Source organism: Petromyzon marinus, chromosome 42 (assembly GCF_048934315.1).
Source record: "Petromyzon marinus isolate PM22_M1 ecotype Great Lakes invasive population chromosome 42, UKy_Petmar_22M1.pri1.0, whole genome shotgun sequence".
Taxonomy (NCBI): Eukaryota; Metazoa; Chordata; class Hyperoartia; order Petromyzontiformes; family Petromyzontidae; genus Petromyzon; species Petromyzon marinus.
In genome coordinates this window covers 10,892,009-11,004,220 of record NC_133708.1, presented here as the reverse complement: position 1 = coordinate 11,004,220, position 112,212 = coordinate 10,892,009, and the positions used below count along the sequence as shown (strand labels likewise).

Below are 112,212 nucleotides of genomic sequence, written 5' to 3'. Positions count from 1 at the left end.
AACGCATGTCAAAAATGTTATAAATTGATTTGCATTTTAATGGGGGAAATAAGTATTTGACCACTCTGCAAAACATGACTTAGTGCTTGGTGGCAAAACCCTTGTTGGCAATCACAGAGGTCAGACGTTTCTTGTAGTTGGCCACCAGGTTTGCACACATCTCAGGAGGGATTTTGTCCCACTCCTCTTTGAAGATCTTCTCCAAGTCATTAAGGTTTCGACGCTGACGTTTGGCAACTCGAACCTTCAGCTCCCTCCACAGATTTTCTATGGGATTAAGGTTTTTCTTCTGTGTTTCTTTTTGAGCCACTCCTTTGTTGCCTTGAACGTGTGTTTTGGGTCATTGTAATGCTGGAATACCCATCCACGACCCATTTTCAATGCCCTGGTTGAGGGAAGGAGGTTCTTACCCAAGATTTGATGCTACATGGCCCCGGGCCATCGTCCCTTTGATGTGGTGATGTTGTCCTGTCCCCTTAGCAGAAAAACACCCCCAAAGCATAATGTTTCCACCTCCATGTTTGACGGTGGGGATGGTGTTCTTGGGGTCATAGGCAGCATTCCTCCTCCTCCAAACACGGCGAGTTGAGTTGATGCCAAAGAGCTCTATTTTTGTCTCATCTGACCACAACACTTTCACCCAGTTGTCCTCTGAATCATTCAGATGTTCATTGGCAAACTTCAGACGGGCATGTATATGTGCTTTCTTGAGCAGGGGGATCTTGCGGGCGCAGCAGGATTTCAATCCTTCACGGCGTAGTGTGTTACCAATTGTTTTCTTGGTGACTATGGTCCCAGCTGCCTTGAGATCATTGACAAGATCCTCCCGTGTAGTTCTGCGCTGATTCCTCACCGTTCTCATGATCATTGCAACTCCACGAGGTGAGATCTTGCATGGAGCCCCAGGCCGAGGGAGATTGACAGTTATTTTATGTTTCTTCCATTTGCGAATATTCGCACCAACTGTTGTCACCTTCTCACCAAGCTGCTTGGAAATGGTCTTGTAGCCCATTCCAGCCTTGTTTAGGTCTACAATCTTGTCCCTGACATCCTTGGAGAGCTCTTTGGTCTTGGCCATGGTGGAGAGTTTGGAATCTGATTGATTGCTTCTGTGGACAGGTGTCTTTTATACAGGTAACAAGCTGAGATTAGGAGCACTCCCTTTAAGAGTGTGCTCCTAATCTCAGCTCGTTACCTGTATAAAAGACACCTGGAAGCCAGAAATCTCTCTGATTGAGAGGGGGTCAAATACTTATTTTCCTCATTAAAATGCAAATCAATTTATAACATTTTTGACATGCGTTTTTCTGGATGTTGTTGTTATTATTCTGTCTCTCACTGTTCAAATAAACCTACCATTAAAATTATAGACTGATAATTTTTTTGTCAGTGGGCAAACGTACAAAATCATCAGGGGATCAAATACTTTTTTTCCTCACTGTATTGGTCCTACCATGTTTCAGATCTGCCTTATGTTCATGAACATGGTCTGAGACATGTCGCTTAGTTTTCCCAATGTAACTGCTGCCACAGATACATCTTAGTTTGTAGATACCGGGGTATTGCATGTCAGGGATCACATTCTTCACAGATGGGATCAGATCACGAATTTTATGTACTGTGTTGAATCGAACCTGGATCTTGTGTTTGCTCATGATTTTGGAAATATTTTTGGTGACCTCTGCTATGTATGGCAAGGTAATGGTTTTGATTGGTAAAGATGGTAAAATCCGTAAATCTATCACCCCAACCGTTGGGACAGAACCATCTGAGCACCCAATCAGCAGGATAGGTAGGAACACCTCAGTCAAACGGCAAGGAGGTTTCATGTGGTGGGTACGGCGTGTCAGGTATCGTCCACTGGACATCTGTGAAAAATAACTTCGAACTTCAAACAACTCATCGGATAAATACATAATTCTGATGCCGATGTGTTTGGCCAGAGTGAAAGAGCCGGCCAAAATACCAAGCGGCGGGGCTCTCCAGAGCTCCCTCTCGTGGATCATCTTCCACCGGCAGTGGCGTGAGCAGGCAATTGCAGGGTTGCACCTTTACCGATACAAGTCGGTGGGCCTACGAACCCAAATCAGCGGGAACGCACGTGACCTCGCCAGACGCTAACGAGGTTAGACTCTAGAGGCTGTGAACAGATCTTGAATTGGGCGGCCACAACGCATGCAACAGGCGCGTACGCTGCTGCTGCTGCTTGCTGCTGGCTGTGTTGTCAGCAGAGAGCGGTGAAGCAAAATCGATTGTACTGTGCTATGATCAAACGCCTGTGCCTCCCTCCGCCTTCATAAACCTGCACTGAGCAGTGATCAAGTACGGCCACATGACACTCACGATCCTCGTCACGTGGCACAGCCCCCCCCCCCTCATCCAGCAGTCCATTGATGGAAGAACCTTCGGTGTACATGTGTTCAAGCAAGCAAACTCTGGACAGTTTTTTTTTAATTGACAATCTAGATCTCATCAGCAGAGGCATTTGAACAAAAATAGAGCTACTGCCGGTTTATTACACATTATTGGCGAGTGCACGTGCCCTCGAAACCACGGTTGCCCTGTCGTTGCGAACTATTTTGTTGTATGAAACTGATTATACTGGTAGGAACGAAGTTGTAAACTGAGTGTACCAGCCTGCAATAGATTAATGTGTCCGTCCGTCCGTCCCCTTTCAATACTTTAACGAAGTGAAATCTCGTGCTGTTGGGTGTAAAATCAGCAATAGACAGCGCAGAGACTTGTCCTACCAGCCCACCCTGCAGGGACCTGTTTCGGACTAGTGGAGCGTTATTAATGCAATTAATCTAGTTACGCGATGGATTGAACCCCGTTTTAGCATCTCTCCACATCAGAGAATGGAAGTCGATTTGTTTATGTCATTATATAGAATATTCCAGTATAGCTCATAATGAGTTTCGTTTATACCATATACAGTACACAGAGATGATTTGCTTTGATATGGACTCGTCATTTAGAGGGAATGCTATGATCATGAACATCTGATCTAACGGCGCCACCATTTTTAAGCAAGTCTGATTCTAATGAGACCCAGAAGGTCTGAACTGGTCCATAATTGTCTTCATGATATATTCCCTTATTTAACACAATCCCTGGAAGGCCAATTGGCGATCCGGTATTTTTATTTTCTTACATGTAGATAAGGATGTGAGAGTTCCTCATGATGCCCGGTGTAATTTCCAGCGAAACGTCATGCAACAATGATGACGTTTTGCTTGCTCTTTAACATTCCCATTCGCTTAAAAAAACAAATCAAATAGCACATTTGCCCACATAGCAACTTGAATTGTTTGGCTCTGTCTGGTGGTGGAGGATTATATATAAAAAAATAAAAATCACAATATATCTGCACGATCTAACCCAAAATAAAACAAGTGTAGTGGCGTAAAGGGTTCGCGAACAGCAGTTGCATTCACGTACGGGGTTGCAAACAGTGAGGCCAGCTCAGGACGAGCAGGTGCAGGCGGGTGGCCTGGGTGACAGCAGACAGAGAGACGCCAGCAATTAGGGAAAGAGGCAGTGATTGGCTGGCTGCAAATGCAAACGCGAGGTAGGCGCCAGGGAGGCGAGAGATGGAGGCGATAAGGGGGAGAACACGCGCAAGAAACGCCGGAAGGACGCCGGCTTGATGAGAGCCATCTGAGGGCACTTAATGAGGAGGGGGATATAATGGGAACGTGTGAGGCAGTGGGGTTGAGTTGGTTGGAGATGAAGCAGTGAAGAGATTCAAGAGAAGTCCGGGACCTCGCTCTCCACACCTCGTCCTCCCCAGCGGTGCTGGCTGAACCCCCGCTGGGGGGAACGGGCGAGGTTGGAGGTGCGGGTGCCGACAGGCTAGCAGTGGAAAGGCTAGCGGAATGTTTAGTCTGAGTGTGAAAGGCTAGCGGGGTGAGAAGCTTGCAGAGTATACAGAGAGAGAGAGAGAGTCCGTGACAGGTTAGGAGAGCGGGGAGTAACAGGCTAGAGGAGCGAGAGAGAGTAAGCCAGAAGTAGCTGGTTAGCAGAGGAAGAGAGGAAGAGTTTGCGACAGGAGTGCGTGGTGTTGAACAAGAGGAGCATCCGTGTGGGATGCTGTGAATAAAGTGAAACAGCAGAAAAAGACGAAAGTTGTCCGCGTGAATAAACACCACTACAAGTACGAGTCGTGATATTGGTTGTGAAGAGCGTGTAAAATGAAGGATGACAATGGGTATTTATTTAACTCTAAATTACCTGTAAGATACGATGCCTATTGCACTCAACGGAATATCAGCGCACAACATTGACGTCGTCCTGTTTTTACAATTGGACATTTTCCACAACAGAAAAGGCCATCTGTCTTTTCAGACTTACCACCACTTAACTTTCGGACGGCAGTACTTGGGAAAATTCTACATTTAGCTCGGCGTTCGAGCAAGGTCATTGGACGGCCCTATCAGTCATGTGGGATATAATGTGTGTTATCCAAAGCCATCCGCTGTAAAGAATCGCACTTAAAGAGAGACGCTGCATGCAGAGGCTCAGCCTGGTTGTAGACCGACGTCAAATGAGGTGGAATGAAATACATTCTTTTCAAAGATGCACTGCAGCTACCATCCTCGCTGTACAATGCCTGAAGGTGTTCATTGATTTGTATTTTTTAGACATTGTGCCAGGGGCTTTAGATTCCCCGCAAGAAGGAGGCAAAACAAAATGAGCACGTCAACATTCCACGTATGCACTCAATCTTCAACCCTATTGCTACGGACAAGCCGGAAAGATGCCCTGCATCCTAATGGACGTCGATACAGTAACTCTGTCAAACACCCGTGCTCATGGCACACTGGGTGAGACTTATCCGGCTGCGAATGTTTTCTGTGATCAAGGCACTGCCTGTACACTTACAAGGTCACATTAGTGATTCTGTGCTGCAGCATGGAGCCTTCTTCGCGTTCGTGAGACTGCTAAAGAGCTAACCTCGTGTAACATGCCGCAGATATAGTGGTCATCGAATGCCGTTTGCAGGAATGGCCCTTGATGTTGGGTTTATAATATTTTGTTATCATCGTTATTATGGTTGTATACTCTAGGAGGTCTCAATGAGCCTCCATACTCTCTTTCAGGAGGGTCCTGGATGAGTAATCTCAAATTTAGTAATTTGTAAGCAATTATTTTGGCATTGGGATGTTTGGCCAATACCAGATACAAGTTATGTTTTTTTTTTACTATGTGGGGAAACCGGAGAAATTTGCGCAAAGCTTGCAGAACAGGGGAAGAACATACAATCTCCACACAGACTCGAGTCTGTTGTTGTTGTGAGGTACAAGCGTTACGACTGCATCACCCTGGCGATTAGCCAAATAGTGCATGCGTGTGCGTGGCACTGCAAGCAAGTCGAGAGCTGGCGCACCAAGGGTCGCCAGCTGCCCAGGTTTGACCTGGAGGGTCCAGGAATTGACCTCTGTGTTCGGGCAGCCGGAATTTATTTGTACCTAGATCTGGTACTGGGACTGTGCCGAACTTTAGTCAAGAGCTGTGCCGCAGTGGATCGTGCACTGCAGTGGAAAATGCAACGCCGTGGCCCCAGCAATTTAGGTTGAATTTACAGTCACGGCTAACGTCACTCGTAAATAAAACTAAACTATTTTTTTTATTTTACCAGGCAAGGCCTACTGAGCTATATAGCTCTTTTTTCAGACCCGGCTCTCACAAATGATGGCTCAATGAAGTGGCTTGTCCACGTGGTCATTCATAGCAGCCAAATGCTCTAAATTGCTTGTTTCTAAATGTGGAGGGAAATACCGGAGGGACCGGAGAAAAATCCACACCTCCACGGAGAGAGAGAGACACGCAAACGTCAAATATACAGGCGTCAGGGTCAGGATCGAACCGACGATCTGCTGCATACCAGGAGAGGTAGTTAACATTTCGCCACCGTATTGTCACAAGTCACAACCGAACCGATCCTGCGCCCAACCACAACATTTGCAGTGAGGCATGGTCAAAGAACCCCATGACCGATATGCTATATGGAGGCCTTCATCCAGCAGTGGTTTGACAAAGGGCTCTACATTTTTTTATTTCTATCATATTCTAATACTTTATACCCATCATACCTACTATAATCACCCAGGAATGTCTGTCCTTAACGCTCGTGACGTCACTCCACATCGACCAGACCCCCCCTCATTAATATTCATGGGCAGGTGACGTCCTCCAAATGAACACCCCCCCCCACCCCTCCTCATTAATAATCATGAGCGGGTGACGTTACTCAAGATGGAGTACTCCCCTCCCCCTCACTAATAATGTGCTTGTGACGTCACTCCACATCAAACAGCCCCCCTCATTAATAATCATAAGCAGGTGACGTCACTCCACATGGAGCACCCTCCCCCCCATTAATAATCATGAGCAGGTGACGTCACTCCACATCGAACAGCCCCCCTCATTAATAATCATTATGAGGTGACGTCCTCCAAATGGACCCCCCCCCCATCATAATAATTAGCGGGTGACGTCACTCCACATGAGGGGGCGAGGCGCCTCCCCCCCCCTCCTCGGCGTCAACTGACAACCCTCACTACAAAGGCAGAACCCTCTCGTCACGTGATCTCCGAGACGCTGTTGTTGAGACATCAAAGTAAAAAGGACGTCATGATGAACAAGGGATTATAACCTTAAAATGAAATAGGTCTGTGTCACCGCGGCCTTACTAATTGCATACGAACTGATGCAGTGAATATCATGTCGCGGTCTGATTTTCGCTTGCAAGTTTCAGATTTACTGCAATACACCCGTCCTTGGACGGGCAAAAGGCTTGTTAATATATAATTAGCTTATATGAATACTGTATATGCTCATTATATAGTTATACGCAGTAGTTTGAAGGAGGACAGCACTTTATGAAAGCCGAATCCGAACTTAAGTATTAATCTTTCAAAGATGTGTCACCACAAGCCCCACAGTGACTGGGGTGTGATTACCCTTGCCACGCAGTTGAGAATTTGAGAAAAAACGCTCTCAAGCAAAAACTACAAAACGTATTACGTGAAGGTACGTTGCTTGATCAAACTGTGGCATATTTAGTGACGATGGTACTTCTTTTTTTATTACAGTGGATTAATGTTTACCAAGGACATGCTCTCGAGTACTCTGCTGTCGTGATAGACACTTTAATTAAAAGCTCATATTGCACGGTTCAAGGAAGCAAAAAAAATGTCACTCCGATTAACGCAAGTGCTTGAATCCAGTGCGTGGCTTAATCCGCAACCACAAACTTAGACAGTGTGCAGCTCTGCATATTTACGGTGCATTTCCTTCGGAATGTATGGAGACGACTGTTTTTTTCACCGTGTGACTTCTCGTGAGGATGTACTAGAGGGGAACCACATTCTCGGGATGATAAGAAGAAGCTCCAGAAAGCAGAACGCAACCCAAATCCCGTGCCCGGTGTCAAAAAGGTTATTCAGACACGGTCTCACACGCGACAAACAGCTACAAGCTTGTCAGACGCATCCGCAACTTGTGTGTTAAAGTACAGTGTAAAGTCGGGCATATTATGGTCACTTTATGTCATGTAAGCAGTAGCAGCAGCCTTCCATCTGCACCGACTTTTAAGAGACACTTAAACGTCCCACGTCTGTGTCGCACGGCTTTCCACCGACACTGGGTTGACCTCAGAGTAATTTATGTATGTGGACATGTGCGCGTTTTATTTAAATTGTTTTCATTTCATTATATTTATTTTACTATTTATACAGTGGGAGGGGTCACACGTTATTGTTATGAGATGTTTGGCAATACATTCAAATATATATAATTCTCAGAGCTGAAAACTTTGGCAAATTTAGTGCAAAACCACATTTTATTCCATCGTGTTTTGTACATTCAGAATGTTTTTTTTTCAGAATCAGGATATTTATTCATACTGGCGGAATCCTATGAGCTATAAAGCTCTTTTTCACAGATGTCCAGTAATTGGTGATTGACCTGACACCATCATTTTCTAACTTTTAGAGAACCTTCCTGAATCGCCATGTGAATAGCTCCCTGAATTCGAACTCTGGGTCGAAGTGCCACTGGTTCATCACCCTGACATCTCAGCCACCCAGCCGTCGACCTGAAAATGTCGTAGTGTTACTTGTAAGTACAATGAAGCTGATCGTTTTTCAAAAACCAAGACGACAACAATGTACAGTGAGGGAAAAAAAGTATTTGATCCCCTGCTGATTTTAATTGTAGGATTATTTGAACAGTGAGAGACAGAATAACAACAACAAAAAAATCCAGAAAAACGCATGTCAAAAATGTTATAAATTGATTTGCATTTTAATGAGGGAAGTAAGTATTTGACCCCCTCTCAATCAGAAAGGTTTCTGGCTCCCAGGTGTCTTTTATACAGGTAACGAGCTGAGATTATGAGCACAATCTTAAAGGGAGTGTTCCTAATCTCAGCTTGTTACCTGTATAAATGACACCTGTCCACAGAAGCAATCAATCAATCAGATTCCAAACTCTCCACCATGGCCAAGACCAAAGAGCTCTCCAAGGATGTCAGGGACAAGATTGTAGACCTACACAAGGCTGGAATGGGCGACAAGACCATTGCCAAGCAGCTTGGTGAGAAGGTGACAACAGTTGGTGCGATTATTCGCAAATGGAAGAAACACAAAAGAACTGTCAATCTCCCTTGGCCTGGGGCTCCATGCAAGATCTCACCTCGTGGAGTTGCAATGATCATGAGAACGGTGAGGAATCAGCCCAGAACTACACGGGAGGATCTTGTCAATGATCTCATGGCAGCTGGGACCATAGTCACCAAGAAAACAATTGGTAACACACTACGCCGTGAAGGACTGAAATCCTGCAGCGCCCGCAAGGTCCCCCTGCTCAAAAAAGCACATATACATGCCCGTCTGAAGGTTGCCAATGAACATCTGAATGATTCAGAGGACAACTGGGTGAAAGTGTTGTGGTCAGATGAGACAAAAATTGAGCTCTTTGGCATCAACTCAACTCGCCGTGTTTGGAGAAGGAGGAATGCTGCCTTTGACCCCAAGAACACCATCCCCACCGTCAAACATGGAGGTGGAAAATTATGCTTTGGGGGTGTTTTTCTGCTAATGGGACAGGACAACTGCACTGCATCAAAGGGACAATGGACGGGGCCATGTACCGTCAACTCTTGGGTGAGAACCTCCTTCCCTCAGCCAGGGCATTGAAAATGGGTCGTGGATGGGTATTCCAGCATGACAATGACCCAAAACACACGGCCAAGCCAACAAAGGAGTGGCTCAAGAAGAAGCACATTAAGGTCCTGGAGTGGCCTAGCCAGTCTCCAGACCTTAATCCTATAGAAAATCTGTGGAGGGAGCTGAAGGTTCGAGTTGCCAAACGTCAGCCTCAAAACCTTAATGACTTGGAGAAGATCTGCAAAGAGGAGTGGGACAAAATCCCTCCTGAGATGTGTGCAAACCTGGTGGCCAACTACAAAAAAAATCTGACCTCTGTGATTGCCAACAAGGGTTTTGCCACCAAGTACTAAGTCATGTTTTGCAGAGGGGTCAAATACTTATTTCCCTCATTAAAATGCAAATCAATTCATAACATTTTTGACATGCGTTTTTCTGGATTTTTTTGTTGTTGTTATTCTGTCTCTCACTGTTCAAATAAACCTACCATTAAAATTATAGACTGATCATTTCTTTGTCAGTGGGCAAACGTACAAAATCATCAGGGGATCAAATACTTTTTTTCCCTCACTGTACTTTACTCAACATTCAATATAATATTCAATATATGTTCAATATATTCACTATATATTCAATGTATATTGAATATATTAATTACCCCCCCCCCCCTTTCGCACGTGAAGGGCTCACAAGTGACATCATCACATCTATCCCCGCTATTTAAGGAATGAAACAGGAGGAAGATTTCTCCACATATCCGGCTGCTGTCCGCCTGATGATGCTAGTTTTAATTGCTGGCGAAACGTCGTACTCAGATTGTACATGTTGTGGATTTTCTCTCCAACACACCGATGTGCTGTACTAGTGACGAATTGTCATGTTCTGTTTACGTGACACACCTTACTAATTTGCTGTGTCGGGTAGTGGCAGGTTTAACGACGCAATTATATGTACGCCATCAAACACAAAAAAACAAACCTCTATTATGGATGATATTGGTCGCGAAAGCATACGTATTAAACTACTGTACTGAAGTCAGATTTTATTTTTTACAGGAAACGATTTCTTGCAGTTTATCGTACATATGGTTTCCATCAATCACATTAATCTCAGATGAATACTGCAAAATTTGAAAGCCCAAGCTGATTTCAAAGAAATATATTTTTCGGTTTTGTGCAACATCTGGTTGTGTGTTGCCCTTTAATCGTGTTGTCTCGCTGACAATCGCATGGTAAAACTGAAAGCGATTAATTCAAATTAAGAAATGAAATCCTAGCAGTGACAGTGGTCAACCAGTAATGGTGATGACACGTTGATTAATTGACATTAAAGAACAGACCCAGACTTTTATTTTATATTTACAATACTGTAGTAACCACTGACATTAAGGCACTTGTTTCTAATGTGATTTTTTGGTACTTAGTTATTTGATGAGCAGTATTGTTAGGTTGGTGTGATATATTGTCCTTTGCACAGGAGCACTATATAACATTTAATAATCTTCGAAATAATGTCACCGAGACTAAAAACAAACACGATTTTTTTTCATCTCATCAGCTTTCAGACGGAATCAGTTGCACACAGCGAAATCCACTTTGCAAGAGTTTAAAAGGTTCGCATGGCCACGTTATTTCGAAACATCAAGCCCGCTGCCAGAGCCATTGTTGAAAATAAAATAATTATTTTGACATTTTTAAACATGTTTTGTCTCGGGGACAATTCCATGCCATTGTGGGACAAGATGCAGAGAACCACCAGCTGCCACATAGCCAGGTCAAACTGCTTGGCAAATGTGAGAACAAACAAACCAATTTAGTCTGTGGACTGGAACCAATGCATGAACTTTGGAATACTTATTTTTGACCTTTTTTACGACAACCTTATTCCGATTGCACAATGTCATGTGTTGAGCAATGATTTCGTTAAATTTTCAGAACACTGCATCACCCCGTGTTGAGAACGGTCCGCAGAAGTAGATATTACAGAACAGCTTCTGAGATCCCTTTAATTGGGCCTTTGTCTACACCAGGAGGCAGCACTTTGTTACTCACCCTGCTGTGAAGAGTAATTCTCGTCGCATGGCAGTCAAACCATTATGTGAAATGTCAGAGTTGGAAATTTACTGCGTTAAATGCAAAAACTATATTTCACATAATGCGTTATTTGTGTCGTTATTGGACTGAGACTATCATCCCACTACACTTAAGAACCCAGAATCTCACTGATGCCAGCTAAGCTCTCTGGCCTTTGAGCCACTTCACCACCATGAGTTGTGGAAATGTTCATGAATGACATTGTCACAGATATTTCGGTTTGCAATTGTTGCATCCACAGTTGTTGACTGTCCAACCGAGGGAAAGCAGGCCATTAAAAAATACACACTGAAAAGCTATGGAATGTGTTATGTCAATTTGAACATTCAGCCATTGTAAACTCGTGTAATGAAAACATTGATCATCAATGTTATTCAGTGCGCATTGTATATAGGGGTGTAATGATGCTTGATTTCATCAATTTATATTGATTATAGATATCTATGCATTTAATTATATATGTAATAATGAACGTATGTTTTTTTCTTGTATATAAGTGTGGTATGTAGTTGGTCCACATGACACTTCAGGCCACTGCAGGCTGTGTTAAGCAAGGGACCGATTATGTAATAAAATCACCACACTGATTTGTGACACTTCATTGAATCGCGATGAGAGCAAATCATTGCAACCCTGATTATAAACTAATTTGAAACCTCAGGTCTTGAAGAAACGAATGTGTGTCTCAGTGGGCGTTCACGTGATTAAAAGTTTATTGCAGTCGCAAAATGCTGAAACTTCGCTGTGCAAGATCACAACCCCTCTTGACCTACACTATCGCATACACCAGCTGAACGAATGCCCAATGGCGGCCTAAACAGATAACCATTGCAAACACAAAGTGTGTCGAAGTGCTACTGGGATTTCATGACATGCAGGTTGCTCAGGACCAATTAATTAAAACAATACATACGTGGACTTCAAAAAAAGTTTGAATGCCTGTGTGTGTGGGATAGTGTTGCCCCTGGCACTTGTGGGGTTTCTCCAGGCGGTCCGGTTTCTTCCCACACGGAAAAACACTCATTAATTGTCTGAAAAACATCTTAACATATATACGCACGTCCATGTGTCGGGATATTGTGCAGTTGTGAGATGCAGTTTGCAATGAATGATGCTATGCAAAACAACGACGATTATTATTATGAATGTTTGCACTTACAAACAATTGCGTGAACGCTTGTCACGCATAGAGCTGCAATAGGCGCGATATGCAAAGCCACGAAGACTGTGTTTCAAAGCTTAATACATGAGGGGGAGAGAAGTGGCTGCCGTTGGCTGCATCACTTTGATTATCGGGCCACAGCTAACATCGACTGGGAAGTAATAAGTAAACATAACTGTGAAACCATTAATATCAGTGCCTACATTATTACAGACCAATTCAGACCTTATTGGTCACCCCGTGCCCTTATACATCTCAACGGTTCATCCTACAAAGTTCCATCACAAGGGAGAAACACAAATTGACCAAAACATGTTTTTGCCCGTATTGAGACGGTTGTACGTCGTATGCACCTGAAATCTCAGTTTCCCTGTACAAGAATTCGGGTAAACCGTATGTGTCGACAGGTATGAGTAAACCTGTCCTGGGTACCCTCTCTTCACTGACCCGCATTGACCACTGCAATGAAATATGGTCCAACAAGCCACATAACTGAGAGATCATGGGGAGATATTCATCTGGTAGTGGATTGTCTAAGGGCTGTGGCAATGATTAATGATAATAATAATACAGCAGTATCAGACTGCATTTATAAAGAAGTCATAATAATAGTTTACGTACATTTTCTAATCCACCACTACAGTAACATACCGTGTTGTCATGGGGATTTGTTAAGTGTATAAATATAAATATTCCAACGTGATTCCGATAGTTGTATTAATCCCATTGGGGCATTTAATATAGATTCCAGATGTATTAAGCTTTTTTATTATAAATTTTTCGGCCCAAATCTGTATAAAACAAAGTTTGGTCTTAATTCACGTAGGTTGTCTGTTTTTTTTCTTTCTGATCGTTGCAACCAGGTCACAGCGACTTAGAGCAAAACTTCAACACTATTTTAGGGAAAATGTCAGGAGGAAATAACAGGCCAAAGGGATAGAATGCGTCTAATTACTTTTGATAAATTACAGTGCTTTAACAGGAATGTTCTGTTTATATTAATAGCAAAACAATGTGTACTACATCAATGTGAAGAACAGCTGAGTCACGATGTCGAATTGCATAAACTGAATATAACATCTAAACCAATGGTCCGATTAACATTGCAATATTGCACTTCACAGTGAACTGATTTTTTTAGAAAACAGACTCAATTCATATGGGAGTTTTCAGAATTTTAAGCAACCATTAAATGCACACAATGTAGACAACGTTTAAAGATTATGAAACTGTAATTGTACTTAAGTGTGGTGCTTTTCCATTTTAAGTGGCTATTATTGGACTATTCAGCACAGAAAATGGTTAAATACTCTGACATCTCCATGTGCTAGCGAGTGTCATCATCACATCACCAGATGAAAATACATTTCACGAAATCAGTTCCATGATAAATACAAGGAACATTTAAAATCACGACTATTTTAGAGATATAGTCAGAAGTACTAATTGTAATTGCAGGTGCAAAGAACAAAGAACAGCCACAACAACATTATTATTTGACAGCGAATGTGAATTTATATTTACGCGATCTAACCCAGAAAAAAACTCTATTATGGTTCTAAATGCTGTAGATTTGAAAATAGCGGTCTGAGTGTTATGGCATGAAACAAACAAATATATGCAAGGGGAACTTTTGGAGTAATAAAAAAAATCAGTGTTTGAGAAAAAACCTTTGGAAGACAACATCACAGAACCAGTGCAGTAATTGATGTAGCCTTTTCAAGTGCTCTGCTATAATGTCAATAAACCCTCCGAGTTGGAATAAGTCAAACGAAGTGAAATACCAAATGCAAAATACAATATTTTCATTTTTTGCAGCCAATGACGACCGGGTGGAGATAATCAACTTGCTATACTTGATAACATAATTTAAGCAAGGGTGGCTGAAGTTCCCCCATCAAACCCAGGTTCCCGGCTGTGCTGGCCCTGCGTTCAGACATATTCATGGAGAATTGACAGATTCAAGCGCGTCATGTCTTGACAAGAAGACAAAACGTGCGTGTCAGATTAAAAGCTGGCCACCAGCACATCATAAGGACATTCAAGAGGCATATAGAAGCTTCGCATGACATGAAGCTGTAAGTAATGACAACTGATGGACACAACTAATGATAGGATGACAGTCAACAGAGGACACGCATCAGTCAAATATTGCATTGATTCATAACCAGGTGGGTGCCCATAAAAGCGCGTCAGTCTTGCAAAGGGAGACTAATGGACACACTCAGACTTGCAGCAACCTGTAAACATGCAAATGTTCAAGGAATTACATTAAACCAGTGGAAGCCAGTGAGAGTATTTACTCAGGAAAATCACACAGGAGGGTCCTGCTCCAGTATTGGAATGTTGGCAAGTTCAGGTTTGGAAGGAGCTATTTGGAAAATAAAATCCAAATGGAATAATTTAAACGCACTGACTTAACGACTATGTTCTGATTCGGGTTATTTGATTGCGTAATTTTCCATTGCTAAAAACAATGTACAGTCGTTGGTACTGACCAAACATCCAATTGCATTAATCAGTTGCGATTACACAGCAGCAATATCGTTCCCTGGTAGTAAAACTCGCCACGACCCTCCTCCTGAATACGAGTCTTCAGACTCAGTGAGGCTTTCCTGGGTAAATACGAGTAATAATAATGATGATGAAGAAAAGCATCTAAAATTAAACTTATCTATGTTACCCACCGCATATATTTGTATATTTATCAAAGTGTTGATACAAAATGTTATCGAATTGTATATTGCAAGTACTTGTTACTTATGGGGTAACAAGCCTTTTTGCCCGTCCAAGGACGGGTGTATTGCAGTAAATCTGAAACTTGCAAGCGAAAATCAGACCGTGACGTAATATTCACTGCATGAATTCGTGTGCAGTTTGTAAGGGCGCGGTGACACGGACCTATTTCATTTAAAGGTTATAATCCCTTGTCCGTCACGACGTCCTTTTTACTTTGATGTCTCAACAGCAGCGTTACGGAGATCACGTGACGAGAGGGTTCTGCCTTTGTAGTGAGGGTTGTCAGTTGGAGTGACGTCACCCGCTAATTATTATGAATGTGGGGGGGTGTCCATTTAGAGGACGTCACCTTATAATGATTATTAATGAGGGGGGCTGTTCGATGTGGAGTTACGTCACCCGCTCATGATTATTAATGGGGGGGGCTGTTCGATGTGGAGTTACGTCACCCGATCATGATTATTAATGAGGAGGGGTGGGGGGGGGTGTCGAGTTTGAGGACGTCACCTGCTCATTAATATTAATGAGGGCGGCTGGTCGATGTGGAGTTACGTCACGAGCGTTAAGGACATTCCTGGGTGATTATAGTAGGAATATGCGTTGCTAAATGTGTTCTTTTTAATGTCAACGATTTCATTTATAAACAGTAACGTATAAACGTTAGTGAAATTCAAAAGTCCACATTTATGACTTCAGTAGATGCAATGCTGAGTGTTAATACAATTCTGGTACGAGGTGCAGCATATTGTACAACGCTGTAATACATTATAAAGTAAATTATATCAGTGCCGCATTAATGTACGATTGTAATGTATGAATGGACATAATTTAATTCGCTGTGCAGGCTTTATTTTGGAAACAATTGCGCAATATTGTTGCATTGCATTCAAGACAATTGTGGATTAGCTTAGGCACTGGATAGGGAATTATTCACCGAGCAGTGGATCGAGAATGACGCATATGCCGGGGCTGGTGACGTCATCGCGTAAATTCTAACTCGTGACGTAATGCACAACCATTAGCGGATATGACGTCATTTACAAATTAACAAAAGTCATTTTACAAATTGGCCTAGCATTTATTGCAGAATGTGTACGAACAGCCACGGTTATTTATTAGTAAAACTCATAGCAAATTTTTTAATATAAATCAAATATATAATTAATGCTTTTTTTGCCACGCCTTTTCCGTTATAGTTGTTGATGGGGGGGCAGAGGCGGGAAAACTCGATTCTTGAAACGAATTCTCAACTGCATTGATTCATTAATCGATTCCTCTTGTTTTTCGATTGTTCTGCCCATCGAACCTATAGTGTATGCATGGCGATTTAATAACCTCCACGGACACGTCCGATCTATGTGAGCACATCGCATGTGACGTTCGAGAATCGTAAAAAAAGTGATTTTTGGCGGTCGAAATCGATGCAAGAATGAATCGCGGACAAGGAATGAAATCGGAGAATCCTGACATGGCTCGAGTGACGATTGAGGTCCCACCGACCCCCTCCCCTCCATCCCTCAACACACCCCCTTCCAGGCAATTCCCCCCCCATTCCCCTCCCCTCAATACCCCTCCCTTCAATTACACCCACACCCCCCATTCCCCTCCCCTCAATACCACTCCCCTCAACCACCCCCAAAGACCCCCCCGCCTTCAATTCCCCCATCAGCCCCCTCCCCTCAATATACCCCTCATTCCCCTCCCCTCAATTCCCCCCTCCCCTCAATTCCCCCCTCCCCTCAACCACCCCCAAAGCCCCCCCCGCCTTCAATTCCCCCCTCATCCCCCCATCAGCCCCCTCCCCTCAATATACCCCTCATTCCCCTCCCCTCAATTCCCCCCTCCCCTCAATCCACCTCCTCCCGTCAATCACCCCTCTTAGCCCCATCCCACCCACTATCACTCACGCTCCATCGGCGGCGTCAATAGGACCAATCGTGTTCGAGCGGCCACGCTCTCGACCAATGAATGGGCTCTTATATGCGATAGCCCCGCCCTGTTTTATACTCCCCCCCCCTACCTCGGCTAGAATGGGGGGATTGTCTGCCAACCGGTGAGCCCCCCCCATACTGTGTCGCCCATTCAACCAATAAGCGGGCTCGTTCACGCGTAGTCCCGCCTTTTTTTACTGCCCCCCCACCCGTCACCGGGGTGGCCCCGCCTCCCCGCGCGCGTGCGCCCTCAGTAGTGGGTGCCCGGCGTAGCACGCGCGCGCTTTCCCTGGTGTCAGCGGCGTTGGCTTGCGCAGCCCGTAACAGCAACAATATAAATACGACTCCAATAGAAGCAATTCGTAACAGATAGCGTTAATTACACAACGGTAAATAAGCAACGTAGTCGTCGAGAAAAAATATATATTAATGCCGGTTGTTGAGATAAGCGGCGTTCGAGGCGGATGTAAAACGTGAGTATATTGTTTGCTATTAATGCAACTATATTTATTTATTTTATCTCATTGTGTGGTGGGAGTAGTACAAAGCATTTTAGACTCGTATACTGCTTAACAGTAATACTTAATGTTCGAGTATAATTAATCTAACGATCATAATCGAACGGTGCTGTGTTACGGTCGGAGGAGATGGGGTATAGTTTTAGTGGTTTCTAAAAATATAAAAAGCTTAAGTGTATATACCCTTGTCCCCCCATTCACTTGATTGATCGAGTATTTTAACGTTTTCATTTGTAATTGTATAAATACGTTGCACAGATTGATGCAAGTGAAATGTTCCTTATGAAATTGTAGATATTTATATATGTCATAGGGAGTACTGGGTTGACGTACAGTACTGTATTTACATTAACAACTGTAGCTAGTGTGTATAATAATATAACTTGCGTTTAATGATCATGTTTAGCAGCTCTTTTGATATTTCTACTGCTGGATGAGGCCCTCCGTCCAGCCGTGGGACTTGTTTGACCATACTTCACGCTGGTTAGACACGGGACCATAGGAAGTATAGTGCGTACAGTATAACAGTTCATTTTCTGCACTGCTATCCGACGCCTGTCACGAAGGCTTGCTTATAAATAATCCTTATCAGCAAATCAAGTCCGCGTGGGTTAAGCGTGTTCATGACACACATCCTATTTAATTGGTTATTTCGTTTAACCCGCAAGAAAACAATAACGGCTACACAGCAGCCAGCAACTGTCCATGACTTTCATACCTGTCAACCCCTTATCATTCATTGCCCTTACTTTATTACAGATCAATTCAGACCGTATTGGTCATCCCCACGCACCTTATAATAGCTCAACGTCCATCCGTCAAAGAGTCCCACATTCAAGGGAGAAACACAAACAAATAGACACGACATTCGTTTTGTTGCCCGTGTCGAAACTGCTGTACGCCGCCGTATGTACCTGAATATACTCAATTTCCCTGTACAAGAATACGGGATAGTAAAACCGTGTGGGTTTGTTTGTTCGATCATTAAACTTGAGCGAGTGTACCACAAGGTTGATGACAAGGGATGTTCTAAACAGGAGGCTATGTTTCGCATGTGCATATTGAATGAGTAACGCTTCTGTGCAACCACGGGTTCGCGGAGTTTTAATTAAACTTTAAATAATATATCGATAAGGATGTATAAAACAATGCTGTATACATACAGTGTTTTAAAAAAAAAAACGATTGCAATCAACACCAGGATATGCTTACAGGTTTTTTTCTTCTGGGAATAAGTGAACAGGACTTGGTGAATAAGTGCAAACATACGGTGTGTTTTATGTGTAGAATTCAAGTGATTTGGCCTGTTTATAAGTAAAGAAAAAAAAGACAATTGATAAATGCTCATTATGTAGACAAATCCAGCCGCAATCTATGAGTTTTTGCTACGACCAAATCACTGATTGCCCTCCCAATTTCTGATCTCAAGCTATTTAAAATACATCGCTGTCAACCCATACGGTTTATACCTCGTATTCTTGTACAGGGACATTGGGTTTCCAGGTCCATATGGCATACAGCCGTTTCAATACGAACATTTTTGTGTCTGTTTGTGTTTCTCCCTTGTGATGGGACTTTGTAGGATGAACGTTGAGATTTTTAAGGGGCACAGGGTGACCAGTACGTTCTGACTTGGTCTGTAATAAGGCAGGGCACTGATAATGGGTTGACAGGTATGCAAAAATGTGTGTGTAATGTCAAATATGTCCATTGTCTTTCGGCTATTCTGGTTCTTCCCACATTCCAAACATTCGTGGACTTCGCCAAAGGAGCACAATGCGGTCAGAGACCCTCTTGGATAAACGAGTCTTGGGACTCAATGCTGATTTCCCGGATAAATTGTTCGAAAACGAATCGATTTCTTTATTATTTATTAAATGCAGCTTACCAACAACACTCACGTCGTTAAAGTCCCGCGGTACACGGCGTACTGTACTGTGCACACACACACATTCGAGTTCAGCAGGGCACAAACCAGCTGCCTTTAATGAGCTGTTACTGCTCCTCGACGCGACCCCCTTTTCCCGCGGCTCATTCATTCACTCACCCATTAAAGCCCTAACGTGTGTGTGTGTTACCGTCCTCCGCACACGTGTGTAACACGGCACTGTACAGCGTGGTGGTGTCGACCATCCATACCATTTATAATCCACAACTTGGGAGGGTGGTTATTGTAGCGTACGCGCAGTGTGCGCAAATTAGGCTCTCTCTTCCGTCGTTTGTCAACTATTGATTCATTGCATCTCCGTTTCGAGTCTCGCGTGCAGTATTGTTGCGGTAGCGCGATGATAACGATGCCCACTGTCGTTTACGCAACAGGGCAATTATTTGCCGAGTCAAAATTACGGTACCGGCATTTCAGAAGGGGGTGGGTGGGGGGGTTCTCCTCTCTGCACCGGTGAGATGTCAGACGACGTTGCATTGCAGTGCGCACGTGGTTGAGTTCACGCTATGTGTGGAAGGGAAACCCACCGGGAAATATATGTGACTGGATGTTTTGTTTTTGTTGTTGTTGTTGCACAGTTGATCCAATAATTTTAATCTTGCTGCAGTGCTCACATCTATCTTCTCGTCACGTCGAAACACCGTGTGGTGTTTGTTGCGTGTCGGCTGTTCAGTCATTGCAGTTACTGTGGTGTATAGTGAATGCACTTAGATGTGGCACGTTATCTCGCGGTAGAGTGGTGTTTGCTTGTTTATTACGGCTCAAGAGGGGGGGGGGGGGGGAAATCAATTCCTCTGTACGCTTCGACTCAAAACGCGCATTTCATTATTGTCATGTTGTCACATCAGCGGCCTCTACGTACGTCAGCGCATTTGACGGAACCACATCGGACTAAATGGCATATTTTAAAATTGTAATTGAAATATATGGTCAAACACAGTGACCTTTATTGAAAAAAACACACTGGCCTTTAATTGCAAATTATATGCACACATATACACTAGACACACTTTACATGTATATTCTTCATGAGAGCATGACATTGTTTGAAGAGCATATCAGATCGCCGCTTTGGCCCATTGCCAACGCGAGTTCACAATACATGTGTAAGCTTCTGTTTATGGCCAATGCTTAAAGGTTCACGTGACGTTTTTGTTTAAAGCAAATTTGTATCTTAACCGAGATGTTATACCTTTATGATGACCTTCAGTAAAACATAATTTGGTCAATGCATGTTACCGCTGGCATCTGTTTGTGTTTCTGTTGCTGCATTTCACGTTTTTTTTTTTCTAGAGACTTACATGTGATGTACCGTATTTTTGTTAGGAAACATTATTAAACCATAGCCATGGTCTCTTGCCATCCGAGGGTTACAATACCCCCCACTGAGATACTATAGTGCTATAGGTACATTTGGTTTATTTGTTTTATTCTGTTTTGTTTTCTTTGACAGATTCTGATAATTCATCATGGGGCTCGGCTAAGGTAAATAAGGAAAGCTAGGTGGAACACCGTTCTATATCTACTGTCTAGTTTTATTATTTTCTTTATTTGTAAACGGGTGATGTCGCAGATAGAACATGAACGACCATCTCGATCTCGGGAAAAGGCATCTCCTTCTGTAGCCTCGGCTACACCATCATCATCATTAGCATTGACATCACCACCAAATTTGGCATCATCACTGTCACCCCCAACATCGTCAGCATCATCACCATCGTCATTAGTGACGGCAATAGTAGCAGCAGCAGCATCGTCAGCTGCAGCTGAGCCATCTCCTTACACAGCGTCATCATCATCATTGGCATCACCACGAATTTTAGCAATATTACCATCACCACCACCAACATCAGCAGCAGCAGCATCATCATTGGAGACAGCAGGGTCATTAGCATTCACAGCCTCAGAGGCTGAGCGCAGACATGAAGAGGCGAGTGTAGCGGAGCCTCTGAGGAGGTCTCGCAGCACCGCCCGTGCCGGCATGCCGAAGCGCTGCGCCTCTCTCTCCTCGTCTGAGACGACGGCGGTGCCACAGGGCGTCCCCGTCCCTGAGAGACGCGCCTGCGGAACGCGGCGCTCGCTCGACTCGACGTTGCGCAGGCCAGCCGCCTGGCCCTCCGCAGACCGGCCCTTCGCCAGACGCGAGGACCCTGTGTCGCTGTCACCGCCGGCGTTGCTGCCTTGGGCATGCCCGAAAGTGGGTCACGCGGCCCGGGGAGGGGCAAGGCTAGCGAGTCCCGACGCACGCCGGGCTACGGGCCCCGATTCTGTCGGTGACGAAGGAGCGGGATCGGCCGCCGACGGTAATAGAGGGCGACTGAACGTTGATGACAATCGAGAGGTCGCGGACACTGGGGAGCAGGGATGTGCAGAAATTACAGGCGGGGACTGCAGCGATGTCAGAAACAACAACAGCGGGGGCAGCAATGGTAAGGCGAACAAGACCTGTGAACGACAAGCTGATGAGGTGCAAGAGGAGGAGGAGGAGGAGAGCGGGGGCGTTTGTGCGGTGCAGTCGCCCGAGCTGCACGGGGATGCGTGCGAGTCTGATCGCGAGCCCGGGGTGCCCAGCCCGGTGTTCGTCCGCCGGCAGCAGCTGCAGGAGCAGCAGCAGCAGCAGCAATCGCAGTCGTCCGCTCGAAGGCGTTCCTCAAGCGTCGAGGCGGCCCTGGCGGATGCTGCGGCGGCCACGGCGAAGCGCGAGAAGGAGGAAGAGGAGGCGGAGATGAAGGCCATCGACACGTCGACTGACGGCCGCTTCCTCAAGTTTGACATCGAGCTGGGGCGTGGCTCCTTTAAGACGGTGTACAAGGGGCTGGACACGGAGACCTGGGTCGAGGTGGCCTGGTGCGAACTGCAGGTGAGGGCGTGCGAGGGTGGTGGCGCGGGTAGAGATGGGCTCGAGTCTGTTGATGTTTTCTGATGGTAATTCTAATTTAGTATATTTGGCATTTGTGCCATTAAGGTAGTATAAGGCTTTCGCGAATTGACTAATTCACAAATGATTATAGTCTGGCTGTAGAAGGGAGATATAGTTACGTGAATTTACCCACATAGCAACGAGATCGAGAGTGGTTGTAGGCCTTGTGAAATTAATAATATAGGCCACCTAAAATGCACTAAATATATAGTGAGTAACTATCATTGACTTATTTGTGAAGGTGACCAGTTGGCTGGTAAGTTTAAGGTGAGATGGTGTTAGGCCTCCACCACCTGACATGGTTGTAATGTTTACAAAGATAATGTTATATATGCAATGTAATCATCACATTCTCACCACCAAAGGTCACCCGGTGGCTAAATACTCAATCACTTAATTCGGCATCAGTATATGACGTTTCGCTCAAGCTGCTTTGCGCTTCATCAGCTAAACCACCAATGTTGAGCCTTATTGACCAGAATTAAATCAATTCATTGGCACATGTAAATATCTTTGTAAACATGACATTCTTGTTGGATGCTGGAGGGTTAATGACGATAATTTTGGTATAAGACTACTCGTTGTCTAGCCCTGAAAACAAACGTGGATCAGGTATTTTTATGTTATTTCCTGAAGTGCGTGGATTTTTTCTGGGGCGCTGCAGTTTCTTCCTTATGGAAATTACTAATGAACCCAGGGGGGACCAACATTTCAACCGTACTACGAAAAGGTCTTGAGGTTCACTGTGGTTTTCCTCGAGTCATTCATTGCGGTTTGCTACACCGTGCTGTTAAATTGGTGTGCTGCTGTTAGCAGCTGCAAAGTCCATTATCCATTGTGTGCACTCAGCGTGCATGTTTTATATTTACAGCATACAGTACACTGAATCTCTGAGAAAGTGTTGCTGCTTACTGCTTATAAAAAGAAAAAATTCTGTCATTTGAAGTTGAATTAGGACAATTCATTCTGAAGTATTTGCTCTGCAAGTTTAGCTTAGCAGGGAACTCAGTGTATTCCTATGTATGCATGTGTGGATAAAGTGGCACAGTGAGGGCTACACACACACACACATTGTGTTTGGTGTGTGTCCGCTGAGTTCAACTTTGTGAAGAGTGTTGTGGTTATTTTAAAAGCAGGTTACAATTAAACTGCGGTGATTGATGGGCCCTTCAAAATAAGCAGCACTTGCAGGAGTGTTACAGGAACGGATCGTTTTGCTGCTTTTGTGCCACCCTCTCCGCTGTCCAGACGTTGCGGCAATAAGCTGTCAGTCAGACTTGGAAAAACCATGCATACTTAATGATGAAAACACTAAACGCTCTACCTGACCACTGGGGTATTATGCAAGAATGAGCAGTACCTTGCCCATTTCTGAATATGTCGTAGGTATGTTTTGAGCAAAAACGTTCCATCGTCACATTTAAAAATATTAAATAATATATTTTGCCACTTAAATGTCCCAGCTCCCGTAAGGATGACATGAAGGAGGTGCCAACAAATTACGTGTGTTTGCAGGAATTCACTGTCGCACTGCCCTGCACAAAACAAAATGAAGTGCATTGGCTATACTGCGGATTATGACTTTAGTGTGACGACTGTAATATGTGAAGTGTGAGGTCATGCTTTAAATCTTCTTTACACAGAGCAGGATGCGATTGATTGAAGTTATCGGTCTAGTGCGTAGTAAATTATGTTGGCGTGTATTGACATTTACAAACAGATATGACATCAGCTGGCATCGGGCTCCAATTATAATTTAGACAGGGTCCTGTCTTTGTGATATGGTTCCTTGAGAGGGGACATGATAACGTGAGCGATTATTTAAACACATTCCTGCGGAGGGAGCTGGTAGGAATGTTGGCTTGCTCGGTCAATGGCCAGGGTCAACGGCGGCGTGGTGTATTCCGCAAATATGCCCGACTGTGAGGGCGGGCACAAGCCGGCGTGAGTAGGTTAAACGTTGAGTTTTATAAGGGCACCACGGGGTGACCAGCCCCTCCCCACCCAGCCCCACCCCTCCCACCCCCCACCCAGCCCCACCCTCCCCACCCTCCCCAGCCCCTCCCCACCCTCCCCACCCTCCCCAGCCCCTCCCCACCCTCCCCTCCCTCCCCACCCAGCCCCTCCCCACCCTCCCCTCTCCACCCAGCCCCACTCCTCTCATTTTATCCGGGTGTCCGGATACACGTGGACAGACATCCACAGACATACACAATTAATCCCCTGCCTCCTGTGATAATTAATCCCGGTTGGGCTTCCAGTCCACTACGTTTCCTACCAGTAATTCCCACTAGGAGCGCATTTGTTATATATCCGTCTGTCCGGATACACGAGGACAGACATCCACAGACATACACATTTAATCCCCTGCCTCCTGTGATAATCCCGGTTGGGCTTCCAGTCCACTACGTTTTCTTACCAGTAATGCCCACTAGGAGCGTATTTGTTATATATCCGGGTGTCTGGATACACGTGGACAGACATCCATAGACATACACAATTAATCCCCTGCCTCCTGTGAATTAATCCCGGTTGGGCTTCCCATCCACTACGTTTCCTTCCAGTAATATACCTTAAATAGTAGTATGCTTGTTTAGAATTTGTGCAATTCCCCAGTCCTATTAATATATGAACAGCTAAAGGATGCAGAGTTTTAAGTATTTTTTAAACTTAATATATGACGAGCCTTGTCCTTGTCAGTGGTGCTCTCGTTTAGCTCCCTGATAATTCAGAATTGTTGTGTTCATTTGCCCGCATATTGTCTGCGTTGTGGTTCGATATTTCTTTGCAATATAATGTATGCCTATGGAGTGTTCATTGTAAGTGCTCTTTCTGAAAGCTTGTTTTTTTATGAAGAGAGCTTCATGTTTTTTTAAGGGGTTTTCTTTTTTATAACGTTACCAGCGGCTGTTTGCAGTTACACAAACCAGTGTTTAAACAAGCAACACAAATGTGATCTTTACCACCATCTCCAGCCACATATCCTCCACATCGATCAAAGAGACGTTCTTTAAAAGTCCAACAGATGACAATTGTTGGTAAGCAATTTTCTCATTTGCTCTTTCAGACAGACAACCAGCGACTCGGGTTAAAATTACGGGCATGAGTATACAACAGTGTATTTACGCCACCCATTTTTTTCATATTGTTGTTCGTTAAGCATATTTTTTTGTTTGCCATTAGAAAGCTTTACTTATTTTAGAATATTATGCCGTGTGCGTCTATACTTATCTTGGGGTCAATGGGAACAATAAAAAAAATCTGCACATTTCTTTTTTTTATCAGGATTTCGGATTGAAACCCAACCGGGTGGAGGCATTCAGAGATTCCACAAAAGGCAGACAAAGCATACTTGAATGATTTATCGTGCGCTGACAATGCTATTGCCGGGTGCGTCTCCCTTGACAGAGTTTCAGGACCAGAGCCAGCAACAACACAAAAAATAATTCTCCTTCCCCCCCACCCCTTTTGCATGCGCCTCCAAAAACAGATCCCCCGTATAGTTTAAACAGACTGTTGGGGCAGAGGTGCTCGCCTCTAGCGAGCACCTATGAAGGGCGGCATGGCACACGAGGGGGCGGGTGGCCAGCATCACGCCCCGACTGACTGCCTTTGTCTCCCTAGTGGCGATGTTTACACAGCGCACTAGGTATTCATTTGAGGCAGAGTCGACCTAGGGGCGTCCCAGGACCGGTTCAGATAATCGTCACTGGCGTTGGCCGTGAGCGGGAATCAAACTCCGGTTGCCGGGTTCGTAGCGCAGCGCGCTAACCGCTACATCACCGCTCCCCCCACACACCCACACACGCTCCACCGTAACAAAAAAAAGTTCGCAGCTGTAGTTTTCATTCAGAGGGCTTAATTTAGTGATGCTAATGCAATTCTCCTTCAAGGCTTTCAATTACAAGTTCAACCGGGTTCAGGGCTGGCTGCGGTTCAGACGCTTAATTATACGTTTTGATTGATTAGTGCGATTGCAATTATGCTGGAGCACTGTAGATCTCTTTTCCAGTTTTGCTGTAGCTCAATGTCACGTTCTTTCAGTTCAGCTTCAACACACGCTATTGGTTGAATGACTTATAAAAGGTCTGCTGGCAACAGAGGCTTGTCTCTGTGATCCTTCATCTGGTTAAATAATGGGAACTACTACTACTGTTACTGCTGTAGGAGGGCCATTTTTGTAGCACATTTTTTTTCTTTGTATGCCAGCCATGGCATGGAAAAGGACGTGGATTAGAATTACATTGTGGTTGGTGCACCTGGATTTAATCTCAAACGGGTATTAATGCAGATGTACGTGGACTGGAATTGTTTTGCTTTCTCATTTATATTTCCAAAAATGCATTATTTGTTGTATAACAAATGAACCTTATGGCGGGACCCCGGGGGTCCCATAAGCCCACGGCTCTCGCATAAACTGCGTTGCGACGTAATTTTATGTCTGTTGAAGGCGAACGATGCGGCAATCTATTCCTCTCGACGAGCTCCACACGATGCGCTTATCAAAGTTTCAAAGTTTTGTTTCTTCTGCGCATTCGTCCTCGCTGCTGCGCTTGGACGACACGACAACAGAACGATCCGCGCCAGGTGGGTCACGGCGTTTATGTGTGCGGTGGGAAGGAGTCGCCAAAAATAAATAAACTTAATTACCATTTTGACTTCCGTTTAGTCGGGACCGCGGGGTCCCGCCATAAGGTTCAAATGGCAATATTTTTTTTATACTTTAATTTTAAGTTCCGAAGTTATGTTATTTTGTCCATTGGAGCCAAAAGATATGAATACCCAACCGAACAAACATTGTAATACGAATTACTAAATTGGGTGAATTTGTTATGTATCTATTGTTGTCATGATTGCTAAGCAATGAAAACAGATCGTTTTGTCAAATTAGTGCATTCGTCCAATCGTGCAATGGAGCAAATGGGTGGAAAATAATCCATTGTTGCGCTAAACTTCTGTGCTCTCTCACTCTATGCTCCCTGCCTTTACGAACACACACTGACAATCACAGTGAAGTATAGTCAATCCACACGGTGTGGGGAGGCTTTCATTCAGCAGTACATTGACAAAGGGCTGTACAAAGGGCTATCATGCAATTAGACAAGTTTCATCTTACTTTCCTGGAGAAATCTGGTTAGTCATACCATTGGCATAAACATATCCCATGAAGATACTTTATTGTTTCACCCCATGTTACATATCTGGATATCAGTTGTGCTATGGCTGCCGATGGACCAGATGGAGATTCCCTATCGTCATTTGAGGAACCTCAGCGGTGTGTGGTATAAAAGCAAACCTGCTGGAGTGTGTGGGGTCATTGGTGAATTGTTGGGGCTTGTATGCAGTGGTGTGTGTGTGGTCCCCGAGTCTGTTTCCATTCCAAGTGACTGGAGATATAATGTTACGTTTCTTCTCTATAAAGGAAAGAAGACCAACTTGACTTTTAAACAGCTATTCTAGTGTTTATCTGATTTGCATACCATGCACATTTTTTTTAGTAATTTCTTATGTAATAATCATCATCCACTGCTGGATGAAGGCTTCCCCAAGCAGTTTCTATTGCTCGCAATCTTGAAATGTAATAATCCACCTAGCATCTGCAATTGAACAAACTTCATCGCTCAGTCTACTTGCAGGACGTCCTCTCTGACATGTTCTATTCCTTGGCTGCCATTCCATCATTGGTCTCGACCAGCAGCCATCATCATCATCATCCCTTCGAACGACGTGCACCGTCATTAAGAATCTAAATTATTTGTCCAGGAAACCAAATTTGGGCACCAAGAGGCTTTCAGAATTGCCCTACATTGGATGTTTCACTAATTGCATTAATCATATTGTGTGTGTGAGGAAACCAAAGTATCTGTAAAAGACAAGATCTTATAAGAGCATACCACTTAAAGGTCCACACATAGGTTTTGTGATCCATTTGGTCGACTGCCACGGTCTTGGGATGTTATTTTCCTTGCCCGGTATGCAGGAGGTTGGGGGTTCGATCGAGACCCTGACCCCTATACTCTTTGGTTCTATTCGGTAAAGTCACGTAGGTAAAAAATAAAACAACAAAAATCACGACGTTTCGGCCACAACACAAGTGGCCTTCATCAGGTGAAGGGACCAGACTGTCTCAAGGACAGCGCTGGAGTGAACACAGCCAAGCTCAGACCACGACCTTTAAGCTGTGTGAGAGGAATTAAGGTGCCTTGACAAAGGAATTAGCATAAAAATTAGCATTTAATTGGCGGACTTAAATGCTAATTTTAATGCTAATTCCTTTGTCAAGGCACCTTAACTCCTCTCACACAGCTTAAAGGTCGCGGTCTGAGCTTGGCTGTGTTCACTCCAGCGCTGTCCTCGAGACAGTCTGGTCCCTTCACCTAATGAAGGCCACTTGTGTTGTGGCCGAAACGTCGTGATTTTTGTTGTTTTATTTTTTTACCTACGTGACTTTACCGAATAGAACCAAAGAGTATGAACCCTGACGCCTGTATATTTGGAGTTTGCACGTTCTCCCCATGGTCACGTGGATTTCTTTTTCTGGGTCCTCTGGTTTTTTCCCTCCACATTTAAAAACATCTATGCTTTCCACAAATACTTGCCTAGAGCTTTGCATATATGTGTGCTAAAGCTCGTACTTGTCTTTGTAGCATGTACTCGGAAGTCCCAGTGGAGGCTGCTTGCAGCCAATGTTCATCTTATATTTTATTGACTAAAATATTTGACCTAGTTAATCCCTTGCCAAAATGGAACGTCTCGGTTGGAAAGGGTGCCTAGGGTAGCTGAAGACGGTGTTTCAACCTACGCATAGTAATACGCTGTGGGAGGACCTACGAATTCGTTGATCCCTGCTAAGATTGTTGGTTTGAGGCCTGCTCGCGCTGCGGGACCAAAAGCACTGTTAAATGGAGTTATGCCACTGGCTTCAAAGTAAATTGTGAGGTATGGGCGTGCTCACCACTGTGCCTCTTGAGTTCTCGATTAAACATTGCGTCTGATTATTTAAATGTGCGTATTATCAGTTGTGTTTTATTATTTGTATGAATAGTGGATCATGGTCTTTGACGTTATATGTTGGCAAAGTCTGAATCACGAATGTTGCCTGCTGATGATGACATCACATTTGTTGACATTGATCTTTACTTGTTGTCTGTCAGTCTTCTGGAGTTGAAGCCACTCGGATTACAGGTGTCTTAGAATAGAATACAATTAAAGTTCTATACATGTTTTCCGTTAATCTTTGGATAGTGTATGTGGCGAGAAAGTAATGGTCTAGGCTAGATCGAATCACCTTCTGAGTGTTGTGTAGATGAATGGACGTCGGAATTGCCCAGGTAATTGGGACTTACCTTTTGATCAGATGGATATGCTCAACCGAGTCTTTAATGCTGCTGCTATTTGAGCAGGAGAACAAGGGTGCAGACATATCTTTTTAAGTGTATTGTGCTACCTGTCATATGCCCCAACAGTCTGCATGTTTGTCTCTGCCTCTCTGTGTATCCATATATATTTCTGACTCCGCATCTCATTGAGTTTATTTGTGTGTCTCGCGATCAAGTTCAGTGCCGCCGGTGCAATTGCTTTGATGATAGCACATTTTTTCAAATGAAAAAAGCGGATATTCGCAGTAATTTTCCGCACGACTCCTTATCTGCTTTAAACTCCAATGTTAGGAGGCCCCTTCACTCGGCACTATAGGCAAAATCGTGAATAATTGTAGATCATGGGAAGAAATAGTACCGTGGATAATAGGAGTTTCCTTGGACCCGACTCCTTTTTTTCCTTTTAGCCTCGCACCTCCGACGAGCACGGTTAGCTCCGTGCGTTGCGAAAGAAGTTCATGCGTACAGCTGCTGCGGACAATATGAGTCGCGGGTAATAGTGCGGCGCGGATAAGAGGAGTTTTTTCTCTACTGAAAGATATTTCGCCACAAAGGTTTTTACTCGTGCCAGAATCTCCCTTTGCCGTGCACTGTATATGCTTCACTGCATTGTACAGAAGCAAAAATTTGCCCCCATTCAAAGTTCATCACAAGTAGGAGTCCACCGGGGTCAGCTTAGCTGTGCAATGGTTAGCATTCCATTGTGGCTTTACACAGACAGGGTCATTCGTCGCTTCTGGTGAACGGCGCTTGAAGCAATAACAACCCCAGTTGACTGGCCACGGTCGCGTAGTCGGCTGTGTCTGTAATTTTCCAAAGCATGCAAAAGCGCAAGGAAATCACCATTTGATCATTAATTTAATATGTACTGGCTGGCCAACTCATTGTCTATCCCCAAGCGCTGTGTTGCCTTTTGGAAATTTGTTCCAGAGAGATGCCATCATCTCAGTACAGGCCAACTTAATCCAGTTAGGCGTTCAAGAAAAGAAAATGTAATAGATGTAGATAATATCCCAATTTTGGCTTTGGAAGATGAGCACAATGGTGGGCTCTTGTGGGTAGTAATTATGGATTATCATCAACTATGGTGAAATCACTGCTCGATCAAGGCTCCACCAAGCCACCGCCGCCTCCCCACAATCTCATGGATGATAATTATACGCCTACAAAAATTATAACGTCTGATTTGACATTGTGGCTGGAGCACATTTAAATTGACAGAGGTTTGATTAACTTTAGTAATGGTTGACCTACGGGAAAATGTTGCTCTGGGCAGCTCCTCATTGCACTGTAATAATAAAACTAATAGTACAGTTAATAAGGAAAGATTAGTGCCTCTAACCCGAAATCAGCTTATGGCATGCTTCTCCATGCCTCTGATTGTTGATTGGTATGTTTTCAGGGGTTTGACCCAGAAATAACCGTTGTGGGGTTTTTATTTTATTTTGGTGCATGCGTCGCCGGCAAATGCATAGCGGCTGAGCAGTTGTCCAGTTGCCATTGGGGAATTTTCTGGTGTAAGACGGCATTGACATGTCCCAGACTATACTGGATGACCTTCAAGGTAAAGTCTGTGTAACTTATTGGCGAGAAGAGACAGCAGGCACGTTTTACGGCTTGTCAACATTATTTTTGCAGTACACGCAGCCACAAAAAGTAGAAGCAATGGATTCCCGGCCGATCTTGGTTTGGCTTTAAGTCACTGTGAACGATGCCTCGTTAGTTTTGCAACATTTGCGCTATCCACCAAGGTAGATGTGTCAATGCGTTTACAAATGGTTGTAAATGTTTGTTTTAATCAATGCCTCTTATGGTTATTAAGAGGACTGAATGGATGCTATAGTGAATGTGTGCATTAAGGAAGATACCGTTCATCTGTTATGCTATTATATTCGGAATAAGTACAGTGAGGGGAAAAAGTATTTGATTCCCTGCTGATTTTGTAAGTTTGCCCACTGACAAAGAAATGATCAGTCTATAATTTAATGGTAGGTTTATTTGAACAGTGAGAGACAGAATAACAACAACAAAATCCAGAAAAACACATGTCAAAAATGTTATAAATTGATTTGCATTTTAATGAGGGAAATAAGTATTTGACCCCTCTGCAAAACATGACGTAGTACTTGGTGGCAAAACCCTTGTTGGCAATCACAGAGGTCAGACGTTTCTTGTAGTTGGCCACCAGGTTTGCACATATCTCAGGAAGGATATTGTTCCACTCCTCTTTGCAGATCTTCTCCAAGTCATTAAGGTTTTGAGGCTGACGTTTGGCAACTCGAACCTTCAGCTCCCTCCACAGATTTTCTAAGGGATTAAGGTCTGGAGACTGGCTAGGCCACTCCAGGACCTTAATGTGCTTCTTCTTGAGCCACTCCTTTGTTGCCTTGGCCGTGTGTTTTGGGTCATTGTCATGCTGGAATACCCATCCACGACCCATTTCAATGCCCTGGCTGAGGGAAGGAGGTTCTCACCCAGGATTTGACGATACATGGCCCCATCCATCGTCCCTTTGATGCAGTGAAGTTGTCCTGTCCCCTTAGCAGAAAAACACCCCCAAAGCATAATGTTTCCACCTCCATGTTTGACGGTGGGGATGGTGTTCTAGGGGTCATAGGCAGCATTCCTCCTCCTCAAAACACGGCGAGTTGAGTTGATGCCACAGAGCTTCATTTTGGTCTCATCTGACCACAACACTTTCACCCAGTTGTCCTCTGAATCATTCAGATGTTCATTGGCAAACTTCAGACGGGCATGTATGTGCTTTCTTGAGCAGGGCACCTTGCGGGCGCTGCAGGATTTCAGTCATTCACGGCATTGTGTGTTACCAATTGTTTTACACGGGAGGATCATTGACAAGATCCTCCCGTGTAGTTCTGGGCTGATTCCTCACCGTTCTCGTGATCATTGCAACTCCACGAGGTGAGATCTTGCATGGAGCCCCAGCCCGAGGGAGATTGAGAGTTATTTTGTGTTTCTTCCATTTGCGAATAATCGCACCAACTGTTGTCACCTTCTCACCAAGCTGCTTGGCAATGGTCTTGTAGCCCATTCCAGCCTTGTGTAGGTCTACAATCTTGTCCCTGACATCCTTGGAGAGCTCTTTGGTCTTGGCCATGGTGGAGAGTTTGGAATCTGATTGATTGATTGCTTCTGTGAACAGGTGTCTTTTATACAGGTAACAAGCTGAGATTAGGAGCACTCCCTTTAAGAGTATGCTCCTAATCTCAGCTCGTTACCTGTATTAAAGACAGCTGGGAGCCAGAAATCTTTCTGATTGAGAGGGAATCAAATACTTATTTCCCTCATTAAAATGCAAATCAATTTATAACATTTTTGACATGCGTTTTTCTGGATTTTGTTGTTGTTATTCTGTCTCTCACTGTTCAAATGAACCTACCATTAAAATTATAGACTGATCATTTCTTTGTCAGTGGGCAAACGTACAAAATCAGCAGGGGATCAAATACTTTTTTCCTTCACTGTATTGGTCGAAGTGATATAATTGGATGCTTTTTGTTTCTGGTGAAAACAAATTGAAGCTATTGTCAAAAACTAAGAGTGACTTTAATCGTCATAATTAGCATAGTATAATGTTTTTTTACTAATCCGTAGCTTCGTGGATTTCATTAAACATAGAGTTGCTATAATGTGATTATGAAACCCTGCCCAAATGGCATTTAGTAAAATGGGTGTCCATATGGCATACAATCCTCTAATGCAATAACAGACTGGGCGAGGTGGAATTGTGGTTAATGCGCTTGCCACTGAGTTAATATTCCACCTAGTTCAAATGCAACATTCATCATTGTTTATTGTTTTTATTTATTTAAGCCATGTGCTCCTTTGAAAAGAGACCAGTGGTCTCAATGGGCTCTTAATACCTAAAGAACGATCAGCCCTTTGTAAGTTCTGTGCTGAATAAAAGCCTTCATTGAGCGCTGTTTGACATACTTCACCACACTGGTCATAGCTGGGAATTCAATTTGGATTTAGGTCACCAAATTCATAACGCAGTCAACTGGGTTCAGAACCACTTTTCCCCACCACTCCACCAAATGTTGGGTGAGCATGTACTGCAGTGTATATATACATTTCATCTTTACTATCTAATATCTATAATGTAATAATTTGTTTGTGGAACATCGTTAAATACTCGCACTCTGTAATAATTTCTGTGGACTCGAGAAAATGTCACGTTATATTTGTAATGTTTATAAAACCATCGTTTGTATTTTTGAAGCCTTTGCATTTACCCCATTCTCACTTTGACTGCTCTTGCTTTGCATCAGTAGAATATACCGAGCACAAAGTTTCAGGAGGGCAATGCTTGTTTTACAAATGATAGTTCAATGCACTGCGGTATTTGAGCAGTATCAAGTAGATGCCCTGTGAATGAGACACTCTAATGCTTACGAATTGGCGACTCCTTCTACTAAGGCATACTTGCTTACTGTAATGATCATATGTGTTCAACTGGGGAGGATTATATAAAGGTATTTTATATAGCCCTCGGTTGCTAAGTTATTGCTGCAAGGACATGGATGTAGGTTCACTATGTGGTGCGCTTGCACAGTTTGCCAGTGTGGCATTGACCCAGGAAATGCAAAACAGGCGCATAATTGTGTAACTTTGGTTAAATATTTGGTAGCCATTGTGTGAGCTGTGTATTTTCACAGGCAATCTATTAGTCAACCGCAGATTAACAAAGGGATGGCTGTACTTGGAAATGAAAACATCTCACCATGCACAGGCAGACTCACAGTTTAAGTTTATCATCTGGTGACTGATGGGAGGGAAAAAAAGATCATAGGAACTGGGCAGCCAGGCTTTTTCAGGACATTGGCTCGTAATATTAATACTATTTATCATTCGAATGTTATTTTGAATGTGCCGGTCTGGGGAAATATTTTTCGTGTGTGGTGCTTTGTGTACTTCCCACATGGCTGGATTTTTTAATTCTTATAACCAAACCACAGGTTTTGTTTCATACTGTAATTTAAGAACGTGCGTGAGTAGCATACAATACAATTGAATAAATGGAGGTCTTACCCAGCAGTGGATTGATCATGGCTGATGACAATGAATATTGTTTTGTAACTGCATTGTTGCTTCTTTGCATGAAATGTGTATTCCAGCAGCATTGGTATTGCTGAAAGTGGGTAATAATGTCTGCTCACTCTGTGGCTTCGCACAGACAAATTGTGCCATTTGTGGCATTCAGTTCCGGTTAATGCGGCCCAATTTACTGTTAAAGAAAATGAAGGCGGCTCTGGCTTATTAACGTTATTTACCAATTTTCCGCCGGAGCTGCTGTGTAACGTGCTGTGTTGTCGACCGGGGGCGAACGACGGTGGCGGGCGGCGTGCAGGATAGGAAACTGAGCAAGCCTGAGAAACAACGCTTCAGAGAAGAGGCGGACATGCTGAAGGGCCTCCAACACCCGAGCATCGTGCGCTTCTACGACTCGTGGGAAAGCACCCTGAAGGGCAAGCACAGCATCGTGCTCGTCACGGAGCTCATGACGTCCGGCACACTGAAAACGTGAGCATTTGCGAGCACTCCGTGGGCCCTCTCGTGCAGTTTGTCACGTTCATTTGGAACATCACGGTGTCCAAAACCTGTCTCGTTGAAACATGCGTTTTGATTGTTTAGATTCTGGCAGAATTGCCTGATGAAGATGGTTGTAATTACCAGCGAAGCGAAATTGTAAATGTCATGGGTTTACTCTCCAACATACCTGTGAGCTGAATTAGTAACTAATTAGCACGTTTTGGTTACGTGACAAACCTTACTAATTGGCTGTGTCGGGTGGTTGTGGGTTAACGACACATTTATATTTTCGCGATCTAACCCAAAAAAACCTTTGTATGATTAATATTGGTCGCGAAAGCCTACGTGTTAAATTGTTTTAGATTATTTGGCTGCTATAAATTTCCACATGATAAACCACTACGTTGAGCTGTCATTTGTGGCCAGGTTGCTTTGGAAATATACGCTAATAGCTCAGTGGGCGTTACCTGGTAAAATAACATAGTTTAGTCTAAAAATGTTTATGGATTTGCTTATCGTTCCTATTGTGTTTTTGTATTGTTTGTTATTGGAACTTTTCGACTTACCCCGACTAGACATCTGTGAAAAAGAGCTTTACAGTTCATCGGATTCCTCCAGTATAAATAAAGATTCTGATTGTGATACTGTTTGTGATGCAAAGTATTATGCCATGCGGGTGTCTAGATTTAAATTGCGTTTACATTTTTGTTTGTCTTTTTTAAAGCGTCTTGTCTCTGTTGTCTATCTCGTCTGTGTGGCCTTTTGTGTTATTGATGCTTTGATTTTCCTACGTTTTTTGTTTAATTCCAAGACATCCTTTGCAGCTAAGACCATGTTTTATGTTGTATGATCAGGTTGTTTTCAACCCCCCCCCTGGTAAATAAAAGCTCACTAAGCATATTATAATGTCTGTACTCCCTGTTGCCCTCTGCACAGTCTGGAATTGTTTTGTCTCATTTTGTGTTGTTTCTCTTGTCTGCATTGCCTCATTTTTACTATTTGCCTGGTTTGTAATGTGGTGCTGTCCAACTCATCTTTACTGCGTTTCTTCTTTTCTCTTTGGATATTTTGTATCGTCTGTCCATCGTGTTTTTATTTTTTTCCATTTATGTTGTAACTCTTTTTTACAGTCTACTTTGTTTTGAGCACCTGGAAAAATAAAAACATTTGCATGGTGGGAAAAAATTTATACACACACGATTTGATGCATGGACTGATTTGAATCGGTGCACAAACTGTAATTCTATAATTTCCCTTTAGAGCAGTGGTTAGCACATCAAAGCTTGCAGTGATAAGGTTCCTAGCTTAGATCACAATTGGTGGTTTGTAAAATCACGACCACCTTGCACAAAGTTAGCAATGGTTTCTTTTGGTGGAACTGACCTCCGTCATAGGAATGTGGAATTTCCACCCCTGGGTCATGGCCATCGATGAAGAAGTACACTACCAGCCTATTCTTTATCTGAGGAGGGGGAGACACTTTAACCTAGGTTGATATTCTGTTTAACTATAGGCAGTATCTTACATTTGAGCTGTCAAATGTGAATACTGTAAGAGCTGCCCTCGTGTAACAACATTGAATACTTTTTAATCCTTAATAATGTTGAGTCTTTTCCCATTGAGTGACTTGGGAAACAAGATACCGCTGACTGTTGCAATTGACTTCTCTTGTACACACAAGTAGCAGTGTTTTCACAACATAAACAGCCTCCGTTGGCAAGCGCCGCAACCTACTGTGTACTAAACATTTCCGATCAATTGACACGGATATAAAGTACACTCAGATATGCCATGGTAGTCCAAACAATTAGGGTAATCAGATTAATGTTTGATTAGTTATACAACAATTGCCATTTCATATACTAAATCCAATAACTTGCATCAGTAAAGTCCATTTTGAAGAACGAAATTTATTTGGCTCTTGCATACCACTCTTATTTTAAAATTTAAACAAACACTTGGTATCAGTTTAACACGTAGGCTTTCGCGACCAATATTATTCATGATACAGGTTTTTGGGTTAGATCACGTTATTTATAAATGTGTCGTAACCCTCCACCACCCGACATGGCCAATCAGCAAAAAAGTTTCACGTTGACAAAAGACAAATAGTTCACTACTTTAGCCCACCTGAATGAGTTAAATGATGACGTCACCATGCTGCTCTATTTAAGACCGGGAGCAAGTGAGGGCTTTACCATTCTGGCGAATTGCCCGATGATTATGGATGTAATTACCAGCGAAACGTCGTACTCAAACTGTAAATGTTGTGGATTCACTCTTCAACACGCCAGTGGGCTAAAGTAGTGAACTATTTAAAATTTGTCTTTTATATTCTTTGTTCTTTCGGTAAAGTCACGTAGAAGGGAAACAAAATAATAAAAATATAAAAGAATACAATTCTCACGACGTTTCGACTGCAACACAAGCAGTCATCATCAGGTGTGAAAACCACAGCAAGAAAATTTGAAAAAAGTGGCGGGTTTTTTTAACGTTAGCACCACGGAGAGCGATATGACAGTTTGTTCAGATGGACGAGTCCATCTATGTTCGGAAAAGAGGAGGGGGGAGACGAAAATAACGGATGCGGTCTGAAAGCCACTGTAAGCGTGAACAATCAATTAAGACCCGAAATGGCTTATCAAATCCTTCCAATGATTGCCAAGCCAGAATCCATCTTCTCGGTTGAAATTGTCTGTTTGTATATGTGGATAGCCTCATGAACGAATCTCTCATGGTAGCCAGATGGCTTACAAAGAACCTCTGTCTTGGAAAAAGTCAATGTCATGTGAGCCTACTGAATTATAACAATGATCTGCCACGGCCGAGGTGTTAGTCCTACCGTGTTTTAGGTCTGCTTTGTGTTCACGAATGCGGTCCGAGACATGTCGTTTGGTTTCTCCAATGTAACTACTACCACAGAGGCAACTTAGTTTGTAGACGCCAGGGTACTGTATGTCCGGAATCACATATTTTACAGACGGAACCAGATCATGGATTTTATGTACTGCTGATTGGCCGTGTCGGGTGGTGGAGGGTTACGACACATTTATAAATAATGCGATCTAACCCAAAAACCTGTATTATGAAAAACACTTGGTATGTTTAAACACTGAATTCCCGGTGCCACTTTGTGTTTTGTCAAATTCAGTGGAAGGGGCTTTAGATGTGTACCAGACACCTCAGAATTGTAGACTTTCTACGAAGGGTTCAACGCACTGAAGGGAAATATGACTGCAGTGATCGCTCCCTTCCAGGCAACACCTTTACTGGACAACAATCGATTCTTCAGAATGTTTAAACGCGACAGATGTCTCAAATGCGGAGGTCGTAGCAGCGCATGATGAACATCAGCTAACTGTTGACATCGGTCTAACGAGTTTTGCTCTCCCCCTTTTCAGTTACCTGAAGCGTTTCAAGGTGATGAAGACGAAAGTTCTGCAGAGTTGGTGTCGTCAGATCCTAAAGGGCTTACACTTCCTGCACACGAGGACACCGCCCATTATTCACAGGGACCTCAAGTGTGACAACATCTTTATCACGGGTCCCACGGGCTCGGTAAAGATTGGAGACCTTGGGCTGGCCACACTAAAACGGGCATCGTTTGCCAAAAGCGTGATAGGTAAAAGCATTTATTTTACTCTTTCTTCTATGAAATTATATGTATTTTTGTCATCTTTCCACCAATTTTTGTGTTTGTGCCTCATCAGTGGCATGTCATGAGACAAAGAATCCCTTAAGAAATCTCACGGAACATTTCACTCAATCTTAAAAAAAAACCCTCCAAGGGGGTGCATTTTCCCACACTCTGCTATGAAATGGGTGTCTTTGTTACTTGACATTCGGAGGTTTCTTTACATTTTCAGAGTTGAAATAAGACAAACTACGTTACAAAACCAAATGTGATGTTATTTTTGCAGTAATGTATAACTAGGCTGGGACCATTAACTTGCTATGCTTGAGAAGACAGTTTCCAATTGTGTTGTGGATGGAATGTCTTGAGACGAAGGATTGATTAAACACTTTAAAAGAGCAGTGCATTGCCCAGGGTGTAACAGAACGACCCTTGCAAAGGGATATCGCCGGACCTCTGAAGAGCCTTTTTCTACGTGACATTTATTTGTATTCACACACTAGGGGCAACATTTCCCGCATGCCGTTTTGCAGAGCTGCAACCGCACCTATTTATTTGATTGTTCCAATTGAATGTGATGATGTGGTTATACACCACAGTGGGTGTGTAGTCAGCAGTTCTTTAAATGTTTTGCTAAGTTGACCAAATATAATTTTGTGTTTGAGGAAAGCTAAAATGTAGATATTACAAACGGTAAAATAAAAATCATCCAATGTATGTATGTTGGACTTTTTTTCCACACAATGTAGTCAACTGTGCCATTCGGACATCGACTTAATTCTACACAACATACTCTTTTGCAATATCTCTGAAACCTTGGGAAAACACAATTTGAATTTATTGCAATATTATGTTTGAGTTTGAAATGAATTGGCTGGATTTTACTAAATTGAATGCACGAAAGAGTGTATCTGATAATTTTCTTTTTTTTACCTTTAAAAATATTGTAAAGCGCATGCGCGAAATATCATGCTTTTTACATCCACAAATGTGAACTAAACGGTGGCGGCATTTCTTTCCCTAAGTGGCAGTGTCGAGCGTGTCGCAAGCAGTTAAGCAAGTTGATTGATTGTTTTGCTTTTACATTTTTGAGCAAATCTCTTTACCACACGTGACGATTAAAATGTGGCGAAACCTCAACAGTCTTGATTATTAGTGGTTGATTCCACTGCAGTGCTAAATTTAAATCGAGTCCTGGGGCGTTTCGTCATGTATTCCGCAGGAACACCCGAGTTCATGGCTCCAGAAATGTACGAGGAACATTACGACGAGGCCGTCGACGTGTACGCCTTTGGAATGTGCATGCTGGAAATGGCTACATCGGAATACCCGTACTCTGAGTGCCAAAACCCGGCGCAGATTTACCGTAAGGTCACTACGGTGAGTACTTCGATCTAGGTAAAAATATGTTTGTCGTTGCTCCAATTGCGGATAGACATCTGCGTTAACAGGGAATCGCCGCGGATACCTTGACACCTAATGGCAGCAGGATGTCACTTATAAGCTCCATGTCATGCCAGTTGGGAATTCTTTAAATTGTTCATTATGATAAAAAGAGGTATGGTTGAGGATAACTAAAATGTAATGATACATTTTGATTTAAAGCTTTCGTGACTGCAGTAATTCATATTCTTAGCTCTTTCGGTAAAGTCACGTTGAAGGGAAATAATAAAATATATACAAAACAATAAAAATCATCACACCTGATGACGACCGTTTGTGTTATGGTCGAAATGTCGTGAGAATTTTTATTGTTTTTTATATATATTTTTACATATATTTTATTGTTTCCCTTCAACGTGACTTTACCGAAAGAGCTAAGAGTATAATGATACATTTTATAACTTCTCGCCACGATGGCAAGATGTTATCTCCCTTGCCTGGTATGGAGGAGGTTGTGGGTTCGATCCCGACCCTGACACCTGTACGTTTTGAATTTGCATGTTCTCCCCGTTGTCGCATGGATTTTTCTCCAGGTTTTTCAGTCCACATTTAGAAACTTGTGTTTAGAGTATTTCGTTGCGATACATTTATACATGATAAGCCACGTCTTTGAGCTATCAATTGTTGCCAGGTCGTTTCTTAAAAAGAGCTAGATAGCTCAGTGGGCTTTACCTGGTAAAATAAAAAGTTTGTACTCTTTGGGTCTTTCCGTAAAGTCACGTAGATAGAAAAATAATATACTAAAATAAAATCTTGACGTTTCCATCGCAACGCAAGCAATCGTCTTCAGGTGAAAAAATACAGCAGGCGGATTGCTGAGGCAGGAAGAAATATAGCGAGAGAGCTACTGCAGCCATAGGTTGTAAAGGGTTGAGATGGGTACAACCCAAGGGTAAGTGGGCGGGGCTAGAGGTGGAATTTTCAAGTAAATGTAAGATCGCAGAGCTAGGAACACCTCGGCCATTGTATTGCTAGAGATTAGCATGTCAATCTGTTAATGTAACCCCACGGCTACGGTGCTGAAGAAGCCATTGTATTGCTCGAGGTTAGAGATTAGCATGTCAATGCGAGACGGCTCCCGCAGCAGCGGCTGTGTTAATGAGAGAGACATTCAGCCTATTAAACAACGAGCGCCACCGCCACATCGAGGAAAAGGGAGCAGCAGCTATGTTAGTGAGACATTTAGCCTGTTAATGTAAAGACATTTAACAATGTAATGTAACTCAGAGAGTCGGAAATAACTGCAGGTAGGATGGAAGCATCACAGCCAGTTATGACCTAAACTGGTTAATAACGTCCTTCCAATGATTGCTCAGTTTGTACCCATCTTCTCGGTTTAAATTGTATCTGTGTTTATGTGCCTGGATGGCTTCATGAACAAATCTTTGTTGATTGCCAGTGGGTTTGCATAGTACCTTCGTCTTGGGGAAATCAATTTCGTGTCTGCCCACAGCGTTAAAACAATGATCAGGCACGGCAGAGGTGTTGTTGGTCCTACCGTGTTTTGTGTTCACGAACATGGTCTGATACATGTCACTTAGTTTCCCCAATGTAACTACTGCCGCAGGCACAGCTTAGTTTAGTTTTGTTTAAACATGACTGGTGATTCATTTATTAGAAGCCACGCGTTTTTATTCCAGACAAATTAATCACATGGCTTCGAATTTACTTTCAATGTAATTATATCTCACTGAATATTGCCTGAGCAGAGTTATGCGTCATTTTATGCAAAACATACACAAACGTACACTTGACCACGTTTGTTTAAACGCTTGAAAAAAAACCAGCATGGTAACTCGCTTTCAAATTAAAGTGGCAGTGAGGAAATTGAAAATGTGTTCATCTTGTCAATACTGTCACAACAAATGGATTTTGTTCCATTTAGCCGCGAACTGAGCAAGATACAAAAAACAAACTGCCTTCTTTGGAAAAACGAAATCTTGTCTTCCAGGTTTATTGAAATTGCAGCAGAAAAAACACACAAACAATGCAATATGTATATAATTCTGTTTCATCTATGATTACCAATTGTTTTGATCCATGTAACCATCAGCGGTTTTTAAGGTCCAGGCTGGCATTGTTATAATTTTTTTTTACTTTCATTTACAAAAAAAGCACAAATCCGGTGGAAGTCCTTGATGGACAGTAAATCCAGTGTTTGAATTTGTGGAACATAAAGGTGAGTTGCCATGAATAATGAGTTTTGGCTGACTCGCCCACCAGGATTTAGCCTGGTTATGTTTTGAGACCATACACAGTAGTCAGCAGTTCTTGTAGTATACAAGAGGAATGCAGTGTTTATTGTGTTAAGACTGCTGTATTTACATTTCTAAATGTGTCGGTCCTTTAAATGTCAGATGAAACAGCCACTGTTTCATCATTCAAATCCTACATTATGTGAGCAACGTGAAATTTTTACTCTCTGTAAAATATCACAAGTAGTGTAACCCAGAACAGTGCATCAAAGATGGATCAAAAACTTGAAATTTAAAAATGCAACAAAAAAAAACTGAAGCGCAGAAAACGATTTGGCAGTGGCCTGTCTCAGCAGACACATTATTGCGTTGTTTTAACATTGATCCGCGAAGCGCATTGTTTCATGGGAACCGGTGGGATTTTGCTGAATGTGGGGGTTTTGTTGACTTACAAGAGCACGACAGGATTAATGTCTGCGCATTGTACAGTGGGGGAGTGAGTTTGGCGTGTGTAGGCCTTCCAAAACATGCTTTATCGAGACACATTTTGCTGAATTTGGGGTCTTTTTCATATATCTTAATATGCGTCGGCTCACTAATGATGGAACCCAGGACTTATGTGGCCACATTCGTTTTTAATTAAATGAGTGTTCTGTCCGCTAAATTTTCCTTGGCAATGTGATGAAGGACTGTGCCGAGTGGGGGCACTGCCTTAATCTTGTTTTATGTCCGGCATTAAGACTGCATGAGCACATTCGACATTACGTTATTGACTTCTTTCAAATATAATATTACGCGGGGAAGCCCCGTGGACATTTTCAATCGAGAAAACTACATTGTGAAGCACTTCACGTTGTATTACCACTGTGGTCAAGGCCTTATGCTGGTAGTTAAAATGCAGCTGGTTTAAGTTATTATTTCATTACGTTGGAATATCGATTTTGTCGCCGTATTTCATTGCGCAAGCCAAAATGTAAGCCCTCTATTTGGTTATTAAGCAATTTTATTGACTTAAAAACCAACATTAAAACCATAATGGCAAAACAATTTATTTGTGTTTAATGTTCGAGCTTTGTTTTTCTGAATTTTATTTACTTCCATACAAATTCTTTGGCCCAAACCATATGTTCTTACAGTTTGTGCACAGGACTGCTTGCAATGAAAGTATGATCTGTTGAGGAATGATTGCTATTAATTGTTTAAGAAAGCCCATGTGTGAGGCTGTGTATAAAACACTTCAACGTTGCCAGTGATTTATAGTTTTCCGAGCCAGTTCCCGTGAAAAATTAGTAAGCATATCTCTGCATATTTGTGTTATACTTGGAATAATTCGCACGTTGTGATGATATCAATTGGATAAAATAAATATATGTGAATGATATGTAAACAGACTGTTTTTAAAGAGATGAGTTCATTGCATTTTATCGACTCTTTTGAAAACTAGCATAATTAGACACACCTGTCAACCCCTTATCAGTGCTTACCTTATTACAGACCAATTCAGGCCTAATTGGTCTCCCCGTGCCCTGATAAATCTCAACGTTCATCCTCCAAAGTCCCATCACAAGGGAGAAATACAAACAAAATAGACAGTCACCACTACTATATTCACCACTAGTACACTCACCAATACATACTTGTTAACCCCCTATCAGTGCCCTACCTTATTACAGACCAATTTAGACCTTATTGCTCACCCCATACCCTTATGAATCTCAACGTTCATCCTCCAAAGTCCCATCACAAGGGAGAAATACGAACAAAATAGACAGTCACCACTACTATATTCACCACTAGTACACTCACCAATACATACTTGTTAACCCCCTATCAGTGCCCTACCTTATTACAGATCAATTTAGACCTTATTGCTCACCCCATACCCTTATGAATCTCAACGTGCATCCTACAAAGTCGCATCACAAGGGAGAAACACAAATAAATAGACAACATTTTTTTGCCCGTTTTGAAACGGCTGTACGTCGCATGCAGCTGAACTCAATTTTCCTGTACAAGAATATGGGTAAACCATATGGGTTGACAGATATGATTTGAACAACTATTCATTTATTGTTGGATTTTTCTTGGGAATCATAAAAATAACAATCCTTACCAGCTGTTTGTCACGAGAGTAGATTTGATCATGCTGATCAGTGCAGGTTGGTGATGTTATCTGTGGCTAGGAATCTAACTCTGGTTGCGAGATTCATGGGGTTAATAGTTTAGTACAATAAGCATTGCAAAACTACCCTTTCCCAATTAAGATCATGCGTTCATAAGTTTAAAAAAATGCGTTTTAAACGTAGTATTTTCATTGCATGCAATACAAGTTCTTGCTATGGGAAATATGGACTGTTTTATGCACCGTTAAAATGCATCTAAGATATTTAATTACAATGTGAAATACATTTGAATGTGCTTCATTGTAACGTGAATACAGTTAATGTACATTCAATGTAATTACTTTTTAAGTAGGCAGATAAATGTATGTATGTTTTACTTTCCACATTTGCTTGCACCTTCAATTTTAGAAAATTAAGCCCTGATATAAATAAACCGGTGACGCATACAGTGAACATTGAGTGTTGCACTTTAATTGCGTCTTTGTCTTGTATGCAGGGTGTGAAACCAGCAAGCTTCAACAAAGTTGCGATGCCAGAATTAAAGGAGATCATTGAAGGTTGCATCAGGACGAACAAAGATGAAAGGTAATTAGGCGGGGCAGAAAGCAGGTCAGGCACGTGTAACGACATGGCCTAATGAAATAAAAACAACATCCAGTAATTGCGGACATAAAGGGTGCTTCCTATTGACATAACACAAATGTTCTTAAGTATCCCAATGTCAGAACTTTAATGTGGTACGCAGGTGAGGTCGAGCACTTTAGAGGAAGTTGCCTTCCTAATCGGAATTGTAAATTATTTATTTTCACATCAAATTTAGCCCCCAGATGCTTGTGCCACATGGCTTTTGTTCATAACATGCAATAGGGTGTTTTGTATTGGTATCTTTGAGCAGGCGATGTAGGACGCTTGTGTAAATATATTCTTCCATTATACTCAGATGCAGCTTCAAACACTACTACCTAAAGTCAGTGGTTTATCGTTGCGCTCAGTAAATCTTTCACAGCTGTCTTCGACCTTCGCTTTATAACGTGGCAATATCCTGGCCCATTTGCGCACACATTCAGTGTGATGTTGTGAGCAGCCTGAATCGCTCTCCACCAACAACGCTTATCGCGGCTGAAATTGGTCGGCCGAGTTCTTGCGCGTCAAGCCTGCACTTGTGAAACTGTGCCACAAGGCTTTTCCACGGTGTGGCCTCTCCAAAAAAATAAAGTGTGATTAAAAGTGCAGCTCGGGCAATACTCGAGTTTAATCTTTGACCCATCGGGTGAGTTGTCCATTGATGCTGGCTTTGCACTGGATGTTGAAGTACATCCGTCAGATTATCCTGTTGACGCCCCCTACACTTTAGCACAACAACAAACGGTGCCCTTCTACGCCTATGATGTCAAACGCTCGAATTTGTCAACAAGTGACTGTAATTACTCCGTAAAGGTATTATCACTTTCGAAGAGTTTTAATTTAAACGGCAGTTTGAGCTGGCTTCATACAAATAGACCTGCCTATTCACTTTAACGTATGGGTTTCATGCCTCTAAAGTTTCACGTGTCTGCCATGGTTCTGTTGGCACACATTACGTTTAAATTTAAATGAGCCATAAATATTCGCCAGCGTCTTTAGTGCCATTTTTGTTCAAATGCTTATTTTATTTTTGAGTAAATAAAACAAATTGAATAAGAAACACACGTGTAGGATGGACAACAACATGCAAATTGTGTGTTGTTCTGAAAAATGAAAGTAAAAATTTCCTTGCTGTGGTTGTCACACCTGATGATGATTGCTTGTGTTGCAATCGAAACGTCGTGATTGATTGATATATTTTTATCTTTATTTATTATTTTTTTACCGACCTGACTTTACCAAAAGAACCAAAGAGTATGGATCCTTGCAGTCACGAAAACTTCAAATCTAGAATGAAAGGCACCGCAAAAAGAGGAAGACCTCACAGAGAATGGCCTGATGACATAAATGGATTGGTCCGCACAAAGATGTGGCACTACTTGAGCATATTGGCACAAAATAGATTAGCACGGTCCGCACATTCCAGTTGCACGGTTGGCTACGTATGTTGCGCAAGAAGTTATACATGCATGCAGAAGAAAATCGAAACAAATTACGAAATGTGCAATGGACACTTACGGGCTATGTGCCCATGGATCGTGATGATGATGGTGTATAAGGAACTTCTCGCCAACATTTTAAGGACGTAGTTCAAACTGGTGTTGTGAATTCTTGATCAGAATTTAGAAAGGGTTTTATTCGCCATGAAAGTTCGCACAGACAAGGAGTTTACTTTGGCAGGAAGGTGCATACATTCAACATGTAGTAATCTTAAATCTAAAATAAGTGGTATGCAAGTCTAACTATACTAACGGTACAAAGTCTAACTAACACTAAGGGGCTAAAGTATGTAAATTTTTGAATAAATAGTGAATATAAAGTAGCTATAAGATACAATCTAAAAAAAAAATACAAATAGGGTAACAGTGTAAATATGGCAAGGTGTCATTTTGTAGCTAAAATGTTAAAGTCAGTGTAAGCCCTTGGCCTTGTTGAAGAGGCCAGCAGCGGAGGGGAAGAAACTGTTTTTGTGGCGTGAGGTTTTGGTCCTGATGGACCGCAGCCTTCTGCCGGAGGGGAGTAGCTGGAACAGAGTGTCCAGGGTGGGAGGAATCGGCCACAATCTTCCTCGCTCGCCTCATGGTCCTCGAGGTGTGCAGGTCCTCGAGGGTTGGTAGACTGCAGGCAATCACCTTCTCAGCAGTGTGGATGATACGCTGCAGTCTGCTCTTGTCCTTGGCAGTGGCAGCAGCGTACCAGACGGTTATGGAGGAGGTGAGGATGGATTCAATGATTGCTGTATAGAAGTGCACCATCATCGTCTTTGGCAGGTTGAATTTCTTCAGCTGCCGTAGGAAGTCCATCCTCTGTTGAGCTCTCTTGGTGAGGGAGCTGATGTTTAGTTCCCACTTGAGGTCCCGGGAGAGAATAGTGCCCAGGAAGCGGAAGGACTCTACAGTTTTGACTGGGGAGTGGATGATGGCTTTGTGGAAAATTTGTGTAATGATTAATTCTAACTCTTGTCGTCACAGTTTATTATACTTTTGTGTGTTCCCAATTGAAAATAAGATTTATTTTATATAAATGCATTAAGTTTTGCATCTATTTCATGTGGTGACTTGCGGTCACATGGTTGTTATGTGATTTCAATGTATTCACTTGTTGACTTTAATTGCCAATGTTTGGGTTGTATGAGTCATGGGTGTGATTAAAATTCTACTACCAAGGTCTGGGTAATGTGTAATGAAACAAAGGACTTGGCAATGGGTTTTCTGAATCAAAATTGTATGTTTGGCATCATACAACGCTTATAAATACGTGAATAATAATATTTTTTTGGCATAACGCCAATACTAGTATGCTAACCTGAACTCGACCGGAGAAGATCGCTGCACGTGGAAAGGCAGTTTTTGATGGGATGGGAGCAACTTGAAGTTCCAGAAGCCCTGCCCTTGGCGAGCAAATCAATGCGCCGCTGGAATACGTAGCGTGAAGCAGCCATGTGAATGTCTCGCAGGTACTCCATTAAGGACCTGCTCAACCACGGGTTCTTTGCCGAGGACACTGGAGTCCGGGTGGAGCTGGCGGAGGAGGACGACGGTGAGAAGCCCGTCATTGGCCTGCGTCTCAGGGTCGAGGACCCGAAGAAGCTGAAGGGGAAGTACAAAGAAAACGAAGCCATCGAGTTCAGCTTTGAGCTCGACAAAGATGCTGCTGAAGAGGTAGCACAGGAAATGGTAAGAGGCCTGTGTGGCGACTGTGCTTTCCAATTCAGGATGAAAGTTGTTTCTGCGTTAGCTCTCTCTGCCCTTCCGTCTCTCGGTCCGCCCTGCCTGTAACAGGGGAGCCTGTTGAAAACCGGTCGAAGTGATAAAAGGGGTGGTCAACCCCGATCCATGCTTTTGCCTAACCTGTTTTCCTTTTAATTTGCCTTTCTTGTTGTACTTCAGTATGTGAGTCGGAGATCTGAACACGGCCAATAAGCAAAAAAAGTGTCACGTTTACAAAAGACAAATAATTCACTACTTTAGCCCACCAATGTGTTGAAGAGTGAATCCACATTTACAGTAGTGAATTATTTGTCTTTTGTCAACGTGACACTTTTTTTGCTGATTGGCCATGTCGGGTGGTGGAGGGTTACGACACATTTATAAATAAACGCGATCTAACCCAAAAACCTTTATTATGAATAATATTGGTCGCGAAAGCCTACATGTTAAACGGAGATCTGAACTTGAAATATAGCTTTTGGCAAGTCCCAAGTGGAGAATGCTAGGAATTGAATGTAAATATGGTGTGTAAGCTACTCGGAGGGTCAGAATAGAACATGACAAGAAAGTTGAAATGTTTGCATATGCTTCGAATGAATAAAACGCAACTTATTGGGAGAGAATGAGGAAGACATTGCAAGCAAAACTGAAACGTGGAAATGCAGACAATGCGAATGATACAGTACATTCAAGAAAGCACTTCAAAAATAGACAGTATAAATGAGAGAGGATGCAGGGTAATAGTGATGAGATAGATGGAATAACGAGACGGTGCAAAAGAGATGAAAAGTAATTTATTCTTCAAGTTGATGACCCCAAATCGTGACAATTTATCAGGTGGTGCTGAAGACGCTGTATGAATCCGTTACTTGCCTGCTGTAATGTGTTTTTGCATCCTAAGCAAAGAATGACAAATTATTTTTTTTATTTTCTTCCAACACACATTCCCGTCCTGTTTTTGTGCACAGGTGAAGTCTGGCATAGTCCACGAGAGTGACATCAAGGTCGTAGCCAAAGTCATCAGAGATCGCGTGGCGTTGATTAAAAACAAGCGTGAGCAGAACAAACAGGTAATGGATGGTTAATCATGCGAATGCGTAATGATTTCATTTGCTCCTCTTTGCTGCTGTTTGTGGACTTGCTCACGGGGAATTTTTTGACGTGGTAACGTGATTCCATCCCCTGACCTGCTGTGATGCATTGTTGTGGACGCTTTGTTGGCAAGCGCCGCAACGCTGTCAATAAACGTCAATGAAACTGCACACGATGATGACGGACTGTGAATGAAACGACGATTGTGCTGAAAATATATTATTGCTATTGGTTGCTGTGTCGTGATTGGTTCATGTAACCTGACGACGTTCAGCTCATTAACATCCATGTGCATAATCTAGCTCTTACGATAATTGCATTTTGTTAGCAGCCAGCGATAACTATAACTGATGGCATGCTGATTTGTGTCACAAGATTAATTTCACCCAGGAAAGGTTCACCGAGTCTTAACATATATTTTTCAAGACAGTCCTGCTTTGGGATGTTTGACCAATTCCATTAATGAGTGTTTGAGTGGGGAGGAAACGGGGGTGCCCTGGGACAACTCACTGCATCTTTGGGGTGATATGGGCGACTTCAATAGCCCATTGCTGTAGTGTCACCTCCTGGTCGCCTCGCACTCCAAGTCTAAGGACATCTTATAGTCCTGGGTGTGCTCCCATCCAAGTAATACCAAAGCTCAACTATTCTTTGCTTTTAGGGATCTGAAGAGGTCTTTTGCATTCTTGATGAGCTGGTCATATGGAACTGGTGATGTTAATGCCGCTGATGATAATAATAAATAATAATGCCATTTATAACGCGCGCAAATTTGCGGACGCAACGGTCGCATCTCAGAGACGCGGAGCCAAGCTCAGAGTCGCTCGAAAGCGTGGTTATAGAGGTGAGTTTTTAAGTGTCTCTTGAAGGAGGCGATTGAGGCGATGCTGCGAATGTGCAGAGGGATAGCGTTCCAGACTGTTGGGGCTGCCACCGAGAAGCGGCGCATAGACGTGACCATCCTGGATCTTGGTATCAAGAGGAGGTCGTGAGTCACGCTGCGCAGGCCTCTGCCGTGTGCTGAGCTGCAAGTCGTCAATAATGAAGAAATGCACGGCGGGCAGGCAGATGTGAAGGCACGGTGGCAGAGGCAGGCGATCTTGTATGTGACCCTGCTGGCGATGGGTAGCCAGTTGAGGGCACGGAGACAGGCCAAGTGAGTCGAGACGGGAATGAGGGCGGCCAATGACGACGCGTGCCAGGTTGTTTTGTCGTCTTTGAAGTTTTTTTAGGTTGCCAGTGGAGGTCCGGACTAGGACAGAGTTGCAGTTGTCAAGGCGAGACCCAACTATGCAACATGCCAATCAATGTGTTGGCAATTTCAGTGGAGATGAGAGGACGTAGGTGTCTGAGAGCTGGTGATGCTCATGATGCTGATCATGCCTTTGATGACGATGATGCTCATGATGCTCTTGATGCTGACCATATGATGGGGATGCAGGTCATTGAAGAACAGGACAAAGGTGGTGGGGTGGCAGAGGAAGATGCCATGCGGTCTGGCCTCCACGCTCAGACCATGGCAGGTCCCCCAGCTGCCGAGCTACTGCTGCCCATGTCCCAGCTACCCATGGGGCAGTGCTTGCTTGGCGAGCCGACAGAAGGTTGGTTTACTGAGTCCCTACTTAGCGCAAGCCACTGGTGCTGTTTCCTATTAAATAACGATGGTCATTTTTTTTAATTTGTTGCCAATTGCTTTTGGAGTACTGTGCATTGTCGATCCGGAATGTTTGACCTCTGCAACATAACAAATGCATGCAAAACCAAAAAGTTAAATATTGACAAGCAAAATTTAAACTACAGTTGACAAAAATACAAATAATGTTTTTGAGAAAAGCATTTTTTCCTGTTTTTTAGGAATGTAATTATTCATCAAGAAAAATATATTCTTACATGCACAATACATGCATGTATGTTGAACTTCTTTCAGCCAACTGTGCTAATTGAAGGTGCATCAAAAAATGTATGCAAATTTTAATTATTTCTAATTCGTGCACATATGCAATTGTAACCTTAACACAATTGGAACAAGTGAGTCGCTATAAATGTGACAGCATATCAGGCAGACGATACAAATGAGGCAATAATTCTTGAATCTGTGAGCCCAAATTTTGACGACACATTGCAGTGGGTGCTGAATCGTTTTCATGCCTGCTAAGTATACTTAGGTACACCAGCAACACCATAACATATTCTTGTGGCAAATTTAATATATTTTGAAGTATTGGATCAGCTGTTAGTTTATCATATTAAATCCATATTAAATGCTGATAAAATGTAAGTGACCTTGTTCGTATGCTTCTCTCGCCAGCGCCAGTCCATGCGGACACTGGGCTGCTACTGGACTCGCAGAGTGCACACCTCAACATGCCCCTGCCTCCGCTACAGGAGCTGTACAGTCAACCTCTGCTAGACCAGCCACTGCCCCCCCATCAGCAACACTGCCCGGCCGGCAACACCACACAGTCGGTACCAATGCAGCAGGTTCAGATGTCTGCCTATGCGTCTGTGCCGGCACCGTGTGCCCTTTTGACCGCATCGGTGCAGCAGGCGGCCCAAGTGCCGTTGGACGGCGTGCAGACGTTGCAGCAGTGCACAACCGGCACTCTGCAGCAGACGTGTCCGGTGGGACTTTTGGAACTCGCGCAGTGTTCGGGGGTGCAGGCTCAATTTTCTGTCGTGCAGCTGCAGCAGCAGCCAGTCGACGCTGCTCTGCAGCAGCCTGCGCAGCAGCAGAATGTCATGGCCGATGGCCTGCCTCCGCCGGTGAACCTACAGCATCCGGGTCCAGCTCTGTCGCAGTTGGAAACTGCTCAGCCACCGACGCAACAAGGTGGAGTGCCATCATGCACTCGGGGGGTGGTGCCAGACGTGCATGCCACTTCTTACCCGCCACAAGTTCAAGCACACCAGCATTTTACTGGGGGCATACAGCAGCAACAGCCGAACGTGATGGCATTTGCACAGCCCCAGGCGCATCAGCCGCTGCAGGAACTTTCTGGACATTTTTCAGAGCTTGGTTTAGAGATGGCAGCACAAATGCACATCCAGCCGCAAGCACAGTCGTACGCAGAGCAGGTTTTGGCACCACCTGTCGAAACGCAAGAATTTTTGAAGCCCCAGATCTCAATAGAGGCCTTTCAAACGGCTGTGGAGCAGGGGTCGGTGGAGGTTGTGCACACACAGATGGCACCGCAGCAGCAACACTACAGCATTGGTGTCGTTCAGCCATCGCCGCTGCTGCTTCAGAGGCCAAGCCTTGCAGAAGCTGCCCTGCAGATGCAACTGGAGACCTTACAGCAGACTCAGCAGCAACAGCAGCATGCGGGAATCATCGAGACTGGGCAGCAGCACCCACCACCGCAGCAGCAGCAACAACCACAGCAGCAGCAACAACCACAGCAGCAGCAGCAGCAGCTATACCTGCAACAGCAGCAGCAGCTTCCACAGCCACTGCAGCAGCTTCAACAGCCATTGCAGCAACTGTTGCAGCCACAGCAGCAGATGTATCAGCCACAGCAACAGGAGTTACAACAAGCACACCAACCTCAGCAGCAGCCACAGCAGCAACTTCAGCAGCCCCAGCAGCAGCTTCAGCAACCACAGCAGCCCCAGCAGCAGCTTCAGCAACTTCAGCAGCCCCAGCAGCAGCTTCAGCAACCACAGCACCAGGAGCTGCAACAAGCACACCAGCCTCAGCAGCAGTTAATGCAGCAACAGCAGCAACCACAGCAACTTCAACAGCCACAACAGCAGGAGATACAGCAAGCACACCAGCTACAGCAGCAGCTAATACAGCAACAGCAGCCACCACAGCAGCTTCAGCAGCCACAACAGCAGGAGCTACAACAGTCACACCAGCCTCAGCAGCAGCTAATACAGCAACAGCAGCCACCACAGCAACTTCAACAGCCACAACAGCAGGAGATACAGCAAGCACACCAGCTACAGCAGCAGCTAATACAGCAACAGCAGCCACCACAGCAACTTCAGCAGCCACAACAGCAGGAGCTACAACAGTCACACCAGCCTCAGCAGCAGCTAATGCAGCAACAGAAGCCACAGCAGCAACAGGAGCTACAACAAGCACAGCAGCAACAGCTGCAGCAGCTAATACAGCAACAGCAGCAGCCACAGCAGCCACATCAGCAGGAGATACAGCAAGCACACCAGCCACAGCAACAGCTGCAACAGCAGCTAATACAGCACCAGCAGCCACAGCAACAGGAGCTACAACAGGCACAGCAGCCTCAACACCAGCTGCAGCAGCAGCAACTTCAGCAGCCACAGCTTCAACAGCTTCAACAAGCACAGCAACAGCAGCTACAACAGCAACAACAGCCACAGCAACAGCAGCAACTTCAACAGCCACATCAGCAGCAACAACAACAGCCACATCAAGAACCACAGCAGCAGCTGCAGCAGCAACAACCACAGCAGCAACTACAACAGCAGCCATCCCAGCCACAGTCGCTACAGCAGCCACTTCTTCTGCAGCAGCAACAGCCACTCCAACAGCACCTGCAACAGCCACAGCAGACGCAGCAACAACAGCAAACACCACAGTCACAACAGCTGCAGCAACAGCCAGTGCAGCAGGAGCTACAACACCTGGTACAACAGCAAGTGCAAGAGCTACAGCAGTATACACAGCAGCCATCGCAGCAACTAAATCAGCAGTTGCAGCAGCAACCACATCAACTTCAGCAACAGCCCTTACAGCCAACACAGCAGCAGCAACAGCAGTTACAGTTACAACAGCAGCCACCACAACATTCACAACAGCCACAGCAGCAGCAACTGCCTGAGCCACAGTCTCTACAACTGCTACAGCAGCAGCAACAACAACAACTGCAGCCTGTACAGCAGATGCAGCACTTGCCACAGCATTTAACACAACAGCCGCATCCGCTCCAACAGCAGCCACACCTTAATATCCAGCAGCCGCCACAACAGCTGCACCAACAGCCGTTGGAACAGTCACAAACATTACAGCTGCCTCAGCAAGCACAACAACAGCTACAACAGCAGCCAATGCAACAGCCACAACAACATCAGCAGCAGCTGCAACAACAATCAATACAGCAAGCCTCACAGCAACATATTCCTGAACTGCCACAGCAACAGCTTCAGCAGTTGTTACAGCAGCCACAGATTCAACAGGCTCCATCGCAGCAGCAGCTGTTACAACAACCACCACATCAATTACAACAGCAGCCACAGCAGCAGCTGCAACAGCCACCACAGCAACTACAACAGCCCACGCAGCTGCAACAGCCACCACAGCAACTGCAGCAGGCACCACAGCAGCAGCTAATACAACAGCCACCGCAGCAATTACAACAGCAGCCACAGCAGCAGCTAATACAACAGCCACCACAGCAATTACAACAGCAGCCACAGCAGCAGCTGCAACAGCCGCCACAGCAACTACAACAGCCAACGCAGCTGCAACAGCAACCACAGCAACTGCAACAACCACCACAGCAGCAGCTAATACAACAGCCACCGCAGCAATTACAACAGCAGCCACAGCAGCAGCTGCAACAGCCGCCACAGCAGCAGCTGCAACAGCCACCACAGCAGCAGCTGCAACAGCCACCACAGCAACTACAACAGCCAACGCAGCTGAAACAGCCACCACAGCAGCAGCTGCAACAGCCACCACAGCAGCAGCTGCAACAGCCACCACAGCACTTACAACAGCCACCACAGCAATTGCAACAGCCACCACAGCAATTGCAACAGCCACCACAGCAATTGCAACAGCCACCACAGCAACTGCAACAGCAGCCACAGCAGCAGCTGCAACAGCCACCACAGCAACTGCAACAGCAGCTACAACAGCCACCACAGCAACTAACACAGCAGCTACAACAGCTGCCACAGCAGCTACAACAGCAGCCACAGCAGCAGCTGCAAGAACAGCCTCCGCAACAACAGCAATTAATGCAACAGCCACAACAACCTCAACAGCAGCTGCAACAATTGGTAATACAGCAGGCCCAGCAGCTACATATTCCTGAACATGTACAGCAGCAACAGCAGTTGATACAACAGCCACAGCAACAGCAGTTATTGCAACAGAAACAGCAGCCACAACAGCCACAGCTGCAACATCAATCACTACAGCAGCCACAGCTGCTTCAACAGCTTCAACACCAGGCACAACAGCTGCAGCCTCCGCTACAGCAACAGTCTCCGCACCCGCAGCCTGTGTGCATTCCATCGGAGCAGGCGGGAAGTCTTGATCTTGGAAACCTGCAACAGCACCCAGCACATGCCTTCATTCATCAGCAAGCGGTGAGTGGCCTGTCCCTTAGAGCACAACGGAGTTTTGAATTTTTTAAATGTGTAAACGTGACTGCATCTCACGGCGCTGAACAACAGGGGGATATTTGCCTGTTGAGTTCACGTGAGCAAGGATAATTTTTGTTTTCTTTTTATGCACGTATGTTGAACTTCTTTCCCACCGTACGTAGTCAACTGTGCTAATCAGAGGTGCGGGGGGGGGAAGGACAACAAACTAAACACAAAAAGCAGTTGTTAAAAAAAACGAGTGTTCAATCTAGATTTAAAAGTACATAGCTCCAGTGGCTTTCTAATATGGGAAGGAAGAGCATTCCAGAGGGCCACAGAAGCGCATCTGAAAGCGTGCGATGTAGTGACCCTCTCTGTTCGATTGTTAGCCAAAAGTCATTGCTGCAAGGAGGACCGGAGTGCACGTGCTGTTTTATGCTCCTTGACGATATCGGCAAGGTTTTGTGGTTCATTTGTGGCAAGCACTTTTAAGGGGGAGCATCGTAGGTGGGAAGGATTATTTCAGACGGTGCCCCGAAGGTGGGAGTTTTCTTATATATGAAAGTGTTCGCGCGCGCGCGTGCGGGGGATTTGGCTAACGGACGGTGGGGTTTTGGTACAAAAAAATTTGCCGGGTGGCACACCCCAAGCCCCGCGGTGGGAATAGGCTATTCCGTTTTCCCATCCGTCAACATAAAATTAGTTTAATTAGCGATCTAGTGCCATTCTTATTTTAATTATTTACTTATTGCGCGAGCTCGACCGTACCAACTGACGACAATTGCGTGGGGGGAGGGGAGGCGGACCATGCCACGTGATGCGCGTTCGGTCGACCTCACGGCCACACCACGGCACTCTGTCACGTGAGTACTCTGTGCTATAGAGTCACTAAATATCTACTGCTATAGAGTCACTATTAATACTGCTATAGAGTCAGCATCTACTACTGTAGAGTCACTATTAACACTGCTATAGTCAGCATGGACTACTGTAGAGTCACTATTAATACTGCTATAGTCAGCATGGACTACTGTAGAGTCGATATCTACTGCTATAGAGTCAGCATGTACTGCTGTAGAGTCACTTAATACTGCAATAGTCATAATGGACTACTGTAGAGTCACTATTAACACTGCTATAGAGTCAGCATGTACTACTGTAGAGTCACTATTTATACTGCTATACAGTCAGCATGTACTACTGTAGAGTCACTATTAATACTGCTATAGAGTCAGCATGTACTACTGTAGAGTCACTATTTATACTGCTATAGAGTCAGCATCTACTACTGTAGAGTCACTATTTATACTGCTATATAGTCAGCATGTACTGCTGTAGAGTCACTATACATACTGCTATAGAGTCAGCATGTACTGCTGTAGAGTCACTATTAATACTGATATAGAGTCAGCATGTACTACTGTAGAGTCACCATAAATACTGCTATAGAGTCAGCATGTACTACTGTAGAGTCACTATTAATACTGCTATACAGTCAGCATGTATTACTGTAGAGTCACTATAAATACTGCTATAGAGTCAGCATGTACTACTGTAGAGTCACTATTAATACTGCTATAGTCAGCATGGACTACTGTAGAGTCGATATCTACTGCTATAGAGTCAGCATGTACTGCTGTAGAGTCGATATCTACTGCTATATGGAGTCAGCATGTGCTACTGTAGAGTCACTACATATACTGCTATAGAGTCAGCATGTACTACTGCACAGTCGATATCTACTGCTATAGAGTCACCATGTACTACTCTACTCGTAGCAGGTACCACCACTGTCGCTTGCCCTGCTGTAATCATACATAGCAGCTTACACCACAGTATGCATGCACTGCTGCAGGGAAAGCAGGTACCACCACTGTATGCACTGCTGTAATCATACCAGCTACCAGCACATTCAGTATGCACTGCTGTTGTTAAACCATGTACCACCACAGTATGCACTGCTGTTATCATAGCAGCTACCACCACTGTCATTATGCACTGCCTTTGTGATAGCAGGTTACACCACAGTCACTAGCCACTGCTGTAATGATACCACAAACCATCACAGTCGGTTTGCACTGCTGTAGTTCAAGCAGGTACCACCACAGTCGGCCGTGTGCACTGCTGTAGTGAAAGAGTTCAATTTCCGTTCACAGCCAATATCGGTGACAAATATCTGAATCGGTTCTTGGGCCTCCCCTTAGGTCAACTCAGCCTTAAATGAGTGCCACGGCCGGACGTGGTGTTGGTCAACTCGTGTGCCATGCCGGCCTTCATCAGGGATCTTTGTCTTTGGGGTGCGACTTACTTTCCGGATCCTCTTATCATCCACAGGATATTGTAGTTGTGTGGATGTGCAGAGGAAAGTATTTCTACATTATTTGGCTGCTGTACATTTCAATGTGATAAACCACTTTGTTGAGCTGTCATTTTTGACCTGGTCGCTTCTGGAAGAAAAACACAATAGCTCAGTGGGCTTTACCTGGTAACATAAAAATAGTTTTAGTTTAGTTACTTTTAGTGATTTTCTTACCTTTCCTATAACTTGAACTCCTGTCGCTTTTTTGTATTGTAACGTTCTGAGAAAAGAGCCTCATAGCTCGTCAGATTTATCCAGGATAAATAAAGGTTATTATCCTGAACTACTCGTTCCCTTAACATTTGGATGAATTCTCACAATATGGTGTCACCATTCGATGAAACAGTTTTGTATTAACTTGCTCTGAGTGTAAACCAGGTTGGAGCCGACTGAGACGGGTTCTGTAACAGACGTGTTTGGATTGCAACATGATTTGAGCAAGTGTGCTAAGGGCTATACGGCCTGCACAGTAGCCTAATGAGCGTGGCATTAAGCACATTTCAGGCATATCACATGCTATAACTAGGTTTAACCTTAAGTGACCTTATGTAAGGGCTGTGTGTACCCATAATGTCTTGACCTAACCCGACACTGTAAGATTACAGGACTGGAATGTATATTTGCAGTGTATGAAACTATATATTTTTTGTGCCGGGTTGATTAGAGGTAGGCGTCAAAAGAACTTTTAATCATTATTATTTGGAACGTACGTCACAAAAATCGCAGCCCTTTTTTTTCTATGCTTTTTATGGCTCCATGCCCAGTTGTGGAAACTCCACATTACTATGACAGAGAACATTCATAAGATAACCAGCACGGTTGAACAGAGATAATTAATGTTTAAATAAAATGAATGGAGTAGATATTGGTATTGACTTTGTTTGCTCTCGCATGCGAGTCATAGCTGCATAATTTTGCCTTCGTTTGCACTCATCTATATGCACTGACCTTTTTTTCCATAAACTATTTATAAATTATAATTAGGCCCCGCTTCCCTGACGCTGAAATGTCGGTTTAAAATTGTGCATCAATTCATCGATGAATATTGATTCTCAATCTCAAGATACGTATAGCGAATCACATGTTTAAGAATATTTTGTTTTTAGATGAACATATGTGGTGTGTTATTGGTTCTCTTCACCCCTGCAGCCACTGCTACTATATACACAACGAAAAGTATAAAATAGTCCTTGGCTCTGTGAATCAAATAATGACTCTGCATCCTGACAATGCGTTGAAGTGCTGACAGGGTGAATAACTTCACCCCTGCTCTGAAATGGGTTGAATCATTCGTTTTACTGTCTGGCCTGTTCGGTCAGAAATTTACTTTGTACTCTGTAATTCAATCGCAATGTTGACCATAAATATGTTTCAATGCTTGAGAGCTTCTGCAGAAAGTATTCCATTAAAAAACGGGGTTTATATATATATATTTTTTACACAGTAAATGTGAAACAACGTAATCGCTGCTTAAATTGTCGAGTTGGGCCGAGGCTTGGCAACGGCTTGCCATGACTGTCATTTTTTAGTCAATGAATGGGGGTACTGTGACCCGACTGGCATTTTACGCGAACGCACGCAATGTTATCTGTGCCTCGGCAAGTGATTGAAGGTTATATAGGCGCATTGAGAAAAAAAAAAAGCCGTTGCCTGGACACGAGAGCAAGTCGAATGTTGCGTTGCCATAGAGAAATGGCCATGTGCGCACAATGGCACGGATGACATCTCCGATACAGCGCCTTCGATGTGAAGCTCTGATGCAAATGTAATTTGCAGTGAAATACGGCCAAGAGTCATGGCTTGCTTTTCATTTGGACCTCTGTTACAAAAGTGAGTTGAAGGGGGGGGGTGAACAACGTCTGGGGATGAGGGTAAGGGGAGACCCTGGGGAGTTCAAGTTTTATAGGTCACAGCCGTGCCTTTAAAGACTACACCCACTTTGTGTGCGCTTTTAAGGCCTGCTGATCTAGAACAGATGGGTCTGCTTTGTGTTATTACGTGGCGGAAATCCGCGTCAGCCCCCAAAGAGCAGATGCATGGTAATTTGTAAAGCCCTCTGTGGTCGGCTCGCGTCTTTTCCACGTTTTTTTAATGCCCGCGGCCATTCACGCACACCACTGGGCGCACATTTATGTGCTGTCACCGCTCTATTCACGTGATTTCTCCCCCAATTTTGTGGCACGTCACGAGATGGGGTTTCGATTAATATATCTTGCAAAGTAGTGCGTTACCCTTGTCAGTGAGAGGAACAGCCCCAACGCTATCTCTGAGATGACTTCCGTTGACTTCTGGTCCACACAGAGGGTGGAACTTTTTCCCACTTGTCCTGTCGAACGAGAGTAATGTCTGTTCCGTAACAGCCAGACCAACGCTTGTAATCCTCACACCTGGAGTTTAGCCAAATGAAATGCAGAACCACATTCGGTGTGCTGATTTTGTTTCTTACATTAATTGGTGACCAGACTGAGACTTAGCAACTCGCTAAACTTGGGAACCCCGTTTTAATCGCAGGCGTACGCCTAGGATTCAAACGGAGACTCTCATCGGTGCAAGATAATTCCTACGACCTCTGAGCAACCTCCACATGGTGTTAAATTCTAAGGAACTTTTCCCACAGTGGCCACAGTTATGTTGGCATGAATGGTTGCCCACATTGATGTAAAACAAACATTTTGTATTCATCTGTGTGTTAAGTATAATTATTTTTTTTGACGATTGTACGTTTCTACAAGCGGCCAAGGCCGGTTTGCGATGTGACGGCAAAGGTCGTGACTGCACTTCAGAAAGGGATTTTGGACGCCAAGAATAGTGTCGTCTGTGCATTGCAGTTGTCAAAACTCAGCACATATGTGCGTAACTTAATACTGCAGTCCTGAACTTTCCCACCATGGAAGGTTCTTTTTTGTATAGATTACAATATAAATGTTAAAAAAAATTTTTTAATGTGGTTAACATTTTCTTGACTTTTGTTGTTGGCAACTTTGGAGAGAACTTTCATAGCATTTAGTGTTCAATCTTGACTTAAAGCTTTCGCGACTGCAGGAATTCATGCTCTTTGGGTCTTTCGGTAAAGTCACGTAGATAAAAAAAAAGAAAATCACGACGTTTTGATTTACAGCACAAGCAACCGTCTTCAGGTGAGAGAGTATCAGTGTTCTCGTGTATTCGTCGGTTTTTACATTTGCCCCCGCTTATTTTCAAATTGTGTTTTCCGCATGACGTCATGAGATGATTTTTGCATTTTTAACTCTTGCAAGCTAGCAGGTGTGTCACCAACCGTGTGTCGGGAAAAGTCCTTAGAGGTTAATGTCGCAGAACTACTTATCAAGTTCATCTTCTTTGGTTCTTTCGGTAAAGTCACCACATAGAATGAGAATCAAATAATAAATTTATCAAATAAAATAACACAATAATATTCTCACGACGTTTCGGCCACAACACAAGCGGCCTTCATGAAGGCCGTCGTGAGAATATTATTGCGTTATTTTATTTTATCAATTTATTATTTTTTTCCCATTCTACGTGGTGACTTTACCGATAGAACCAAAGAAGATGAATCCTTGCGGTCACGAAAGCTTTAAATCGAAATTTTACTTATCAAGTTACTTTAATAAACCTCATGCCAAGTTAAGCAAAAAGCCAAATGTAATATTCCGATGCGGTTTTTTTTTGCACTGAGATCTTCAACTTGCGACACTCGAACCGCACCTCTCATTAGCGTGGTGTGGCTACGTACGGCGCTAACGAAGTCCAACATAAATGCATACATACGGACCTGGTCTAATCACGTAAGGCTTAAACCAGGATCCAAACCAAGGTGCTGGCTCATTGCTCTGTGCCCCCCAGAATCTGTCATTTGCGCCGCTTGACCAAGAATGTTATACGATATTGCTTAGTTGAGTCCTCTGGGTCGTGATTTACAAATGTTGTGTCCATAGTTTAAGAATTATTTACATCTAACTCAAGTAGAGGAGGGGAGCGGTGGTCCACTGGTTAGCGTGCACTGCACTATGGACCCCTGAGTTTGATTCTGGCTCAAGGCTAACATCAGTGGCGAGTGAAATCTGAATGGATCCTGCATCCTTAACCAGCCCGCATTGAGCCATATTGTGAAATATTTTGTTTGAAAAAATCCTCTTTCTACCACGATGTGTGCAGAACTTCATCTAACAGTGGATTGACAAAAGTGCTGATTTATTATCTCAGTCGAGAGACTCGTGTTCGTGAATGACAGCATGTCTTATATGTTTTGGCAGAGGAAGGGTTCGAATTTAGCGTCACTAATATTGTAACCAGCGTATGGAAGCATGTAGCTGGATATAGCTGCATGCAAGCCCCATGCATTGTGGCACAATCTCAAGTGGTAACTCATTTGGAACCCCCGTCTCGTGCGACAATCATCTTGAACCTCGCTGTCCTTAAATCTCCCTACTCTTTGCGCTCGGAAGCACTGCTGCCCCGTTGGCACGCGCATGTCAATTATCCCACAATTATCCCACAATTATCCCACAGCACCGTTCGCCGTGCCTTCCAATTAGTCCTTTGCTGCAGCGGGGGATCTCGCTTGACCTTGGAGCAATGTTAAAGGAGTGCGCCGTTTTCTGCTCAGCTTGCACAATCGGGGACACGAAACCTCTGCAACCCCTTTCCTGCGTTCACCACCTCGCCTGCCGCCAGCGACGTATCCATTAAAATTAGATTGGCTTTGCTCCTGAGCGCTTGACTTTGGCATTCACGAAGGCGATGACGGCGATGCACGCACGTGCCTGTGAACTTGCTCTTCTGTCCTGGCCTAATTGTCGACTCGGCACTTGCTCATCTGGTAAACGCGTACCCGCGGGGGCTGTGGAGCAGAGCTGCTTTTGGACAAAGGCTGCGGCAATGCTGACAGCTTCACTGGAGGGGATTACAGTAACTAGTCGTTTTTACTCCAAAATTAGCTCTTGCTTCCGTTTATTGGCCGTGTTAGTTTGGGAATTAGCATCGTGCATTTCTAAGCATTAAACAGCCAGCATTGCAGGGGTTTGGGACCTGTTACAATATCCCTGTATAACAATACAATGTCCTCTTCTTGGTTCTTTCGGTAAAGTCACGTAGAATGGAAATACAATAAAAAATGTACATCTTTTTATTATGTTTTATTTTTATTATTTTATTTCCATTCTACGTGACTGTACCGAAAGAACCAAGAAGATGAATCCCTGCAGTCACGAAAGCTTTAAATCGAAAAATAAAATGTCCCCCTTTACCCGCAAGTGAAAGGCTTTTGGCTCTGCACTGTATGCGCTCACTATTGTGCTTCTGATTTAAATGAAGGGGTTTTATTCTCCGCATTCTCCCCCTGTTGAATTGTTTAGGAACATTGCATCCCGTCTCTCAATGCATACACGCGTGCACAGAGCGTGCACGCGTGCATGCATATTGCACACTGATGCAGAACGTTCTGGCTTTGGAATTCACGAAAGACCGGGCCAGCGTTTACGCCAGGAATTTATGTTTCTCTGCGTTGACATTTGGCATCGCCGTTTTACAATAGATGGGGATGAATTCACATAGACGCCACACCGCATTGGGGTGTTGGAGGAGGGAGTGGCGGTGGAATGGTCAGCGCACTGCGCTACGATCCACCTCCCCTCCTCTTCACCAACCCACACTGACTAGTGTGGTGAAGTATAACCACCCCCCCCCCCCCCCCCATGACTGACCACGTATTCACTCTAAATTATTCGGCATAATATTCCAATCGCATTCTCATGATATTGGTTATTAGTGATTTTTAATATTATATATGATTTAAATAGAATGATTACTTTTAGCCTATATTCAACAGAATATTGTGCCAGTCATGAGGGTTGTTTGACTATACTTCACCATGCTGGCCATTGAGGGATGGTGAGTGGGGGGAAGAGTGCCCACAACCTTTTTGATATCAATCGCCGTTGATGTTAGCCTTGGCCATATATCGAACTCAGATTGCCGGTGTTATAGTGCAGTCTGCCAATCACTCTGCCACCACTCCCCAAATTCATTATCATGGTAGACGTTCACATTTACACATGTGACAATGACAAGGTTAAAACAAATAGTGTTCAGTGGTGTCTAGCACGTTTTTTTGTCCCTTTGGCAAGTGCATTACTGCAGGCTTATGTTTTGTTTTCGTGCCGATTAAAATGCATTATGTGCATGAGGAAAAAAGAGAAGTCATCAGTTTTACACTCGTGGCAGTCATTAGATTATATGGCCCAGACTATGGGCCATGACTGCAGTCTGGTAACGATTACCGTGCAGAATTTGTAATGGTCAGTTTGGCTTGACGTCTAGGCCCAGGTATTAGTATTCATTGGCAGACCACACTGTACACACTTGTATTGCAATCGCCACTGCTTTTACCTACACGCGGAGAGGTCTCTGTTGGGGTATGTTCCTTACATTTAAATGTCTGTACAAAATATGCCGTGACGTGTTATTGCACCAATAATATAAACTTAATGGCAATTTATCTGCCCAAGCATATTAAGCATTCATGAAGCTTCCTACATTTATAGCTTCTACAGTCGTGTGGCGATTGGTACCTGGTCACTAGGCAAAGGGTATATAATTTCACAAATACATTTTTGTGCAGTATAATAAATAAATAAAAATTGCAATTATATAATTTGGTGAACAAAGCAATATCACACATTTATGATTTATTGAGGTGGTTTTTAAACATTGTATGTTTTATATATGTATAAATTGTAATTTTATTTATCATGCATTTTTATTTTTCATTTTGCTTTGCTTGAATAAATGTTACCGCACTCGGCCTTCCATATTCAGAATGTAGCCTGTGAACACCCCTTTTTATTTTGAATCGATATACCTCCGTATTATTTATCACAATGTCAGCAGGGCTGTGCAGGTTTCCTTGGCCGGATGTTACGTGCGGTTTAAATTTAACACTTTCTTTTTTGGCGTTGTGTGCATTATATCATTTTCCTTTTCGCCTCCCATATTTCGGTCCTGTCCCCCCACCAACACTTGTTAGCGGCTTGAGGACGCGGCTCAGCTAGCCTCTCTTGAAATACCCCCTCCACGTCGCTCCTCCTCCTCCTCCTCCCAGCTTGGCTTTCTTCCTATAGACCATCACTTGCATAGACGCGGAAGCACATCAATCCTCGAGGCACCAGCGCAGCATTTTCGCCCCATCCGCCGGGCTGTTAGCCGCGCCCTGTCGCGGGGAGCTAAGCACTGCTACTCGCAGGTTATCGCGCTGTCGTTGGCTAGCATGCAGCGCCTCGCCGCTCAGCGATCATCCAGCGAGCCACCACCCTTCGCGCACGACCGGCACGGTGCGCAAAGCAGGCAGAATCCCTTGGGCCATCCTCCCGACTGCGGCTGTTACGCCTACGCCGCTCATGGCCAGCCGGACGAGCCCTTCCCTCGCCCGACCCCGGCGCGGTGCGGAGTCGCTCCGGGGCATCGTTACCAGCCTCCGTCCATATACGCCCACCCGCCGTCGGACAGGTTGTCTGGAAGCCCTCCAAGTGCTCCGCCGCGGCAGCAGTTTCCCGGCACCGCCGGCTCGTCCGACGGCGGTGCCGCTCAGCTTCTGCCGCCGTCGTTGCAGAGCTTTCAGTACCCGCTCGTATACCACGTCCTTCCTCCGGCGCAAAAGCTCGTCATGCAGCCTGTCCCGGGTGTCCACGGCATGGCCTACGGAGTTCCCCCTGCCTCCCCCTTCCTCCTGGTCAGCACGCAGCAAGCCATGCATGTGTGCCACGTCCCTTACTGCCCGTCTCCACAAGCCGGCGCCTGCTATTGCCATCCCACGAGCGCCACCCTCGACTCGCTGAATTTGGCCACCGGACAATGCTCAGTCGCCCCGCCCATCAAGTCGGTCCCCCACTCGGCCCCCGCTGCCCCGTGCTCCGAGCGGCATGGACCCCCCATTGTGGTGCAGCCGGCGGTCGAGGCGAGATACCAACCCTCTCGGGTGGAGCACTGGGAGGCTGCCGGGAGAGCAGCGCACCAGCCACCCCAGCCCGAGCCGCCGGGCAATGCCGCGTCGTCGGCTGCCCCGGCCAGCGGCGGAGCACTCGACGGCGCCACGACCAAGGACGGTTTGCTAGCGGTAGGTGGCGCGGACGGTTCGCAAGCGGTAGGTGGCGCACAGCTTTCGACTCCCTTCACATCTCCCCTGTACCTGCTGAGCTGCGACGGCTCTGTGGGCAGCTTCTCGGTGTTCACCTTCCCTAGCCCCACGGACGACTCCGACGATGAGACGGAAGACGTGTACTCGGAGGTGGAGGAGTTTGAGCTGGTCGAGAGGCCACAAGTGGTGGTGACCGATCACGGGCTGACCACCTCCCCCCACCTGCCGGTTGGCGGCTCAGACCCCAAAACTTGCGACGTTGGGGACAGGACACAGGAGGGCGACTACAGGAGGTGTCCCATGCCCGAGTACCCCGCAGAGCCCTCCTACGTCCCGATGCATGGTTACCAGCTTCAACCGAACCCGCTTGTGCAGTCGTACCCTCCGTACTTCCCCTGCGCCACCTTCAATGACCCCTGGTCTGCTTCCAAAAGATTGCACCGGTGCTCCACGCTGGACAATTTCTCCCAGGCTTACCAGGCTCAGGTCGGCATGCCTGGGCCATCTTACGTGCAGCAGACAATGCTGCTCGGTCATCCCAACGGTTTTCCTCACCTCCACCCACCTGTTGCTGCTCCTGACAACTTTTACGGTTTTCCCACTTTTTTCCTTCCGGTGTCCAAGGTAAAGAGTATTATTGCTGTTTAATCGGTCTGGAATTAAGTGATACGTGTCATTGACAGTAACACCGCTTTTGTTCGCGTGCTACATTTTTTCTTCTCTTTAACATCTCTTTGAATGTCTTAACGATTTGTTTTTGTTGCTCATCTTTGCTCTTTATATTTTGGCCTCGATCAGTAAGTGATGCAAGTTGCAGAGTTACATTTAATGTGGTGGTGCTAATTTTGCAGAATACGTTAATTCAGAAGCTAACATATCAGTGGTTATAAAAAAATCACTGACTGTGTGATATATATTGCACCACTATTACGGTGCCACTCCCAACTGTATTTCCACATGATAGCGTGTTCTTTAATTGTCTTAGATATTATTTTTATGAATACAAATTCATTCAGTGCAAGATCGTTGTCATTTATCGACGCTTATTTTTTGCCAACAGTCTCCAGGTCTTTTGCAGACATGCTGTCTGCCCCAGCCATATTCGCAACCTTTCCCATCAGATCAGCCTCCCCTGCAGCAAGCACCTTGTCAGCATGGTCAACAGGTTAGCTTTGTTTTTTTTATCATTGTCCTTTTCCGGTCCAAGCACGTTGTACTGGCAGCTCCTGTAATTTTCAGTATTAAAGTTAAAGGGAACAATCCATTTTGTGTAGTAAGGGAAATTGTGGGTTGCGATTTCATTGACTTACAGTGATTCAAACTGGGCTGCCAGATTAGATACTTATATATTGCAGCCTCTCAGGGCATGCATGCGTGGGTTGGCTTGTCAGTAGAAATTGGTGCATCGTTGTTGAGTGCACTCCTCTCTGAATCCGGTGACCTGAGTTAATTTCCCGGCCATGGTTAATGTCAGTAGAAAGTGGTATTAGAACCATGCTCTGCGTCTCCTCTCAGCCAACTCGGTTTTAAATAAGTTCCTGGTGACAGTATGTGAACGTTATCATCGAGGGGAACAATGGCAGGTGGCCACGTTGCTGGCCATATCACCCCTGACCAGTCGATGAAATGCGAAGTGGAATCTTCATATATGTGTATTCCACAATTTAAAATGAATAAATTAACATCCCTCCCAAAATGCCATACGAAATACATGCAATTGTTTTTTTTTGCGTTGGATGATTGGAATAGAAACTTTCCTTTCCGCAGTGTTTGACAATATCCATCTCCGGGACATTAACCTAATTGAGATGTCCGATCTCGGGTTGTGCATGCTGGCAAATAATCCCTTTAATATACTAAATTCAGTTTCTGGAGTCGAAGGGGACACAATCACTTTGTCCTTCCAAGTAACCATAAGCCTTTCATGGCCAAAGCTGCGCGCAGTGTTTTGGCATTCATCACTTATCGGTCTGGCCTTGTCGCAGAACTGCGATACAAATTGCATGGCACGCTGCATAGAGAGGCCTGCAGCAATCGAAAGGGAGGTGACTATCCTGCCTCTTAGGTTCCTGGAACATTGTGAACAATCCGATGCATCCATGTCTATGTAACCCTGCCCTCTCCATGACCACATATGCGATGCTCTGCATTATCCTTATTCGATTTTTCTCGATGATACGATTGCATTAATGCGGTGCATCATATGTCTGTGTACATTGCTCCCTCGCTGAATTATTATTTTGGATTTGTTTCCTTTTAGTATGGAAATTGTTACTACATGGCTCACCCTCAACAGGTAGATATTAATTACACATTACGTTACACAGGATAATGTAATAAGAATATGATGGTAATTAGTGACCTTTGATTAAAAAGACCAAAGCTCCTTTTTCCTCTGGTTTTGGGTGGATGTTAAAAGTAAATACTTGGCCTTACTAAACCCTATTGAGCTGAATAAAAAAAAAAACTGAAGATTGGTCTCAAGAAAGTTGTACAATTTGATGATGCTAATGTGATTTTTTTTTTATATAAATGCTTTTTATGCAAAATAAAGGACATGTTTTTTTCTGTAATGGCTGTATAAAGCAGATTATATTGTAACTTGCCTATAGCCCCTCCAAGAACGGGTGTATTGCAGTAAATCTGAAATATTCAAGCGAAAATCAGACCGCGACGTGATATTCATTGCATCTTTTAGTGTGCAATTTGTAAGGCCGTGGCGACAGACTTATTTCATTTAAAGTTTATAATCCCTGGTTCATCATGACGTCCGTTTTACTTCTACGTCTCAACAGTGTCACGGAGATCACGTGACGTGAGGGTTCTGCCTTTGTAGTGAGGGTTGTTAGTTGACACTGAGGAGGGTGGAGGAGGCGCCTCGCCCCCCCCTGGGGAGTGACGTCACCCGCTGATGATTATTAATGAGGGGGGGGGGCGTTTGGAGGATGTCACCTTATAATGATTATTAATGAGGGGAGCTGTTAGATGTGGTGTGCCGTCACCTGCGCATGATTATTAATGGGGGGGGGGGGGAGTTCTCCATGTGGAGTAACGTCACCCGAAAATATTATTCATGACGGTGGGGGGAGGGTCCATGTGGAAGACCCCACCTGTTCATAATTATTAATGAGGGGGGCTGGTCGACGTGGAGTGACGTCACGCGCGTTTACACACAAACATTATTGGCTCATAGTATTCTGGATTTGTTTTATGTCACAGTGACTAGCAGCAGTGAGTCATGTCTATTTAAATAAATCCCACAGTGTTTTTAGTGCCAAGTTGCAATTTTCCAAATTTCAGGTTTTGAACATATGAATTGGCCTTCATATATGACTAGCAATAAAAAGCATCTCGTCTATGAAATTACTTGAATATACTTCAGGAACCGAAACATTGCCAATTGCTTTAAAATATATATTACAAATGCGTTGCTACGTTGCTATCGTACAGATGTATACATACTGTCTATTAATCCATATTCCATGTCTACGTTTATTAATACAACGACTTCGGTCTGCTTCCCAGCTACAGTGGCAAGTGATATCTGAAACAGTACTGGAAGCCCCCTTCACCAACCCACACTGACCTGTGTGGTTGAAATGTGGGGCTGATGACTTGCACGGCATGGGGAGAGCTTAAACATTATTGGTAACATTTAGAAACTTGCCATGCGTAGAAGCTGCACTTAAGCATTACTCTGTTACCCCGGTTTATATGACGACAATGCATTATTCTGTACTCAGCGCTCACAGGCAGGGAGCATTTTTAGCCAAAAAATGTGCCTGTGTTTTATGTCGTCGTGGTTTTGTTCGTCGTGAACAATTCACCCATCTGCGTTGTGCGTTGAGCACGTTCGCATTCCGGGCCAAAGCTTAATCGCGTCTCGTAACTAAAAAAAAAACTTCGGAATAAGAATATTTATGCGGGATAAATCCGATGAGCTTTGAAGCTCTTTTTTCACAGATGTCCAGTTGGGGCGGATCATAAAGTTGCGACAACAATCAGTACGAAAACACGATAGGGGTGCAAAGTGTATGAATATCTATGAATGCTTATTTTACCAGGTAAAGCCCACTGAGCTGTTAACTTTACCTTGCCCCCAGGCCGCCCTCCCACCACCCAGGCCGCTAATAATGTTCTCGTGCTCGTGGAATTGACCCTTTGCAGCAGGTGCCAGTGCAGTCTCTGCAGCAGCAGCAGCAGCAACAGCAGCAGCAACAGCAGCAACAGCCGCCGCCTTGTCAGCAGGGCACATTTAATGGACTCCAGCAAGCGGCACAGTCGGCGGTGCAGGCAGCGGCCTACATGCAGCAGCAAGATGTGCAGTCTGATCACACGTCACAGATCTACATGTGCACCCAGCCACAAGAGGTACGCACGCTTGCTTGGTCTCCTGCGCCTTATAATGTCACATTGAAGCACACCACCCCCCCTCCCCTCCTCCACCCAGAAATGAATTGGCAGAAGTTGCGGAATCTGACAGAAGAGGTAATGAAACGGTGGCAAGGTGCGAGCCGTCGGTGACATTTGGCCATGACGATGTCTTCAAACCTACTATGAATATGAATTGCAATGTGTAAAGGAAGACCAAACCCAAGTCGACAAATAAGCCTCATGTAAAGGTTTGCACCAAGGTTGTATATTTCAGCTGTCTGAAATGAAATTGAAGATTAATGAAGGATAATTAAAAATAAAAATCTAAAGTGACAGCTTGAATGCTTCAGTGCATCTTTCTCTAAAGTACCCACTCTGCACTTTAATTAACATTATTCTTGTAAACCGATCATTTCTAAATATCATTAATACATGATAATAGATGTTGACTTGGACTTAAATGTACCGACAGAAACCACTCTAAAAGCGAGTTCCATCCAACCGAAAACTGTCGTGTGCAAATATTCGTGTTTCTTTCGGTGAAGTCACGTAGATAGAAAATAAAAATAATAAATTGAAAATAATAAAAGCAAAAAAACCCACGACGTTTCGACCGCAACCCCCAACGGTCTTCATCGGGCGGAGAGAAAAGAGGGGGCAAGCCTCCAAATGCAACTGCTTCTAAGGGCTTCCAAAGTGAGTGGGCAGGGGACGAGAGCTGGGAGGGGGAGAGGCTGCGCGGCGCAAACAGCATGGGCGGGGCAGCCAGTCAACCAGTGCCAATGTAGGAGTAGACAATGTAGGAGTAAACAATGTCAGAGTAGACAATGTCGGAGTAGACTGTAGGAGTAGACTGTAGGAGTAGACAATGTCGGAGTAGACAATGCCGGAGTAGACAATGCCGGAGTAGACAATGTCGGAGTAGACAATGTCGGAGTAGACAATGTCGGAGTAGACAATGTCGGAGTAGACAATGTCGGAGTAGACAATGTCGGAGTAGACAATGTCGGAGTAGACAATGCAGGAGTAGACAATGTAGGAGTAGACAATGTCGGAGTAGACAATGCAGGAGTAGACAATGTCGGAGTAGACAATGTCGGAGTAGACAATGTCGGAGTAGACAATGTCGGAGTAGACAATGTCGGAGTAGACAATGTCGGAGTAGACAATGTCGGAGTAGACAATGTCGGAGTAGACAATGTCGGAGTAGACAATGTCGGAGTAGACAATGTCGGAGTAGACAATGTCGGAGTAGACAATGTCGGAGTAGACATTGGGGGAGCTGGGAGGAGGAGAGCTTGCGCGGCGTAAGTCAGCCAGTGGCAATGTAGTGTTGTGTGCAACTTGAAACAATCGATTTACAAACGGCGTGATATTAGTCTTTCCCTCTGTTTTTGCGAGTGTACAAACGCACTCCTCGAACAGTAAGTGTGACTTGTGAACGCAGTGTGGCCTTAGGTGTGATCTCGTTTGGTTTTCTTTCCCCCCTTCAAAGCAATACACAGAAGCCATGGCCCCAAGCCAGCATGTGGGTTTTGTCTCTTTGGATGTCTCTGCTGTTCTCACCCCACCACTGCCCACGTACTCTGGGGTCATGCAGGTGAAATTGGATTGTTTATCCTGTGACTCGCTTAAAGAGCTGTTCATTGCAAGCCAACACGAGTGATTGCCAGTCAAACATTTTTTTTGTTGGTTATGCTATAGAATGCAAAACTTGAAATGTAATGGTGATGTGGACAGATTTAAGTGTTCAAACATTCACATAGCCATTAATTTATTATGGCGTGCCTGAAAGGGCCTGCAGATGTTAATTTTATTCAACGTATGAAATGTCTAATGCATTGCTTCATATATTATTTTGGGTAATTATGTTCGAACTGAGCTCTCATAGAACTGCCATCAAGAAAACATTATTTATTTCACGATATTCTGGTTCATTGGAGATTACAAAGAACAAATCTATTGAATAATTGAATAGGACAATACCTCCGTTTGGAACTGAACTGCACATGACTGTCTGTAACGGTGGGAACGGTGTGTTCCCCAGTGCCACTTCGCGTGACCTAAGTGTAAGGACAGCCTTGTAGGACTTTCTCTACATGCGTAACCATTATAGTCGTGACGTTGTTAGTTGTACTTTCGTACATATTAACACGAGGATATTTTCAGTTTTTATGGCAGGCAATATGTTACATACTCTTTGGTTCTATTCGGTAAAGTCACGTAGGTAAAAATAAAAATAAAACAACAAAAATCACGACGTTGCTTTACCGAATAAAACCAAAGAGTGTGGATCTTTGCAGTCACGAAAGCTTCATATCTAGAATATGTTACATATTAATATAATTACGATGATCATTATGAGTTATAACATATCTAGTTTTGGGTTATGAACTTTGCCCAATTTCCATTTTCTGTGACATTACACAAGCATGGGGGATAAATTACTTGGTTTATACTCTTTGGTTCTTTCGGTAAAGTCACGGTTTAATTTATAGGCTTTCTTGACCAATATTATTAATAATAGAGGTTTTTGGAATAGATCGTGTAAGTTTAAATGTGTCGTAACCCTCCACCACCCGACACAGCCAGTAAGGTTGTGGATGCTGGGATGTAATTACCAGCGAAACGTCGTACTACTCAAATTGTAAATGGTGTGGATTTATTTTTCAGAACACCGGTCAGCTGAAGTAGTAACTAATTGGCACGTTTTGTTTACGTGACAAAGCTTACTGGCTGTGTCGGGTGGTGGAGGATTACGACACATACTTATGCAATATAACCTAAAAACCTTTTATGAATACATAGTTCGCTGTTGATTGGGGATCGTATTTTTGTAAAGTGTTCAGCAGGGGACTTCAACCAGTTTAGAATTGTAGGTTAAGCCTATCAATCTCTGAACTCTAATTCATTGCAGAGTCCAAAGTCAAATGTTTTGGGGTGGGGGGGTTATAAGCATCGACTTTACTCTTTTTGTGCTACATCTGTGCCTATATTTATCTTTCTATCCCATTCATAGAAAGTCTTATCAGATACTCCCGCACTCATTCACGAATGTTTTACATTTATTATAATAAATTATCGTGTAACAAATGGCCACGCGACATTGTGTTTTAGAGCTTGAAACTGCTAGCATTTGGAAGGTGACAATTTCGAATCCCAGTCAGTGATTCAGTGATTCATCCCTCCAAGATTGATTAAACGAGTTCCACTTTTTGGTTATTTCGGTAAAGTCCTGCAGTCACGAAAGCTCCAAATTATGTTTAAAATGAGTACCACTTTGTGGGCAGTTGACATTCGTCATCTTTTTTACGCTTAGACTGGTCCCTGTCCATGAAAATGTGCAATTTCTGCCACTGGCTCAGGGCTATACATACTAGATGAGCAACGCTCCACGAACATTTGTGAGCGGATAACACTCAAACTTGGCTGTGATAAGCACAATTAGACATTACAAAATCGGCAGTACTTTAATATAGCGATGGCAGTACTCTCGTGTATCGTTTAGTAAATACCCAAGTAATTGGGTATGGCGTCACTGTGGCAAGATAGGAGGTCGTGGGTTTGATCCCGACCCTGATGCCTCTATATTTGCAGTTTGCACGATCTCCCCGTGGTCGCGTAGTTTTTTTCCTCCAGATGTGCCAGTTTTTCCCTCCATATTTAGAAACATGCGTTCAGAGTACTTGGCTGCAATACATTTCCTCTGGATAAGCCACTTCATTGGGCGATCAATTGTGGCCAGGTCACTTCTGAAAAAATATCTATATAACTCAGTGAGCCTTACCTTGGTGAAATAAAAATGGTTGTAATTATTGTATGTAATAATTGTTACGGATGAAATGTTCATTACAAATGAGAATTACTGTCATTACGTTTCATGGCACTGGAGCCATTGTGTTCGCTTGCTGAATCTCTCTAACACTTGACCTGCGTTGCCCCCAGGCGAGCGCTGCCCAGCTGAGCACCAGCGATGCCCCCATGACCCCCGCTCGACTCGCGCCGTTGAGCGGCGTCGCCACCGCCGCGGGGCAGGACACTCCGGTGCAGTGCGCCGTGGGACTCGCCGACCCGGCTGTTCGGCCGCACTGCCCCTCATTGCACCCTCCGCTGCCGCCGCTGCCGCCGCCTCTGCCTCCGGCCACCGACGCCGGCCATCTTCATCGGTTGCCGTCGGCTCCTCGAACTGCGCAGACGACGCAAGCGCCACTCGCGGATCAACTGATGGTCTCCATTGACACGCAGACGCAGGTGACCAATTCGTTTGTCAGTGCACTGTTGGATGAAGGCCTCCCCATGCCGTGTTGCTCATTGGAATTGTTTGACCGTACTTCACTACTGTGGTCAGTTCGAGGAGGTGAAGGGGACTGCAGGAATGGTTCAGGTGTTTATGTTAGCCATGACCTCCTAGAATCAGCGCGCTAATCACTGTGCCACTGCTTCACCCCAGAGGGGTTTAATGACGAATGTTGTCGGTGTTTTCTTCATTTGCTTTGTTACAGTTATAATAAGCAATTGTTATAAAAATATGCACCATTTTATAGAATGTCTGCAGTGGTTGTGCTGTGAGTAAATTGGTCACTAATAGAAAAGTTGAATGTTGATCATTCGCGCAGGTCTGCTGATGACGTTAAGAAGTGCCCAATGCTGGTTTCAATGTGGGTAGAGACTTGATTTTTGACCTTACTTACCCATATGCAAAATGTGGGTTGGTGATGGCAGACAGCATAGGTATGGTTAGAATCAGAAGTACAGGACAACAATGTCTCACAGCCAATGATATTTGTTATGCATGATGGTTACCCATCCAAGCATTATCCAGGCACAAAAACCCTGCTTAGATTCCAAGATGTGACAGGATTGATTTCTTTATAGGCCTCGTGCGTATATACGAAGTGTCAAAAGCACATGCATTTGTGTGTGTTAATTCATTGGATAAAATTACTGACCGTTTGTTTCACCACAAAAATCTCGTTGCTGCTTGCGATCTGCCCACAGACCGTGATTTCACCCTCGCTGCCAACGGCTCACGAAGTCGGCCCTGAGATTCAGTCAAAAGTGACTGCTGGCATCGATACTGCATCCGCCGTTGACACGGGAGGTGTGGTGCCTCCTGAGACGATGCAGTTTCGTGACGCAACTCTGGACGTCCCCGTGCAGAGCGCGACGGACGTGGCGCCCTTATACCCCATGCCGAGCGGTCAGGAGCACGACGCCACACGGGGACTTCCGGCCCAGCCTCCACGACAGGTACAAGAAGAGGTACGTTTGCACAGAGGTTGAATCGACTAGCATTTGTTCTTAGGGGGGGGGGGTTCCACTGGTGGCGAGATGTTAACTACCTCGTCGGGTGTGAAGGAGGTCGTGGGTTCAACCCGAGCCTGCCGCCTGTTGTATATTTTGAGTTGCATGTATCTCTCTCCCCGTGGTCGTGTGGATTTTTCTCCGGGTCCTTCGGTTTTTTCCTCCACATTTATAAACATGCGTTTTATAGAATATATGGCTGATATAAATTTCCACGTGATAAGCCACTTCGTTCAGGTATCATTTGTGGCCAGGTTGCTTCTGAATAAGAGCTGTATAGCTCAGTGGGTCTTACCTGGTAAAATAAAAAAAATTGTTTAGTTTAATAGTTTAGTTTAGGATGCGAACCGTGTCATTGTAAGAAATGTGTCCTTGATCTTTTTGAGCAACGTTCGCTTTTAATGATATTCATACGTCATGATGTATGCCAGCCTTTACCGAACTTTACAGGAGAGAATATTCAATTTGAATGTGCCGTGACTTTTTTGCCGGTGTCGGAAAAGCTTGTCCATTCAATCAAACTGATGTGATGCATTTGTCATGTACTTGACCGTATTGCCACGTTTTGTTCAATGACATTTTGCTGTAAGTCTGGCCTCTGTGTGAAGTTCTGCTTGTTAATTACGTGAGTCATCGGCCGTTCATCTCTTTCGGCTATTAACATCACTATGTTATTGCTTTGGGGTGGTGTATGTGACATTAACTCACCACTGAGCTTGATCAATTAATAAAATCCCATCAAACCTTTGGTTTTAATTAGAAAGAGAGCCAGGGCTAACAGGATTATATTCGTATGCTTTTAACGGTTTATACGAAATTAATATACCTACGAAATAACATCCACAAAATAACTGGTGGCAATGCATTTTCATAGGTGTCCAGCTCTGGTGTCGATAACCCAAGTGAAATGAATGAAGCACAGATCGCCCAAGGATTAACTATGAACGAGAGGTAAGCATGTGATTTGTAATTGTTTTTCCCAAAAGTGGATCCACATTTGTTTGTGGCCCCCATTGTCTGCACACGTTGAGTTTAATCCCAGAGACTGCTTTAACATGATTATAATTTTTTTGTGTTGCGGAAATTCCATGCGTAATAGGAATTTTCACACAAGTCACACGTTTAAATTATACGCGGTCACATTAAACAGCATGCACGCATTTCAAATACATTTTTTTGCATCCAATGTTTCTTTTTTTTTTACATATCGCTTATCTTACCACATGAGAAATGTATGAATTGGAGTGCATCGCATAAAATGTTATATTTCACCAATGTTTGTTAATAACACGGACAGCATTTGTTACGGATGTAAGAATTCGATCCCTGCGATCAGGGTTTAACTCTTGAGCCATTCCTAACATCAGTGGTGAGCGATATCTGAACCGTGTCCTGAGGGCCCCCCCCCCTTTCAGAACCACAATCAGAATATTTACTCATACTGGAGGAATCCAATGAGCTATACAGCTCTTTTTCAAAGATGTCCAGTAAGACCGTCACTGACCAGCTTGGTGCATTTATGGTCAAATAAACCCCACGACCAACACAGGGTGGCTCGGCCTTCATTTCATCCAGTCGTGGATTGAGAAAAGGCTGTCGGTGTTAACTATCAATGTAATCTCAAAAGGATAAACACACCACTGTCCGTGAATAGTATCGTGCTCCCAAAGACTTTCCGGCCCTCTCTTGTTGTGTGTTCTCCTGCAGCATGGCCTCCGACGCCACGTCCGCTAAAGAGCTGAGCGAGAACGAGACGACTGGCGGAAGCAGCAGAGTGGACGGCAGACACGCGAGGAGAATTCGCAGGTCCAATCGCAAGTCCCGGCAGGAAAAGTCTGTCAAGCCACGCGTCACCATTCTCAATGTGAGATGATGGATGGGTTCTATTAAAAGTTCCGTACCCGTACGTGACCGGCTGCTGTTGTGTATTTTAAGTTGTACACCTAGTTACCCGTTGCTATGAAGTTATATTCCATTGATTAAGTTTCCTTCCTCTCTTAAACTGATCTTCTTCTCCTATTGTGTAGGATTTTTAGATAAGATTGAAGGCAGAGGCTTTCTATTTTGCTATGTTTGCATGTATTATATACACACGTTTAAATTGTTATTAATTCTTAAAGATGATCCATGGTTATGATGTTGGCAGTCCCAACTGCTGAGCTCTATATGAAATGTATTTGTGTTCATTAGATAGAATTTGTATGCTCTTGTTTATACGGTGATTTATTTGGAATGGGAATTGGTTCCATATTTAAAATAACTGAAGCGGTGAAGCTGATGTTTACACTTAAAGCTCTGAAATACAGTGCTTTGTACAGCTCACGTACCTTAAGTGTAGCCACAGGTGAAATGTGTCACACCGTGGGTGTGTTTGCAGTTAACAATGTATCATTCTGCATCAGAGAATGGCTTCGGAAGACGTCACAGAATTGCTTCTGAAATCACTTCAAATTAGGCCTCCTTATCAACTCTAAATATCCAGCTTTAAGGCTCATAACTGGAATTATCCAAATTAAGTGAAGGAAAAAAAACCTATTTAACGTGATGTTTTTGTTCCGTCATCTTGGGCTGACACCATAAACTCACTACACTCGAGAACTTGGTTGAATCATAGGTGTGCGACCGGATTCGAGCCCAGGGTTTCAATGCTGCCAGTTCATTACTGTAGCCCTTAAAACCAGCAGCTGGCCGTCTTACACGATGGATTGTTTTTTTAAATGGTTTGTGTCCTCCTCCACCCGCCCCCCCCCCCCCCCCGCTTGCTTGGAGTGTGGTTGTAAGCTGCTTCCTCACGCGCATTCTGTATTGTTTCGCTGAAGGTTGCAGAAGAGGGAGATAAGGTCGTTGAATGCCAAATGGAAACGCACAACCACAAGACGGTCACCTTTCAATTTGAGCCAGATTATGATGACCCAGAGGAGATTGCGGATTACATGGTATGCTATCTTAAATGTGCAGACACAGTATACCGTTAATGTGCAGACACAGTATGCCGTTAATGTGCAGACACACAGTATACCGTTAATGTGCAGACTTCGCACGCGGCAATTTGTCGCCCTCATCGCCTCGCAGCGGTAATGTTTTCTAAATTTAATTAAGGGATGCGTCAGCATTGCATTTCCTTCGTGCTTGTAAAATGTACATGATAAACATTAAATATAAGCGTTAGGTTCTGTTTTCAACCTGTAGTTTTCAGTTGGTAAATGTTTTCGTGTCTCACGAAATAATATTTCTTGTATCTGGTTAAATGCAGGGTTTGCTGCTGGGTTCATTTACTAGGCCCACAGGAAAACCTTTGTTCGTGAAAAAATTATTCCATTTTCATATGTCACGTTACAGATAGCTAATTCTATTTCATACGATGTTGCAGGTGGTGAACAACTTCATACTGGATTCGGAAAAGGAGATTTTCACGGAGCAAATTAAAGATATTGTGGAGAAGGTTGACGAGATGAACATCTGGCCGGTGAACGACGGAGACTGCACGGAGAGTCTTGATGGCACCAATGCCGATGGGGAAAAAGAGCCCACCAAACACCAATGCAAGGTAAAATGGGAGCGCGGAACATGCAACCTCGCTCGAGCACACCGGCATCTCTCAAGCGACACAAAACAGGATCGCGTTAGCAAGGCGAATTGCCGGTTTTTGCTCTTGGCAAAATGTGTAAGTGATTTTTTTCTTTCTATTATTATTATTATTCAAGAGTTGACTCAGCAAATTGCACTGAACCTCTAAGAGCTGTCCTTGGCTTCTGTATTGAATTATGAATAATCATATTGGTTATGAAAGCCTGCAAATAAAATAATAACTATTTCCATCTTTTTTTTTAATGTTTTTTTATTGAACCCGAAACCGCGATCATGACAAGACGGCATAAAGCAAACATGCAGGATTTATTATTTGCATGTTAATGTCAGCCAAATAAAAAATTGGCATCTGTATGACAATTTTTTGCAGCATTCGTCAATGAAGACTCCGGGTTCACTTACCTGTGGTAAGCAAAACTTTGCTCTGAATAACCAGAATTAACGCAGCTGTTTACATGCTCATACAGAAGGAATTCCATGCACATCAACATTTCCCGACTCGTTAAATCACTTGTATTGCAAACATTGTTGTACCATCACAAAGTTAAGACCTGATCTCATTTTAAAACTGAAGTTGTCCAAGTGTGGAACCATTCTTCTCCCGTTTATTCCATTCCATGCCAAAGGTTCACCTATTGTCCGCTTTATTTTTGCAATTTGCTTTTCTGAATACATTTCCATGCCTTAAAATAAGCTGTTGTTTTGCATTTCCTATCATTTATATATATATACATATTAAATCTGAGATTTTATTTATTTGATCCAAAATATATCTCGTAAACAGCTCATGTTTTCTTACAAAGATACATCTTAGAGTAGGACACATAGGTTAACTATGTATGATGAGCCAATTAATGTATATAGGTGTTTAATTATCATTTTGTTATCGAATAATGAATAATCATATTGGTTATGAAAGCCTACAAATTAAATAATAATTATTTCCATCTTTTTTTATAAGGTTTTTATTGAACCCGAAACCGCGATCATGACAGACGGCATAAAGCAAACATGCAGGATTTATTATTTGTTAACGTCGGCCAAATTAGATGGTAACTTTGTTTATAGTCATGCCTAATTGATCACATCTCACAGCTTAATCTAATCCAAAACAAAAAGACAACCATGTTATTGGTAAATATCCAGTTTAACAAACGAACATTTTAGTAAATGCAATCAATTAATCCGACACTTGGGAGCTAAGAGGCCTTCACTAATTCAGAAGGCTTTCCATGTCGCATGATCCCCATGAGGTTTTTTTTTAATGACGCATATGGCTACAAGCATTATTGTCTGCCAGGCATTCTGTGTAAATGCTTTATTTAACATTAGGAATATCAAATTAGCACCGCAGCGGGCCTCAGCTCATGTTCTTTGTGAGTACGCAATGAGTGTGTTTCTCATTTATATTTTTGTTGCTTCAAGGAGAAGCCACAAGACGCTCCACAGTGGTTCGCACGGGAGGCCGCAAGTTCATCGTGAGCCCAGTTCTTGAGAGTCAGCTGGAAGACATCGGCATTGAAGCAGACTCGACAACAGATGTATTTCCCACAGAGCCCTGGGTACCTGAAGCTACAAATGAAAACAGTGAGTCATCGCTGACTCATTCACTCGTCAGTATACCAGGGGGTGGTGAGTGAATCATGCTCCTATAATGATGTTGCTGTCCTACTGTTTTATTATATATTGTCTCCAATTAAAATATATATCAGTCCGCCAATGCTTCACTGTGTTTCTCCAAGGCCGTACATTTGGACTCTGTTTTGAATAATTTATTGGGAACAGTTATTGTTCATGTATTAAATTCATTTTGACGAAATTTGTATTTCTGTGTTAGCGTGCACGTGAAAGGCCATACACTCTTCTTCTGCTTCGAATATCAAAATAAAGGAATCAATTTCTGTTGACATAGCTTCATGTTAAAGTTTCATCACTGTTTTTGCATAATTTGATCGGCTTAACTAATTTTTTTAGAACTACTTTTTGTGTTTAGTTTGTTGTCCTTCCCCCCTCACCTCCGATTAGCATAGTTGGCTACGTACGGTGCGAAATAAATTTTACTTACATATATACATTCAGCAACATACAATTAAAATTTTGGTACGTGTGGGAAAAAAAAACCCCCAGGATTTGAAATTGAATTCAAGAGCAAATGACGAACAGTGACACTGCATTAATCCTTGTTTTGTCACGCGTGCAGGAAACGATGTCAGAGCGGGGCTGTCCAACTCGGACTCGGTCGTCAGCTTGAAACGGATGTTCGACGAGATGAGGAAGGGCTGCCAGCTGTCCGAGAGCCCCAGCACGGCACCGCCGACTTTCCAAGCCGGCCCCCCGCCCTTCCTCCTCCTCTCCAGTCCCTCCGTAGAAAATGACGCAGCACAGCACGAGCTTTTCATAAGCGTTCCCAGCGCCGTCTGCCGAGAGTCGATCGCGGATGGCGTGGCAGAAATGCCGTCGCCCGAAGTATGTGCCGCTCGGGCAGAGGGGGGCGGCGGCGGTGGCGGCGGTGGCGGCGTGGCGTCGGTTCCGTGCGGCGCTCCAGACCCGTCCCTCCCTGTAGCTCCTCCGCCGGCAGAGCAGCAGCACGCACGGCAGCACTCGAGCGCCCACGTGCAGGTTCCCATGTCCCTGGCCATTACTGTTTTGGAAGCCCCTGTCGCTGCACTGAATGCGACGCCCCCCTTGGCCGTGAGCTCCTCTGGCTTGGAGCCATCCCCGTCGTTTGAGCACCAGCCGTGCGCGTTGATGTTGGCCGTAACCCCGGGTAACGCCACGTTGCCGTGCGCACCCGTTCAGCCGCCCCAGTCCGGGCTGCCGGTAGCGGCCGACTCCCCCATGGTCTCCCCAGGGAGCATCTCGTACTCGGCTGTCGCGGGCGACGCGCAGACGCACGTCGCTCAAGCGAACTCCCAGACCGTGGAGTCGCAGCAAATCAATAGCGAGGTGTACACATCCACATCTGAGCCGGACACCCCCAAGGTGCCCACCCAGGCCGGTAATATTAAGGACTTGGATGAGAAGCTGAGGACCCTGTTTCAGGACTCGTGCAGCTCTAGCTCGTCTGTGTCGTCTGCGACGTACGGCGATGGCCAGAAAGATGTAGCGGCCAGCGTCTCGGAAACTTGCGGCGCTGAGCAAGGCGGCGCAGAGTCGCCGAGCAAAACCACGGGCCTCCCCCTCCCCGCCGCCGCCACTTCTGCTGCTGCCACTAATGCCGCCGCCGTTACGCCAGCCGGCACGCCAGCCTGCCAGCAGGACGCGACCCCGTTCCCGCATGCCGCACTCGGAAGTGTTGCCTTCCCTCCCGCCCTAGCTTCGGCAGAGGAGTCTCTTCTGCCTGCATTTCCCGACCAAGCTTGCAACCGGCCCCCAACCCCACCGACCTCGTCCCTTCCCAGTGGTGACCCTGCTGGATTGCCTTTCCTTCCTGCCTGCCGTTCCCGAGCTCATTCCCTTTCTCCGTACGAACCTGTAAGTTGGAGTTGAGCCGAATTAGTCGATTTCCTTTTCTTGATTATGCAGCTGGGTGGGTGGCTTACTTACTATGTGCGAATCTTTGTGACGGGGAGGCCCTTGTCCAATAGGATGCGGTAGCTTTGGAAGTAATGGAGACTTGAGTTTTAAGAAAAAAATGTAATGCAGCAAATTAGATAAACAAAACATGTTATTGAATAGTGCTTTCCATTTGTAAACATGTTTTGTTACCAAATTATTTTGTTTGGTAGAACACATTAATTTTATTCGTGCAATTTATCCACTGTTGACATTTACTTAAAATTTCGAAGTGAAATCAACTCAATTGGTAATATCAAAAGATCAATGTTAAAGTTTGTGGTTTAAACATCGTAATTAGGTCTTACTAAACGTATCTCTGGGGAGCTTTCTGTGTTTGAAGTACTAAAATAACGAAACAAATACTGAAATAATGAAAATATAATTCGAAGTATTATATTGTGCAAACAAACCTGCCATTTTAGTTCATTAAAATAATACCAATATGCAATTAATGTTTTTTTAAATATAATTTTTATGAAGCATAAAAAATAATTCCACCAATATCAGAATCCGGCCACGCTCTCTGTGCCTGTGTTTGAGACGCGCACGATGTCGAAAGCAACGCAAATCATGACCATGCCAGTCTTGCGAGACTGAAGTGCAATTTTCTAAAAACATGGCACGTCCTTGAATCCCAAGGACGTTCCGTTGATGCTATAAATAAATCGGGCAGCTGATGGCGTTCACGCGGCTGCTGCCTACATTGGCCCAACAACACCAAAAAAATTATTGCAGCAGATTGACGCATTCTTGTATTTCTGCAGAAACCGGCTGAATAGAGCATTATGTGGGAATTTTTACTATGCATGTACATTTTTTTTATTTCTCTCTCTTCCCTGGTTGGCCGAGTCTTCTTTGTGGATGCTGCTGCTTGTTATTTTTATAGTGTCCAGCCGATACGGTAGCGAAAGTGCTCCCTTGACTGCACAATCGCACTGACAGGTTGGGCAGATTGAGAGGAGCTTGGCACAGCTGTAACGATGCCAAAGCACTGCCACAACCACACCAGTGCCTTATCTTGCGTGTGATTATTGTTGACAAGTCATGTGGTCTCAACTTGTTATTTGTTACGCTATTTTTTTCCGCCAGGAGGAACTGCTAGCTGAACCCCTTTGACTATTATATATTTTCACAGTTCGGTAATAGGTGGTTTATGTTATAAATTACAAAAATGCAGCAAATTCTTGACTGCTAAGATTTTCATAGCAGTGGGCATATTAACAAACTATAAGACAAGGTGGCAATGCAGTCAACTTATGTATCTGGTTTCATACTGTGTGTGTATGTATGTATGTTAAACTTCTCTCGCACAATGCGTAATCAACCGTGTTAATCAGAGGTGCATGTGTATATATATAGTGATTTAAAACTTTATTTAGTTTTATCCACCGTTTAGCATAACAGCTTTGGGGCAGATGCTGTTAGCAAGCACCTATTAAGAACAGCATGGCACCCAAGGGGCTATTTTGACCAGAACTAAGCATTCCCATTCGTTGGGTCTTTCAGTAAAGACACGTAGATAGAACAAATAATAAAAATAATATCACAACGTTTCGATCGCAACACAAGCTTGTGTTGCGATCGAAACGTCGTGATAGTTATTATTTTTATTATTTGTTCTATTTACGTGGCTTTACCAAAAGACCCAAAGAATATGAATTCCTGCAGTCACGAAAGCTTTAAGTCAAGATTTAAGCATTCCCAGTTGCCTTTGATCTCCCTGTTGTTGATGCTGACACGGGACACTGTACTCATTTTAGGCTCGGTTGACCCAGGCCCGACACAAACTAGGTTGATATTCCACTAGATATGGGTGTTAGGCATAACGCGGATTGAAACCGCAACGCTAAAATCGTAGCACAATGCATTAACAGCTCCGCCCTCGCTCACTTTATTTTAATATATATAATGCACTATCTTCATGGACGTGGGCACATTAAGAGCCAGTGTTTCAGTTGTATGAAAAAATGCACTAAGCGCTGACACAGACTAATGGTGTTTTTTCCATTTCAGTATTAGATTTCACACACTGATTGATACTGAATTGTGCACCAATACGCTTACGTGTTAAGGTTAGTCTCGTGCACAGAGTTGAAAATATTTAAATTTGCTTTAAACAAATGAAAAAGACATAATCAGTGATGTATACTCTTTAAAAAAAAATGCTTCATGCGATATTTGTCCTGTTGATATCTGTCTTGAACGGTGCCTATTATTTATTTCCAGGCTGTTGGTGGGGAATCTGGAGGTATTGGTCTGGATGAATTTTCACAACGATACAGTATTTCAGATAATGAAAGTAAGTGCATCTCTTCTTTCGTGTATATCAGGCTTCATATTTATATGGATGTTTTTTTTGTGGGCGGTGGAAGTATATATCATTCATAAGGTGGCTATACAAGGCAATGATTTTTCTTGCCAGAGAGAAACATTTGGTTTTCATATGTAATTGGAGTATAATATTTAGAGTACAGGGCTTGAATGGATGTGTTTAATATTGTTCCATGACCATTAAGAGACTACAGCTTATTGTGCGTTTATGATACATTTTACAAAGTGGGCTGCCGTGTTGGAAGCTGCAGTTTGGGATTTAAGCACTGCCCAGCGTGTGTATATATCCCTTGCCGATGCCAGGTGCTCCTTAATATAGAACAGGCAAACATTTATTGCCAAGTGCAATTTGATTAACTCCAATGACACACACATCAGTTGGATAAAAATTTGGCCAAGTGCACGCTAAAGAACTTTGCATGCCTGCACAGAGCTCCACATCCACACCGAGACGCACGGCAATGCCGCGAGTGTAATCTTGAGCGTGTGTTGGCATCGGCACACGGCTTCGTACGTCGCATGATAATAATTCCTTCGAACACCCGGTCCGTGCGAGGCCCTTGGAAATCTGTGTTAAACGAACTGATTGTCTTGTGTTTTGTTGCTCAGTGGCGGCGGTACGCGGGCGAGATTCCCAAGCGAGTGCGGGCGTGCAGTTGCGCCCGTCTGAAGCTCGCTTCGACGAGCGCCTCCAACCCGTCGTCAAGCTTGGGCGGTTTCAGGTATTTCGTTTCCTCCTCCTGTGTCAATGGCCTTGGCCGTGTGATGATGTCTCGCCCTTGATCTTTTCCCCCGGTGACACTCGCCGCGAAGCGACGTTCGTCCGCTTTCAGAGCATTCGGCTGCTATAAATGTCCACGTGATGATAAGTCACTTGGTTGAGCTATCGTTTGTGGTCAGGTCACTTCTGGAAAAGAGCTGTATAGCTCGGTGAACCTTCCCAGGTAAAGTAAAAAAAGTTTAGTGTAGTTTAGCATTGCTGTAATGATACACGCAGTTGATTGACGCAAATGCTAGTTGGTCAGCATTTTGACCCCAGGATCTCAAAACAGCTCGATGTTGTAAATGTCGACTTCCGTTGGATATGCGTTTTCTTTTCAAGACGGGCAAAGCACAAACACTTCTTACTTTCGAGATGTGTACTTTGGCTGTGTCACCCGAGCTGCCTGACACGAGTTGAAAAGCTTCGTTCACGAGATGAAAAATGTTAATGTTATGCCTGGACCAAAAGTGAGTTTTCACATTTTAACCTGGTCTGCCCTCGGAAACAGTCTTCAAGTCACTAAGGCTTATACATGAATCACATTGAATGTCGATTGTATCTCTCACTGAAGTCTATTCCATTCAATTTCAGATTTATATTGCGCCCTTTCCAGGGAAATCGACTGTCTTCAGTGGTATAAACTTGAGACTAATAATTGGTTATTTGCTTGGGATAGCAGAATCCAACCCAAACATAAGCACCGTGTGTTTTTTTTTACGATAATTTCCCACCAGCCAGCGAGAGAACAGACAGAGAAAGAGCAGGTGGAAGGAGTCGCAGGGCCTTGGGTACAAATCTCAGCCCTAGTGCCGTTTCTTGACCAGAACTGAGCCGTCTTTTGAATCACCGTGTATTCTTACACCATGTCCCCCCCCCCTCATGGATAAGTGAAAATTAGAGTTCGCAATTTTCGGCAGTTGTCTCATTGTGTATCATCATCATTAATGGTTGAATTGACATCATTGGACAGACTGCACATATAATTTTAATAGCTATGTCAGAACTAAACTCGCAACCCCTTTAGTACCAGAGGAAATGGCCTGACATTAAGCTCGTCCTTATTTTATTGTCATCTTTATGCACCCATTAGTTGATTGATTAAATTGTTAGATTTTTTTACCCATGAATTGTTTTATGTATTGCTTACAATCTGCCGAGAGAGCTCTTGATTATTCTCTACGGTTTTGTTGAACCATACAGAGTGTTGCCCTGGGACCCACAGTTTCCCTGTGCGGACATTATCCATAACACCAGACATCGGGGCTGTATTTATTTAATAGTAGCCGCACCCTACTGATGAGACTGAATACAAGTGGAAATAGGTTAAACTTTGTCCGATATAACACATTGATGTCAAATATTGTTCCTGAAGAAGGGCAGCGGTTAATGGACTCAAACATCGTATTTGGGCGATGAAAGCAATAGCTTACATTTTGATTTAACGTTTTCGTGACTGCAGTGATTCATATTCTTGGTTCTTTTGGTAAAGTCACGTTGAAGGGAAACAATAAAATAATAAAATATATAAAAATAAAATTCTCACGACGTTTCGACTGCGACACAAGCAGTCATCATCAGGTGTGAAAACCAAATGGCACCTGATGATGACTGCTTGTGTTGCAGTCGAAAAGTCGTGAGAATTTTATTGTTTTATATATATATTTTATTATTGTATTGTTTCCCTTCAACGTGACTTTACCGAAATATCTTACATGTTGAAATATTTGTTTGATTAGTGTAGAAATCAACGACAGACAAAATTAACGTTTACTTTTACATGGCCATCAAAACACATTTTCACCTCAGCGCTAATATGTTGGTTACATTTTAGCTTATTCACTTGCAGTAGGGCGTTTAATTTAAATAGTAAACGACATAGTTTCTTAGAGATTAACCAATTCACGTTCATTATAATGTGTACCACTGCAGGTGATTCCAGTGGCAGTGGAAACCCCGCAGGAAGTGCAAACCGGCACCAAGGCGACTGCGGACCCTGGATCGGCGACAGTCGTTCCTTCCGTTGAAGAAATGGAAACGGGGCAAGCGCTGCGTAGACACAGCGTGGATGAGCACACCGCCGCTGACGGGAGCGGGAAGCTCGCTGCCGTTGGCGCGCAGATGGACGCGACCGCTGCCAGGGCCCCCGATTCCCACTCGGCAAACTCGGACCAACGGGAAAATCGTCGCGCAGGCTTAGAGAATTCGGCGCCTTCTCCCGTGCCCTCGAACTCGTCGGCGTGCCACGCCGAGGAGCAGGATGACGGCATCGCCGCGGTGCGAGCGGCGACGGCGCCCTCGAAAAAGGGGGTGGTTTCATTCCAGCCGATGGTCTCCGTCATTCCAGAGCAGAGTGCACCCGGAGGCAAGGATGACAATGATGAAATGTACGCAAGCCTCGAGCCTCGCTCTGCAAGGATGGCGGAGCACCCCTACCATGAAGCCAGGGACTCGTCCGACGAACAGCGGTCGCCCTATTTAAGCAGCGACTTGGACTCGGATCCCGATGAGGGAGACCTAAAGAAGGAGCTGCAGAAACTTCGGGAGAGGTGAGGCTGCATCGATCGTCGACTTGTCTTTCGCGTGGTTGTTGTTCCGCCAAGACCCCGAGCACAGACTGCGCCGCATCTTGCCCACTTGAATGGCGGTGCTCACAAATGCGGTGGATGAGTAGTTAAAAAAATATACACCCTCCAAACGTGAATGGTTTCATATTGCAGTGAAGTTTCCCGTTCATAACTGATGTCAATTGCGATGCTATTGTTTGTTGTTGTGCATTGCCCCCTGTTAATTTAAATTAGTTACAATGAAGCACACCTTAAATAAAATAAAATTGGTACACACCTGCAATCATATTTGAAGCAATCACTTGCCTATTATTTTGTAGTGCAGAGTTCAAACTGTTGGGCCTGTGCAAGATCTGTAATCAATGCCTTGATGAACAATCAAACTATTATGCTCTTTGGGTCTTTCGGTAAAATCACGTATATTATTTTTCTATCTCCGTGACTTTACCGAAAGACCCAAAGAGCATGAATTCCTGCAGTCACAAAAGCTTTAAGTCAAAATCAAACTTGCTCTGCTCAAGCAATAGGGTTGTGCTCATCTTTATTGATTGCTGTTAACCAGTGGTGGAATTTGCACATTTCTATGGCAGGGGAAAGTTCGTGTGAAATAACCTTTATTTTGCATGAACTTTTTCCTCATCTTATTTGGTCCAAACAGTCATTGGTAAGTGGATGGAAGGAACTGCGGTAACATACTCTTTGGTTCTTTCGGTAAAGTCACGTAGGTGTAAAATGAAATAAAGTAAATCACGACATTTCGATTGCAACACAAGCAATCATCATCATCAGGTGGGAAAAACCACAGCAAGAAATGTTTTTGCTGAAGTGGGAGAGAGAGTTGCCGTGGTAAGAGGTTATATAGGTAGGAAAGGGGGAGGAGCAAGGGGGGAGAGGGAGGGGTGGGATAGGGGTAGGGCGAGCGCTGCGTGGAGTAGTAGTACCCGGCAGATATGATAGACGACAACCACTACAAAGCATCCATTTATTTTTCGTCTCCCCCCTCCTCTTTTCCGAACATAGATGGACTCGTCCATCTGAACAAACTGCCAAATCGCTCTCCGTGGTGCTAACGTAAAAAAAAACGGCAAATTTTCTTGCTGTGGTTTTCACACCTGATGATGATTGCTTGTGTTGCAGTCGAAACGTCGTGAGAATATTATTGTTTTATATTTTTTTAATTTTAATTGTTTCCCTTCTACGTGACTTTACCAATAGAACCAAGAATACACTACAAAGCAGTTAGGGTTTTACCTGGTTAATAACAGCGCTCGCCCTCCCCCTACCCCACACTCCCACCCCTCCCTCTCCCCCCTCCCCCTTCCTTACCTATATAACCTCTTACCACGGCAGCTCTCTCTCCCACTTCAGCAAAAAACATTTTCTTGCCGTGGTTTTCCCACCTGATGATGATTGCTTGTGTTGCAATCGAAACGTCGTGATTTTATTTATTTTATTTTCTACCTACGTGACTTTACCGAAAGAACCAAAGAGCATGGATCCCTGCAGTCACGAAAGCTTCAAATCTAGATTGAGCTGCGTTAGCGTTTGTGCTCGCGTTTCCCTGTGAGCCCGCTGAACTCTCAGCAGCACACTCGCCACAACAGACGGCCGGACAAAACAACTCCGTGGCTTTGTAACCGAGCTCCGTCGTTTACGGAGAGATTTCATCGGCCAAGTCATCGAGGGGGAGACCCTTTGGGGGGGGGGGGGGGGGGTGGTGTTCGCACTCTGGAGTTGCCATTGCTCTGGCAATGGTTCCTCTGGCCAGAATCCCCAAATCCTGGCATTGTTCCTCGGCTCCGACAAAGTCCCCCAAGTTCACGCGTTGCCAAACGTCCGCGCCGGCGTCAAGCCGCCGCCCCCCATCCCCCCCCCCCCTGCTTCTTTTCCATTCAACCCCCAGGCACCTGAAGGAGCTGTCGGAGCTCCAGACGCAGCAGAGGAGGGAAATGGAGAAGCTTTACGAGCACCTCGGGCGACTCCCGCCCACCCCCGCGGGACTGCCACAGCTGGTGCCACCTTCCGGCCGGCGGTGGCGCAACGGCAAGGGCGCGCGGACGGTCAGGGCTGGAAAATTTCCACCAGGAGGAGGAGTAGGCAGAGGCGAGCAGGCGCAAGCCACCGTGCCGTCGCCTGCCAGTGGCGAGTGACACACACCCCCCCCACCCCCCCCACCTCCGCCATTCCCATGCGCCTCTTCTTTCTGTTCCCCCTCCCCGTTAGTAGCCGTGAATAATTAACAATGTCCGGCTGAGTGTGGAAGTGCTTTGTCCATTGTAAGCGATAAATTGGAAAGATTTAGCTTCGCACGTAATTAAATATAGACGTTAATGCATTCTGCGTAATTAGGAAAGGCGTCCATTACCGAGCCAGAATGATTTATAAGACTGAGAGGATATTTTGTTGTTGTTATATACACATGCAAGGTTTTTATAAAGTGACCCTCTCTTTATTTGTTCCTTAAAAAAAAAATGGGAGTGCCGAAATGAAAAAAAAGGCAACAATCCAGAACACAAGCAGCAGATGTTGATGTCTCGAAATTCATAGGCGTTGGTAGATTGAAGGCGTTTAATGAGCTTTCCAAATGATGTCCCATTGATGTTAGCAGTAGGTGTCCAGAAAAACAAACTGTCGCTTTGCAAAGGAAAATTGTGGAAACGGTGTGTTTATTTGAGCCTTTCTTACACGGCTTCCCTTGGGAAAGAAACCGAGTTTTCCCCGTGCAGAAGCCGAGCTTCCTTTACAAAAACTACATATTTTCTCTCAACAGTTTTGACGTGCTCTGTTAGTGCTCTAATCAGCTGTTTCTGCAACGTTAACTTCCACTCGTGTGTTTTGTACTCATTGTAAGAATCATTGTGGATACAAGCTTAAAAGGGTGGTCACGTTTCGTGCGTGTTTTTGAGAATCAATGCCGAGTGGGTCAATGGGACGTGTTACGTTCATTGCAGTACTTGCAACCATAGAATACGGGAATAGAATGATTGGTAATTTAAATATAGTAGGCCCCGTGTCTTCTCCAATTGTGTCGATCACAGGAGGATTTAGCCTGGCAGATGGGTGAGGCGAGCGTCCTACATTGGTGTGTGTGTCATAGAAATATATAATAAGTGTTTGCGTTTGTAAGGAATCACTTTACTTCACCACGCTGGTCAGTCCAGGTCCGGGAAGGATGAGTAGCGCATAGACATGGCAACAAATGTCTAGCACAACATTGGGGTTTAGCTCCACCATCTGCTGCTCACAGTTTATACCCACAGCCTATGACAGCCGTTATGCATGCCATCTAAGCACTATCCAAGCTGGAAAATCCTGCTTAGCTTCCGAGGTCTGACGAGAACCGGACGCCTTCCGGGTGATTTTGACCGTCGGCAGTCTACGCACAAAACACTGCTTGGGGAGGGAAATTAAAAAACCCTTCAGTGTGCGACTGCGGTCATCCAGAACAAGACAGTACAACGTATAAACGACGCATTGCCCCGATCCGCAAATGCGAAGGAGACACCAAAGCGATGATACACTCCGCCCCTCCTGACCCAGTCATCTGGCTCGACCACCTGACGGTGAAATTGCAGTTGTAGCTCTGCATCCGCATCGGCCGTACGACAGGAAGAAGAAGGAGCACTCGGTGGTGTCCGGCGGTTCGATCGACGACGACTGACAATCGTTTGCGACCGCAGGCACGATGGGGCCCTCCTCGGCGTGCGGCACGGCGGGCACTTTGCTGGTGGACGCCGTCACCAGCCCGCTGGCGGCGGCGCGGCCGGAGCTGGGCACGTGCCTCGCGGGCGTGCAAACCAAGCAGCCGAAGGCGCTGAGGCCCGCAGCGGCCGCTGCCGCCCCCGAGCAGGAGTGCGTCCAGAACGCCGTACTCGGTGACGCATCGTTTTCGGGTCACGGTGGCAGCAGCCAAGGTAGGGAACCGCTGATCCTAAGGCACCAAGTAGCCTTCTTTTATTTGCTCGCGATGTTTTATGCGTTTTTGGATTGCTTTTGTGTTTTTTAAATGCCCGGTGGGGGCGGGGCGGGGCGGGGGGGCAGTGGTTTTGGCCAAAAGGAGAAGGTGACGTGTTTTTAATTAAATCTGCTACGTTTGCGAGAAGGCCAATCTTGTTTTAGACATGGCGTTGGACTTTTTCCATTGTTTCTGTGGGGACGATTGTTACGACTGTGTGTTTAACTTGGAAAGTTGCTTGATTTGCTGAACAAGTGCGCTTCGATGTTAAATCGCAATTTCTTCAAAGCACTTTATGTAGAACGGTTGTTTTACGCGAAAATAATTCTGATAACTTTGTATTTACGGTGTAGTGGTCTCACAATTGAGTAAAGAAAAAGTAAAAATGTTCGAATTACTTTTGAAATATTTGGACACAGGGTTCGTTGTATCGCCTATTTTTATCACTAATGTTACGAAGCAATGTTGCAACACTTGTACCAAACACTGAATGCTGCCTCGTTTTTTTTGCACTGTAAAAGCCGTTCAAGTAATAAAAGATACATAAAATAGCTCTCAAGCCTGTGAAGCATAGTGTACAAAAAAAAAAAGGAACAGTGTCTCGGATGGTCGGGACATGCGCTCGCTCGCCATGCCGGCGGGGAGTCACATGAGTCACGCCGTTCTTTCCGACGTCCGCACCTTTTGTGCACAGTTCCGCTGATTGAATATTTATCATTTGTTCTTAAGGGTCGCATTACCTCTCCCTTGGCTGCACCCGACACCAGGGCGCTACTCGAGCAACGTCGGCCTCGCTCATTTGTGCCGCTGTCGCGACGTCCAGTGGTACTCTGACGCAGTGAGGCGTTGGCGTGCCTTCCCCGGTGACGGGTCGCGTCTGCTATCGCCGTGCTGTCGTTTGGAGCGTACCGTTTGTCGTTAACAACTTGACCTGTGAGAGTGTTTTCCTTCGTTTCCTTCCCCCCTCTTTGTCTTACCTTCACCTGTAGGTTGGACACTGTTCCGCAAACCCTCCGAGAAAGTCGCCAATAAATCTAGTAGCAAACCTCGTGCCAGATTCATCAGTGGATCCATGTCCTGGTCTATCTGTAATTGTTCTTCGTCCTAAACTCTAAACGTGCAGCTGTTGGCAGCTCTCCCCGATTGTACACAGGGTGGCGCTAATGTGCCCGTCTGCACTTGAACCCCTATTATAGTATTGGGCTCACATTCCAATGTTTCCGGTTCAACAGCCAAAACAATGTATTTGGCATCGGTTTAAAATAGTTGGATCACCCTTCACCACAATGTTTCAGTCCCCACTCTGGTGATTACCTTTCCAGTAGAGTACAGGAATTGGCCGCTTTTAATTGTAATGTGGTTGGTCTAAACCGAAACGCATGCGCACGGAATTGGTGTATCTTGACAGTTCAGCGTACAATCATGGAGGCATGCGTAAACAAGAGGTATTTTGTGTAATGTCTACAGGCAGATTAATTCCTCACTTGACGGGTTCCCCTTGTGCGTGCGCACATGCATTTTTTGCACGTGAACTCGAATCCATTAGAGCTCCACCCACAAATCGCTGAAACAATCACCTTGACTGTTGCCAGTCCCAAGTCGAGACGATCTCCCCAAGTCCACCCGTGTCGTTACCATTTGAGATGATCACGTGTAACCTTACGAGACGGAAATTGCTTCGTTGCACCGAAAACACCCACACTTGGGTTCTTGGCAGCTGCGCGGACAATCCTCCGTTGGCAGGCGCCCATTGACTAACTCTTATACTAGCGTAGTACATCATGCCTCCATGCTGTGCTTAATTGCATTCGCTCTTTGTCAAAGTTTTCAGATCTGGGAGGGCTGTCGGATTTGCTTGGCTCGCATTAATTTGCGTTTTTATTTCCCCCCCCTCCACCCACTCGCAATTCCCTTAAAAGAAGTGTTTATTTTAAATGTCTGTGAAAGAAATGTACATTTTAAATTGCGTAAAGTGAATTTGTGTATGTTAATGCCTAATTGTTTTGAGGAGGGGGGAAATAATTAATTTGTCCATTTGGTTTATTGTCTATTAAGATAACTTATTTTTGTTTACTCCGAAAGCCGCATGCAAAAGTATTCTTATTTGCATTCGCGTTTACTGCTTAAACAAATAAATAAACGTTTATTAAATATTGTGTTCCCGTTTGGTATTTATAAGTAGAATAGTCGGCGCAGCATTGCATTATATTGTACGGCATCGCTGTTAACCACACAGCACATAGAACTGTTGCCGGGGTCGGTCAGCTTACCGTGCGGTGTCCGTGCAATTGAAACTTTTATCCCAATTGGGGTTTTTATTTACTTTTAAATCGCCGAGTGGTCATGCGTGCAGGGCAAGATCTACCCAGCGGTTTTTGCCTAACACTTGTGTTTTTTCCTTTGCTTTGCAGGGAACTCCCTAAGACGGTTTTGTCTAGGGAAAGATCGCAGTAGTAACTATCGGTCTTTTTCTCGTTCCTCCTCTATAGCTGCATGTGCCATTGTGCCTGTGTTTGTGTACGTGTGAGCTCCCCTTTGTTATATATTTTTTTTCACAGGGTTCACCCTGGCCTCCAAAAATGTGAAGGGAAAATAACTAAATCAAGCATTTTGTGATGGGAAGAAGGGGTGGATCAATTTATTTTATCCGATTCATATATAGAGAGAGATAAACAATTGCATCACATTTAAATGGTCCTACCGAAAGACCCAAAGAATATGGTCCCACCTCTCGAAGCAGGACTAATTGGGCGGAGAGCAATTTCCAAATAATGGGGGACGCCTTGTATACTGCAAATAATTAAGGTTATTTTCTGCACCTCCGATGAGCACGGTTGGCTACGTATGGTGCGAAAGAGGTTCTACATACATACAAGATTTTTTAAATACCAGATTGTAATCAAATATATATGTAATGAACACCTGAGATATTTAGCAAATAACAAAGCTTGAGGCTTTAATTCACAATAAAGCTAATATTGCGTAATTTAATCAGTCACCATTACCATGAAGCACAGGTGGAAGGCCGAGGTTCATTGGATGTGCAAGGCTGAATACATTTTACTAACAAACTTGAAGATGTGATTTTGAGCACGTGGCTTCCAATGGGTTTGCATAATTCCATTAAACAGATAAGTACGATATGCTTACAGCTTAATAATTGCTAGTGAACATGTGCACACTTTCTTTTGACACCCACAGCTTAATTAGCATGTGAACATTGTTCCTGTGGAGAAGCTTGATTTTTTTTCTGTTTATTTTGGGTAACCTGGCTCACCCCGAATTCTGGCTAACTTGAGTCCCGGCTTTGAGAGGTTTTATTAAGAACATTATTTGTTTTTCAGCTGTGCATCCTGTTGGATGTCTTAACAAATTCCATTGTTATGCAATGGTTTTGTTCCAATCGCAGGAATCATTTTTGATCATAAAATTATTTATTCACGGTGTACAATTTATCGCTGACAAAAATACAGCAATGCCATATTGTCATCCCTGATCATTGTTCAATGTATTTTCGTTGGTGAACGTGGGTATTTTAGCATGCCGATGTTTCTCTTTTTGAGTCCGTCTGTCATGGTATCGGTGCTTCCTTGGACATTTATTTTGTCGCCGTTTGTGCAGGTTTTATTGCTTTCGGTGGACGCGCGTGGCTCTGCTCTTGATTTTTGCTTGGCATCATTTGACGGACGTCAGAATGTAACCATGTGCTCATGTTATGGTGGCAAGTATTGATCATCTGAAAGTTGTCTTCCTGTATATATGTCGTGATACTACACCGAATACAGTGATGCCTATAGTCGACTTAATTTTTTAGTTTATTAATATTTTGTACACTGCAGCAGACCTTGAATAATAAATAAGCTTATAATGAAACCAACGATTGCAAATTTGCTTTATAAAATGCACATGGATGTGTAGTAATGTTTTTCTTTTATTTATTTTATCCTCGGTATTTCACATGAATTCTAAAATTGCATAAAGCCAGTTGACTTGAACAAAAACTGGGATCTAGCAGATGGAAGGAAGTGATGGCGATGTGTCGTAGAGTAGTCTTATCGGCCAAGGTGACCTCTTGACTTCAATTTGACTTGGGACACCCTAAAACTTATCTTAGCTCACTAAGATAGTCAATGACACGTTGACCTTTAATTGGAAAACATGTGGAGTTACATTTGCATTAAAAGCCCTTTTGTTGGATACATAAGTGGCAGCCCTGTACAGGTGGATGTTGCGAGACAAATAACTTGAACATTCAGTCAAAGGCCTCACTGTATTTTGTTGTGCACAGCCCATCTCCCTGCCAATAAAATATAATCTACTCAAATGAGTTTTTTCCTCTCCTCTTTTTCTGCATCTCTTTGCTGCGGACTTTAATCAACGCAAAGGATCAAGGAGCTTCAGCGCCAACCAGCACGGCGGGCAAGCACAGGCTGCAGCTGCGGCGGCGGCGGCGGCGGCGGCAGCAGCAGCATCCCCGGGAAACAAGAAGGGCACCTTCACCGATGACCTGCACAAGCTCGTTGACGACTGGGCTAAGGACGCCACCAGCAGCACCAACAGCAGCATCAAGACAAAGCTCGCGCAGAGCCGGCAGGATACGGCGGGCGGGCGGCCAAAGCCTTGCCAGTCAGAGGTAAAGCTCCGTCAAAAGAGGGTTTATATATACACAGGGTGCTTCACGTAAATGTTAACGCTTCCGAGAATTTGCAACAGTACCACAAGAAATGTGCCCTCTCCGGGCTCTGGAGACCATCTGGAGAAGATTCCAGGCGTGTGTTGACAATGATGGCGAATAAGTGGAGATTATTTGAATTTTTGAAGCTATTAACATACACTTGTTATCATGTTATAGTGTATTTATTATACATTATTTTTCCATATTCTTGGTTCTTTCGGTAAAGTCACGAACATAGATGGACTCGTCCATCTGAACAAACTGTCAAATCGCTCTCCGTGGTGCTAACGTTAAAAAAAAACGCCACTTTTTTCAAATTTTCTTGCTGTGGGTTTCACACCTGATGATGATTGCTTGTGTTGCAGTCGAAACGTCATGAGAATATTTTATATTTTTATTATTTTATTGTTTCCCTTTTACGTGACTTTACCGAAAGAACCAATAATATGAATCCCTGCAGTCACGAAAGCTTTAAATAAAAATTCATTCTTTCCATTAATAACGATAGCCCCATATAAGTGTAAAAAAATAAGCACCCTATATTTTGTTGCATCCGTTCCACAGCTTTATTGGGATCGTGTTATTGCCTTGGTGTCACGATACAAAAGAGGTGCAGAGTGGGAAGTCTCGCAGAGCGGCGTGTCGCCTCCAATTAGTGCGCGGTTGGCTACGTACGGTGCGACAGAAGTGCAACATACATGATAGTACACTGCAGTCAATGAATTATTATACATGATTGCACAAGTTGCATTTTCTTGAATGGCATGCAAATCCATGGAAGCAAGCGAGTCACTTGTAACTTGTCGCAGTGCAGTTTCCCCATCCTGCTACGGTGCAATGGTTATTAGCACCGTGGACATGCAATCCAGAGGTCGCCGGTTCGAAGCCGATTAAGAGAATGGGGCAAGTTTCTGAAAACCCCCCTTGCCTCTGTTGACCCCGAAATATAAATTGGTACCCACGGTCGCGTGGGTAGCAACCCCATAAAATGCGGGTAACCCCATTTCTTCCAAGATATCTGGCCAGTGTGGAAGAGAAGGCCGAATACCCTGTAGAGGAGCTCTGTGGAGCTCCGCCAGTTGTGATGTCAGCCAAGAAACTGCAATGCTACACTTTCACCTAAAAAAATTCTTATTCCTGTTGCAGACTTCCCCCGTCGTGGTGATGCCTCCGGTCATGCGCAAACTCTCGGCGCCGGCACAGCTGGGCCTGCAGGTTGGGGTGGTGGCGTCCGCTTCTCCGCACTCCCCTCCCTTGGCCACCGCGGCCTGTGGCCTCGGCGGCGGCAGCTGCCCCGGGTCGCGGCCGCCCGCGACCCCCTACTCGTCGCCTACGCCCATGGCCCCACTTCTCTGCGTGCAGTACGGTGCGCCGCAGGGCGCCTACGGCGGAGCGGTGGGCGTGGGCTGGGCCTCGTGTGCGCTGCCGGGCGGCCAGCAAGCGTCGGCTGCGCCCTCGCAGGCGGTGGCGCAGTATCAGCCGATGGGGAACGGAGGGGTTCAGTCGTTCCCCGTGTACGTGGCTGCCCCAAGTTCAAGCCCAAACATGCGAACAACATGAACGAGCAAGAGAGAGGAGAGTCCCCCGCGGCTATTCCCCCCGGGTTGAAGTTGATTTATTACGTCAAGTTGTTTTTTTTATTATTATTATTACATTATCACGAGTAGCGGGACCGGTGTATATATTTGCGCTGCAATTTGTAACGTTCCTAATGCGCGCTTGTGGAAGCGTTGTTGTGCGAGTGCACCTTAGTTTCCCTGTGCAAGAAAATGGCTGAACAAAAAAAAAAAGAGCAATATGTTAGACGAACTAACGGTGGAGAGTTGCGCCCGATCGTTGGTGGGGTTTTTGTTGTTGTTGTCCTAACCGCACGTGTGCAAATCAAAACACTTTCACATTGTTAGAGGATGCATGAGACAGCATTGTTAAACGTATTTTTTTTTCCTTTGAAGGGCCCCTTGTAACTGTTTATTTTACGTGATTATCCTTTTAATTTCTCAAAATAAAAGCAACATGTTTTCAGCGTTTGCGAGCATCCAGATGCATAATTGCGATGAAATGTAAATTACGTGTAAAAAAAACAAAAACAAAGGACAAATGTTGAAATGCTTCCTAGGTCAACCCAAAACCCCGTAATTTTGGAATAGAGTGCCTTGTGTTTTGCTCTGAAGCCATTGGGAACGATAGGTGGCAGGTGTAAATGGTAGGTAAAAAGCCAAGACCTCAGACTGTGAAAATGCTCAATGTTACCGTTCGCTCGTAAAAAAAAATAAACATGAAAGAACAAAGAGGTAAAAACAAAGCCTATTGTGTGGCCAATCACTTTGGAACAATCCTACAACCTTGATTTTGGGCATTATTTTGGCACTATGAAGATTGCGCTCAGACTAAATAAATAAAAAAGGTCCTTGCAATGTGGTGGTGCCTTGCGGATGCATGACTGAAAGCTGTACATTGCATTTGTGTAAGAAGAAGAACAAAGTGTGTACGTGCGGAAAAATTGTTCGTCCCCCATTGGGAAAAAATGCGCACGCGTTTTGGTGGTGGCGTTGTTCGTTGTAAGACAAACAGATTTGAGTGTAGGGGCAAGGCATTATTTTTACTGCAACCTCGCTGAAAGACGAGCGATAAATTATGGAAAAGATGATCACATATGATTCCCATTTTGATGACAGCAACTTGAATTTTTAGAATTTTTCAGCCCCGCGTACGAATTGGCGAACGTTATCCGATGTTGAAATTGTAAGTGATTGGGTCGGGGGGGGGGTTCCCTCCTCCCACCCTGTCGGTTGACTACAATGCCTACTCGTGTGTGTGTGTGTGTTGTGATTTGTTTTTTAGCCACAGTGTCATATGGGCTTAAAGTAAAGTTGCACTGTGTTAAAATGAAATGTGTGAAAACTAATACCACCGAAAACTAAAATAAGATACTTGAAAAAAATAATACACTTGTTTACCCCCGCTCACAAAATGAAACCGATGTAGCTACCTTTTAAATAAGTACTCGTAGGAGGCTTTGCTGTAGTGTACGTCACAACTTTATATCAGTGTTATGAAGAAACTGTGAATAGTGGTTCTCTTCCCTTGAAACATTTGCACATTTTCTTTTCCCTTGCAGGAAATGGTATAACCATTGACCTACAATCCTGCAAATGGATTGTGTTTTACTCTTTAACGTTTCTTTAGACCTACTATTTATATATATGCTTACATTACAACCTTATTTTTTCCCACTAGCTGAAATTTCATCTTTAACGTAGAGCAGAGCTGAAACTGATATGACCACTTGTTAATGCTGAGACCACTTAATGCTCAACCTTTAGTGTCATCACTGTTCTTTTGGTCCTATGGAACTCATCTCTGAAACTTTGCACTTCCCAAAAATGTTTGCATTCTTAAACCCCCTTAGAATTACTGTCCAAATTTGTATCTCCTGAATAACAATAAGTTTTCAAAGTTATTATTCTATCATGTGTCTGTAAACACATATGCAATTCCTCCACAAAAGCCTAAGAATATTGATGGAAGCTGCGTTTTGCAAATAATTATCATAATTCAGTCCGTGAACGCCACTGTATGCAATATTTAACTTTAAATATTTGCTAAAAGGGGGTGGGTGCTGTGGATATGGTTAATGCACTGCGCTACAAGCCCCAGTCACCAGAGTTTGATTCCCGGGCATGGCTAACAGTGGCGAATGGTAAAATAGCCAGTTCTTGGACCAGGTTCCCCAGAATGGTCAAAACAACTCCCATGACCGACACGGCATGGGAATGATCTTCATCCAGCCGTGTATTTGAGATGGGGTTGTAAATGATTAATATATGCTGAAAACACTCTTTTACAACAAAAAAAATCACCTATTCAACTCAAGTGTTTAAAAATTGACATGAAATATTGGCTTGTGCATCATAGAGTTATTAGGACTACAAGAACACTGGTAGGGTCACGCGAGAATGCATTTGCTTTCACCGTGGTGGATGTGCAATGATGGGTTAACGGAGATGTGTTTTAACTGTACGTTCCCCTGTAGAGATGTAAACCACTTGTTTGTATGTATGTTGAACTGCTTTTGCATCGGACGTAGCCACTTGTGCTCATTGGAGGTGCGGGGGAAGGATGACAAGCTAAACTGCGTCGAACGTTGAGTAGAAGGCATGGGGCTTGTATGTATATGTTTAACAACATGCCTATAATAGCTTATTGTGTAATCTTGGCCAGAACAAGCAAGTCAAGTCAGTCTTCTAGATTTGGAGTAGTTAATTTATGTACGTATGAAAGACGAAAAATCCTGGCCTTTGTGCCATTGTAAAGGGACCCGCAATCTAACTTAAAGGCATAAGCTTGCACTAGCAATGTGTGAAATTGTCAAGTTTACGTCCTTTGGCTTCTGCATGCCTGTATAAGCTGTGGCCATTTTATTAGACAATTTTCTACACCATCCAAGCTGTATTTACCAGCAATACCTGTACGTCACACCCTGTATGCAAGTGGTGTTTTTCCCCAATTTTTGTGTAAAACGGAATTCTGTCTTAGAGCACCTAAATGCACATTTTGCAAATCAAAGTTTTTGTGTTCCATTTAAGGCATATATTCTAATATGCTTGTGTAGCTAAATTTTGACTCAACTTTCGTGACTGCAGAGAATTCATATTCTTTGGTTCTTTCGGTAAAGTCACGTAGACACGTGACTTTACCGAAAGAACCAAAGAATATTTGTGTAGCTACTAAAGTGCTTTTATTGTTTACATATTTCTCTGTTACCAACATTGCTCGTACCTTTAATACAACGTTTGTTGCTTTCTCACCACTCTCGGTTGAACAATGACAAAGTTTGAAATTCTGTACTTTAGCTTTGTCCTGATGTGGAATACCCCCCCCCCCCACCCCCCCCCCCCCCATTTGAACCTTTGTGGTTTTCAGAAATTGTCATTCGATAACAATTGTCGAAATAAATGACCGAGTTGCACCTGTGATCGTTTTTTTACTGTGCAATTTTCTGGAACTGTTTATCCCACTCGCACGGGAGACTGGAACGATGCATCAGTCCATTAATTCCCATACACGAGTGTGTGGACTGTCATCGCATAAAACTTTGAATATAGTCTTTTTTTCTCAGCTGCATTTAGGAAGTTAATTGGAAACCACTTCAATTGATGAATCGTGTGTGCAGGCATTGGTATAAGCCACTAGTTAATGTGGATCCCTGGTGTCCAACCATGGATTTTAACTATGCTTTCTCAATGCTCTGATCTCTGAGCCTGCCAAACCACCACTTCTATTCCTGCATTATAAATTTCCATCACCACCTAGGTTTCTTCCTTAAGCAATCGACTTTAATATATCGATGCCCATATTAAGAGGCCAGGGCTTCAAAGATTGTTGAGACATTATTTTTTCATTCTGTTGCATCAATCGCATCGTGACCTCTGACCCAATGAACGAAGCCAAAAAAACTTAGTGAGCACATGTTTGTGCAAATTGGCAACACGCACAAGTGATGCTTGGCCGGGTCCCGTGAAGGCGAGTGCAGCTTGAAATAAATTTACTTGCACGGTGCAGCGGCGATGTTCCAAGTTCCGTGACACTGAAGGTGTTTCTTCAGCCTTCATGATAAGCACTGGAAGAACGTTTTGACTTGAGGTCAGAATCTCCATGGAGATAATTTGCTCATGGAAAAGAGCTGCAAGGGTGCCCAGAAGCGAGGCACGTTCCCAGACGGGCACGCGCGTAAATTGGTCGAAGCTTCGAGGCCCTTCCTGAATGGAGCAGTGTTGGTGGTGGCCAAAGATGCGGTGAATCAAAGTCAAAGGAAACTTGTGTTTCAAGCGAGTTTAACCACTTGAACTGCTTGACAAAGTAAAACTAATAAGTTAACATTTAGAGTACCCGCTGTCCTGTGTGTCGGCAAGTACGTGTGTAGTGCGGTGACTTCGGAGACGATATTTGTAGTGGCACCTTTTATTAACACACGATCTCACCTGCCCACACACTGTTTTCGCTAGCCTGTCACACAACACTAGTAGTCTAGCATCGGCAGCGCTAAATGAGACGGTTAAATCATATTTTTATTATTTTATTGTTTCCCTTCTACGTGACTCTACCGAAAGAACCAGGAATATGAATCCTTGCAGTCACGAAAGATTTAAATCAAAAGTTAACAGGCTGTCTAGCAGCACAATGTCGAGCAAAGACAGCAGCGACGATGGCGAGACCAACAGCAACGACGAGATGATCCAATCCCAAAACGCCAGCCTCGAGCTCCTGCTCTCGACTTTTTTATTCCTACCAGCGTGGCCTGACTCCGTCCCTGGTCGCGCCTCCCTTCTCAAATCCACTAGCAGGTTTCAGGGGCTCCCAAATGGGGCCCTTGCCCCAGTTCCTCCGCCCTGCCGACACACCCGTGTATATGCTCACCGGCGTGTGTATTGTTTGTACACCGCAATTGCTGCTGCTGGTCACCAGCCGGTGCTATTGCACTACACTTGTCCAGGTTTGTTCCAATACAACTTGTGTGTGTGTGAATTTTTTTACAGAAACGTGATTTTTATTTATTTTAGCTTGCTTTCAATCGTGTCCTTGAAAACCTTCATTTTAGGCCCATGATATGTCCAGCTTTTACCAAGGGTTAACGTTGGGATAAATTCTGCTATCTTGTGGTGGAAATGTTGGCCTAGTGCCATTTCTGTAAGTACCTTCTGGAGTACTCTTTGGTTCTTTCGGTAAAGTCACGTAGGTATAAATAAAACAAATCACGACGTTTCGGGCGCAACACAAGCATCCATCATCAGGTGAGAAAGCATGGTCTGCTGCTGAGGCAGACTGTTTTAAAAGGTTTGAAATGGGTGTAGCTCAAGGGTAGAATAATACTGGTAGGAAACGTCGTGGGCTGGAAGCCCAACCGGGATTAATTCACAGGAGGCAGGGGATTAATTGTGTATGTCTGTGGATGTCTGTCCACGTGTATCCGGACATTCGGATTTAAAAAATGGGAGGGGTGGGGCTGGGTGGAGAGGGGAGGGTAGGGAGGGGCTGGGTGGGGAGGGGAGGGTGGGGAGGGGCTGGGTGGGGAGGGTGGGGCTGGGTGGGGGGAGGGTGGGGCTGGGTGGGGAGGGGCTGGTCACCCCGTGGTGCCCTTATAAAACTCAACGTTTAACCTACTCACGCCAGCTTGTGCCCGCCCTCACAGTCGGGCATATTTGCGGAATACACTACGTGCTGCCGTTGACCCTGGCCACTGACCGAGCACCCAACGTTCCTACCAGCCCCCTCCGTAGGAATGTGTTACAACATGCAGACTCTTCCTTTCATCGCTCTTGGAACATGTGCGCTGAACTGCAGTGTTTACTCTAAAGATCTTCACAAAACCTCGTTATTTCCGAGAAGACAATTTCCAGCTTAAATCTTGACTTGAAGCTTTCGTGACTGCAGGAATTCATATTCTTTGAGTCTTTCGGTAAAGCCATGTAGATCGAAAAATAATAAAACTACTGTATTTTCCCGCATATAGCCCGCATACGCATATAACCCGCAGACGCATATACCCCGCAAAAATAGCATTTTGTGTAAAACAAATTTCAGATAGCCCGTACCTCCATATACCTCGCATGCATTCATATCTTTAACGTCGTTACCGCAGCTTAATTCCATCATATTAATACGAAGTTTACATTTATAATACATTTCACTATCAATTGTTAACATTAAAATCATAACGTGCACAAAGAAAACAAACTAACCGGAAACGAGTAAATAAGTAACAAAAGTAAATATCCAATAAATAAGTAACACATAACTGGTAGATAAGTAAAAGTACAGTTTTAGCACTGGTAGAGTGAGCACTGCACAGACAATAGCGGCACTACGGTAACGCCGTTGCATCGCCCCCAACCCCCCACCTCTGCCCCCAGCTCTCCCGTCGCCGGTAGACAAAGTGCGCCCACTTCAAACATTGTCGTTTCATTCTACAAACAATTCGAATCATTTTAAACGTGATAACATGTGCAATTTTAGTGTTAGTGGTTTATTCAGAAGTGCTTTAGTCAAAGGTAAGTGTTGCATAGTGGATAGTCCTACCATGAAAACATTAAATGAGTTATGACATGTCACACGTGTAAAATATTTTTGGGATAACCCGCACCTCTATATACCCCAAAGGGTCTTGTTTTGTTTGCAAAAAGTGGTATACCCCGCGGGTTATATGCGAGAAAATACGGTAATAAAATATCACGGAGTTTCGATCGCAACACAAGCAATCGTCATCAGGTGAAAAAATATAGCGGGAGCGCTGCTGAGGCAGGGTGTTATAAAGGTTTCAGATGGGTGTAGCCCAAGGGTCATAAGCGAAGTGGGCGGGGCTAGAGATTAAATTTGCATATAAATCTAAGATCGGAGAGCTGAGCTCCACGATGAGGAAGCTGTGGAGGTGGCCATTGTATTGTGAGAGATTAGCATGTCAATGTAGGAAAACCAAAGACCAACACCCCATTGAGGCCAACGAGCAACGGTGGCTGTGTTAGTGAGACATTTAGCCTGTTAATGTAAATACATTTAACCTGGTAATGTAACTCAGAAAGTCGAAAATAACTGCTAACATCGGCAGGTAGGATGGAAACCTCACAGCCAGTTATGACTTCAACTGGTTAATAACGTCTTTCCAATGATTGCTCAGTTTTTACCCATCTTCTGGGTTGAAATTGTGTCTGTGTTTATGTATCTGGATGGCTTCATGAATGAATATTTGCTGATAGCCAGTGGGTTTGCAGAGTACCTTCGTCTTGGAAAAAACAATTTTGTGTGTACCCACAGCGCTAAAGCAATGATCAGCCACAGCTGAGGTATTGTTCCTACCGTGTTTCAGATCTGCCTTATGTTCACGAACACGGTCCGAGACATGTCTCTTAGTTTCCCCAATGTAACTACTGCTGCAGACACAGCTTAGTTTGTAGACACCGGGGTATTGCATGTCAGGGATCACATCCTTCACAGATGGGATCAGATCACGAACTGTATGTACTGTGTTGAATCGAACCTGGATCTTGTGTTTGCTCATGATTTTGGATATCTTTTTGGTGACTCCTGCTATGCATGGCAAGGTGATGGTTTTGATTGGGTCCTCAGATGGTTCTTTCCCAACGGTTGGGGTGATAGCTTTTTGAATTGTGTAGTCTGAATATCCATTCATCTTGAGGGCTTGGTGTACGTGAGCCAGTTCACTGGCTAGGTGTGGTGATGGTCGGAAATACAACGAGCTGTATGGTGTAGAGTTTTGATGAGGGAATTCTTGTGGGCTGGATGGTGGTGGGAGTCAGGTTTTAGGTAGGCATCCGTATGGGTAGGCTTTCCTGTAGACCAGGGATTTCAAACTCAACTTACCTGGGGGCCGCTAGAGGTAGAGTCTGGGTGAGGCTGGGCCGCATCAAGTATTCCAAAAAAAAGTACAACTGATCCAATCTTCTCAATCTTTATTAATAACAGTTCAGAACATGAACGATTCTTCAGAACATAGGCATCTCTTACCTACTCCTTGCTGCTAGAGACCTGGCAGCGCTTCCTCTTCTTACACAGCTGAGCCACATTTGGCTTGAGGGAGGAAGCAATTGATACCCTCAGTATGGCTTGAAGATGCTCATCAGTAAGTTTGGACCTGTACTTTGACTTATTAAAGTTCATGGTGCAGAAGAGCTTTTCACACAGATATGTGCTCCCAAAAAGGCACATGGTCCGCTTGAGCATCCTGGAAAGCTCAGGGAAGGTGGGGGGCAATTCTCTCAAAAATTGTCCAAGCTTGTCTGCTTTTGCACTCACCTCCCTGAACTTGGCTTTGAGTTCAGAATTGCATTGCAGGTCAATTAGCTCCATTTGAAGCACAGGAGGGGCATCTTGCACATCGAAGGAGAAGGGGTAAGCAAAATTTTTAAAAGTGGCTTTGTGTGTCTTGAAGTCTGCAAACCTGTGATCAAATTCCTCCTGTAGCTTTACAGCATACATCTCACCACTGAATGGTGTGCCCGCGTCCATGAGTGCCTTGCATGCTGGGAAATGGCAGAGGTTTGTCTGAGAGAGCTGGGCTTTCTATAACAGAAGTTTTGTGGAGAATGCGCTGACTTTGTCATAGGCAGCACTGACAAGCTGCCCCTGGCCTTGTAAATTATTGTTCAGTACATTCAGCTCCTGTGTGATGTCAACAAGAAAAGCTAAGTCCATGAGCTATTTGGGATCACTTAGCACAGGAACAGCCATCCCATCCTTCTCCATGAAGGCTTTCACTTCTGCTCTCAACTCAAAAAACCTCTTCAAGACGTTTCCCCTGCTGAACCAACGTACCTCGGTGAAGTAGAGCGCATCCTCATATGCTGACTCTATTTCCTCTAAAAAGGCGCGGAACTGCCGGTGCTTTAAGCCCCTGGATCTGATATGGTTGATGCATTTCACAACGACAGACATCACATTGTCAAACTTCAGGCATTTGCTGCAAAGGGCCTGCTGATGGATAATGCAGTGCAGAGCAATGGCCTCCACACCATCCTCTTCCAGTTTTCTTTGAACAAGTGCCACCAGTCCATTTCTTCTCCCTGTCATTGATGGCGCTCCGTCGGTTGTTATTCCAGCAAACCTCTTCTATGGTAAACCGGCATCCACAACGGCATCACACAGCTGCCGGAATATCTCCTGAGCGGTGGTCTGGCCAATCACGGTACTATCAATGCTTTGGCTTCTGCCTACCATACACTTTTACAGCGCTTTGGTCACCCTTAAGGCGGGCTTTCCATTGTGATATATTTACATGTTTTTATCCCAATACCTGAGTATTTGGGATCTTATTTAGTATGCCCTTTCTATATATTCTGAGAGGTATTTGAAAACTTTATCATTGTTTATAGCTTTTTTTGAGCACTTCGTTTTTTATCATTATTACATTTATCAACGTGTTCTCTCTCAGATGTTTATCCCTTTCACATTCATAAATAAAGTGATCTAGATTGTCTTCTTTTTGTTTACGTCCTACATATCCTTCTGCTCTACCAACTCTCTGGATGCCATTGAGCTAACTCTGGTGTCCATGTTACTCCACATGTCTTAATTCTTAACATCAAGTGCATTGTCTCATGTTTTATATTTTTTAATTACTTGCTCTTTTTGATTAAATTGTTCTTCGTAAATTCGTTTTCTTTTGCGATTGCACATAGCTGTCCTTTTTCCTTGTCTTTGTTTCTCTTGTAATAATAATCTATAACTTCTTCTTTATAATATTCAGGTTCTAACCACCATTTGGCTTTTGTTCTTGCCACCCATCTCATGCTATTTGCTATCCATGTAATTATTTTCCCTTTCCTATTGCAACACTCTGTTGTCTTTATTAGGTCACTGATTACTCTTGTTGAGTCCACCCACTTCCTAAGTCCTCTGTACCTTGCACTGGATGACAGGATATATTTTCCTTCCACTTGGTGTTACTCCGGAATCACGTTTCAACCAAGTGACTAACGTTGCTAATTCGCGTTGGCTAACTTGTCAACAAACACCGGAAGCTGTCACGAGCCTGAGCTATGGTAAAAAAATAATTAAAAAAAATAATTAAAAAAAATTGATGTCAAGTAGGGGGCCACAAAATATCGTTCTGCGGCCCGCAATTGGCCAGAGGGCCGCGAGTTTGAGACCCCTGCTGTAGACAGTGCCCCATTGAGCCATCTGGTCTCTTTTCGATTAAAACATCCAAGAATGGTAACTTGCCATCCTTTTCCACCTCCATGGTGAATTTGATGGCTGGGTGTATGGAATTGATGTGGTTGAAGAATTGGCCCAGAGCTGGGTGGCCATGTGGCCAGATGACGAACGTGTCATCTACGTATCTCTTCCACAAGGAAGGACGTAGGGTGGATGCCTGGATGGCATCTATCTCATTTTTCCATGAAAACATTGGCTACAACTGGAAATTAGGGAGAACCCATTGGGGTACCTTCAACTTGTTTGTAGAATGTTCCATTCCAGGTGAAGTAAGTGTTGGTGAGGCAGTGTCTAACCAGGGCCGGTACATCAGCAATCAGTCCGTGTTGGACCAAATCTTCAATGATTGCAATGGCGTCAGGCACAGGAACTTTAGCAAACAAAGATACATCGAAACTAACAAGCAAATCATCTGGAGATAGTGAGATGTCCTTAATTAAAGATGCCAAGTGAGCTGAGTTAAGTACAGCTGCGGTGGTCTTACCAGTGAATGGTTGTAAAGTCTCAGACAGAAATAGGGCCAGTTTGTCGGTGGGTCAGCTAATGGTGGAGACGATCGGGCGGAGTGTTGTACCTTCTTTATGGATTTTTGGTAAGCCATAAAATATGGGTGGTCTCACAGCAGAGGGTTTTAAAGAAAGCCGCTTTGTTGGTTCTATCAGAGATGTCAAATCAGTGATGTTGTTGGTTTTCGTAACCAGGCGGTTGGTAGGATCTCTATTGATTTTGGTATAGCTGCCATCATTAAGTAGGCCCTGAATTTGTGATTGTATGTGGTTGTGTCCATGATGACAGTGGCCATTGCCCTTGTCGGCCGAGATGATGACTATGTCATCTCTATTTTTTAGTTGAGAAAGCTCAAAGCGCTCATCCTTGCTGATGTTGCTAATAGGTGTCTTAGCGCTTTTGAGGAATGCAGCGATTTCTGATCTTGCCACGTCTGCAGGAATGTGTCCCAAACCCTTAAGGGCTACGTCGACCTGGGCAATGATATCATCAACTGGGATGTGTTTAGGGGTGACTGCGAAATTCACCCCTTTATCCAGAACCGATTTTAAGCTGTCGGAAATTGGGATGTTACTCTGATTGATAACAATCTTGTCACCGTCTAACTTTTAAATGTGTGGATCTGGCTTCTTCTTGGAGGTTGAACTTGGAAATCAGGTTATCTTTGCATTTAGTTGACATTGAGGCGGCAGAGGAGGCTGTCATGTTATCTACATGGTTCCAATCAGATGTAGACATTTTTTCTGTCCATGTCAGGTGTGATTGCAAGAGAGTCTTGTCTAAATTGTTCAAATCGGGGCAATGTTATTCTCTCTGAGATCAGGGCTAGGCCGGCCCTATATTTTTTCACCTGATGACGATTGCCTGTGTTGCGATCGAAACATCGTGATATTCTATTATTTTTATTATTCTTTTTCTATCTACGTGGCTTTGCCAAAAGGCCCAAAGAACATTTGCAGCTTGTAATAATATTTAAATTCCGCGTAAGGCCCAAAGAACATTTGCAGCTTGTAATAATATTTAAATTCCGCGTCATGTCTCTTATAGTGATATAAAATAAAATCTACATTAAAGTGTTTAAAAAAAAAGACACCACAATCCAGATTTGGCTTCACAATTGGAGGTGATCGTGCCTTTGCAATTGCGACGCCTGAAACTCTGGAACTCCTTTTCCTTCGAGGTCAGGACTTTCACGACACAAATCTTAAAATCTTGACTAAAAACTTGACCTGTTTAAAATGACTTTTTCTTCATTGAGTTATTTTCAAACGTCTTCTCACTTCTGTCTTTGGTTGATCTTAAGCTATTTCCGGATTTTCACGCATAGCGCCCTGCGAACGATTGCTTAAGGGCGCCTCATAAGCGTCGTTATTATTACGGTACTGTAGTAATAGGGTTTTACCCTTATATCTGGCACCAAAACTGACACCTTTACACAAGGGATCATATTTGCAATAACCACAACACAAGCAGTCAAAATGCAAACAAAAAGAGACAACTCTGATAATGATATGCACTGTTCTTGAAATTGATTGGTCCACACCCGAGACGGCTTTTCTTAGAGCCCAGTCTCCACTGGTGTTGGACCAGATGACGCCAAAAGGCGTACGTCAGTTTTGGTGCCAGATAAAAGGGTGAAAACCTATTACTATATCTTGCTACACCACCTCTTTTTTAAAGTCGGCCAATCAAATGCTAATTTTTATGCTAATTCCTTTGTCAAGGCGCTTTGTTTTCTTCTCACACAGCTTAAAGGTCGTGATCTAAGCGTGGCTTTTTTCACTCCAGCGCTGTCCTCCAGACAGTCTCGTCCCTTCACCTGATGAAGGCCGCTTGTGTTGTGGCCGAAACGTCGTGATTTTTTGTTATTTCATTTTCACCTACGTGACTTTACCCAATAGAACCAACGAGTATAGTGGTCTTCATTGCAAGGCACGTGGGCTACTAGCGGCCCCTGGTGGCCTTTAGTGCGGCCCCTGATGCGCGACCCCCACAATACACAAATGTGAAAGCACCCCATCATAATCGTGCTGCTGTCAAACCCCCAATGATTTTAACACGCGTGGCGGCCCTCACGCTGATGATGTCTTATCGGCCAAAGTGGCCCCCCTCTGATCATTAGTGAAGAACGCTGACCTATGGGATCTTTTGTTTTTTTTTGCAGCCTGGAGACACGGCTAATGATCAGTCTGCTCGGCTTTACAACGCTGTTACATTTTTGAGCTTCAGAGTACGATATACAAAAAAAAATTGAATGTGTTTTTTTAATACGTTGACAAGACATAACCCATAACAAGGGGGCGGTGGGCGGTGGGTACAGACATGTTGTGGTGCGAAGCCCGA

At 44.2% G+C, this 112,212-nt stretch overlaps 1 protein-coding gene across 9 annotated transcripts; it reads left to right on the top strand.

The window, feature by feature from the left end:
* Positions 1-17,329: 17,329 nt before the first annotated feature.
* Positions 17,330-102,609, top strand: LOC116951137 (uncharacterized). 9 transcript variants are annotated; one of them, XM_076073516.1, is made up of 31 exons: positions 17,330-17,571; positions 21,015-22,421; positions 35,232-35,404; positions 38,815-39,035; positions 40,270-40,427; positions 45,305-45,393; positions 48,389-48,608; positions 49,610-49,711; positions 51,175-51,334; positions 52,042-56,033; positions 67,584-67,688; positions 68,784-68,819; positions 70,694-70,894; positions 74,843-75,148; positions 75,896-76,159; positions 77,076-77,152; positions 77,909-78,065; positions 79,021-79,137; positions 79,572-79,748; positions 80,160-80,196; positions 81,215-81,421; positions 81,990-83,263; positions 85,574-85,646; positions 86,288-86,400; positions 88,371-88,987; positions 90,909-91,147; positions 92,686-92,919; positions 93,950-94,048; positions 95,372-95,413; positions 97,346-97,593; positions 98,782-102,609. In XM_076073516.1, the coding sequence occupies exons 2-31, from the start codon at positions 21,126-21,128 to the stop codon at positions 99,193-99,195; spliced, it is 11,448 nt and encodes a 3,815-aa protein (XP_075929631.1). In that variant the 5' UTR covers positions 17,330-17,571; positions 21,015-21,125; the 3' UTR covers positions 99,196-102,609. The 9 variants fall into 9 exon arrangements, with proteins under 9 accessions (XP_075929631.1, XP_075929632.1, XP_075929634.1 ...); XM_076073517.1 differs by having other exon boundaries at positions 70,691-70,894; positions 75,896-76,147; XM_076073519.1 differs by having other exon boundaries at positions 70,691-70,894; positions 81,215-81,376.
* The last annotated feature ends 9,603 nt before the right edge of the window (positions 102,610-112,212 follow it).

Excerpts from the sequence above, each read along its gene's own strand:
- LOC116951137 (XM_076073515.1), top strand. The coding sequence starts at position 21,126 with ATGTCGCAGATAGAACATGAACGACCATCTCGATCTCGGGAAAAGGCA. Across the intron at positions 70,895-74,842 it reads TGTGCACCCAGCCACAAGAG|GCGAGCGCTGCCCAGCTGAG; the intron begins GTACGCACGCTT and ends CGTTGCCCCCAG. Across the intron at positions 88,988-90,908 it reads CTGCAGAAACTTCGGGAGAG|GCACCTGAAGGAGCTGTCGG; the intron begins GTGAGGCTGCAT and ends TTCAACCCCCAG.